Source organism: Channa argus, chromosome 13 (genome assembly GCF_033026475.1).
Source record: "Channa argus isolate prfri chromosome 13, Channa argus male v1.0, whole genome shotgun sequence".
NCBI classification, from domain to species: Eukaryota; Metazoa; Chordata; class Actinopteri; order Anabantiformes; family Channidae; genus Channa; species Channa argus.
Window position 1 is genome coordinate 24853817 of NC_090209.1, and position 142902 is coordinate 24996718.

The 142902-nt window shown below is 41.8% G+C and overlaps 8 protein-coding genes across 14 annotated transcripts; 1 reads left to right on the forward strand and 7 right to left on the reverse strand.

Annotated features, from left to right (window-relative positions):
• Window positions 1-6392: 6392 nt before the first annotated feature.
• LOC137140120 (mitochondrial carrier homolog 1-like) lies at window positions 6393-14449 on the forward strand. 2 transcript variants are annotated; one of them, XM_067528236.1, is made up of 12 exons: window positions 6393-6606; window positions 7924-8008; window positions 8083-8189; window positions 8779-8838; window positions 9106-9163; window positions 9358-9409; window positions 9970-10029; window positions 10120-10213; window positions 10312-10359; window positions 10442-10509; window positions 11145-11220; window positions 11715-14449. In XM_067528236.1, the coding sequence occupies exons 1-12, from the start codon at window positions 6466-6468 to the stop codon at window positions 11787-11789; spliced, it is 924 nt and encodes a 307-aa protein (XP_067384337.1). In that variant the 5' UTR covers window positions 6393-6465; the 3' UTR covers window positions 11790-14449. The 2 variants fall into 2 exon arrangements, with proteins under 2 accessions (XP_067384337.1, XP_067384336.1); XM_067528235.1 differs by having other exon boundaries at window positions 6394-6606; window positions 8776-8838.
• A 591-nt stretch (window positions 14450-15040) lies between these two features.
• stk38a (serine/threonine kinase 38a) lies at window positions 15041-27552 on the reverse strand. 3 transcript variants are annotated; one of them, XM_067528233.1, is made up of 14 exons: window positions 27456-27552; window positions 24773-24910; window positions 24190-24241; window positions 23701-23823; window positions 23210-23293; window positions 22999-23122; window positions 22663-22817; window positions 21990-22101; window positions 21770-21831; window positions 19535-19652; window positions 19318-19441; window positions 19116-19211; window positions 17863-17957; window positions 15041-17754 (listed from the first exon to the last, which is right to left on the reverse strand). In XM_067528233.1, exons 2-14 carry the CDS (start codon window positions 24901-24903, stop codon window positions 17618-17620), a joined length of 1413 nt encoding a protein of 470 aa, XP_067384334.1. In that variant the 5' UTR covers window positions 24904-24910; window positions 27456-27552; the 3' UTR covers window positions 15041-17617. The 3 variants fall into 3 exon arrangements, with proteins under 3 accessions (XP_067384334.1, XP_067384335.1, XP_067384332.1); XM_067528234.1 differs by having other exon boundaries at window positions 21999-22101; window positions 27407-27515; XM_067528231.1 differs by having other exon boundaries at window positions 27407-27515.
• Window positions 27553-28770: 1218 nt separating this feature from the next.
• Window positions 28771-50236, reverse strand: dennd2da (DENN/MADD domain containing 2Da). 3 transcript variants are annotated; one of them, XM_067528228.1, is made up of 17 exons: window positions 49980-50234; window positions 45051-45117; window positions 44863-44949; window positions 44601-44660; window positions 37755-37808; window positions 37381-37473; window positions 35253-35425; window positions 34800-34912; window positions 34624-34693; window positions 34463-34540; window positions 31717-31857; window positions 30849-30997; window positions 30094-30265; window positions 29929-29979; window positions 29727-29817; window positions 29400-29645; window positions 28771-29086 (listed from the first exon to the last, which is right to left on the reverse strand). In XM_067528228.1, the coding sequence occupies exons 1-17, from the start codon at window positions 49998-50000 to the stop codon at window positions 29019-29021; spliced, it is 1734 nt and encodes a 577-aa protein (XP_067384329.1). In that variant the 5' UTR covers window positions 50001-50234; the 3' UTR covers window positions 28771-29018. The 3 variants fall into 3 exon arrangements, with proteins under 3 accessions (XP_067384329.1, XP_067384331.1, XP_067384330.1); XM_067528230.1 differs by lacking the exon at window positions 31717-31857 and having other exon boundaries at window positions 49980-50236; XM_067528229.1 differs by lacking the exons at window positions 44601-44660; window positions 44863-44949; window positions 45051-45117; window positions 49980-50234 and adding an exon at window positions 42445-43157.
• Window positions 50237-58558: 8322 nt separating this feature from the next.
• On the reverse strand, window positions 58559-63630 carry igf3 (insulin-like growth factor 3). Its single transcript, XM_067528003.1, is given in 5 exon segments — window positions 58559-59409; window positions 59412-59499; window positions 59905-60092; window positions 62169-62313; window positions 63181-63630. Coding segments are annotated over 5 exon segments (585 nt in total). The 5' UTR covers window positions 63226-63630; the 3' UTR covers window positions 58559-59290.
• Window positions 63631-64848: 1218 nt separating this feature from the next.
• On the reverse strand, window positions 64849-68742 carry LOC137140000 (uncharacterized). Its single transcript, XM_067528002.1, has 3 exons — window positions 68058-68742; window positions 67027-67578; window positions 64849-66633 (listed from the first exon to the last, which is right to left on the reverse strand). Exons 2-3 carry the CDS (start codon window positions 67573-67575, stop codon window positions 66094-66096), a joined length of 1089 nt encoding a protein of 362 aa, XP_067384103.1. The 5' UTR covers window positions 67576-67578; window positions 68058-68742; the 3' UTR covers window positions 64849-66093.
• Window positions 68743-69556: 814 nt separating this feature from the next.
• Window positions 69557-79439, reverse strand: LOC137139524 (uncharacterized). 2 transcript variants are annotated; one of them, XR_010916333.1, is made up of 4 exons: window positions 79125-79439; window positions 76465-78088; window positions 72467-75692; window positions 71463-71649 (listed from the first exon to the last, which is right to left on the reverse strand). XR_010916333.1 is itself a non-coding variant. In XM_067526873.1 (3 exons), the coding sequence occupies exons 2-3, from the start codon at window positions 71630-71632 to the stop codon at window positions 70345-70347; spliced, it is 1086 nt and encodes a 361-aa protein (XP_067382974.1). In that variant the 5' UTR covers window positions 71633-71649; window positions 72467-73039; the 3' UTR covers window positions 69557-70344. The 2 variants fall into 2 exon arrangements, 1 of the variants encoding a protein (XP_067382974.1); XM_067526873.1 differs by lacking the exons at window positions 76465-78088; window positions 79125-79439 and adding an exon at window positions 69557-70881 and having other exon boundaries at window positions 71084-71649; window positions 72467-73039.
• A 731-nt stretch (window positions 79440-80170) lies between these two features.
• renbp (renin binding protein) lies at window positions 80171-88726 on the reverse strand. Its single transcript, XM_067526875.1, has 11 exons — window positions 88495-88726; window positions 87010-87117; window positions 86837-86912; window positions 86684-86759; window positions 85942-86120; window positions 85076-85303; window positions 84142-84223; window positions 83807-83982; window positions 83544-83675; window positions 82790-82877; window positions 80171-81883 (listed from the first exon to the last, which is right to left on the reverse strand). The coding sequence occupies exons 2-11, from the start codon at window positions 87111-87113 to the stop codon at window positions 81810-81812; spliced, it is 1215 nt and encodes a 404-aa protein (XP_067382976.1). The 5' UTR covers window positions 87114-87117; window positions 88495-88726; the 3' UTR covers window positions 80171-81809.
• A 6911-nt stretch (window positions 88727-95637) lies between these two features.
• pex10 (peroxisomal biogenesis factor 10) lies at window positions 95638-101672 on the reverse strand. Its single transcript, XM_067526935.1, has 6 exons — window positions 101356-101672; window positions 100696-100776; window positions 98225-98637; window positions 96596-96762; window positions 96052-96187; window positions 95638-95939 (listed from the first exon to the last, which is right to left on the reverse strand). The coding sequence occupies exons 1-6, from the start codon at window positions 101465-101467 to the stop codon at window positions 95871-95873; spliced, it is 978 nt and encodes a 325-aa protein (XP_067383036.1). The 5' UTR covers window positions 101468-101672; the 3' UTR covers window positions 95638-95870.
• Window positions 101673-142902: the final 41230 nt, after the last annotated feature.

The window sequence follows — 142902 nt, forward strand, 5'->3', positions numbered from 1 at the left end:
GCTCAATAGATTCACCACAGAGGTGAAGAGCTTTTTGCTGTTTGAAAGCACCTACCATGTGCAGGTTAATCTACATTTCATTCATTAATATATAAATAATATTAATGATTAGGTTTGAGATAAGAAGTCCTGTCTTCCTGCCCAGATTCACTCCACCCCATGCAAAATGTTCTGCAGGTGCCACATATGTGATGTTTGTTCAAGCACATTTTCCAAGTTTACTTTCCCGTATTAGTCTGAAAATGCACTTTCACATATCAGGTTGTCCACAGCTGTCCGACAAGGCTTGAGAGATATTGAGGTGTGATATGAGAAAAGGTTTTGCTCTATTTAGTCAGAGAGCTGCAGTCGTCCTGGTGAAAGGAGTTCTCTCCACGGTCTGGAGCACGTGTTGATTTATAGCCTAGAAGAGTGTGAACGGACAAACATAATGGCATCGCTGTGTCTTCATCCGAGCCAGGTTAGACACAGGCAAATACATTTACCGTGCAGTGTGAGCACTGGTTGGTCAGGATTTTGACCCAGTGATTCAAAGGAACGAGTTATTGGAGCTGATGTCCAAGTGGAACCACACTGGCGTCATGGCAACAAGGTTATAAACCAACGGGACAATTCATCAGCTTTCATGTGATAAACATGTAGTTTTGCTGTCCACAGCACGTTTATTTCTTTAAAATATTACTAATGCTTCAGTTATGCTTAAAAAAGTCAGTGGAGCTCAGTCCAAATGATCAGTAATGAAAGATTTTGACTTAATGAATTTGTCACAGGTCCTACCTGCCTTACTACCCACCCACCCATCCACCCACCCATCCACCCACCCATCCACCCACCCATCCACCCACCCATCCACCCACCCATCCACCCACCCATCCACCCACCCATCCACCCACCCATCCACCCACCCATCCACCCACCCATCCACCCACCCATCCATCCATCCATCCATCCATCTGCAGGACTATTTCTTTATCATCTCAAGTGTTTTGAAGGAGTCCAGTTGTTGAACCTGATGGTTGGCAGTTGCAGATCGCCCCCTGGTGGACTCATGGAGTAATGGCGTAATCATAACTATCTGACATTTTGTCTTTTGAAATTCCCTTAACCGACAGAACAGGACGAGCTCTTTAAATACTTAATTAGCTGTAGACATGTACCTTAACTGATTATTAAACAGTCTCCCACAAGATTGAGGTGAGAAGCAGGAAGCAGGTTCATGACAGCAAGACTGAATCAGTGAAAATGTTAAACATGCAGGAAGCAGGTTTTTTTATGCTCCATAAATCTCTGCTCTGAAACACTCAAATAAAAAGTTTTAGGTGCTGTAAAGCCTCCGTGGTAAAAGATAAAATGCTGCTTTATTCCACTGCATGATTTTTTACAAATTGGACAGTTACACACATTTTTGCTTCTACAGGCCCTGTGGGCACATTTAAATGTTTTTTTATTTAGAAGGTTTAGGTTTCCATGAAACCAGAAAGGTCTTTATGGGAGTTAGATTCCCTCTGAACCCACGGTGCCCAAAGTTTAGGTTTCAGAAGTATTAAAGTATTTAGATCCTTTACAGCCAAGTTGGAAGTTGACTCCTGGAAACTTTTTTCCTGGTGATTTAAAATGTTTCATGCAGCTGCTTCAGAGGTGGATGTAGAGTCAGTCAAATGAAAGCTGCAACTCTGCCATTTAAAAGAAGTTTTCATTTCCAACTAAAGAGGCTAAAGAATAAAAATCGTTACCGTCTGACATATCCACAGACCTTTGTGGACATTATTTATACAGTGTGGATTAGGACGCTGAATTGGACAGTGCATTTTTATAGGCCTGCATAAGTGTGACAGAGCTGTGTCTTCCTGCTCTAATCCTACATCTACTGGCCTTTATCTCCAGAGCAAATAGAAATGATGCTTTGGATTCATCTACAGATACCGTGAGCCTGTTTGATTTAGGATGTGGCTAATTTCTGCAGAACCCTTAACGGCTCCCACTGCTGGACCTGCTGGATGAGTGAGCCGAGGGGTGAAGGGAAATGAATCTTGCATATGTTTTTGTGGCATTAGGTTGCTTTGATTGACTTTAAGTTCTTGTCGGTCCCGTGGAAAGCTTGGCCTGTGGGCTCCTGCTGTAGGGACATAATCATGTTCTGGGGACCCGGGGACGCTGACGACCCCCCTCTGTAACCCCCCTAATGGGAAATAACAGGATAATTTATTGTCAAGCTGCACCTCTCGGCACCACTTTGATAGTCAGCCTAACATCCGAGTATCCTGTCGATGGAGGAAGCAGCATTTCCCCTGCAGCACTGAGGTTTTCCGAAGGATTAAGACCAAACGGATTAATGCGGCATCACCACGTAGCGAAGGAAGCGACGCACGCAGCAAATCGTCGAGGTGTAAATCAGAGGCAACAAGTGATAAGAAAGAGTCTGTCAGTGAGCAAACAGCTGACTACAAGGCTCAGCCTAGATGAATAATCCGAAGATTAAATCATGTCAACTGGACTTTTGTTTTTCTTGGTTAGAAACGTTAATGATCCAAGCAGCTTCTTCAGAAACCACTCATAGCCTCCAGAGATGCCTTTGTTCCACCCTGGCCACAATAGGCTCGTTAAGGTGGGAGGTGGGAACAGGGTGAAGTCATCAAGATGTAACGATTACGACCCTAAACCCCTAAGAAGGGGGTCGTCGGGTGTGGAGGAGGGAGAAGGGTTCTCCATGTGAGCATCAATGGCGTCACGTACTCCTCTCTCACACCATTCAGAAGATGTGGGGATGTGGTCCCCGTGGCGCGGGGGTCTTGATGACCCCTAATTTGTGTCGCGGTGGGTGGTGGGAGTCAAACTGTAGCAACTGGTCCGTGGTTTCACTCTGACTGAAGAAGCTGCTTGGATAAGTAGCAGTGGACATGATCCAATCTCCGGATAACCAAACCTAGAAGGATGAGGATCTTCATCGACATCAGATGAATTAGTTTCTGTAACTTTTGACAGTTATTGTGAGGAGAGAGTGATCACTTCACCGGTCCTCATCCAAATAAACGTCCCCGTGGGTTTTTTATTTTATTTTATTTTTTTGTGGAAGCAGCTTATTTCTGGCCCATCGGTCAGTTATTATGAAACCACATCAGGCGTCTCTGCAAATGCCTCAAAAATCCGAAACATTCATAAACTCTAATAAAACACATTCCCATATTCTTTTCTGTAATATTCACTGTGCTCTTTGTGTGCAGCTTCTTTCTTACAGCCCGGCTAAGCTCTGTGCTTGGGTACATGTTATACCACGTATTCAGCATCTGGCCTTGGTGTCTTCCTCTATTAACGCTCTCACTCAGGTGACTGGCTGGCGGTTTGATTTGGATTGTATGGACTGATTCATTCATTCAAAGTGGCTTTATTACTGCATTTATTTATATCTTATTTCATTATTTTAGTCTATGATGATTGTTTTTTTTAACTCTTTTGAACAGTGGGGTCCAAAAGTCTAAGACCTCATAGAAAATCTGTGATATTTTCAGGTTTCAGTGTGATTGAAGCGAGTTACATTATAACGAAAAGGCTGATCAGGAAGAGCAGGTCGGCCCAGTATCTGCCTATGAACCCTTGAACCTGATAAAGAAAAACTGTTTGATCTGTGAAATATTTATAAAACTATTGGAGCAAAATGTTAATTATTTAACCTATGAAAATAAAAACGACTCGCGCACAGTTGATGACATTTTGGATGTTCTGGCTTTTGGTTTACATCCAAATGCAGTTGTTTCAATAAGTCGGTGTCTGGTTACAGTTTATTTAGTCTTTGTCTGCTTTTAGCAGCTTTGAGCTCCTGCAGACAGTGTTATCATCACGTGTGGTGGGTTATTTTTGCCGCAGCACCACAGGGAATCGGTTTTTGTTCTGTTTGTGGGGTTTTTAATGAGTTCGTTGAAAAAACGCTGGTGAATAATTGTGTTTGCCTGAGAGTCGCTGAAACTTAATAAAGGATCACGGAGAGAATACGAAAACCGAAATGCAATAGACAGAAAAAAGGTTTCCTCAAAGCATAGAAAGGAAACATTAAGGCAAAACTGAAAGTGAGGAGAGGGACATCTGGACTACTTCTCTAAACCTGCTGCTACCACGACCCGACTTTGGACAGGTGATGGAGATTGATCCAGGAAGACTTCAAACCACTTTCAGGTTCTACTAACAGACCAGAACTCAGCTAACCTCCTCTCCACTATGAAGACCTGGAAGGAGGACACACTACACAGACAGAGGTCTCAGGACAGCAGACGATGGGGCACAGATGTGATGAAAGATGCCTGTTCAGGCCGCTTTATCTCAATTTGGGCTTCAGCCTTTTTCATTTCACAGCTTTCTGCCCAACTCCAACTTCCATTGTTTGCTCTTGTGAGAATGACATTTTTCACAATCCTTCATTCAGCGACTAGAAAGCAGCAGGACTTTAGACATCAACTCTGAACAAATATGCATGATCCTATTTCATTCTTGTTTCTGGCTTTAGGACACAACATGACAAATGATGACAGTTCAATAACCTGATGTACATAGTCATCTGTGTGTGTCCAGACTTTGACCCTGTTCAAACCGGATGTGACCATTCTGACCTCACGCAGGCTGGAAATCCAAAAGGCACCGATCCATCGAAACCCCTGCATGACCACCAGCTAACAAAGCGCAGACAGAGGGGACAAATAATGTCCCTAAAGGACAAAGGATGTCCCTAACGGATGGGATGAGAAGAAGCTTTTAATTGAAATCTGAACAGCTCTGCAGAAGAGAACGAGCACGAGCAGAGATTGGATTTAAAAGGACGCAGAATGCGAAACCCACACCTGCGTTTAATTCAATTATCAAATTATTTATTATTTAAAAATAACACTAATGTTTTTTTTCTTGATGAGCCATGTGAGCAGTGTGCATGTAGGATCAGCAGCACAGAATATCTCAACAAATATCCGTCAATTCACAAATATGGGACCGTGCGGTAAGAAACGGTCTGAGAACTCGTCTGTAACATCTGCAGCATCTGTCCTAATCAGCAAACCAATGGACTCGCAGCATCTGCCTGTTCAATTCCTCTCGTGTCTGTGCGGTGTGTGAGCTCTGAGGCTTCCAGACACACTGGTTTCTGGTTTCACCTGAAACTCATCACTGAAGCTGAGCAGATACGTCATCGACGCGAAGCTGAATCAAGCAGCCCAGTGTTTCCACTCAGAAATGGGTGAGTGTGGTTTAAAAGCAGCTTTAAAGAATCCCACAGTAAACAGTTTGAGGATAGTTTAGTACAAGTAGCAGCACAGTTTAGAACTACTGCTGTTTACTGTCCCGTTAATATTTGTGCATACTTTTGTAAGTTGTGGCCACAACTGGTTAATAAACGAAAGAATAATAAAATGAGAAAGAATTACATCTTGGTTTGAAATGAGCCTTGTTATCAGCTGCTGTTTGGCTCGTGAATTGAAGGGGAAAGAGCCTAAAGGTAAATCTCATAGCACCATCTGCTGGTGTGAACGTGCTCGTCTGTTCTTCTGTTGGACACTTCATCCTAATTCGTTCCCTTGTGGGTTTTTGTTAGTAGATGCATTTATACTTCTGTGCTGTACTGTGTGTATTACTGCATTTAGTCTGGAGGGGTTCGTGGTGTTTTTTTTATTTGCAAATATCTTCATATGTCATATGTGTCATATGACCTGGCCCAGTGATACAAAGTGGAAGAATTGTCCTTTGCTTTACAGGAATAAGTAGAATTAAAGTTTTTAATGCGAACCCTCTGTTTCTTTCTGTTTTTTTTTTCTTTATTTGAATGAAGCAATTAAAAATCCAGTCTCTCTCTTCTTCATGTCCTATTTTTGTCCCCGTTCAAACTCTCTGCTGGACTGTTTAGCATCTTGGGTGCTGCGTCTGCGTCTCATCCCAAAACAGGTTGGCTCTGCATCTTTGTCCCCCAAAGAATCTATTACATGTCTGTCCTCCATCTGCTTGAGGTTTCGTTCAGTTTTTTCCTGTTTGTACAGGCTGTGCAGCCAGAGGTCAAATCTGTGACATGGAGTTTTATAAATAGCCCACATTATATTTAGCATTTGCTTCTAAAAAGTAACAAGGGACGAAGGCTGTCACGTAAAACATTAGCTTCTGAATTACTGTATATTAAAAGGGTTTTAAAACTGGAATATTCAAGTACAAGTACCTAAAGAAAACTCTTAGTCATGCAGTTTCTGTGCAAACTGAAGTCTGGCTGTGAGAGATTAGAAAACCACGACTGTTTATGTGAAAGTATGCGGCGTATCACGTGTCACGTGACCCACGAGACGAAGATATGAATTATTTCTGCAATCAGAATATAACAGAATGTAACGTGAACGTGCTCTGGGCTTTTATTTTGAAAGCCCCCAGTGGAAGTTGACTTCACCGCAGCTCGCGGCTTGATGCTTACGGGGATGAAACGTCTTCCTCCTTCGCGGTAGTTCCACGATGGAAACGGCGGAGAACGCGGCGGTTGCTGAGCAGGATGCTACGCGGGGCTCCGTGGACGTGGACACCGCGGTGTTGCTGCTGGGAGCGGGAGTGACCGCCGTCACGCACCCGCTGCTCTACGTGAAGCTGCTGATACAGGTAACAGCTAACGTGCCGTTGTAGCTAACAGGAGCCACGAAAACGCTGCGAAAACGTCGCGCCGTGCTGCGTTCGCGTTCGGGAAAATGCCAGCTGCTCTTCCTGTTTCTTCGCTGTGTTTCCCACTACACACCTGTGTGCACCGCGGTGTGACTTTCACCTAACGTTATTTTACCACTTGTAAGATTGATCATTATTCATTTTAAAGGTTATGTAATGAAAAATAACAATCAGTAGAAACGCTGAGCACTTTTCTTTCTACCGTGACGGAAACAATACATCGTCCTTGTTTTGCAGACAAATAAAGTGCAAATGTGAATCTGTTAAAGTAGAGTTGCACACATTTAAGTTTTTTTCCATTATTATTTTTACTAAAATTCTCTCTTGTCATTTCCAATAGAGCTTAACAGGGAAATAGGGCTTTTGCACAAAAACTGCAAACTAGTCCAACATTTTTTCTGTGTACCTTCATACTTGCGCTGGCTAAGAACGATTCTGTCAACCGCAAGATGTAAAAATGCGCGATCCACATCCCACAACTGTACAGCTGTTTAGAGGCTTTAGGCCTGGAGATTGCAGCGAAAGCCACTAATAGCCTAAAGCCTGAAAGAGCTTTAATGCTTTCCCTTCCGGGAGAAGGCCAAACATAACTTCACAGCTGCATTAGACTGTTTGTGTATGTTGATGGCAAACAGATTTTAAAACGAGCTCACAGAGAAATATTGCCTTGGGGCAAACAACACACTGGCCAGCATCAGATAAAAAGTCTTGACGGATTGACTAAGTGCAGTCTCTCATTAGGCTGCTCCTGTTTTCTGTCATCGCATAATTTACATTCTGGGGCCTTCTGCACTGCATCCTGATCTTACGTACTTGCTCAGAGTTATTGCACTGACTATGGGTTTTTATTCACATTTTTAAAAATGGTTCACTTCTTGCACGTAGAATAAATTAAGCTGTGTGGTATTTGTTGGGAGGACATGGTAAGAAGGGAATCACTTTTAGTTGAAGGTAATGTTAATTTATTAACAGGGTGCAACCTGGTTTGCATGATTTTCTGGTTGTGTTTTTTGAAAAAACTTGCATTTCCCCATCCTGGCTACGACACCAAGATTCAACCACTGACAGCTTTGGAAAGTCACTATTCCTTGGTCTAGAAAAGCCTACCGACCTATTGGAGTGAGGCCAAAAACTGAGGGAACACGCAACCTTTGAATTATTAATAGCTTAAATGCAGCTTTGCCACTCCAGTGACATCCGTCTCATCATTCCTATACAGCAGGGAGACTGTTTGATTTGTCATTATTGTCTCCTCAGGTGGGACATGAACCTCTTCCCCCGGCTGTGGGCACGACTATGTTTGGGAGAAGAGTCTTATACCTGCCTGGCTTCTTCTCCTATGGTGCGTGAGCATTTGTTTACCGGTTGTTTCACTGCATATATTTTCAGAAGTGCTGACAGGAGTTTGTTTTTTAGCACAGCACATTGTGACGGTGGATGGAAAGACGGGACTCTTCCGCGGCCTCTCACCTCGTATCGCATGCAGTGTCATCTCCACCGTTGTCAGGGGCAAAGCAAAACAGGTAAGACTGTGCAGAGTCAACATTATTTATGAATACTGATGACATTATGCATTTCATTGGAGGAAAGTTGGATTATAGTTTAGTTTTAATCTCTAGCTTGATTTATTATGTTTCCCTAATACAATCCAGCCATTTTGGGAGGAAAAACACCATCCAAGTAAACTCGGATCAGTGAGGATTCAGCATCCCGCTTATGATGAACATCACTAATACGACGTGTGATTTAGTTTGTATCTCCCATTATTAGAACAGACTTCACACAGACCCTTGTAATGGCTGGCAGGGCGAAATTATATCCAAAGTTTATCTGAGGCTAATAACATTGATGTTTTTGTGTGTGACACAAATCCTTTGTCCCTCCATCGCCGCTCGGCTGAATGTGGCTTATTACTGCCATATGCAGTTCTCTTAAATTACTTGTTGCTGTTAAGGACTAGTTCTTAAGAGGCCAGTTATACCTGACACCTGAAGCTGATGAGGTGTCCGATTAATAGGAGCAAAGCCTCTGAGGAAAAGATTGTTTTATAAACTGGAGAGCTGCAGGTGTCACAAAGAGCTGTCGGAGTAACTTTAGTTCTTTGTTCAGCAGGTGGAGCTTCAATCCAAAACAAAGGACCAGCAGACTTCACTCAGGAAAGTGGTCAAAGAGGTGAGGTGGGCTGCTCTTCAGTGACACGACTACAGTGAAATGTGTGGCAACGTTCCTGACACTTGAACTAAACATCAAAGTTGAAGACTAGGACACAGGCGAATGGATCCACTCAGTTTTGGATTAGACACAAACTTAAAAATGTAAAAACTACCCCGTCCCACTCAAGACACATTTGCCCAGCAGAAATTAAACAGTTGGTTTGGCAGTAAATTCTATTTTGCATTTGACTTTAACTAAACTAAAAAGGCTGTTTCCTCTTTCCAGACCACAAAGGAGATGGTCGTTCAGTGCCTGTCCAGAGTAGCCGCTCATCCTTTTCACGGTACGTCCTCAGCCTGTCTAAGTGTCTGTATCTAATATCTCGTAGACACAAATAGATTTGACTGTTTTGTGCTTCCCTCTGTTGGCCAGTCCCATTAAAGTTGCTAGTAGAACTGACCCATAACATAACATCACAAGCACCAAGAGTTAAACTGTTTCTTTTGCTGATCACCTTTATTTGTTTTTCATTGACAGTTATGTCAGTGCGTTGTATGGCCCAGTTTGTTGGCAGAGAGGTGAAGTATGGGTAAGACTTTGAAGAATTCTTCCGATAATCCAATAACGTGAAGGAGCTGCTTTGAGAAACTGCTACTCACATAGGCTCAACGCAGTGTCGAGCGTGCACTGGATGCACATCATGTCGGTTTAACACTAATTTTGGAAAGTAGACTTTTCTAGGTTTCCAATTAATTGAATTTAAGTTATGATTAAAACAAATCAAGCTTGTTTAAAATTGATTGTAATAAACTCACAGTGGATGATTGACACAATGGCTGATATGTTGGAAAAGAAATTCCACAAAACATTTGAGCTCATCACATTTATTTCTGTAAAATGTGCCATACAACAACATAACGTGTCAGTTCTTTAATAAACAAACAGTAATATTTAGTTCCATCATCACATGCTCCCGTTTATGAGTTGGAATATTTAGAACCTTTGCTAATCGGCTCTCTTGGTGCTGTAGGTGTGGTTTGATTAGATGTGTATACAAGTGGCAGCTTTCTGTCACCATGTGCACAAAACCACACTAATGTTGGTTTTGGGAGCTTCTGCATATGTAAACAGTTTGTGTCGCGTTCACAGGGGGCTGTTCAGTTGTACGATCAGGATTCTGAAGGAGGAAGGAGTTGCTGGATTCTATGTGTGAGTCGCACTGTTCGTTTGCGACTTTCTGACTTGTTTCCTCGACTATTTAACCTTCAGCAGTCTGATCAGTGTTTTGTGTGGCTGCAGTGGTCTCATGCCCCACATGCTGGGAGATGTCCTTTTCCTGTGGTGTTGCAACCTCCTGGGCCACTTTATTAACTGCTACGCTGTAGATGAAAATGTAAGTTTAGGAAACGCAGTGTCCTGCCTCTGTTGTCTCTGTGAATGTGAGTGAACGCCGAAGGTTTAACTCTTACTTTTTGTGTATTTCTGTCGCAGCTCACTCAGGCGTCAGCAGTAAGAAGCTACACTAAAATCGTGATGGGTGTAAGTTGAGCAGCTCGACTACTTCAAAGCGTTTCTCATGTACTGCAGTATTGCTACAGATTCACGCTGTGCTTTTCTCTAGATTGCAGTCAGCATTCTGACGTATCCATTCATGTTGGTGGCTGATCTCATGGCGGTGAACAACTGTGGGTAAGTCGGCCCGTCAGCTAACGGAGCGTTTTTTCCGCTGTAGGCCAGACGCGAGTTGATTCAGTACGGCGGCTTTTACCTGGTGCTGTGGGCGATAATGTCCACAAAGACAAAACATGATTCAAAAATGGTTTTATTGTATAAAACAATAGGCTGTTTGTTAGTAAGTGGGTCATATGCACAGTATCTACCAAAGGCCTGGTACACATTCTTAAGATTCTAAAAATGGACGAGACCATCGACATAACAGTTCTGACCAGCTTCCAGTCACATGAGCAAATCAACATAACAAGGCTGTTGGGTTTTTACGCATTGCGATGATTAACACATACATCTTTTAAATACATTCAATATATTGTCCATCCTAATGAACCTTTTGGGTTTTGTGACATGGAGGGAGCTTTGACCTCTGTGGTGACGCTGGGTGGGTTGATTTAGGCAGATTCACATTTAGAACCAGTATTTAAATGTGACTTCTTTTAACATAACACCTACAGAAAGTGGTAACCGTTCAGACATTCATGCTGGGAAACATATTTTACACCACATCCTTGCTGAATTTCCTTTTACACATAATGGTTGTGTTTGTGAAAAGCTGTTGCTTCACTCTGACTGGTTGTGCTTTGTGTCGTCAGGCTGGCTGCAGGTCTTCCTCCTCACTCTCCCATCTTTAAGTCCTGGCTGCACTGCTGGAACCACCTGAGCCAAAAGGTGCAGTAAGTCTGTTCAGCCTGTAGGTGCTTTCAGAGCAGAGGGACTTTTTGCTGTTCTTAGAAGTGTGAATACTGTACAAGTTCCCCCTTTGGTTTGTCCACTGGAGGAACTATGGGCTACTTCTTCTTTTCCTGTCTGTGGGCTGTTCACCACAGCGAATCATGTGCCTCCATCTAACCCTGACCTCTGCATCCTCTTCTCTCACACCAACTAACTTCATGTTCCATACATCTCCGCTTTGTTTTTAGCTGTTTTAGGAACTTTTTTTGCTCATTCTATGAGATATTTGTTTCATTATCTGTGATCTCAGCAGCCTTCAGCTCAGCTCCTGAGAGCGAACGACTGTTGTTCGCATTATTTTTGACATCAGCCATCACCGCTATGCCACCCCCACCTCAATCATTTACACATAGTCCATAGTTTAGCCAGATTCCATTAACGTGTGTGTGTGTGTGTGTGTGTGTGTGTGTGTGTGTGTGTCTGTCTCTCAGGGTTACCTTTTCAGAGGATCCAGCTTCTTCTTCCGCCGGGTGCCTGTGACCTCCCTGACCCCCGTCGAGGACTGACATCATCACTCGCACCACCACCACTTAAGGTGTTAGTCATCCTGCTCAGACTTTGTCAAACTAAAGCCGTCCCCCCCGCCCCCCGCCATCAGCTTTACTTGCTGTCATCCAGATGTAGCAGGAGCAGCAATGACACAGCTGGAGAGCCCGTTTTTGTTTCTGCTCTATGGGTGAGTTGTGAGCAGTCCCTCCATAAGTTTGTGACGTTGCAATCGCTAAAGACTGTTTTCCCCATTTACGGAGGATGCGCGTGCATCTAAGGGGCACAAAGGGAGGAGTCTCAATATCAATATGGGTATTAAGACTGCTGAACATCTGTAAAATTGCTTCTTCAGAGGCAGTTTGACATAGCTTTCTGGCTCTAGAGTAGATTATTTTAAAAAGTCTAAACAATTTTAGACCTAGAAGCACATAAGCTGCCTTACATACGTAACAGTGGATAGATGTCGAGCTCAAACGTTACTGCTTCACTCTGGCCTTCATATCAATAACCTCAACATATGATAATCCTGCTCTTTCTGAACATATTACACGGAGCATACCTGTCTTAAGTGCTACGTTAACGCAAAACTGTGTCGGCATGTATTCACCATTATTAATCTGACACCAATCACAAGCAGCTTACATCAGCTGGATTTTTTTTTCTCTGAAAAAAATCAAGCATAGGCTACATTTCCCACTCAAAGCCCGTGGGAATTCTGAGCAACGTTGCCGTACGCGTCAATCAGCCACAACAATAAGATCCCTTGGTGGTGTGTAAGAAGTGTTTTCTATAAACTATTATGAACTAAAATATGCTGATGGGTTAACAAACCGTCAGCACATGAAGTGCTTAAAATCAGCTCCACCTTTACCAACAGTGACCCTTGACCCTTATTTTTTATTATTTACTGTATGTGTTTTACCATAATCAGTATTATTTAAAATAGTTTTCTTACTCGAGGACTTTTAATTTTGTACTTTCAGTAAAATGTAGATGATCTGCTTAGTACTTTTACTCATGTAAAAGATTTGCAGTAGTACTTTTAGTGGAGAATTTGTTTTAGGCCAATACTTGCACTTTTGCTTGAGAATTAAGTTTGTGTACTTATACCACCTTTGTACACCGTGTATTACATACACACTGCTCTTACTGAAACAGGATGCCTTTTTTGTTTTTTTATGAATTCAAACAATCTATTTTTTCAAGTTGCTTTTTTAGAAAAGCTGTCACAACGTCGGGACGTTTAGGCCGCAGCCTAAACTGGAGGGGCTGACGGGGGGTTTCTCTGATTAGAATCAGTGCAGCGTTATGTTCGTCGCTGCCACTGTGAAAACGCCACGACTCTAATTTTATGGCTTCCTCTCTGCACTGCAGCTGCTGAGGCTTATGTGAACCATAATTAATGCTTTCACAAAAATCCCTTTGTCTACGCAGAACGTATCTAATCATGACCGATTCCTGTTTGCCTTGTTTATTTATAAACCCTTCAGTTTCTGCTCTTTATTTTGTTGTACGTGCAGATTTAATTTAAACGAATAAAACACTGCTTTAAAATTCTTAGTACATTTATGAACAACCAGAAGAGAAATTCAAGATTCAAAGTATCAGGTATATTCAGGCCCTTTTCTGTGGAGCCAGGCATTTATTTCTGCGTACAATGTGTTGCATCTTAAAAACAGTGAGACTAAGTAGCTTTGGCTGAATTTTACCTGAGACGGTCGCTTTGAAGTCATCGTTAGGTGCAGAGTCCCCAGACATCAGGGCTCTTCCAGAGAAAGATGAGGAACTCTGTGAAAACATTATTTAAAAAGCTTGTGTTAAAATGTAACCGACTTTAAACTCTGAATTCAAAGTGTAAAAACCCATTCGTACTTACATGTCTGGCACGTTGACGTGTACGTCAAAGGCAGTGACATGAAAAAAAGTGATTTTAACATTGATCACCAAAGCAGACAGTGACTAGATCGGCCAAATGTTTTCAAAGAGCATGTGTACTGCAGCAGATGGTCTGTTAACACAAAGTCACATAGTCTCACTTTAAACCAACTGTGGAAGTATTTGTACTTCAACAGCAGCTTTGCCCTCTGCTGTAAAAAAAACATGTTCATTTTAGTGTTAAATTACCTTGTGTATTTGTGAGATCTACTGCTAAACCTAAAGAGCCCATAATTACCTGCTCCCCCATAATCATGACCCTTTACTATTAAGTGTTATTTATTAGAAGCTGTTTCAGTTTTGAAACTCAGATTATGCAGCAGGACACATTACATATGAAGAAAAAAAAAAAAAAAAGTGAAAGTAGTGTTTGTAATTGTTGGGAAATTGGTTGTGTGGTTTTGCTGAGACTAACAAGAAGTACAGCTATTTTTTTATTTCAAAGATTATTTAAAAGCATGGAATAAAAGTGCATGGAAGGTCCCACAGGATCTATTGAAACTATTATGATCTTCACGTATGTGGACGCATATCATTGCATTGTTCTTTAAATTTTAGCCAATTTCTCATCATTTTCTTGAACTATTTTGTGCACAAACTTGATTCCTTCCTATTCTTTGTTGCATTTAAATGTCCGTAAGGAGGCTGAGGTGCATGTGTTTTGCATTAGGTTTGTTTACCCCATGTGACTGATGAATGGATGACATTCATATTTTGACTCCAATGAAGTCCTGAGTGCCAAGCTGCTGTTTGTCTTTTATTCATGCTTCTGTGTCATGATTCTTGCATCGTCTCCCTCAGTTACAACAATCTTTCCTACTCTGTTCAGTTCCATGTGTAAACGGTTTCTGCACCATTTTTCTTATTTACTGCATGTTGTCAACACACACACACGGTGGTGTGTTTTTTGGAATGTGCCTAAACATTTGTTGTATGACTATGACTTTAAATCTCGTCATTTATTTCTGCAACAACAAGCACTAAAAGTGCAAATTGTGGAAACGTGATGTAGCTCAGGGGTTTTTAATCCCGGCCCTCAAGGACCCAAATGTCCCTGCACTGAGCACTGCTGAACATCTGTGTTCAGTCAATCAAAATTCTCTTTGTCTTCCACCTGTTCACCCTCAGAGACGGCCTCGTCCCACCTTTGATTGGCTCAACACACGAGATGCCAGGTAATCAACAGTGTGTAGCTGGAAAACAAGCAGAGCGGGGGTCCTTTGAGGACCAGGGTTAAAAGCCACTGTTGTAGCTTCTTGACTGAGCCAGGCTCATTTAAAAAAAAATAAAAACTTTACCCTTCATCCAATTGTTGTGAAGAAAGACAAGTCAGTTAAGTGCAGAGTAATTCATTGTCAAATAGCAGAAAATATAAACAGCCACACACTAAAAGAGAACAGTGGTTTAAATAATGTACACCCACTTTCCCCAAACCCCTCACGTCTGCCTCTCCGAGAGAATTACTTGTAGAAAACATACAGATCTTCAAGCAATCCATGCATTGATTTTACTGAGCATCATCACATCCTCACCCACAGTCTCAAATCACACAAGTGCACACAAAGCAGCAACATCCCTAAAACAGGTCTTCTAATGTGCTCTATTGCTTTAAGCTGACTCGTCTGCTGTTTGGTGAAACATGCAGAGCAGGAGCATGTCAACAACGTTTGTTTAAAAAAAAAAAACCCTGCCATAGAAAACAGCTCCACTGCAATGCTTGTTGTAACGTGTCACAATGTGCTGAGCTTCATCTACACACTACGTTTTAGATTAAACAAAAAGGAAATTCTTCAAAGTGAACTATTACGTATGGAAGCTCATTCCTGCCAAGAAAAAAGGAAAAAGACTGAAGTTTGGAATGATAAGTTAAATTTAAGAGGACAAACTTTAGCGGTTTTAGAGACTTAGTATTAAAACAACCAGTCACCTTCAAAGCAGTCCGTCAAAAAAATGTCCAAATTGTAGATTGTCAGATTTGGCCTCATGCATAAACCAGGGAAACTTTTTAATCTGACTTTCCAAATGTAAAATTTTTGTTAATGACAGGACAAATTTAACACAAAAGGGAAAATTTCAAAGTCAAAATGACAGAACACAATTTAATTTAAAAATGTAAAAACTACAAACGGAATCTTACTTGTGAGACTTATAATTTTTGTTTTGGAATTTTGATTTGACTTCATGCACTACACTACAATTATGCAATAATAGACCATTCTAAATATATTATGGCCATATTTTAATAATTAGTCTAACAATTCTGACTTTTGTAAAAACAAACAAACAAAAAAAAACACATTACTATTTGACCCTTTTGTATTTTTCCTTGTTTCTGGTGGAAACAAACCTCCATACCTGGTGTTTTCAGGATAAACATTGAAACAAACAAAAAAATAAAAAGTATGGTCCAGGTTACATTCACACAAACAGCATTTTGGAATAACTGTGGCAAACAAAAACCCTTTTCTACATGACTCCATAAAACTTGTAAAATTTACATTCATTTCAAAAGGACAGCATTTTGGATATTCTGTTCACTGGAAAACCTTCAGCCCTGTGCTTCTAGATTCAAAAAGTAACTCCACACAGGATCAGATTTACGCCATTAATAACTACAATTTTGTCCATGTGTCTGGGATCACGTGAAGACTACATCTTATTAAACCCAACATTTATTCTAACAAGGCTGCGAATGTCGGAGATTCCATTCAGATACAAACTAAGGTAAACTGCAGCACGTTGTTCCAGAAACGAGCCGTGTGACTCTTGCTAATAAACAACAGACGAAAAAATGTTCCCAGTCGTTTCTGATAAGATCATCAGCCCACTTTATAACATAACAGCAGCCACTGAAAGCCTGAGCTGAGGGCTTTGACATTTAGGTTGCAGCGAGGTCCAGCTTTGCACGTCTGCACTTCAGCAGTCCATCAATTCTGTATGTCAGCCTCATTTTATGGGGGATTAAATGTATTATCATGGCATTAAAATCGACAAATATAGCAATTTGTGGAGAAATAGTAGATTTTAGAGTTTATCACTCTTTCTGCCTTTTCAAACCCATGTGCGGAACAGAGTTTACTTTTCCAGTCCAATAAAAAACCCAAATTTAAAACAAACTAATGAGCTGTAGGCCAGACCGTACAAGGGGTGGATCAAACATCACATAAGGTGCTAAAGATGATTCCGTATAGGTGGGTCATTGCTGAAATGTAACAAGACCCTTGTGTGTGTTCTACGAAATGCATCATTCTCATATATGCAGGCTTTTCAATAAGCAAATCTTGCATGATGTGTGAGGTCAAGCAGAAATTGGCATCATTTAGCTCACAGTCTTTGGTTAGGTTGTCTTAAGAAGCCAGCAGCACTTTAGGGAAGCCCCATATTGAGCTCTTGTTTGAAACGGCAATGTTTGGACATAATCCCTGAAAAGCATCTGATTCACTTCAAGTGACAACTTAATGCAATGTTTGAGTTGATACATGGACATGTCCTTGTTTGGAAGGACAGGAGCCCTTAGTAGGTCCAGCAAACTGGTGCTGGGGGGGAAGAGAGAGAGAGAGAGAGAGTAAATGATGCTGGTATCAAGAGTGAAGACATCCCACTGAATCCACTGATGGAAAAGGCAAGTGGAGAGAGCCACTTTTGTCCAAGTCCAGTTTTCATGTAAGAGTAGGAAGTAGAGAAGTACCCTCAGAAGTGTCAGAGAAAGTGAAGACCTGCAAACATGAAGGCAGGAGTTCCTATGGTGAAAAGCAATGGATAAAGTCCTGCATGAAGAGTCCTCATCACCCAGGTAACATGGAGAATAGACATCAAACTCCTTGCAGGGCTAAAGTTCTTCAGACAGCAGGCATTTGGACAACTTATTCAGGTTTCATGGTGATGTGGATAAAAGCTAGTCTGAAGGTATTCATCTCTTCCCTGACTTCATGTAGGACGGTATCGCTCCTCGAGCGGTCAGGCCTTCAAAGCGTTTGTAGGTGTAGTTGATGAAGACCCAGTCCTTGTTCTTTAGGTCAGCCTCCGTCTGGTTGGACACTGGGGCTGCTGGAAAAGCAGAAAGAAGAGGACGAGGACAATAAGAACAGGTTTTACTTGAGAGAACACAACAGAGGCAAAAATCTGAAATGTTTTCTTAAGGAACTGGTGAAGTACTTGTTGGTGTGAGGATATCCGAGTCGGGGAACTCGTCAAAGTTTGAGGTGTCGTCGATGCTTTTGATCTCTGTGGGAATGGCAGCAGGTCTCTCTCTGGAGAACAGATCAGTGAAGTGGGAGAAAAGGTTGGAAAAAGGTCACTGAAGTGAAATTTTGCATTGGAAAACTTTGCAAGCTGATCATCATGGCAGCTTGGCTTCTATAAAACGGGGCACAAAGACCAGGTCAGTTCAGTGGCAGCTAAAACTAATGCACCATTTCTGATCAATACCACACACACACACACACACACACACACACACACACACACACACTACCTATTAGAATAGTTACCCTGTTCAACTATTGGACTATCATTGAGTTAAGGAGCACTCACACAATCACAGTATTACGTCTGTACCATAAAGAGCAATGGAAATGTTAAGACGAAAGTGATGTTCTCAGCTACACATCAATATCAAATGCTAAATATTGGAATATTTAAAATGTAAAATAAACAAGTTACAGAAAAAAAAAATATCTACGAGATACAGAAAATGCTCCTGGAAGGAAGCAGGTGGAGGAAAATCTAGAATGAAGCTTAGCCGCAGTAAGACAGAATACATGTGTGTGAATGAGAGGGACCCAGGTGGAACGGTGAGGTTACAGGGAGCAGAGGTGAAGAAGGTGCAGGACTTTAAGTACTTAGGGTCAACGGTTCACAGCAACGGTGAGTGTGGAAAAGAGGTGAAGAGGCGAGTGCAGGCAGGTTGGAACGGGTGGAGAAAAGTGTCAGGTGTGTTGTGTGATAAATGAGTATCAGCGAGAATGAAAGGAAAGGTGTTCAAGACGGTGGTGAGACCAGCAATGTTGTTCGGCTTAGAGACCGTGGCACTGAAGAAAAGACAGGAGGCAGATGCAGCAGAATAAACAAATGTATCAAATGAATCCTAAAAGTTGCATATTGCAGCTTTAAGCTTAAAAAGGTTTGCGAGTTGGACTCGGTGATCACTTCAGTCTTTGGGAACTTTTGGGAACTGACATCCTTCTAAGGCAAGTTAAGCAGATCCAAACAAAACTTCTTATTTTGTTTAGTCTCTAATAGGAAAGTTGAGGTGGATACACACAAACTACTTTTACACTCAAAGCAAAACAGTTATTTACTGCAAACAATTCAAAGTCTAAAGTATCAGTTCTCTCACATACAAAGGCAATATTTTAAATCGCACATGAAAAATGCCCTTGATAAGAACACGTTTCACCAATCCCCACCTGATATGGTCATAGTCGACCCCTTCAAAGAAAGAATTGGACTTGATCTCCTCCACACCTGTAGCACCGATCCTGTGTTCCTCCTCACAGCAGAACCTGTTCACAAAATGGATTCACTTAGTTTCACTGAAATCCAAAACAATGTCGGCTTGCTGCTACTGTACATCAACCACGAATGCATGAAACTGAGGCGTGTTCCTGCCTGAGGATGAGGTCTTTGGCCTTCTCAGATATAGGCACTTCTGGAGGGAAGGTTAGCGTCTCTCGCCAGTTCATCACTTTCCTGTAGGTCTCTTGAGGCGTCTCTGAGCAGAACGGAGGGTAACCTGCACAAAGCAAGAAAATCATCGTGTGGTCGGGCTCAGTTCGAAGCCCCTAAAGATAACGTAGAGGCTTTCATCCTGTCTCGGAGTCATTACCTATCAGCATCTCATACATGATGACACCCAGGCTCCACCAGTCACAGAGCTTGTTGTATCCGTTTTGCATGAAGACCTCTGGAGCGATGTAGTCTGGGGTTCCCACAGTGGAGAAAGCCTGATGGGGAGGAAGAGGAGGGGCAGGGAACATAACAGAGCACATTAGAGGCTGCAGTTTTCTGACCAAGTCCACACTGTTTCTGCATCTGTGTTTTCCTCTGAGCTCGGCTCTATGGTTTGAATTGGGTGGGGAAAGATGAAATCATATACATATGTGCACTAATCAACCAGTAGCAGCATTTGAAGACAAACTTAGTTTGAGGTTATCGTCTAAATGTTTATCAGAACACACACGCACCGTAGAAGAAGATTAGCTGACTCTGAGAGTGTAATGCTTTTACTCTATAATAACCAAGTGACAGTTTAATGAACTTCAATTGTTTCACATTTAATGTCGAAGCCTTTTATATGATCTAACAGCATAATCCTTGAAATGACATTGGTATATTTTACAGTGTTTGGATTATAAACAATTTTTTTTCCCAATTTATCATCAACGACAACATGATGATTTAGCTCTGACAAATACTATACTTTAAAAAAAAAACCTTAACAATTAAGTATTTTCTCATATTGTTTTTTAGCCAAAAAGTCAAACCCTAACGTAAAGTGAGTATAATGTTTGTGATTTTTATCTGTGGAAGGTGCCACATACAAAGTGCTTTACAAAATGTGAAAAACAAAGAATAATACAGACATTTAAACCACAACAAAGATACAACCATAAGAGCCCAGTCAGCTAAAAGCTCATCTGAAGACCAGTGTCTTAAGTTGCTTTTTAAAAGAATCCGCGGAATCAGCCACAGGCAGAGACAGTTTAAGTGACCACAAGGAGATTTTGAAATGATGACCTCAATGCTCTAGAGGAGCCATGAGGGGTCAACAGGCCAGATATGAAGATCTCTGCAAGTGAGCACCAGAGTTTTAAAATCCAGTCCATGTTTGACTAGTAACCAGTGAAGAGAAAATAAAACTGCTGTGATGTGGGAACTTCTTCTTTCAAATGTTAGAGGCTGTGTAAACACAGAGAGTGAGTCAGATTTAGGACTTTCACACCTGATTGGGTATGAAAATGTTCCCTTTCCAAGTAAAGATAATAATTAGTTCTTCCCCAGCAGCTGTTGTATCATACATACATACATACATAGATACATACCTACATAAATAAATAAGAGACAGTAGTGACTTAAGGGGGGAGTTTTTTTTCTGTAGCTTTAACAAATTAATAAGTTCTGAGCTGTGGATTCTTTAATAATCCGGTAAATTGAATAGCTAAAACATTAGGTTTTATCCCCTTGGATTCACTAAATTCCTCAGAACTAAGTTCGTACATATTGACGTTTCGATTCACAGGTGGCCGTTTTCGGTAAAGCTCTCGCATCCTTTCAATTGACCACGGACTCACTCTGTGCTCTGTGACAGCTGTGCATGTCGTGCTCACAGCCTGTGAGCTTAACCGCGAAGGGCAGGTTTGTTTTTAAGTACCACCACGAGTGGGCGGTGAATTGGTGGTCTTTGTTAACACAACACATGTCTCCGATGACGGGAGGAAATGTTACCCAATAATAGCTTCCACAAGCTGCTGGTGGTCTTCAGTCTCATATTTTATATTTCCTGCTCTGCATGTGCAAACACTTAATTATTGTGCTGACATGAATACAAATATTTGCAAAGTGAATTTAAAAGACGCCTTTACTGATTTGGAACTTTCTTTGGTTCTAGTACATGCACATAGATGCCGGAGGAGCTTTTCAGCCAGTTATCCAGATATAAAAAGGTCAGAGCGACGTTTGAAACCATTAGTGCACATTTAAACTTTACACTGAAGCCACGGAGACCAAGTTGAAAATTGCCCTTAAAAAGCCTTAAAAAGGTTTTTAAGTAGTAAATGTGAGTTCAAGACATTTTAAGACTTTTCAGGGGCCCACAGCCAGCAAGCAACCAGCAAGAGCAATAAATAAAAATACAATGTGATCCATGAAAAAAGGGAATTCAAGAAAAGTACAGAGCTGAGATGTAGTAACTGGCTGATTATTTGGGGAAGATTTAAGGCCCGAGTGAGAGGAAAAGCCTTACAGTGACCTTTTTTTTTTTTAACTTGTCATTAATACATTCCAAACAGAATATTCATAAATGTGTATTCTAGCTCTTTGCATTAGAAGTGCATTAACCTACCAGCTGCCTCCTGTTCCTCTTCCAGGTCTCTGCTTTCCTCTTGGAGTTCATGTTCTGGAAAGCTGTGAACAGACGACCGCTCAGAATTAAATATACAACCTCTCAGTGGAATATTTGAGCAAAAACACTTTTAAAAAACAATAATGAATAATGTGGGGTTTAAAGAAATGGCACTGATCATGTCACTTAAGTTGAAATAAATGGAAAAGGGTTGCCTGACTTTGCTTACTGAGGTCACTGGGCAGGCTGTGGTTCAGGTTCTTGTAGAACTCAGTACGGTGAGCCCTCTTTAAGCCCGTGCACAGACCGAAGTCAGAGAGCTTCACGTGACCCTGGTAACAAACAAACAAAAAAAAAAAACACTAGTGTTGCACTTCCACCGTCTTTTCCTATTATCTTGGAACCACAAGCTCTTTTCTCAGGAAGTTTAATGGAACTAAAGGGGCAGATACAGGCACATGCCATAAGTCATACGGCCCTAAAGCTCGTAGCCACCATGATACAATGTCCTTTATCTCTCGTTCTCTTCCTATGCTTCCTCTCTCCACCGACTGATTAAAAAAAAAAACAAATAAAAGCCAAAGATTCAAGTGCTGTTAGCTAAGCCTGACGTGCTACATATGCAGACTGTGGAGGATAAGAAGAGGACGTGTATAATTCATCAGTATTATAAGAATTACTTGTTTTCATACCTAGGATTAGTGCTGTCACAATAATTACATTATCAACTTATAAATTATGTAGACTAACAGAAAGGCAGCCTCACCTACTTTTTTAGATCAATTCCTCTTTTCCTCTACTGTAAACCATGGACAGCAACAATTTACAAAGCAGAACATGTTCAGAGTGTGAGAAAGTGCTGTCAACTAAGTCGGATTTTAGCCATGTCTCACCCTGGAGTCCAGCAGCAGGTTGTCTGGTTTTATATCCCTGTGGATGAAGCCCAGCTGGTGGATTGAGTCAATGGCTAGAACAGTCTCTGCTATGTAGAACTGAGTGGCTTCTTCTGTCAGAGTGTCCTTCTTCATAAGAAGTGTCATCATGTCTCCTGCAGAACAACAGCAGAGATCACGAGTCAGAGAGGTGGACAAAATCCTTTCCAACAGCGTTGTGCAGTGAGACTGTCACTGATTGGTCAAAAACACATTACTGCAACTTCAACTTTCGTTCCACTTTGTTCATAAAAAAAAAAAAGCGATACTGATATGATGGTTTCCTCACAGTCCTACCTCCAGGCAAAAACTCCATGATGAGGTAGAGGTTCATCTTATCCTGGAAGCTGTAGAACATTTTGACCACCCAAAGACTGTCTGCCTCTACCAAAATGTCCCTCTCAGCACGGATGTGACCAACCTACAAACAGGTGGACGGGGACACACATCAGTAGATACCCAACGCAAGCCAAAGCAGCGCTGCAGTGTGGGAACTCTGCTGCCTTACCTGTTCTTTCTCCAGCATGTCAGCCTTACGGAGGATCTTCATGGCATACACATGGCCCGTGTCTTTCTTCTGCACCAGACGAACCTGGAATTAAACACAATGAAGGTCGCACCAACCTGACAGAGACCTGATCCATGGCAAATAGGTGACACACTCTAAAGCCTCCTTCACATATGAACTCCAGACAATGTCAAGAAAAAAAAAAAAACACCCGCTGTGTGATGGCAACCACATTGTACTATTGCTAAATATGAAAACAATTCAGCAATAACAACACTGACACTAACAACGTCTTACTTTTTAGTGCTTTCTATACATAAACCAGCATCACTGCAAATATGCCTGTGCGGCTTCCCCCCCCCCCAGCTGTTAAGCGAGATGTTAAGCAAGTAGATTTTCAAGTACTGACATGCTTGAAATAAAAACCTGGACTCTGGAAATCACCACGACACAATGAGATGATCTCCAAGTATTTATGTGAGAAGTTGTACCTCTCCAAAAGCTCCTCGGCCAATCACTTTGAGGGACTCAAAGTCATCCAGGCCCAGTCGAGTGCGTTTCAGACGCAGAAACTCTGTCTCCTTCCTCGCGTGCTGAGAACGTCGAATCCGTTTCTGCAGAACCCAAAACCAGATTTCAAGTACTCAATTTCCCCACTGTGTTTTTTCTAAGCAAAACCACCAAGTTACTGTTATACAGTCACCCGAGGAATTAGAATTCTTGCAATTAGAATGCAGCAGTTTTATCTAAAATTTAAATAAAAGCATGTAATCTGTTTCCCCTGTAATTAAATAATTTCAGAATATCTTACAATTTCTTGTAAAGCACCTTAGAGAGCACTCATTAGAAATGCTTACTCTTTGAGCAAGTTAAGACATTTTCACATTGTCTGACAGGAAGTGAAAACCACTTCAGTCCTGTCTCTCACACTGTGACTGAACATGCTGAGAAAACACAGCAGCTCCACATCTGTCACTGACCTCTTCATCAGCCAAACCCTCTTGATCCATCACTTTCTCCAGCTTCTGTTGCCTGGAAATGCAATTGAAAATTACCTCTGTTTCATAGCCACAAAGCAGAGCATACAGTACACACACTTTTGTATTCGACTGCATCCTTTTATTCTTATTTCAGCTCAGAGAGCAACTGTCTGCATCACTATCCCCCTGAGTGAAAGAAATCCTGCCATACACTCACTCACACACTACTGAAACACAGGTTTTATGAGCCATCGCACTGCAATGATCCTCGGGATATTGAAAGTTGCACAAAAAAATAATACTATCACCCACACAGGAACAAGTATCCTCCTGTGTAACATGTCACAACAGGAAGTGGCTTTCCCTCAACTAAATTCTGACTTATGTCACACCCTTCTTGAGAAAACACAAAAAGACAGCATCTGTGTATCAGGCCATCAGCACTAACACTGCACAACATTTTCAGTATTACTGTGGAATAAATTGCGATTTTGATGAAGTGAATCAATATGCAATCAAAGTGCTGCAAAACCTGGATGTACAGCAAGGTAAAATGTTCCATATGAAGAGCTGAAACTGTTACCTCATCTCTCTCTCCTCGTGCTGGGCTATAAGGTTACTGTAGAAGTTCTCCAGGGTCACTTTGGCCATGGTGACGCGCTCCTTAGTGTGGTTACTCATGGAGGAGCATGAGCTCTGGCCGGTCATTGCCATGCTTTACCTGGAAATACACGAAGATCGTAACCTAAGGGAACATTATGCCGAAGTACATCACGTGCCCCCTGCCACACTGTCCAGTAACACGCAGGATAAGAGAGTGCAGGGCTGACAGAAGCAGCAGTGTAAACAGCAAACAGTCTGCTCTGTGGAAATGTGCCTTGTTATTACGCTCACATCAGATATTACAACACTAAACTAACCTCCTGGACCTATGAAATGAAAGGACAGTTTGCCCAGCAAAGAGGAAGGAAGGCTCCTGTCTTTGTTCCCTGAGCAGAACGATGTTGACAACACTGACGGTGCAGTTATGAAGAAATGATGAGGAAATCGGTTTTGTGCAAACACTGTTGGTGGAGTCCATCAATGAGAATGACAGGCTGTTTAAGGCAAGCTGTACTTCCACAGTGACACTGACAACAACTCTACAACAGGTGTATTAATATCTGCATCCTGTGGAGGCTGACATTTTACTGGTGGGAGAATCATCTGTGAATATGAAGCCTATTAAACAATGATTGTAAATCAGTTAGAGCTGCGTGACTGTCCAAGACACGCAGCTGAAATTCATAGTTGCGTATGCTGATGTCGCCATGCAAAGCATTACAACCAAAGACGTTGGCGCTAAACTAGAGCTGGTATTTTCTGCACCAAATGTTAGAAAATTAGAAAACTGAAACTTTAACCTGAAGGGGCATCGAGATCGAGAGGGGACGTGGGTAAAAATATAATAATAATAATAATAATAATAAAAAAACACATTTACATAGATGACACAAATAAAACACTTAATGAACAACATATGTTCCTTAAGTGGCAAATGCAGTTCAGAGTTCATGATGTGCTGGAAGTGTTAAGAAGAATAGAACAGATCATACTTCATTGTCACCTTAGCAAAAATTGGATTCACAAATCAAAATAAACAACAAACCAACAATTTTAAACACTGCCCACAAACAGCCCTTAGAACAAACTGATAGCATCCAGAGGGGGATTGAACAGGCACTAATGTTACAGGCTCGACCTTCTAAAACTGCTATTGTGACTTCAGCGTTAAAGGTGCTGTGCTGCTTATGCAGGCAGGAGACACGGATAGAAAATAGATTTTAAATTCAAGGTTTGCTTAGAATTTGTCTGAATTAGCCTACACACCTAAAAACATTTTTAACCTACTCCCAAGCAACATTGAGCATTTATTACATTATATTTTAGCCTTCAATTGAGATAATTTGGCATTTAGAAACGACACAAAACTGTTCAAACTGACTTTACTGGTTCACAAACAGCCCGAGTGTGACGATGAACTCAGCTATGTAAATGTTAAGCTTTTGTTATGCAAATCGTTGCAATGGCTTTAGGTGGAGCACTGAGCAAAACCTTTTTTTAGGCTAATAAAATGGGAATTTCCATAGATTTCGATTCAGTAAATGCATCACTGAAGACAAAATAGTCCTGTGTGGTGAATAAGAATGACTTCATATTTTAACACGTCATCTTCGGCAAACACCGATGACAAATTAAGTGAATATCTCGCTCATGTACAGCTCATTCTTTTGGTTTCTATCCAACGCAACTCAACTAAGGTCTTGCTATCCCCCAGATTTATTCACCTCAAGTGGAGAGAACCCAAAATTGACTTCAGATAAACTTTTGCAAGGCTGTAGACGTCGTTACTCGGGTTCTTTTTGTGGCCGGTATAAAGTGGAGGGCAAACTGCTCCAGTCTGCATGTGGGCAACTGGCGCTTCGTTCCAGACAGAGTTGGAAAAACTTTACATGTCTGCAGAGTTTCAACGCCGTCCTCCATAGAAAACAGCTCGGTTTTGGTGGCTATGTACAAAGGGCGAATGTCCGGCCACTTCGGGCGGCTCTTGTCAACAACAGACTGACCCAGCCAGTGTCAACAACACGTAAAGGAGCTAGCTACCGTTGGAAGTTAGTTTCGGTTGCAACGTAGCCATAACTGCCACGAACTACTTCAAACCTAAATGACTGTGAACAGAGAGTAATTCATCTGAGACGTTCACGTGCTTCAATGTCATTTTAGTCCTAATATGTTTTATATTGTTTGTGTTTGCGTACTTTCCGGATAACATATAGCCTCCAGCCAAGTGCTTTAACCTGCTAACAGTAGTTAGCTTGCTAGTTAGCTATTAAAGTTCATGGCTGCATCAAGTCAGCAGAGAGTGCATGCGTAAAACCGGATAAGCCCTTCGACATAAAACAGCCCCGTTTTTTACAAAGGCCCGTCTGAAACGCTGTGCGAGTTCGTCAACTTTATTTTGAAAGCGTCCACCCGGAAACATCCGTTACCGATTCACCAACCGGACAACCCGAAGTTAACCAAAGCGAATAGCTAAGGGAAAGTTAGCTGGTCAGCGATAGGTAGCTAGTTATCTGCCAAAAAAGCTCGAGTCGTTTGTTTTGAAGCGAATCGTTATAAGCCAGAGAACGTTCACAGTGAATTTCGAATGATGGCTATCAAAAAAAAAAAAACGTACCACAGATACTCTTCTGGTCCTTTTTCAGAGTTCGTCTTTGTTCGCTTACCTTGGTCGAAGGTGCGGTAGCTGCTGCCTCTTCCTCTGCTTCACCGAATGTCGCGTCATCACCAGTTTAAACTCAGACCGACACCCAGTGGCCAAACCTACACACTACATCAAATTTCCACAAACACTGAAGACGTTTTTTGCTTTTTGTTTTTAATTATAATTGGTTACAAAGAACTCCCTCTATCTTGGAAAAACGTACTTATCTACAAAACAGACCCTCTTTGTTTTGACGTGAATAGAATGTTACTTCATGTGGTCAAACACAGCACAAACATCCCTACAAAAAAATCAACAGAGGCCTTAAAGTGCAGCATTTCTGTACTTAAGGCCTCCTGTTGATTACTATCAACTACTACTACTACTACTAGGACACCATCTATGTTAAAAGGATCCAACGGGTTTGAAAGTGTCTGACATTTTACAAATGTTTTGTTTTTGCAATTTCTTCTATTTAAGAATTTACAGGTGAATACGTTATAAATCAAATCCCTCATCCTCATGGCTGCTTTTTTGATGCCGCAGCAATTTCACACATGAAGACAAACGGAGGGTGTCGCAAAATTTGAAATTATACTTGGGTCCGGATAATATTTATCTCTAGTTATGTCAAAGGAATGTAAGTGTTGAAAAAAAAAAATACACACTCGTGGTGAAATTTTGGAGGAAGTTGCAAACCACATCCTTTTTTCTGTTTTATTCATGAGCCTGCTTTTTTAATGGGTGTAATTAGTTTGTCTTTAACATAGCTGTAAACATCCGCAAATTCATGTCTGTAGGTAATTTCACTTGTAGACCAAATAAATGAAAAATATGGGAGATACCCATCCTACTGCAGTTGGTTTGTAAAGTCTGCATTACGCACCAAATCCTTTTGCATTTTTAAACACTTTTATTTTTCACATTTGAATATTGCCATGAAAGATATTGCAAATGAAATCATTTTCATACATTACTCTTTAATATATATTATTTTTAATAAGGCTGCGTACTTTACCAGCAGAGGTCACTATAGACATTGCACAGGGAGGCAGGAGTAATGGGTTTCTAGGGGCCCATTAAAATATTTGAGCAACAGACACACAATCCACAGTGGCATCCATGTGTATATTTGATCACATATAAATACAAATATGTAATTAATTCATGACAATTATTTTACAGTCTGCTTTAAGAAAGAGCAGAACTACTCTGCTAAAGGTTTATGTCTCTGTCGGTCTAGAACCAAACGAAAAGATGAAACAGAATAAAAGGCCACCGGCCACACACACACACACACACACACACACACACACACATAAAGCAGAGCCTCCAAGTACAGGGACTAAAAAAAACTACTCTTTATTTGAAATTATTTTCTTGCCCACCAGCAACACACTCTCCACAGGCTGAGGATCAACACGTAGAGCTGACGGTTGTCATTCTGCCAGTGTTTCAGAGTGTAGCAGCAACATAACCATACAGTAATTCACACATTGGCACATTTATTTAAAACCAGGCACAAACACACAGGACAACATTCACATCTATTCCTCTATATACACCCAGGGTCCCACGCTGAGAACTAGTGTTTCTTTGCCTTTTCCCTTTTCTTCTTCTCTTGGTATTCGAGGATCTTTTTGTCAAAAATACCTGCAGGAAAAATGACAGGGCCATGAGTTAGTGCACCGTAAAATAATGTGTCAACACGAGTTTTAGTCAAGTGTTTAGTAACACGAGATAAAAAATATCCACTGGTCACACTTGACGACTTAGTTGTGGGTGAGGGCTGCATAGCCATCGGTGTGTGTGATTGTAGCAGTGGATCAATGGGTAGAGCATTGGGTTGGGATGGTTAATTCCAGTTTTTGATGGACTGAAGACATCGGATCAAAGCAAAGAGTAGTTGGACAACAAGCAGAGCATCCCTGCACCATCATGCAGGTAATGTGTTCACAGTCCTCACCTAGCTGTGGCCCGTCCGGGTGCTGCTCCACCTCCTGGATGAACAGGTCAAACATCTGCGTCTGCATGAACGTCTTGACAAAGTGTCGGGTGGCCTTGGGCTCAATGGCCTTGTAGAAGTTTCTCTTTTCAAACACCGCCGTCTCTCCAGTGCGACTGCGTTTCACATGCGATTTGTAATGGCCGACTATATTCACAAAGAACTCCAGGAAGGCGTCTGACACTATCCTGTTCTGCTCCTCCACCACTGAAAGCAAGGAGAGAATCGGTGATGATGGAGCTGTGTTTCTGTCCCTGATGTGTTTGATTTTAGTGAAGTTCTACTCACTCATTGAGTCTTTTCTGGTTTTTAGTGCTTGTAATTCAGCTTGTAATTCATTTCGCAGCTTCGGGGGCAGGATAGAGCTCTCGTCACCAAGCTGGAAAAGGAATATTTCACAATTTTACAAACATTTTTAAACTCAAACAAAATAGCTTCGTGTGACTTTGAAAAATTACAACTGATAACCAAAATGTAGTCAAATACTTACTTCAGCAATGAAGGGCTTCTTTTTACCATCACAAAAGTCGACCATTAGCAGCTGTGTCAAGGAGTGAGATGGTCATTCCAACATGAATTCACTAGTTACAGTAACCCACTCAAACCGAAAGCACAGCCACGTTATACTTGTGCTTAAAGAAGTTTGATAACTTACATCAGTGTGGTCGGTCACCTGGTCCAGCAGTCGTTTCTGGACTCCCAGGAGGTAGGGCGTGGGCGCCATCACTACGTCGATCAGGATCTCCGGAACAATGGGAATTAAGGTGTGCTGCCAGGTGAAGGGGTAAAGTAGAGCTGCCACCGCATGGATGACTTGGGATAACGTGCTGCAGAGAGACGAGAGGGAGCTCACATCAGGAGATTTCATTTGTGCAGCAGGATTTTAGCCACTAATGAATTAAATTGGCCTGTTTGTAAAGCACTTTTATCCAAAGGGCTTTACAATGTCAATCAGATCAGTTATTTAAACCTCTAATAAGATTTAAAGGGGGCAGCTCAGCTGTACTCTAATAATTCACACGGTAAATGAAACCAAACACAAACTTTTACAGCGCTGCAGAGTCATGTCGAACTTCCCCCCTGCTGAAATCACTCTGCCTGTAACACCGATGCTGTTCTCACCAACTGAGTCGATTTTGGCCATTTGTGCAATGCAACCTGATGGGTTTACACATTACAAGCCTACTAGGAGATTTAAATTTAAATAATTACAATTATGAAGGCTTGTCTCTTCTATGGGCATTTAAAAGTAAAAGTCTGCTTCTTCCCGCAGTTGTGGTAAAGAAAGTCAATGTAAATGTAAACCTTTAATAGCACTGTGTGTAAAGTGTGTGCTGCTACATTAAACCTAGTGCAGGACTTTCCATGGTTTGGTCTCCAGGTGAGTGCACGAGGGTGGGGGGCTCATACCTCAGCTCATCCGCGACGAAAACGATCCGCCGCTCCAGGACGGCGGCGGCAAACACCTTTAACAAATCCTCGACCTCCAGGCAGTTAAAGAGCGAGGCGAAGTTGACGTGCTCCAGCCGGGAATCCAGCGGCCGGGTCAGACGAATGATCTAGTGGAAAGTCACCACTGTCACAAATACGTCGACAGTGTCACCAGCATGTCATCGCTGCACTGTCTAACTACACTGTCGCTGATTTATTGTGAAGGACTGAGGTTCGTTTTAGTGCTTCCACGTTCGGCCTTAACTCTGATCATGACAAAGAGTCTACGTGGCCAGAGACCTGTTGCCCTCATGTCACCCTGCTCCACAAAACAATGGTCAACAAATGCTTGAGATTACAAGGAACTGTTCAAACACGGCTGGATGGGAGTAGTGTTGTGCTTTGAAATTAAGGTTGGGTAACGGTGGGCAGGTCCAGACACGACTCCACATGAGCACACACCCACCTGCAGGATCTCATATGTCAGTGACACGACTCAGAAATGTTGCAAAAGAGGCTGAATTAACAGACAATCTGATCGAGCTGTGACACAACTGCCACATCACTCGATCAGTTCTGAAGAACTGTGAACTCAAGGCCAGTGTAACATGAAATCGACTGACCTAATGTTCTGCTCCTGTCAGTGAATTTAGTCAGAGCCAAACTTCCCTAATGCTACATCCTGAATGACTGCGTTGTATTTCAGTGACACTTTTAAATCCTTAACGTTAAACTTTGATTTAAACCTGAACAAGCAACAACCAACACAATGAGAGAAGTTACTCTTTGCGTCTGCCTCAAACTCCAAGCAAACGCCTCTGAACAGAAGAAGGGTTTTGGGTCTGACCTCAGTGCCCGAATCAGGAATGAAGCTCTTAATCTCCACAGTGTTTCCTGGAGCTGGGAACGGAGACTCGCGTAGCTTCTGCATGAATGGGTAGATCATGGCCATGGAGATCTGCCGGCGCTTCTCCACCTCATCAAATATCTACGCGCACATACACACAGAGTTCTGTTACAGGACCAATACACATTAACATTCACTTTATATAACAAAAAACAATAAAAATAAAAGTCTCTCAAGCATTTGGTTTTGTAAAGTGTTTAAAACTTCACCATTAACGTCTTAAATAAATGCCAGTATTTACATAAAGCTGAAGCTTTTCAACTAGACTTTAACTTTAGTTTGTAAAATTCTAAAATACACACCGCCATGAACACAGTGTCGAATTTAGACAGTGTGAAACCGAAAAATACAGAGAACACGGAGTAAAATGTGAGTCATCGTGTTACTTTTTAAATTGTGCAAATGACAACCTGCAAGTCAAACTTTCCGTGTTCCCACAGCGGAAACTTAGAAAATAATTAATTCAATGCAACCTTTGGCTCCCACTAACCTTCAGGCTGCATTTAGACACACTTTGTGAATCAAACACCAAGGAGTGTTTGATTTATGTAGGTGTATCAGACAATCTTCCACAGAGAGATGACCCTCACACACTTTTCACGTTACACCCACAACAAACTAATAACGTAAATGAAAAGAAATGTAGTGGTGTTTTTTTTTTTCTCTTCCTCTTACTCTGAAAGTTCCAGGTACTTTAATTGTTCCGATTCTTATCCATCACACACCACCATCGGTAAGGCAACATATATACACCCGACAGAGCTTAATTCGTGGTCACAATTCCCCTCAGACATGTGGACTGTCAGTAAGTGACAATCGTTTTTCAAGGCCAATGAAAATGTTTGCATTCCCTGAATGATGGACAGTGAAGCATAAAAAAAAATAAAGGTCGTCTTTGGAATGGGCTGGTTTTCTGCATCGGTTGGTGATAAAATACTTCAGGTATCATAATCCTGCAGCATATCTCAATAAACATGATAAATTTATTTTCCCCTCGATGCCGAAGCTGTCCAGGCCCGTCGGCCCCTGGATGAGATTTCCAGGTTGGTCTGCTACATCCACTTCAGTCTCATATGTTCACAAAACATTTTATTAGCGGTGTCATCGAGTGTGAAGATGCTTTTTGGCAAACTTCAGGCATGTTTTCTTTGGAAAGTGGTGTTTTCCACCATTCAGCCAAGCACTTTGGAGTGATTTTAGCTGAGCACCCACTTCTAGGAAGAGCAGCCACAGAACTAAAACATCTCCTTTTATACAGTTTGTCAAACTCTGGAATGATTAATGTTTAAACAACCAGATTACTTCGTAGTACTTTTCAGTGTTCGACTTTACATCATATCAGATGTTCAAAATGAGACATTTTAGCATTTCATGGAAAATATGAGCTCATTTCGAATTTGATGGCAGCAACACTCAGCAATCTCAGAAAAGTTGGAAAAGGGGCAACAAAAGGCTGGAAAAGTAACTGCCACAAATCAAAAACAAATGGAGCATTTGACAACTAATTAGGTTAATAGGCAACAGGTCAGTAACATGACTGGGTAGAAAAGGAGAATTTCAGACAGCAGAGCCTCTGGAATGCAAAGATGGGCAGAGGTCTAAATATTGTGGAACATTTTTAGAAAACTGTTACTCAATGTAGAATTGCAAAGACTGACGGTGCCACCATCTACAGTATATCGTCCATAAATTCAGGAGGAAACTCGAAGGTCAAAACTGGATGCGCGTGACCATTGGGCCCTCAGGCAGCACTGCACTTAAACCAGGCCTGATTCTCTTCTGGACATCGCTGCATGGGCTCAGGAATTATTCCAGAAAATCACTGTCCTTGAACACAGTCCACTGTGCAATTCACACATGTTTGCTAAAGCTGTGTCATGCAAAGGAGACGCCAAATGTGAACACGATCCAGAAACGCCGCCGTGTTCTCTGGGCCAAAGCTCATTTAAAATGGTCTGAAGCAAAATGGAAAACTGTTCTGTGGTCAGATGAATCAAAATTAAAAATTCTTTTTGGAAAACGTGGACACTGTGTTCTGCAGACTAAAGAGGAGAGGGACCATCCAGCTTGTTATCAGCAGACAGTTTAAAAGCCTGCTTCTCTGATGGTGTGGAGGTGCATTAGTACCTATGCTGTGGGCAGCTTACACATCTGGAAAGACACCGTCAATGCTGAAAAGTAATGCTGAAAAGTAATGCTGAGGTTTTAGAGCAACGTATGCTCCCATCCAGACAACGTCTCTTTCAGGGAAGTCCGTGCTTATTTCATCAAGACAATGCTGAACCACATACTGCATTTATCACAACAGCATGGCGTCACAGGAGAAGAGTGTGGGTGCTGAACTGGCCTGTCTGCAGTCCAGACCTTTCACCAATAGAAAACATATGGACTGTTGAGCAGCTAGAATCCTGCATCACTTCCCAGACAGTGAGGAGAAGAGGGGATGCTACACAATGGTGAACATAACCATGTTCCTTGAACTGCTGCCAGAAGCTTCCTAGTTCGAATCCACCTGCCGACCGTTGCCGTTGAGTTTACTTGTTCTCCTTGTGCTTGTGTGGTTTTCTTCCAGCTTCCTTGCAACCATTCACTGGTTGCAAGGAATAAAAGAAAAAAGAAAAATGCAGTTCTTTGTTGAGTACAGCATGCAATGACAGTGAATTCCTCCTTGAGAAGCTGAACTCACCTTGGAGAAGAGGCCGAAGCTGGCCACACTGCTGATGATGCAGTATGCTTCAGGCGGCCGAGCTCCTTTCCCTCCAGGCTGCAGATTGAAGAGTAAAAGACAGAGGATGAGAAATCACGGCGGCTCTTCATGAAGACTAACAGTGAAGGCCACACACTGACCAGTAACCTCCTGCAGTATCCATTTCGTCTGCTGCCATCAATCTCAGTGAGAACAAAGGAGAAGGTCTCGCTGCAAACGAAAAGAGGAGAAGTAGGGACAGAGGATTTAAACTGATGCACACTGAATCAAACACAGGAGTAGTGTTGTCGGAACGGTAGAACAGAAGAAGCTGTACCTGTGGTATTCAGTCAGTGGAGCCCAGTTGACTCCCTCTGGGAAACAAAACAAAGTGATTGCCTTCAGTGTCTTCTCCTCCTCTTCCTTCTGATATTTCACCATCCCATCTCTCTGAACGGAAACACATTCTTTTAAAAAAGTGTTTGTATTTATTCCACACAATGTGAGCATCTGTTAACAAGTTTTCCCTGGTGTACAAACACTTCATCTCCACATTGCAGCTTTGAAGCAATACTGCAGCAACACTGGGGTTAATGTGTGCAGCAGTTGCATCACCAGATCTCTATCTTTAATTATGGGAACGATCTTTTACTTTAAGGGTGTTTGTTGATATTCAAACCAGCAGCTTTGCCTTGTCCAGGTGAGTCTCACTCAGCAAACACTCCGGGTTTACTTTGCCAGACGGACGTCCTGGTTTGGCTGTTTGTTTATTATCCGCCATTAAACTGACCTTGGGAAACTGGTAGGTGATCTGAGGCTCATAGTTGCCGTCCTTGGTCTTCTTGAGGCTGACAACTACCAGATACTCGAAGAAGTACTGACCACTGGCGTAGCGCTGCTGCCGGGATGCGTTGTCTTCTGCTGTGGGACATATTGTCTCTGCCAGCTCAGGCTGTTTTGGTTCTACACAGAAATGTGGAGATACATTGTGCATGAGCATTGTGCAAGGTTGACACCACTTGGTTTCTGACCTGCAATGCTTCATATCACTACAGGCCTGCAGATTTTCCCCTCGTGCGTGGAGAATGGAAAAAATACAAAATAAATGTGAGAGACAAAACCTCAACTTAATGTGGGTGGATGGAGAGACGTGGTCAACAATGCACCGAGCTAGCTGGAATTCAGATAAGCCTTGGCTCAAACCCCCCCTTTGGACCTCAAGTTGGACTGTGCAGCTGTTTTTTCAGTAAATGTGCCCTTGCAAATGTTTATCACAAGGATGCATATGCAGTTGACTCGCGAACAGTCCTCACTATTTACACTCCTCTGTTTGCGTGCTAGAAAACACTTTAGTTATTCTAAAGAACGCCCTCAATGGTTTTCAGCTGCTCGGTGTTTTTGTAGGGTTTTTTTTTTTTTTTTTTGTGAGTCTGCTGATGAGATGAGAAGCTCTAGATTTAGGGACAAGACCCCGAAGCAAGGAGAAACAACAAGTCTGGCTCTGTCCAAACACACACCTACTAACACTTCCAATGTTCTTGGACTAACATGTGTTGTCTTGTTAGTTTCATCATTCAACAAAAATGTAAAAATGACAGCAGGGGATTTGAATCGATACAGCTGCCCACAGAGGTCTGTGCTGCCTTCACTGCGCAGCCCATCACACTGACATCATTTTATTGTAAACTGCTGCATATTGTTATGAATGCTGCACAACACAGTTGCTAAGCGGTTTAACTTTAGCAACTTGTGGTTGGTAAAATGACGTAACTATTGCAATGAAGTTAATATCATACTGAAGTACTATTTCGCAATATTCCAGCCGATGACAATGGTTATTCATTTGAAGGCTGTTGGGAGGGGTCAGCAGGCTGATGTCTAAATGTGTTCAGTTGAATTTATTCTCTCTGCTGATGGAACTTGTCTTCCCTGGTTGACTGACTCGACCGCTCTGTTCAGACACCATTGTTCCCCACAGTGACAACACACCAGCTTCACCGTGTCTCCTTCACAATGGCTGCTCATGTGTTTTCTGCCGCATTCCTCCCTTTTTGTCTAAAATAAAAGCACCCGAGGGAGGTTTTTGTGCAGTTTGGCACAAAACGGGGTTGAGATTCCCAGCTGCGAGCTGAAGTTTTACTTTATAAATGCGATCGTGGCTTTGTATGAATCAGTATGTGTGATTATAAAAACGTGTTCTGCATTTTCTCTCATTTTGTTATACATAATTTAATTTTCTCATTATGTTATACGTCAATCTAGGCTCATTTAGGAGAACTGATGTCCAAGCTACAGAATTTAGCATTTGCAGTTTTATGACAGACTGAACCTTAAATACAGACTGAAGCAGCAGTGTAACATATTTAGAGTGTATGCAGCTACTTTATTGTTCATTCAATTAATAAAATGCAATAGTGCGTTTTGGATATTTCTGAGTTTCATACTCTGTGACTCTCAACTCAGTGATGGTGTCGCACTAAAAACATATTGTTGCCATGCATTCTGTTAATTCACATAAGATAATCTGCCAAGATGTTACAGAGTTAAGACAACAACTAGCGAGACTTTGTGCTAATTGTGGGCATCTGGTGCTGAAGGTTTTCAAAGTACAGAAGTCGACTTTGTTGAGAAGCAGTCAAACCAGCAGTATCCAACTCCCTGTGGTTTTTAAAACACCTCTGTGCACCTTCAAACTTCATGCAGCAGGAGTCCGTCTCAACATGCCCACCCTTCAACTCACCCCTCCTGTGTGTCTCACAGCTTTACCACCTCTGCCTCAGATGTGGTTTGACCAATGTTTCCTGTGCTAGACAGCGAGGAAGGAGAGACGTGAGGAAGATAGACGGCCATGTTGGCCAAGCGGAAAGCCTGCAGTATCTGTAGCAGTACCTGGAGCAGCAGTCAAGTGTAACACTCACTTTCTTTTTTGCCTATTCGCATTCCGGAGCACATGGTGCTAAACCTCTTGAATGGCCCCTGTCGTCCACCTTCATCTGCACCTGGGATGGCATCTGCAGGAGAAACAAGACCAGCAGCTGCTCAGAAATTAAGTGTCTCTCTATGTTTCCACACTTATTTGGCCCGACTATCAGCAATAGCTGCTCTCCTCTTTAATAGGAGAGAGCTACAGGCTACAGGTCCACTAGTCCAACCCCGAGCCTCAAGGTATCTTTGCTCAGAAGGCTGAGTTAATAAAAGGACAAATATCAATTATAAAACATACACTATCACAGGTAAAATAAAAAGGTAGAAGGTTTTTTGTTTTCAGTGAAACTTTGGAGACTGTACTTACTGTGGTTCGCAGAGACATCAGAGATTAAGTTGGATGAAACTTTGGGCTGCTCACCTGCACAACACAGTTGAGGAACATTCCGTCAGAAACCATATTTGTTAAATGCAGTTACTCACACAGACTATAAAATACTCATTGTCCCACTGTAAGTCCAAGCAACGTGGGGTGAAAAGACGCAGGAGATTTAAAAAAAGATATGAAGCAAGAGTCAACAGTTTGACAAAAAACAGAGCAAATAAAGTAAAGTCTGGTTTAACAAAATCTCGTGCATCATTTCAACAACGCACCTGATCGCTCAGGTCCATTCAGAACCTCTGTGGTACTGGACACACAGACCTGAGTCTACTGGTACATTTAGTTTATATTTTAAATGGGTGTAAATGGTAAAAACACTATAAAGTCCATTGACAATCAGCTTCCATGTGGGTGTTAACTGGATTAGTCACATAACTCAAATGTTTGCAGCGCGTTTTCGTGTGAGTGGGCACATGGTCTGTATTACTTGAGGACAGTTAAGCAAAAGTTAAAACCAAGGTAGAAACGAGACAAAAGGCAACAACAGGCAAATGTGAGCCGATAGGTCAGTGGCACAGAGTTGGTCTTTAGTCGGATCTCAACAGTAGCGGGACTAAATGTGTCACGGATTTAGAAGAAACCTTTGCACAGAGCTGAGTGTTTCAGAGGCAGATTGATTTATTGAGGACTGCGAGGAAGCTAAGGCTGAACTTGTTGGACCAGGCGATGAGGATGTGTCTTCATGCAACTTGTGTCAGATCAAGTGTTGAGACATTTCTATTGACACTAAACTAATTAAAACTGAGTTCTTTTTTTTTTTTTTTTGCACTGAAGTATTCATGAATATTTTAACATAAGATGGATGATAATTTCTGACCAATGTACCAGAGCACAATTAATATCTTCTTGTTGCCTAACAGCAAAGGTTCTATGGTTTTATTAGTGCAGAGCTAAGTCTGCTGAATCATCTGTTTACTTCAGGCTCTGACGAAAGAATTTTCAAGCCTGTGCTGCATTCAGGCGATGGAAAAACCTGCTTTCCAAAGAAAACTATTGTCCATCTCCTATGTGAGATGCTGAACACAAGCAGATAAAGTACGGTGATTATTCTAGAAGAAAAATTCTTTACATTAAGCTTGTTTGTGAATCTCTCAAATTCTTCTTAAAGCAACAAATCGCAAGTCTTAAAACTTTTTGTGTCCTTTCGGCTTATCCTGGGAGTTCAGGGTCGCCACAGCAGATCATTGTTGATTTGGCACAGTTTTTACGGCGGATGCCCTTCCTGAGGCGACCCTCCCCAAATTCAGACAGGAAAGGGCTGTTGGGGGTTCAGTGTCTTGTCCAGACACGCTTCAACATATAGCCCAGGAAAAAAGGGATTGAAACACTGACCCTGTGGTCCGTGGACGACTGCCTTTAGCAACTGAGCTACTGGTGCCAACATCAAGATAGAATAGTAGAGGAAAAAAAAACACAGACACTCCAGAAGGTTACTAAGTAAAGCAAGTAAAAGTGAAAGCATTTCAGTATTTCCAGTGTGACATGTGCTCATTTCTTAACCAACAAAAGTAAAAGTCAATTCAATTAAATAAAAATAAAAAATAAAAATAAAAATGTCCAGAAACTAATTTGACCTCAAATTGAAGGCACAAATTCTTTGAGGGCACAGTTTACAGCCCAAACACTCACTGTTGACAACACAAAAACCACCAACAGTACTTTCCATTTCACTTCCTGCTGACAAGGGGGGAAACTGTAGGGAGACCGAGTTTTTACTGTCACACAGTGAAGTAAAGAAAAATGAACGTGAATAATTTGAGTGAGGATAGAAATCCACTCCACAAATACCTCAGATACTGTAGAGCAGTAACAAAATACTTGGCCGCCCCTTTAAAATCTTTTGACAGCGTGTTCTGTGTAACATCCAGAGCTGCCGAGTGACTCATGCAAGAACATTTCTAATCCCAAAGCTCCTCTATGGGGGGGTTTTCCTTAACTTTAAGATTATTTTTACCTTTAATAGACAGATGCAGGCAGGAAGCAGTGTGCATTAGTCTCATGAAGTACTTTATGGCCTATTGCCCTTGTTTTTCCAAATACTCTTGTTTTGTGGACGTTATTTTCACCGTTTTGACAAATGTAACGTCTTCGACTTTTCAATCATCCGCAAAGCACTTTAAGATTGCATTCATATGTACAAAAGGTGCTATTCCAATAAAGTTTTGACTGATTTGTTTGAAAAAGCACAGAGAGAGACAGAGGGGGGGGAGGAGATTCCCCCCATTCTCCTTTAATGGAAGAGTTTGACATCTTGTGACTTGTGGCCGTTAAGCGTAGCTGAGGATACAGACTGGAAACCAGGGGAAACAGCTAAAGGAAGCTGAAGAACTTTACAGTCCTTTACCAGCAGCACGGAGACGGCAAGTGCAGTTATTTGATGGCCACTAACTAAAGGGTCAGTAAAGAGAAGAAAGTTGAGGATCTTCACAGTCAGAAATCCGCTTTCTGAAGTTGTTCTCAATCCAACTTGAGACCTTTTAAACGTTATGAGGCACATGTGGAACAAATGTGGACTGGACCTTATTTTATCAATAGCATCAGGTTTAATTTTGTTTAAAACACTTTGTTTTTATCCGTCCTTCTGTCCGACTGATCCCCAGAGAATTCACTTTCTTACTGCAGTACTGGTACTTGTATACTTTAAATACATTTCAGAATGTGCATTTAGTGCTTGTCAAAGTTGTGTCAAGCACTGTACCTCTATGTGCAGCGGAGCATTGTTTTAGGCAAATATTTGCACTTTTCAGAGCGTGTACTTCAACCAGCTCTGCACGTTGCCAAGCAACGTTGCGGTGATTGAAAGACAACAGGAAGTGAGCGGCTTCTACCTTCTCATATGAGGTGCTTTGCAAAAACCACAACATTTAAATATCCCTGCAAATTAATCTTGCTGTTGGAAATAAATGAGTGTGACGAGGATATTTTGCAGCATATTTAAACTCTAAAAGTATTCAGTCGTGGTGGGCAAACACTATATATGTTGGGTGTTTACTTTCTGTGTGGAACTCATATGCAAGTTGTTTGCCACCGATGAACTTCCTGCAAGCAACAAATTTAAATACAAGGAAGCGGATAAATTAATATATTTCTCCTAAATTACACTCAAGTTCCACTCGCATGCACGACACCCAGCGTTTGCACAAACAGTGTTAAGAGGCAGAACATGGAAACATGGAAATGTGAAAATCTGTGCACACAGCACTGAAACTGTTAATAACTATTTGGCTGAAGTGAACTTTTTATCAGCAAAGCAACTGCAGCCTGTCTGCAATCGTCCGGACGTAACAAATAAAGGAGACCCAGACCCAGATGAGCAAGCGTGTCCTCGGTGGAAGGGAGGGTCCTGAAGCTTATGGTTGAAACCCCCAAGTCAATCAGTTTAAGATAAAACTGGTAACAGTTCACCGCGGACTGCATTCTTGTTGGTTTGTGGGTGCCACTGCATTGTTCGTGCTTCTGTGTCAAAGATGAGCTCACGTTCATCACGGCCTAAAAAGCTGAGTGAGCTCATGCATAACTGAATGTGCCCGAGATGACCCGCAGGAGGGAAAGCCCACTGGACACTGTCCAGGTTTCACTTTTAGCCAGCTCATCTCCGCCCCCGTCCATGATAACAACCCTCCAATGAAGCCCCAAGTCCACAAGACTCACTAGAGTTGACAGAACGCAGTGTGTCAACAGCAAAGGCCCTGTTCCTCCACCCAGTGCCTCGCTGTTGCACAATGTCAATCAGCTGCAAACACTGAAAAACAGTCAACGACCACAAGTTGTAGCTTCACTCTTTTGTCACGGGCAAATAAACCAGAGCAGTTTCTCCTTCAAAGCACAGGCTTCTACTAGTGCTCACCAATGATGAAGCTGTAGGCAACAGCCTCACACTCGGAGGTTCCCGAACATGTTACAACACCTTGCTGTCAACTCTTTTAAAGCAGAAGGACACAGTCGCTGCATTAGATTTCAAATAAAAAGAAGTCCATCTATTTGTGCAGTTTCTTTGAAATGCTGTACTGTGAATGTGTCCTCACTCAACACCACTTGGGGTTTAAGGTTCTTAAAAATGTGGCTTAGTATTACAGTTACTACCAGCGTTTCCAACAACCATTTCAAAGCATCTACACCCTAAGGCTTAATCCCTTCAAAACTGCAGCTACTGTAGTTGGGGGGGTTTAATAACCAACGACGGGCTTTTAAGTTTGGGGTTAACACCATGAATCCCATTTTCAAAATGTGACTTTATCGGAATAACATCCAATATCCATATTATAGGATAAAAACGGCACCAAACTACACTTAGAGGTAAGCGAATTAATCGTCCTGCTCGTTAGAGACACAAATGTCCCAGCGCTGAAAACGAAAAAGCTCAGAGCGCGTGACTCCGTTCGGCGTGTTTTTGTCTTTTTATTTGAGTTTATTTATGAGAAAACAATCCACAACGCGATGCGTTTAAAGGTAGCGCGGACTGATGCCGCAGCTTTTGTGGGAGACCTCTTGATACCCAGATATTCAACAAGCGGCCACAACGTGTGTAAACGTTCGTTTTTTGTTGTTGTTTTTTATCCATTCACCAACATGAAAATCGTACAATTAGTCAGAAAAGGTTCGGTTCGGTACTTACTCCATTTGCCTCCGGCTCCTCTTTGGATCCTCGGTATAATTTCACTCATTGCTGATTTAATCCTCACACACACAAACACACACACACACACACACACACACTCACAAACAAACAAACAAACAAACAAAGTCCTCTCAGCTGCTGTTGCTGTTGCGCTCAGACTCATCAGCACAGCCGCGACTCTTCACAGTCTCCATTCCCGCACACACAAGTCGCCCTGACGCGCGTCAAGCGCGGAGCTCTCCAGCTCCCGTGCTGCGTTCACGGCCCATTGCGAAAAGTTGGAGGCGCATTTCCTGCCGTTGGCTGCTGTTGTAATGTGATCGTCGTTTACTTGTCCAGTGAAGTGAAGCAAGTCGGTCACACGCGGAGCTAAATTCGCAACGTGCCACCAAGAAAGGGAACAAGCTCCGCGGTTTTAGTGTGAACGCAACATTCCGACACCCAGCGCCGCAGCTCTGATAGTTAACGGGATTTCACCAGAAAGATCGACGAGCGTAACGAGCAGTGACTCAGTCTCCTTGGCCTGACGGGAACAGTTACTGCCTTCCCAGGAATATGTTATCGTGTTGATTTACTATCATCGGGGTTTTCCCCCCTCATTCGCCTCATAGAAAGGTTGGCTAAGGTAATTCAGTGTGGAAATAAGGGAAATTGTTTTCAGGTCACTTATGACCAAATGTCTCGTAGTTATGTGGAACTGACATGAAAGCTGCCTAAACTGAAGCTACAATTAAAACCTAATGTGCTGTGAAAACTAAAATGCGTTTTAGACTGAGAATGGGAGTCGACGCAGAGTCGTCAGTCCAGTTCTGCAGAGCCAGGAGATCTTTATTTTTTATTTTTTTCATATCAAACTTGAGATAGAGTGGAACGATGAGGGTTCTTCAGAATCACCATGAGAATAATGTCTGAAGGGGCGGGGCCAGAAGGGGGGGTCGAAATCTGATTGGCCACTTCAGGTTCCACTCCCCTGCCACAGTCTTGGGTTGTTGCTGCTCATCTTAGGTTTCATTTTAAGATTGATTGATTGATTGATTGATTGATTACTTGCTCCATACTAAAACCATTCCATAAACCTGAAACGGGAGACTCATGTTTTAATATAAACAGTATATGTCAGCTGAAGTATTTTTATTTTGTGCTTTTCTTTGGTTTTATATTTGTTTTTTAAATATTTATATTTTTAAATATAACCACTATATATATGTTATATTTTTAAATCTAACCACTAACCATTAAAAGGTGGTTAATGCTTTAAAGGTTTCTGCTTTTTTTCTTTATGTGTTTGACATATCGCATGTTGGGCTACGTTCTCTCTTGCTGTTGCCCAACAAACGGACGCAGCCTTGGGCGCGTGTTAAATTCTCCGTTACGTTTCACATGGCATGTTAAGCTTCCTGGATCTGGGCGAGTGAGTTTAAATCAAGAACACGATGCAAAAGTGATTGTCACCCATAAGAAAACCCATAAGACAAACCCAGTTTCCAGAAAACTGAAACGAAATAATAAATTGAAGTGAAAAAGAAATCAAAAACAAAACCCACTTAAATAAGAGTGACAGACAATAACTGACACAATAATCATTGTCTTTATCACAATGTGCCATACAGTGGCTATGGGGGACTATTCACACACTGCCAGGTGCTTTTAAACACACATGTGCATGGATGGATATTGTTGTTACACACCACTTGATGGATGCTGACATCACATTTCTTGTTTGGACCGTTCGTCCTCAAACCTGTTTTTAAGCAGCTACGTGCAATAACTGATTACAGAATCATTACAGTGATGTTGAAGGTGTCCACACTGACTTTTGACCCAAATGCACATGTTGTTGTTTTAGTTTGCTTCTTTTTTTATCTTGTATCCCTCTCAGCATGAATGGATTAATGAAAGCATTAATTACCAGGCCAGAGCTTCTCAAAAGGCCAGAGCTGATTCAAAAGCAATGAACAATAACACTGACACAAATGACAGGGGCCCTTTTCCTGTCTGTCAGGGACACGTTCTCTTTAAATCCATAATTGTCAAGTCTGACTACTGTTTCCCCACATGAGTCAAGTTACAAGAACTCCTGATCCTGTATATCCTGTATATAGAGGACAATGACTAATTAAAGTCTTTAAACAAAGCGGTGCCCTGTGACATACCTGTCTTCTTTAGCTTGTCCTGAACACTACTTAGCGGTGGGACGTCATCTTCATCTCGGACTTTTAGATTCAAATGTGGAAGAACAAAGAAAAAAATGGCATTAAAAGCTGTGACAGGTGCTGTTCTTTAAAAGAGAACAAACAAATTTGCCGTGTGATTGTGCGGCAGTGTCTTTTGCTTTCACCCCCCTGGTTAATTATAATTAAATTATGGTGGTAATAAACGTTGGCAGACTTTGGACTTAAGAAACGCATTGTTTACCATTTCTCGATTTCTCTCGGACTGATGAAAAGGACAGGAGGCCTCTCGGACGTGTGAATCCGCTCCCTTCATCACTGCTGTGCCTTTCTGCAGAAAATGGGAAAAAAACGTTTCAGTGAATAAAAATCTGAGCTGAGATGCAGATGTTGTCTTTTACTAAATACATGCGACTGTGAAACGTGTCTTACTTTTAATACGGAGCGATGAGAAGCTGAAACTCCTCCGTGCGCTTGGAGGCCGAGGCTGCTCCAACGTCTCCCAGAAAATGGAACAAAGATACATTTAAATGAATTGAATTAAGACTAAGAAGTAAGTCAAACAAACCATGAGGACTAAACCAGAGATTCCCTTATACACTGTTCTGACTTGAGGTCTTTCAACTTGTGTCTTTATTCTTATTACACTGATCCTATTTTTAGTAATAAAAATTGATAATAAAAAATGTGGCATCCATGATGAAGGCCGGTGTTGGATTCAGCTTCTACTGAGGGACACTGTCATTTTAAGTTAGGGTCTGGGTGTAATTGCAGATTATGTCTTTGTACTGACTTTGGTATTTGATGACTAAAGTAGCTGCCATAAATTACCATAATAACTAAAACAATATGAAAACAAAACAAAAAAAACTGGGACCGACTTCAAGTTTCTAAGCAGAATTACTGGCTAAATAAATTGGATCTGTGTAAGATTTTAAGTTGAATAAACATGTATTGTTGTATAAATGTATTAAACCACAAATAACATTTCTAAACCTTCAAGATAAATTAATTGACATTTTCATAACACATCAATTTACTTTTCCTCAAATTTTTAGTTTTTTTTGGCTTACAGTAGCCTTTTAAACTTGAAATGATGAGTTGAATGAATGAACTAAAATAAATTTAGTAAAGTAAGATTTGAAGTAACAAAACTAGCAGACTTCCCAGCATGCATTGCTTAAGTGTTCAAACTCTTCATTGACTCTTTTATAGTTTGAAGAAAACCATCGTGGTGCCTACCTTCTATATGGATTTAATTTATATTACGTTACATTCATTTTGTCATAATAATAAAAAATATGGTAACCATAACAATGGTTAGGGCTGAGTTCAGTCTGTACCAGCAGACTCCGAATTTAAAGAAGATGCATAGAGCAGCCTTCGATGTTTCCATGCTACTGATATTTGGTGTCTGCAGCTGAAAGTTTCTCATGTCAAAATAGGGAACTGTTTCTTTACTGAATGTAAAACACAAATAATCCAACCACGAGACTAAATAGTTGAGTCAACTTAATATCTTTATGTTTGTTTCCCAAGTTCAGTTGTTTCTCACGTTCAGTTAACTTAATTAGTTGAACTCATAGACAAAACCCATAAACTGACAAAACCATCTCTTCAAGGCAGCAGGCGAACTTTAGTTTCCAAGTGTATTTGAAACGATTTACAGTGAATGTGTGCCAGTGATATTTCATATCTCAAAAAACTGCTTGGTTCTTCCTTATGTCTCCTCTCACTTCTGTCTCTGAGCACTGACAAAATGGACTCTGTGTCCCATCTATGTTGAGTAACGGCTGAAATAAGTCGACCGTTAGCGTGCAGAGGAGGGCAGGTGCTGTAATAAGGAGGGGGAGCTGTTGTAAATTCCTGTTGAAACATGTCATATGATTTGGTTTGGGTATCTGGATGCTTTCCTGAGGACAGGGAAACTCCACGGTGAGACCCCCTAGATTTCCAGGCTACTGCACACAACCAGCAACACGTGTAAATCACACAGTTGTACCTCAGATATTTCGGGCCCATGGTTTTTGCTTTGTTCCTGGAGTAGGGACCACACTCACGCTCCGATGATCCTGCAGTGATAATATGTTTTCTCCCACTTGTGGTGAGTGAAATATTCAGTGCGGCTTTAAATGTATGTAAATAGTTTTAAATATAAAGTAGCTTGGTCAGTGCTTATTCAGTGTTGGTGTAAGCGTTCGCACTGTAGAGCTTCACTTTGACCTTTAAAGGTCAAGTTTAGAGGACAGGTCTATGGATTCACTTATTTTAGTCGGCTTTCACACTCCGAAGGCTGCAGGCTCATGCATAAGAAGACATGTTCACTATTTATACCTAACCACTGCAGAAGAGTGAATGCGTCAAGGGAGGGTTAGTGCAGCAGAGCTCAAAGTGTCTCCTTTCGGCTTTTTTTCTCAGGGGAAGTGCCACATTTCATGTCCTAGAAGCTTTACTGTAACTGTACAGTACATCTTCTACATTTTCAGTCAGCCATTGATCTTCCCAGGGGAAAAAAAAAAATCCCGTGGCACAGTTATATGTTTCTCCTTTGTTTTGCGGTTGAACTCGAGCAGCAAAACTGTGTGGTGGGTGTGAGCGACAGCCAAGAGCGCCACCTACATGAAGTTCATGCACTGCACTACACTGACTGAACCTCGTTGCCAAGACATCAGCCGACACTGGTGAAACTGAAACATCTCCTCGTGACACTCGAATGCCCTCCTGCTTTGTATCTCACACATCGAACAGTTCTTGACTCACTGATAAAGAAAATCGCATCGATTCTCGCAAGTGAGTGTCAAGAACTGACAGTTGGGTGCAAAAAGTTTGCATCCTCTTACTTTGAAATGGCAAAGAATCTCTCTCTTTTTTTAATCGACATAATATTTAATGCACAATAAGCTACACGGTATAAATGTTCCTTCATCAAACATTTATTAAATCTTAAATATTTTATATGAAGTGTAGCACCACTATCATTTTCATTAATTTACTATAACAACCCTTTTTTGTTACTTTTGTATTCCGATAAAATAACTCTCGTTCTTCTCGAAGTACATTGTTATTATATTTAGGTTAGTGAAAAAGTTTGCATGCTCCTTGATAAATACAATAACATGCATTAAATAATATGCTGATGGAAAAAAATAGATACATTTGTTTGTTTTTTCCCAGTAAGAGGTGAGATACTAAGGTTTACACCAAACTCTACGTGACATCATGGTTTGCTTTGCTTTGCTTTGCTTTGAACGGTGGTGTTAAAGAATTGTTACTTAATTTCCGTTCAATCCAACCAGCTACAGTGGACTGTGCAAATATCAACCATACACCTCTAAAATTCACTAATGTTGTGTCTCATCTGCACACAAACGGAAGTGATGAAACTTTTTCTTAACAAACACCATCATCTTTTGCTCTGAAAGTACTCAGCATTTGCATTTGCTAGAACTAGAGCAGCTGAGAGCAGCATGTCCAGCTTCAAGACATGCTGCGATGGTTGTCGAGCTCTGGACGGACTCCGAGGTGCTAACCCTGACAACCTTGTTGCCATGATGAGACTTGTTTGTGCAGTTTCTGCGGCTAAGTAACGCAGGGGTTCCAGCACATACTTACTATACTGTAGCTCCCCCCGAAAGCACAATGTGTTTAAACATGAGACGATGCTCTAAGGCTCCTGGTTGACTGACCTTTAGACGGCGCTGGGCTCGCAGTGGAAATGCTAACCTTGGTGAACCACAACCTGAGAGGCCTGCTTTTAAAAACACTGTACTTTACAATATTTAATCATGATCTCAGAGACAACAAGAGCGTTTGCCTTTAAAGACCCACTGACAGACTAAACACACAACGCATCAGAATAAGACAAACCTAAATAAATCAGTACAGCTGCTGGCTCGCGTGAGTCCACCGAAAACCAGTGGTCGCCGGGCCGCGTTAAGGCCTGCACACATGGTCCCAGGACGTTACAGTGACCACACCTTTGAGTCCACCATACCTGAAGTACTTTGTGCACAGACGCCATCACAAACACACACGTTTATGACCGAATTGCAGTGTGTGTTGCCTTAGCTTATCTCTTAGCTTATCTCTTCAAACTTGATTGGGGACAGAGGTGCGGCCAACATTCTGTTTTTCTATGGGCGGTTTTTTGTTTTCTTAATCCATTTTTTAAAAGTGAAACGTTTAGCTGCTCTGACTTTCATTTTCCTCAACACCAAGACTCCAGCGTAAATAAAACCCACAATGTTCATTTGACACAAACAGCATCAGATGCATCAGATCACACATTATACTTGCATACAGTTAATAGTACAACACTGTAGGTGTCAGAAAACAAAGAATTCAAAAAGTATCAACAGCCAAATGTACTTTTAGTATTAAAAAGTAAAAATACACTTTACGCAGAATTAACCATTTAGTAGCTTTTTATGTTTTTATACAGTGCACTCAACTTGTTTTCACTACAAATATAAAAATAATATAAATGGAGCGTGAAGTTAGAAGTGAGCGGCAAATCATTGTACTAGAATTATGAAAATTAGATTTCCTACGTTTTTATCAGTGCACGGTTAAAGTAACCAGTGTGTACAGTATGTAAAGCTGATTATTTCGTTATGACCTACTGTGGAGTACAAATATGAAGCAGAAGAAAGTGGAACTGAAAGCAGAGTAGGTGAAGTAACATGACTTCAAGTTGTACTTTACTACACATTTGAGTAACTCTACTTTGTGACGTGTCAAGATCACTCACAGAACACAAAATATGCTGAAATGACAGTAAGTTACCAAACATAGAAATTATACAGAAAGTGAGAAATACCTGAGTTTCTCTGACACGAAAACTACTCAAATGAAATTAAAGAAGTATCCACACACTGTGAGGGTTCATGGATCAATGAGTGGAATAACAACCATGGATTTTAACACCCATGAAAATCACCAAATGAAATACATTTGTAAGTTGGACTTTAATGACCCGTTCTGCATTTTCACAGGGAGACGACCAAGTGATGTCCCAGGGTTCTAGCTGAGGCAGGTGTGTAGGTGCCCAGCACATCAGAAACCAAGATCAAAGCTGTGTACGCTGCCGAGCACAGGAAGCAAAACTCATGTTGTTAACATAAAAGCTCTCTGTTCCTCTTGTCATGTGATTTTCACAGGAAACGTCAGTTTGTCTCTAATTTTCTCAGCAGGCTCTTTAACCTTCACTGTGCACTTTTCAGCTCTAGTTTTCTGCCCCTGAGTGTAATGCAGCTTTGGCAAAAGGAGCCCGAAGTCACCGGCAGCTGATTCGAACACGCGGCGCAGCCTCGGATTCAAAAGGCTTTTGAGTGCGGTGGAGGAGAGAAGGAGGACACTCACCACCTGCTGGGTCTTGTCCATTTGTCCTCGCCGAATAGATGAAAGCTGTCGTGTTTCTCCTCTGGGTCCGGTGTCAGTGTGCGGACATTGGCACCATTTCTCTATTAGTCCCTCTTCAATAAAGCCAAGCTGCAGGGTGGACTGTGCTCCACAGCGTGTCCACAGCGTGTGCGCCCGTTATTAGTGACAGCAAGTGCAAACACACACACACACACACGAGGAAGTGCTCTTGTTGTAATCTGTGGTTTGAGACTTGGATTTCCTCTTTCACTGTCAAAGCATGACACACAATGGGTGTGTTAGGAGTGTGTGTGTGTGGGCACTGAAACCTGCTCCACGAACCGGTTTGTCCATTTTTACCTGGAATTGAGTAACGATTATTACTCAGTCTACAAACCAGAGTCTGCTGGTGTGTGTATGGTGTGTATATATCTATATAGATCTATATAGATACACACACACACACATACACATACATATATAATAGAGTGACAGCAATTGCAGACATTGTTCAGCATATACATATATATATATATATATATATATCCCACTGTCTGACCCCTCCCACTCTCTGTGCACAGGTCACTCAGCAAAGTCAAACAAAGTCAAATAAAAGATTATGGCTCTGTGATAGTAAAATATTAATCCAGGAATATGATCCCACCGGTAAAACTGCAATACATCAACCTTGAGCGCCGACTGTTGCTGGACTTTTGCCATGAGTCAGTCAGTTTATTATAGGAGGGCAACGTCTGAATAACTAACACTGAAGACACCAGACTTTCTCTAACCGTTTGCCGTGTTTCTGTGTGTTGGGAAGACAAACGTTAGATACCCAGAACCATCAGCTCAGTCCATTTCCTGTAGAACTGTAAGTTATCCATCAAACACAAGCTGTTTTTCTCAAGGCTCAGATGTGTTTAATGAATCCACTTGATCTTCATCACCTTCTTTGCACAGCAGGAATCGTCTTTTGTAAATGTGTTCACACTTTTCCGTCTGTTTCACGCAGTTTTTCGTCCTTTTTTTTTTAAAAAGCCGCGAACACACACGTCAAAGACAGTCGGACGCAGAAAAACCTGCACGCAGGAAACTTTCTCAGTAAATCTCTTTTCACAGTAGTTCAACAGGTCATCTGAATAAAAGTGCAGGTGCAGAGGGCGGCAGGCTTTGTGCTAGTAAAGTGAAATCACCATGCGACATTGGGATATTGACAGACGCATTTTGTGTGTCAGAAACCCACAGAAGTGGTGGAAGAACACAAACCCTTTATTCAAGTGCAAGTATTTGCCAAAGTAAGTTCATCCATCCGTTCATTCTGTTTCGGGCCCTGGGGGGGGTTTCTGAAGCCAAACCCAGGTCGTACTGGGTGAACAGTGGGTTACAGCTCACACACTGCAGACCTCTGATCGCTTTCACACACCCAGTCACACCCACACCTGCAGGCTCTTTATAGTCACCGCTTTACTCACACAATCCACACAAGTAGAAATATCACTTTATTTTACTCAACTAGTAACTAAAGCAGTAAAATGCACGTGGTCGAGAGAAAGCAGTATATTTCCATTTAATTCGCTGTCAAAAACGATCTTATCTAGTTGTGATAGAAAGTGTTGTCTGAGGCCTGTGATACCTTGCACCTTCAGGACAGAGCGCTTTGATTGCACATTGTTGAACACTGGCGCCCCCTGGTGGAGTTTGTGGCACCAGTCCCTGACTCTGCCGGGTCAGCCGGACCTCCTGCTGAGCCGCGTGTCATGGGATTTCAGAGGAGAATCAAACACACCTGCGGCGTCTGCGCCGAGCTTCTTCAAGGCATCTGCACTGAGCACTGCAAACATTTCTGTTTCAATGTGTCATACAGTGGATCTGTCTTCTAACTGGGGTCTATCTCTGGGCTTCATATCACATCCATATCTGCAAACTTTGAACAGCGAGTCTGTCATTTCACTGTATGTATGTGTTTTACTGTATCATACCAGTGCTGATAACCAGTCACATCAGCTGTTTCACGTACAGTCTGTTTCCTGATGCCCAGGCCGATATCATCTCCACATTTCACTCCATTTATTTATTTTGTTCCTCAGTGATACCGTCAGACCTTCAGTGTGATAATGTGTTCACTGTGATAACGCCGCATTCAGCCAGTGTGTCAAACATTTCATGTGTGAAGTGGCTTGCGTCCGTTTTTCTAAACGGCAAACGTGCATTTCCTGAAACTTGACCTTCATCATCACGTTCTTAGCACAGCAGAGATTTTTTCATTTCCTCTTGTTTCACCCAGTTTCTGGATCCCTTTTTAAAACCAGGAAACGCACACTTCATTCTGGATCCAAAACTTTGTTGCATGAACTGTGTCTGCCTAACGGAAAACACACGTTCCCAGCTGGTAAAGTGATGAACCTCTAACACAAACTTCTCCAGTCAGCTGTCACTAACATCTCATCGATAAAAGATGCACCTCTGTGCTGCTGTTAGTCTGGATCCCAGACGAGGGAAAACAGTCGGTGCGATGCTGATGAGAAGCTGAGGCCCAATGGACAGAAGAAAATGGACCAACTGTCAGATTCAGATTGGTTCATGTCTTCATTTAGATTTTTGGGATTTTTCCACACATTAGTTTCATTTGGTTTATTTTTATTTTTCAGCATTTTTGCTTTTCTGTGTTAGAACAATGTGGAAAAAGAATGAAAACTTATGCAGATCAGAACAAAATGGTTTTAAGTGAAATGTCTTTTTTCTTATTAAAGAAAGAATAAAGCACAAATCACATTCATATTCAGTATCTCAACTGGTCCGGTCTAAATTCTCACTGTACAGTAGATTCTGCACTTCAAAGACAGTTGGACAGTATTGAATGAAGACAGAGAACATCCACTGAGCAAGTTCTCCAGGACGCTCGGAACAGTCCACCCGCCCAGAGAAGAACTGCTGCTGTTTTACAGGCATCACAAACACATATATTTGAGTGTTTTCCTGATTCCTTCATGATGCAAATCACATACATGTAACATGTCCACAGCATGTTTCTGTGACTCAGTGATCGGAGCATCACTGGTGATGGTGGAGGACAGAAGAACAGCACGTTCAGATCACTGGATGTAAGGGACGTCTCAGCCACTAGGAGATTTACACTATGATGCAGTAAATACACCCCTTCAACAAAACTCCCAAATAGTGGAGATTTAAAACTACGTGGAACAATTTCAGAAGGGAAAAATCCAAATAATAAGATCGTTTCAGTGCCTCAGCTGTTGAGACAGATGTCTTCCTGCCTGTCACTCAACCTGTGTCGTCCGGTGCGATAGACCGGACCAGGACGCCACTCAGCACGACACACAGTCTGGACACGTTAGACAAATGGGTCAGAGACAAGGCCTAATCACAAAGTCCTTGTCCCACATGTTTCATCTTGTCTTGTGAACAAAAGCACAGCACTGCGCACATCAAAGATAAACCTGACATAATGCATGTTGAAGTTCAAATGTCAGGTGCCATCAGACAGCAGGGACGCACTTAGAGACAGACGCCTGTTCAGCACTGAGCCACTGAACTAAACAACAAAATACTCATAGACTCAAAACATAGAATCGTTGATCAGCAGGACGACACTTTTCCAGGTCAGAGGAAACAGGCGCTTTACAACTAAAAAAACATTTTTAATTTTACCCCCGAATAGAAAGACATCGTGTCACAAAACCACATTGGACTCAACTGAATTTAACTAACTAACAAACATGACAAAGTATGTTAGTTTTACTAAGTAATCAAAAAGGACAATTCCCCCCTTTAGGTAGCAGGTTCAAGGTTCGGTCCAATTAGCAACTTTGACTTCCTGGGGCGGAAATTCTGGCTCTGTTTTACCAAAAATAATGTCAAATTATATGTAAAATGCATTACTGATGCAAAAACACACGCATCATATCAAATGTTTATCACTTATTATACTCAACATGGAGCAGAGTGCTGCAAAAAATGAAATATAATGTACAAAAACAAACAAATAGGTTCAAAAAAAGGTCTCAGCCTTTGTATTTTCAATGTAATTGAAATGCATCCATATTTTGGACACACACACACACAAGCCACCATCACCACAGTCGTGTAGTTGACCAATCACGTGCGGGTTGAACAGAAACAAGATGAGAAAAAAAAAACTACAACAATAAAAGCATCACTTTGCTCTGAACCAGATTTACGCTCCAGCAGCAGAAGCCGTCAGCAGCAGCATCTGCACTGCAAGATGATCTGAAGCCAAAAATAATCAAACTAAAGTGTAACTGCACAGAAGCTCAATGTGCGTGTTACAAACTGCCACTGCCAGCTTAGCAAATAAACTGAATTTAAACTGGAGTGTAACCAAAGAAGGCAAAGCTGCTGTGTGGCAGCCAGAGGCACAAACGTGACTTGGTAGCGTAAAAAAGAAAACGTCCTCCACAATCAGGCCCGAAATCAGGACGTGTTTGCAGCAAGAAGAAAAACAGCACAACAACGTTATTCCAGTGCAAACCTGGGGTTTCAACAGTCAACATTAACTCTCGGTGTCACATTTATCTCCCCGAACACAAATTGTTAGCTGTCAAACTCTTTAAAATGTCCCTTAATGGCGTTGTCCCCGTTGCATGTCCGCGTACACTGATCAGAGGTCAGCTTTGCTTCATCTGGGCTCTGTGCTGCGACAGCGTCTTTACTCCGACAGCAGCACTTGGTGAACTTTCCACTCTTTCTGCAGTTCCCGTAACAGGACGCCTCCGCTGCACCTTTCATTCATTCAACGCTCGAAGAGCTTCGGAGCTGCTGTCGTTGCAAAACGGAGCTTCTATTTCTGTGTATTTCACAGAAAGCAACGGACCAAATAATGGTCAGAGTAGTAACTGCTGACTTGAGGTCACCTTCACTGATCATCTGCATGTTTACATCCGTACTAATCTTTACACTGCACCCAGACACATACTGTGTCCTTTGTGAGGATCCATCCTCTCGCTGATGTTGACCGTGACACAGTTTGTAGGAGGAGGCGACAGAGGACGCAACACAAGCTCAACTGAACTTAATTGAATTTCAATTAATTGAATTAAGTTATGAAAACATACAGTAGATAGATACTTTATCGGGGAAAGCCAACGGATTCACTGATTACACTAGAATATTCACGCTGCTGCTCATACGTGCACCAGTTCGGTTACGTTCATATCGATCTTTTTCGATTTTTTCCATGCACTTTACCACATTCACACATTGATTTTTTCAAACTTCCTGCACCCTCTTCACCAGTGTCATCCCTTTTTTGTCATGGCTTTATGAAGCAGGCTGTGACAGGGAACATTGTAAACCTGGGCCTCTGGGCTGGTTGTTCATGTGGCCTGAAACTCTGCTAACCTCTGCTTTGACCTGTTTTTCCGAAATGTTCCTGGGGTTTTATTTGTCATATTCTGAGACAACTATCCAAGTTGTGCTTGTGCAGCTGCCGCTGATACAGAAATTGAAACAAGTTGAACAACATTTCCTCACAACCTTGAGCCTTCATGCCGTGCGGTGAGCGGTCGGTCCTCCGCTGCAGTGGGACCAAGGCAAAAACCCCCTTAGCTCAGTGAATCAAAGACACGTGCAGTTCCTCGATGGCCCGGGAGGTCTGGCTGGGTATAGGTTGGTCCAGGTTGACAGCTGGCTGAGCAGTTTGTCACTGTGTTTGCAGCTGCTCCGCTGCAGATACGACCCTGCTGATACGGCAGCAGGAAAAGCAGAGCATCCTTGGCACAGAGATAGGACGCAGCCTCGCTGCACTCCTGTAGTCCGGGGCAGGTGGACCTGTTGACAGTCTATTCGAATAACAGCTTCTGACCATGTGAATAACAGGCACGTGCGGCAAAGATGTTAAAACAGTCCTAGTGTCCCAATATTACAGCTAATCGAATTCTAAACTATCAGTAGCACGAACTTTCATGGATAGAGGATTTATTTGTGCCAGCATGTTTCACTCAGATGTCTTCACCTCAGCCCGACCTCAGAACGAGCCACTACTCTACAGGCATCTCCATTTGTAATTCTTTCCCAACTTAACTCCTGCTGCAAAGCTGCCGGTTCTTTGGACGGCAGCCTCCACACGGCACACGTACAACGACCTGAGGCTACATGTGAGACACCTGGAATAACTGGGAGCCTTGTGTTTGCAGCAGCTGCACACATCACGTCCTGCGCTGAGCTGAAACCCCTCAAATTTGAAAGTCACTGTAATATTAGTGTGTTGCTCCTTACTGATGCAAAAGTTAGTCAGTTAGGACCACGTGCTTACTGTGACGTCAGCAAGAATAAAAGAATTCAAAAATACACAAATGGGATAGAAGGGGTTTAAATGAATGGACAGAACTTCGGCAGAATTTCTTGTGACTCTCGCTAAATTCCCTTTCCATCCCCAGGTTCAGTCTGGTTCAGACTAGACCAGCTCTTTGTTGAGCCCCCTCTCAGGCAGAAAGGTGTTTCTCAGCATAGTAACAGCTGTTCGCAGTGGTCTTGATAAGGCAGTAGGGGAGAGCTCTCTCCTTGCGGCCGCTTGCGTCACACCCAGATAGCGTTATTTACTCCCCTCTCTTCCCATGCAGAGCCTTTCGAATAAAGCCCCCACTCACATGTGATTCTCATGGCCATGAGTGAACTGCGCTTGTCAGGCAAAAAGTGTAAATGCTACACTGGGAACACTTTGCACCGGTGGTGTTTTAGAACTGTTTTACAGCTGCGGTGAGGGCAAACTGCTTTGGCCACCTCATTCGTTTTAAATACGCCAAAACATCAGAACCACCTCTTCGTATAGTGACCTCCAGGACGAGTAGAATTATCACCAGTTTCAACGTAAACACTGAGAAATTATAACACTGTAAAAGATCACAGCGTGAGTACAGTGAACTTATGGATACATATTTATTGTTCAGCAAAATGACACGATAAGTGCGAATACTTACGGTGTAACTACTGTGTAACTACAGGTAAGAAGAGGCTCCACTTTAAATTGCAGCGCTCGTTTGTTGGACCTACTGTAAAGCAACAGGTAACAAAGGGGTTTCGTTTTATTCATTCTTGAGAAAATAAATAGCATAAATGCTTTTATGTTTATTGCTTGAAAGCATGAAAAAACTACTCAAATCAGTTGAACTTTAGTGTTCTAAACAACTTATGGACATATAATTAAATATCACGCGATAGCTGCGGGTTAGCTCTGAAACCTCTTTTCTCAAAAATTACTCCACTAGTTACACTGTAAGTACAACAAATGAGGGCTGTGATTCAAAGTGGAGCTAAATACTTGAACTGTTCTCATCTCGTTTCCCTGTTATTTAATATCGAGTAACAACAACACCATAGGTACTGTGGAGGCACATGGTTGTTACTAATAAGTACACAGTAAGTTCGCTGTACTTACCCTGTAAGTCTGTAAGAATTATTCCCTTTGATTCTAGACTCTTGTAGCTCCAGCTGAATCTGCATATAAGTAAGTGACTTTGGTCGCAGTGTCTTCAAAATGACGAACTGAAGCAGTAGTTCTGTTAACCACCAAGTTCTCTGCCGTCAGGTTGATCTTCTCATCCTCTAGGGTTAGTAAAGCCTCATCCTGGAATCTTGGACGTGAGAGGACACTTTCCCAATGCACAAAGGGGGAAAAGGGTCAAATGGGGTCAGTGGGGGTCGAACCCTTCGGCACGTCATGGTGCTAATCTGTATTTATTCATGTACTGACATCAGCAGAGGTGGCAGAAGTACAGTACATAACCCCAATACTCAAGTAAAAGTACAAGTACAGGACTAGAGAAGTACCCCACTACAAGCAGATGTAGCACTAAGTCCATGCTCTAAAGTATACTGCTGGTACAAAAGTACAAAAACTCCACGGACAGATCCAGAACGTTCCTACGTTGATCAGTCGGACTAAGATACTAATAGAAACAAAAAGATTCAACAACACATACACAGTAAAATGTAGAATGGCCCAATTTAGAATAATTTGTAGTATTTGATTATAGAATATTTATCGGCGAAGTCATGTGGGTAAAGGTGGTTAATGCATAATAATACAGCATCGTTTATTAGTTATATTTTGTTTTTAAAAAAATTCAATAAAAGTTTCAGATATCTCGTATGTAGAGAAGTAATGTAAAGTTAGTTCTTCATTGGACACTTACTTCATGCCGAATACTTTGGAGTAATTTGGAGTAAAGTGTGGTACTAGTTAAAAGCAATGCTCCCTTCGTCGTTCTGGCTTATTCCGCTATGAACGTGAAGACGTCCAGATACTGCATCTCGTCCCAAATACAGGCAACTACTTTGATTTCGCTTACTAATCTCACGCTGATACTCATTAAGCACAGAAGAGCCACTGGGTTTATCGGGGGAGAGCTGCGATTGGCCTTCAGCGCCTCACAAAGAGCTGATAGCTTTAACAATGTCAAAGCAATATCAATCAGCTGTTTATGATTGAAACGGAGCCCAACGCCAAAACAAAAGGCCGTGTTAAATATTATACCGTCCTGAAATATTTCTAAATTCAACAAAGTAGAAGAACAACACAGCGTCACGTTACAGAATTAGTGACAAAGAATTATGATGTTTTAATATTATAGTGACAGTTAAATAAATAGTAAAGGAACTCGACATCTTTTACACAAAATATGCTCATTCATGCAGGATATATCTAAAAAAAAACACAAAAACTGATTGACACAGGATCAAACTGAGTCAGTAAATCCTTATTCGGCCCTGTCTACTGGGGGGGGGGGTCTGTGTCAAAAACAGCACTGAAAAATGAACAGATGATACATATATCTCATATAATGTAGCTCATTTACACTGCAGGAAGATCTGAAAAAACCCACCCACAACCTGCCCAAACCAAAGACATACATACACCCAGGGTGGACTAGAACTGGAGACCACAGTGGAGCATTGAGCAGCTAAAGTGCCAAACACAAAAGCAATTGTTGCCGATTTAAATTCGGTTTGAAATATCAACGAAACCGGTACCAAACTCTCACTGGGGTCTTAAAGCAACGGCTAGTGTACAGTAAACACACTGTCCCACAAAGACTGACGGAGAAAGTCCAAAGGGAGGTGGTGTCAGGACGTCAGCTGTCTGGTTCTTGCCGGAGCTGGAGACATCCAACATGTCTGCCAGTGTTTTCCATCGCTCCAAATCTGGTGATAATCAGGAGCTTCAGAGTAACATTTTCAACCCGGAGGGAATTTTATTTAGGTCCGTGTTACAACAGGCAGCATCAGTCTTTGAAACCTGCCAAGTTCAGTAAAGAATGTGTAAGTTTACTTTTTCAGGAGGTCACAAGTAACAAGGTTCTTTGAAGGGGGCTCCGAGATGCGGAGGGAGGCCTGCTGGTTGTGTCCTGTGTGTTAATCCCCCCGCGTGACGGCGACGCTTTGTTTTTCTTGGTTTCTTTCGATACGCTTCCCTTTTTGGACTGTTGGGAGGCCCCAGGTGCCCTAAAAGTCTCTTCTGAAATACTGCTTCGAACTGCTGCGCCTGCAAGACAAAGATTGGGAAAACAGAAGGTGAGGTGCCCTAAGCTCAGGGCTGAAAACTGGTGGAGACGTGACGTGTTTTAACAGTTTATAGAAACTATAACAGATTTTTGGCTGTTGCGATAGTTTCTCCTATTCTAACGCGCTGCTTTAACCTGAAATCGACCCTCTCTGTTCAAAAAGGGGCTTTGGATGGATGCACGTCCTGCAGCCCGCCACAAACTCCCCGACACTAAAGACAGTCCACCCATATACAAGCACCTGTTATCACACAATCAAACTTCCCTACTTGGGTTTTGCGATGACCCGTATTCGACAGCCAAATGCGGAATCAGGAGGATTTTTGTCAAACTATTTCTCCAAAGGTCAGCGAGGAACTGTCATGCTCATGCAGCCAAACTCTTACCGTAGCCGTTTGTGCAGTGGCGTCCGGCGCTGTGCTTGTGGCTGGGGAAGCTGTGGCCTGCTGCTGGCTCTTGGGTTTGGCGCAGTACATCTCCAGGTGGTGAAGATCACAGCCGGCTGGCCGACAACACTGATCTACGATCCCCTTCCCTCTGGGCCGAGCACCATAACCAGACCATTTACCTTTGCCTGCAGAGAGCGAATCACCAAACATGAGATATTTCCCTGAATTTGAATTAGAAAAATGTCCGTTTTGTGTACGTTTCTCAGAAAGCCTCTACCGATTCCTCACAATCAAAGTTTGATAATGATTAGTTGTATTTTTGCAGCCATTTCATCCCCTGCAGAGCATGAATGTCCTCCGCAAATCTATAATAACAATACAAACATTATGCTTAAAGATACCACATCCATTTGGTTCAGAGGAAACTGCTGAAACTGGAAACTTCTGATGGTGACATTAAAAGAACTTTCAGAATCACACTCATCGTCTTCATCTTCATACAAGAATGCAGGGCTCTACTTTGTGTAGTACATGTAAATTAATGGCATTAAGCATCCCTCTGATTTTCCCTAATCTAAAATATCTCTCTACCTCTAGCTGGAAAATTCCTCCAGATGACATCACTTGGAGGAACCTTCAGTTCAGAATTTGTCATCTCGTCGCTAACACTATGGAGTTTGTAATCACGGTCAACCTCCTTTTCCAAAGCTCCTCCACATGACATCATCTGAACTCCTAATGATGAAAAACTCCTCCAGGTGATGTCATCTGGAGGAGTTTTTCAGCTAGAAGCAGAGAAATATTTTAATGTATGGAAGTCAAAGGGAAGTTTAAAAGCATAAATCTACATTTACATCCTAAACTTAAGTTTAACGTGTCTTGTGTTTACTGCAAAAATTGGCAATAAAAATGAGAACAATCCTGTTTGAAATCTGTATGAAATGAGCTACAATCATACAATAGCAACAATAATAATAACATTGTGAAAGATCGGTTTTGTCCAGTGACATCAAACCCATTTGAGCCACTCACAGATAACAGGCTATCACACAATGAGGCACAGTGTCCCGGTGAGTATGCTGCCATTTTGGTGGGTTGCCACCAGGCTGATAACAGATGGAGAACGTGGCCTTGGCCAGAACAGGGAGAAGTTAATCAGGTAAAAGGGCTTTTGTGTTAAATTCTCTGGGAGAGATGATATTCTAATAATAACAAACTTTGCAAAATGAATGCTGTAGTCATCAGTGTTGAGGTCCGGGCTTCTCTGCCACTCTCAGTTTGACCCAGTCACCTCCTTTGAATGTCTCACTTGTATTGAACTGCGGAAAATCAGCGGAATCAAATTTAGTCCATAAGAGAATCATAAAATATTGCTTTGCATTACAAAGCGTGTTTGTCCATGTAGCTGCTGAGACCCACAGCAGTTTAGACGAGTGTTGTGGCTAGTGTTCATGTAAATAGACCAACGGGACGTGTTTTGTTGTTCAGGAACAGATAATTGGCTCAGAATAACTGCTCTGTTTTCATATGGACACGATGACCATGATCATATCTGTTGTGTAAGCTTCTGCTAGTGTAAGTATTCACACACAGGGTAGAATAACCTGGAAAACACTTGGGTCTAATCAGTATTTTTATATTTCTTATAGCACAAAAATGTTCATTTATAATTAAGGTTTCAAACCCTTTCACCTCACTAACACCAGGTGTTAAGAGAAAATATGCTACAATAACTATATGGCTAATTATGCAACTAAAGAAGCTATGCAGCAACACGGGCATGATATGAATTATTACAATTGGGTGCAAAACTTGGCAACCTCTTATTTTAAAAAGGTACGTCTTAACCATAACCCTGTCATAATAATAATAATATAATAAACTTTCATTTTTGATAAAGGGACATTTGTACCAGCTGAATGTGCACTAAATATTATGTTGATGAAAAATAATAAAATTCGTGCCTTATATTTGGGTATGCAAATTCTACTTTTCCAAAGTTTTACTGTCAGAAAGCTGATAACTCTACTAAGTGTTTTTAACTGAGGCCATAGTGTTTTGTGGAGTTGTACTGTAATGTATTGTAAGTAGAGGTGGTTCTAAAGTTTTGGCAAACTCACTGTATTGGATCGCATCAAATTGCACAGGGGGTCATAATGTTATGCCTGATCTGTGGAAGTTTCTAGAGGACCAATCCTAAAGACGCTGGTGACCTCCGGACCGTCACCCAAAGCAGACGTAGAACACGAGGACTGAATTACCTAAATAGATCCCACGATCCCCACACACAAATATGAGGTCACTGAGGAGATCTGAACCACAGCGGAGTCTGGTAGCATCGGTGCCGAGCGGCCAGCCCGCTAGACACACGGTGGAGTAGAACACACACACCCGAGCGCACAACACCTGAAGACGAGAAGTGAACAAAACACAATTAAACTCAGACATTTGGGGTTGAATCCATGAGCTTTACTGCACCAACCATCACCTTTGAATGCACTAGTTTGACTCAGCTTGGGGCCTTCGTTGCATATTGTCTAATCTAGCTTCTAACACAAGGAGCAAAAACCTTAAAAGAAGCCTCTAAACACACTGGTGTAGGACTGTTGTCAACCTGAGAACGACACATAAATTACATGCTAATCACAAGAAACCTAAATAACACTAAGCTTCTAATACATGAAAGCAACCATTTCCTGTTGTAAGTTATCTCCTCACTCACTCGGGTGATTAGAAATTAAGATTTTTGTATTTTCTATTAGAAATGTATAAACAATTGAAACAAGATGCGTAACATATGCATCTTTTCAGGCACAATGTGGTTCAGAGCGGATTTCTTTTGGCAAGAATTCAACTTAAATAATGTCCATTAGCAAGTTTTTTTTTTGTGTTTCTCCATTTTCCTAAGAGGTTTCTTGGAAAGAGCTGGTGTTTTATGCACTAATAGATAAACATAAATAGAACGTCCACAGCATTTATCTTAAATCTCAGAGAGCTTCCATATAACCACAGTTTTAACATTTTAGAGCAGATTTAATTTTACATGCGTGTGGGAACATTTCACATGTTCAGCTGAGCTGCTCTTCAGCAGAGGTCATCAAATAATCAAATAACACATTTTTACAATCGTCTCCATCATCGCAAACAAACAAGCTGTACAGTACAGATCAGTTACTTAAACTCTTACAGCGTAACCAGAGAGAGGGGAAAACCGCTCAGCTTGTCAAAGAGATCCTCTTATCTACAGTTGAGGGAAATCAGTGGAGGTCCTACCTTCAGGGTCTGCGATTTGGCAGCAGGGCAGCATGAGGACCGCATCTTGTCTGTGTGGACCAACTTCAGCAGACCTGCAGTCTTATAAAGACAGGCAGCAGGAAGGGAAGGGGGGGGGGGGGGGGGGGGACCACAGCACAGAGGGTTCCTCCCTCTGCCTCACACTCAAATCTCATCCACAGCTTATATCAGATAATTTCACGCATTGTCACTGGGGCTGAACTTGTTCTGATGTGTTCCTAGCATGTTTGTAACAGGATATACATGTAGCCAGAGACAAGATAGGCCTCTCTGCAAGATGGAGCAAACATCTGACGTGGGTCCGACTTTCACGTCCTGTTTTTGTTGATTCAACTGTGTGATTGTGTTGGAAGAGGTTGCTGTCCTCCCTGACACAGCACCGCGAACTGCATCCTCTAAAATCCTGAAGCTGAATCACCCCCCTTCTACCGCGGAGATCGTGTTCGGTCCCATTTATTTTGGGATTTGAGGGAATTTAATAGGGTGGCCCTGAGAGCGTGACACATGCAAATAGACACAACAAGGGCAAACAAAGACACAATCTGCAGCAATTTGATAACACGTGCACAACGTTTAGGGGAGAAAGTGTTTAATTAGCCTCGTGGAATTAAGCTAATACATTTTATAAAATCAATCAACATTCTGATTGCATGTGCAGCACTCTGTGAAATGTCTGCACATCTATCTGTGAATGTCAACACACACACACACACACACACACACTGTTGGCTCAGCTGTCAAACTGCCTGTTATGTACATTCTACATTGAGTTTGATTGTGTTTTCATTCTTATACATTATCCCACTGTACTGGACAGTAGATGACCACATGTAGAGAGGAAACATTATGTGCTATGTACCTTATTTAAGCATATTGTACTCGTTGGGGACGTCTTCAGCACTTTTTACTCATTCTTTAATTTGTTCTTAAGAAAGAAAATGACTTTTGCTCTTATATTTGAATACGTTCATCACACTACTTTTATGGAATCACAAACATCAAGGTAATTTCATTATTATTAATTAACCTGTCATCAAAATGCTATTTCGTGGCCGTGGGACATTTGAGCTCTCATCTAAAAGACCCCTTGAGCTCTGACAGTTTGGGAGACCCTGGCTTTTGGTCTCTGAACAATTGTTATCACTTTGAGGGCTGCTGAGGTCACATGAGTCAAATTGCAAAAGGTTCTTAAACTGCCTGGGGAGGGATGTCAGGACTGCATGGCAAGTAGCTGATAAGTGGTGGTGCAGACCACCAAGATCCAGTAAGAGCCAGTAAGTCTACAACACACAGAGGAGAACGGATCAATAAAGTAAACCCCACCGTGATCTGAGTGCCAGACGAGGACTTTCAACAAACTGTAAATCCCTGTATATGTGTAACCCAGCAACACACTGAGGCACATTGAGGTCCACTAAGGATGAAGCGCCCAGGGTGTAAACACAGCAATCGAGTTCAGTGCTCCTCAAGACTCCAGCTCCTCTCAAAGACAGGGGACACTTCTTTGAACATGTCCAATATCCACATTCTAGGCATGAAAGACTATGATGCAGAAGAAAAGAACCAAGAAACAGAGGAGTGGCTCTTTGACAAATAATGGAATAACCTGAAATTAGAAGAGTTACCTTGGGACACTGAGGTTAGCTGTTTTGTTTTTTACATGTACAAGAAGAAAAACTACAAATGCGTTTTAGAAGAATATTGCAACTAAACCATCCGTAACTGCTTGTTTTGAGCTTAGACTTAGACGTAAGAGTGCTTGACGTGTAACATACTTCACATCCTGTATACGAGTCAAAGGATGCAAATGATCCTTAAATAAGCCTTCAAATAAAAACAGCCATGGTCCTGCACTAACAGCCATTTGTTTATTTCTCTAATGCAAATAGAAATTTGCAGAAAGATTTTATCGGTAAATGTCAAAACAGGAATTCGTCCTAATGTGACTGTGTCTGCACTAAACCTAGAAGAAGATAGCAGCTAATTCAGGGGGGAAAAAAATGACAGGAAAAATGTACATAAAGTTACCATTATAACCCTCATATGAACTGCTCTTCTCATGACACTAAAAAACTGCTTCACCAAATAAACCCCACCACAATAAGACAAGGTTCTCAGAAAATGTTACAGTCTGCGTTTCATTAAGGAAGAACAAAAACAGAGAAACTACCATTCGAAGTGACATGAAACAAAGCTAAAGCAGCGACAGACTCATTTTTCACACACTCCAGTCTGACGTCCTTTTGGAATCTCCAGAAACGTTTTAACCTTTCTTGAACATTTGATAATTAACAGAGACGTTATGCGTACTTTTAAAACCCGTTTGTGACCCCTTGAGGGCAGCAATCTGGTTAACACATTGTAAAATGAAGTCTGAATCGTGTTCGAAGGTGAACTCCACTGATTTTGCACATCGGCACTGTGACTGAAGTTGTTCCAGCCTTTTGCGCAGCGTGAAGTCTGATAACAGTCGCTCAGTGTTTTTCTCGCCATCCCACTCCTCATCTTTACAATCTGCAGACTAGATTCCTGCTGGACGGTTACGAGTAGATTAGCTGCTACTAGCATAACACACCAAAGTCGGTGGCTGCATGGCATTGTGGCTCATGCGGGTGCCCAGGTTTGACAAGGTATACGAACGACCCTAAAATAAAACTAAAACTAAAGCTGGGCCACATGTAAGGTTTGGGCTAATAGCAGCACCACAGAAACAAAAACAAACTAATTCCTACTAATTCTAAAGAGATGACTTTTTAATTAACCATCCTGTTAATGTTTAAACGTAATGACTAATGGCCGTCCTTTGGGCTCGTTCTAAATAAATAATAATAGTAAAATGCTTTGACAAACCTAAATCTGAGTTAAAATGTTTGTAGACCTAAAGAATTTTTATTATGTAGAAGGGAAGTTGTGTGGAGCGGCTTCATTCTGTCTGAGTCTGGCCTTGGTTCGAGCGATCAACTCGTCTTGTGCCAGCTCCTTAAAGTCGAAATCATTCTGTATCGAGGTGGAGGCACAGGCTGCACCCAGAGGCTCCCTCCTCATCCAGCTGTGGGTGCCACTTTGGCCGGCTTCACTGCCGTCGCTCTGTAGGTTACTGTCAAGGTCACTGTTTTGAAGGGTGCTCTGAGCTTCTCCGCTGGCCCGATCCTGAATCTCACATTCACTGCTCTCATTGTTGGCCACCTCCTCCTGCGACTGGGCCCAATCCGTCTCCTGGACTGCAGCTTCCTCTGTGCTCTGCTCTCCTCTGGCATCTTTATCACAGTGCCTGTCCACTCTGTGCACGCCGTCAGTGGACTGAGGGACAGAACGTGCAGTCTTGGATGAGGAAACATCCCTTACCTTTCGCCTAACACCTTTCTTGTTTTCACCGTGTGTTACTTTACATCTGGTCAGCTTCTTCTTGGGCTCATTGTCATTTGGCAGCTCCTGGAGGGCACAGAAAATATTAATTAGTAACACATAAAAGCTAAGGGACGTATTGGAAAGAATACAGGATATTTCAAAAGTCCACAACAGAATTTTTTAATTAGTCCACGCTCAATTCTCAGGTAGCAGAAAGAACAGGGCCTTTATTTTTCTGACAAACCACTAATTACACACTACTGGCAAATAGTGGCTGAACCATACTGTCCACACTGCTGACAGCTAACTGCTCTGTCACTGTTGAGGGATTAGAGCTGCAACAATATTATGATTAATCAATCCACAGGAAATTAAATGAAAACTATTTTAATGGTGTGCTAACACGGTGACGGAGAGTTCTTTTCCTGGCTTGTTGTCGTGACTTGGATGTAATCGCCATCTGAAATGTCCCATTACCTTCTTTTGGCTTTTAGAGGACAAGCGGGCTGTGGAAAGAGCAGAAGAGCAGGAAGCTGACTGGGGTTCGTGCGTGTCTCGCGGACCCTGGCTTCGACTGGGCCTCCTGATGGACAGGTAAATTTGGCCAGCGTAGACGACAACAGCAGTTTGATAGGTCCGCGATGCCAAGCCCTGAGGTAACGAGGAGGTGCAACACAGGTGTGGGGACACCTTGTTGCCAGGCACGATGTCCTTCAGCACCTTGTAAGCTGTGGGGTTAGAGACGACAAACAACATTCGGAAGGGGCCAGGTGTAGCCCGGAACTCTCTGTCCAGAAAGGAGAGCATTTTTTCTGTGTGGGAGGTCGATTTCTGGCCTTTCCTTTGAATGACCGCTGGACAAATCCATATGCCTTTTGGAGAGTTTGTGAGCTTCTTAGAACCATTAAAGTCAACCAAGGGGACGCCCATTCGTCTCAGAACTGAATTTGGTAAACTCCTCAAAGGGATGCTCATCACCTCAGCCTCCCCTGGGATGTAGATTTCCAGTTTGTCACGGAGATCCATGATCTATGCACACACACACAGAGTTTGTCAGTCAGGGCACAACACGTTTAAAATTTAAATCAGAAAATGATTTACGGTGATTTACGGTAATTTACGGATTTACGGTAAAATCCCATTCATCGGCAGGGCCACAGTTTTTTTTTAAAGGTGTGGAAATTGAAAGTGTAAATAATAAATCTTATAATAACAAAAGACTTATTGTGAAAATAAGTCCTCACTTTCATAATCTGTGCCATACGCGTGCTTTCATACTCAAAACTGAAGGACACGAAGCTGCACACACACACACATTTCTACGATAACGTTGAGAAATGTATTCACCACAAAACTGCAACAAATTAAGCTAGTAACGAAATGAAGATTCGGGCTGCGGTTCTTATGCAAATATATTTTGTCCAAAACACTGAACTAAATAGTTTTGGACAGTAGTTTATAACAATACACAGAAGAGTTTAAGAAAAACTGAATACTGTTGCACATACTGTAAAGAAAGAATGACATCCAGCTCGAGAGACGCCGACCTGTGCTCGAGTGCAGCTTCACTTCCTCGTTTAACAACCGGACTTCCGGCCTACGCCCTCCAAAATAAGAGTTGATTCAACATATCTAATTGGTTAATTTTTTAAAATATCCCTGACATTTAGTTTAGTTCATTAATTTGCTCATAAAACATACAGGACACAAGAAAACACATCACAAACGTTATACTATAGACCTGCCTAAACCTGTAAACAAAATGCAATCAAAGGAAACATTAAATTCCATTGTATTTCTTATTTAATGTTCCAAAGTCTTCAAAAGGACTTACAATTAAAGGAGCAAGTAGCTATGGTGGATTTAAAGAGATTTTGGATAGTAGGGAACTTCAGTCTACTGGGAATTGTTATTGTTTTTGGTTTCTTTTAACCTAAAACTGAGAGAATGTATGATTGTGTTTTGTTCTGTAATGTCTCTATATTGTTGTTATGCTGCTGTCTTGGCCAGGTCCCTCTTGAAAATGAGCTTTGAAATCCCGGTGGGTTTCTGACCTGGTTAATAAAGTATCCATCCATCTATATTTTCAATTGAAGAAATTTACACAACATATTTAAATAGCGTCAATTAAATGTGTCAAAGTTTATTAAATAGTGTAAAATAAACTGTGGTTTATGTCCATTTGTCACCTGGTTGGGCAGGTTATGTTCTGATAGTTGACATTTTCTTTTTATAAGCCTGCAAAGCTTCTCCTGGTGTGGTTATCTGAAAGTTCAGACATGTCACCTGGACTTCTTTCTTCTTAGGTTGAAATTGTGCCTGATCTCACTTCCTCCCTTTTCCTCCTATGTCGAGTCTAATCAGTCCAGGTGAGAAACACCTGGACTACATAGGACCATATTGGGGGATACAACTGGGTTCCTTAGCCAACTTTTTCTCGGACTTATAAAGCTACTCGGATGAGTAGCAAATGTGTGTGTATGACTTAATTAATGTATTTCAGTTATTGTTAAGGCCTTTTATATTTAACTGTTATATTTAAGTTATTTTGGCAGTGCAGTAAATGTCAGTCAGGTGGGGACAGTTTGGTTTGCAGGAATTGTTGTAGCACATCTAGAAACTCAAAAATGGAGCTGAGGGTGAGTGGATGGAGACGCAGCCTCTGAGGTATAAGACAATGGAAAACACTGTGGTTTCATTGTATCCATGGTGGTGTGTTCTCCTCTGGTTGCACTTCTGATATGTGAAATATCCTTTTTCCTGTGCCTGTTCCTTTATTTAAAAAAACCAACAAATGTATTTTGTATTTGTAAAGTTACTCAGATACAGAGAAGATCATTTAACAAGTCTTAGTATGAAAATTCTCTGCATTTCTTGATTTTTCTAAATACATTATGTAATGTTTCATTTTGTAGAAATTGATTAGAAGCATATGTGTATGAGGAAGCGGGAAATTGAAATAAGAAAATCTGATGCACAGGGCTTTTCAACCCGAGACAAACGGAAATTAATTTAAACAGACTTTTATTTGTTTTTTTCAGTTGAAAGACATTCCACTTTCATTCTCCATACTATAAGATTTATTACGACACAAGTCAGGAAATGAGCACAAATGAAAAGAAAAGCGTTTCTAATTGTTAAACATTGTTCTATTCTTCGCTTAATATTCAGACCAAATGATGTTCTTATGTCCTCGTCCATGCCCCTTCCCATCGTTTCTCCTTGCTCCTCAAAGTAATAGAAACAATGAACTAAGGTAATGAGACACACCGGGACTCTCAGACTGAGACCTGATAGAAGAGATAAATATAAGTTCACTGTTTGCAGTAACGGTGTATGTTACAATACTAAAACCAGAACCATTTTAATGCAATACCAATGATATTGCAAGGGTAGCTGTGATGTACCTCAGCCATGAGACACACTCTAAATCCAGGAAATGACATTGAAAGACTTTGTTAAATAGTTTGTTATAGCACACGTTAATATTGCTATGATTTTTCATGCAGCCTTGCTGAATAGCACATGTCCTGCTGCCTTTGTGACCTAAATTAGATGTAATCAAGGAAAGGTTTCATGTTTAGGCTGGTGATTTGTATTTACACAAGGAAATGTAAATTACATTAGTTAAATAAGTTCACAGTTTCTGAAGTCCACATTAAAACAATTCAGACAACCAGGCACTCAAAAACATTTTTTTCCTACTTGTTTTCAGCCCACTTTCAATTTAAGTGATGAGGACAACATCTAGAGTCGTCGTCTTATATGAAAGCATGGCAGTTATTTGCTCTGACATTATGAATTCAGGTTGCCTAGAGCAGCTTCATTCTTTCTGAGTCTGGCTTTCATTTGAGCGATCATCTCCTCCTGTGCCAGCTCCTTAAAGTCAAAATCATCCAGTATCGATGTGGAGGCACAAGCTACAGCCTGAGGCTCCCCGCTGATCCAGCTGTTGGTGTCACCTTGGCCGACGTCACCCCCGTCGATCTGTGTGTCACTGTACATGTCACTGTTTTGATCTGCGCTCTCAGCTGCTTCACTACCCAGATCCCGCACCTCACACTCACCGCCATCATTGGTTCCAGCCTCAGGAGGAGGAGGCCGGCAAGCTTGGTCCTGGACCGTTGCCTCCTCCGTGGTCTGATCCTTTCTTGTATCTTTATGACAGGGGTCATCCGCTGTGTGCACACTGTCAGTGGACTGAGGGACAGAACGCGCAGTCTCGGAGGAGGGAACATCTCTTACCTTGTTCTCAACACCTTTCTTGTTTTCACTGTGTGTTACTTTACATCTGATGAGCTTCTTTTTGGGCTTGTTGTCATTTAGCAGCTCCTGGAGGAGACGGAAAATATTGATTAGGATCAGATAAGGATGATAAGGATGTTCCTCAGTCACATCATGGTCACCACTGTGGAAAGGAGACTATTTAAACAAAAATACCCCTTTAATTTACTTGCAATTTGCAGGAATGAGGAACCTTGTTTTAGCTTTACCCATTTACAAACCCATAAACTTTAACTCAAAAATCTGTTACCTTCTGCCTTTTAGACGGCAGCACCGACGTTGAAGGAGACGAGGACCGAGAAGCCGGCTTTGGTTGATGTGTGTCTTGCTGATTCTGGCGCCGACTGGTCCTCCTGATGGACAGGTAAATTTGTCCACGGTAGATGACAACAGCATCCTGACAGGTCTGCGGTGACAAACTGTGAGGTAACGAGGAAGCGGAGGATACGGTGCTCCCCGGCATGGTTTCGTAAAGCACCTTGTAAGCTACGCGGTTGGAGGAGACAAAAGACATTCGAAACGACCCCGACGCAGACTGGGACTGTCTGTCCAGCAAGGACAACATGTTTTCTTTCACACCGTTTCCTGCGTGGGACACCAACGTCTGGCCTTTCCTCCGTATGACTACAGGACAAATCCATATTCCTTCTGGAGAGTCCTGGAGCTTCTTGGTCCCATTGGAGTCACACAGGGGGACGCCCATTTTATTGAGAACTGAGCTTGGTAAACTCAGCAGAGGGATGCTCTTCACCTCAGCATCCACTGGGATGTAGATTTCCATTCTATCTGGGGTACTCATCCTTTGGATCTTTTTTTCTATGTGGAAACACAGTTTATGAGTTGTCAACAACAATGTTTGTTACAATTCAATATTAAAGATTAACGCCTTTCAGCCTGTCCCCTCAGGGGTTGCCACAGCGGAACACCTTCAGCATGTTGGCACAAGTTTTTACGCCGGATGCCCCTCCTGTGGCAGCCCTCTCATTTTTATCCGGGCTTGGGACCGGCACCGAGGTGGGGTGGGATTTGAACCCATGGACTTAAATGAAGACAACATTACATTAGTTTCATAATGGTTTTATTTTCCTAAAACCTGAACCAGGGCCACATTTAATCGTGTCCTTCAGCTTTTTTAGTGATCATAAAAAGAAATAAAATAAAAATAAAGCTTTTGGTTAAAATAAATGTCTGAATAACCTGTTCATTTTACATCTCGTACATATAGAATAAAAAGGTCACACACGGGATGTTAGGGAATTACAATCTTCAACCATCAGATAAAGATTTCTCAGGCTGAAATTTCGCCACCTCCACCTTAAAATGCTGCGTTACCATAAACGCCCCATCTTAGCTAATTTCAACGGCTTTGGGCTTAAGATAAAGTCACGGACGTTTCTCTTAACAGTTAGTCAACGATCATTATAAACCAAGTCCCAGACGAGGACGAGCCTCCTCATCGCATAGCGACATCGCGACTATTTGAAACTCACGTATCGGAATTAAACACAATTACCGACGTCTTGTTGTTATTGCAACATGGAACAATCAGTTGCACAATTGATAGTAGCAAACATTTCTTCCCAAAAATACCACCAGAAGTTAAATATAAAGGGCCATAGATAACTGTACGTACCGTAACGACGTCTCCCCGATCTACTTTAAAAAGTCCGACTTGTGCTTTGTTGCATTTTCGTTTCACCGTAAAACCAACTACGCTGAAGTTGGTTTTCGATTCGTAGCTACAGTGGCTGCAATTAAGGAGAAAGTTAAGGGGAAACCTAACTTCAGTTAAAGAGACATTTTCTCTGTTTCTGTACCTGGCATTGTTTAAAAAGATGGGTTTTTATTCATTCTGGAAACAATCTAAACATTATCTCATACCTACCCACACGTGTCTATATTTGAAATTAATTTAAAAAATATTGCTGTTAATTTTCTTCGTGTTCTACTATGTTTGACTAATTCTTTATTCTCCTTTATAATCTAGACCTGAGTTAAGTCTTACTATTGTGGTTTTGGATTTAAACCTGGTCTAAAATTAAAAAAGGCCCCTTACTAACAAATCATATTCAACCTTCACACACCTGAAACGGGACACAATAGTGTGTATAGGTTTCAGACAGTGTTTAGATTGTTGCTAAAATGTCTAAAACCAGCTTTTAACAAGCCAAGTTGCAAAATCACAGAGGAAATGTGAGGTATCCCTTAATTTCCCCCTTAATTTCCGAGTCGGAAGCTTACGAATCGGACGCTAACTTCAACCTGGTGTTAAAACACCCGGACATCCGGGATGGGGTCTTCAAAATAAAAGCCAGCTACCACTACAATAGTGCGTGGCTGAGTTTAGGACATAAGTTATGCATATTAAACCGCAACATGTCATTTATTAATACGATGATGAGTGTATAATAAAACATAGCAAACAAGTATCAAACATAGACCAATTTAGATATTTACTAAACACTGACAGTTACACAATGTTTTACCCGATTTGTCATTTCCGGGAACCAGTTCTGAAAATTCCCACTAGTGTTTTTCAGTTCTATCTTCACAACGTCCTTACGTCATACCAACAACAGAAACTCACAGAAAGTGCTTAACATAAACCCTCCTTAGAATTTTCTTTTAGTTCTTTTTTATGCTCAGTGTTTGTTTTTGTGTAGCATTTATTTATTTTAAACACAGTCTCTATTATTTCTGTACAAAAGAAACAGTCGTGTTCTCTGTGACGTCACCGAAAAGTTCTTGAAATGCCTGTTTGTACTGATGTTTTGAATAATGGAAAAGATTTCTGATTTAAAAAGCTTCTATTCTTTAAATTAAAATTCATGTAATCATAGGACAGTAATTGTACGCTAATTAAAGCCATGGGTGGTTTATTATCTTTACAATTTCAATTGAAAAACTGAAAAATTAATTGATGCCAAGTTTTTTTTTTTTTTGTGTTAATGCTATTAAACAATTGCTGGACCAAAACAGAGATGGACAGACGTCTGTGCTGCATAAGAATACTTCATTAAATACCTACAATGATTCTCTTGGAGTGTGACATAATAAATACAAATATTATATATGACTTTAAGTTAAAATGATTTTGTTCTGCAACTAATAAATTATTTTGGTATAAGTCAGTAGGATGAGGACAGTTTTGGTTTGTCCTCATGGTTTTCATTTATCATTGACACTCTAACGTACTGATTTAAATATTTATAATCGCTGTAATCTTGTACGGAACAGGACAAGGGCCTAATCATCACGTTGGAAATAATTTCCTATATCAAAGGATTATGCTGCCGGGCTTTAAGTGATACATCATGTCCTTATGACACCTGTGCAATTTGACACAATCTAATACAGCGGCTCTGTCACGAATTCTACTTTCACACTGTTATAATTTCTCAGTTTATAGGTTGAAACTGTAAGAAAGGTGATAGTTCTACTGACTACCAGTTGTCATTTTACGCCGGATGCCCTTCCTGCGGCAACCCTCCCATTTCTGTCCGGGCTTGGGACTGGACCGCGACTGGCGGGGGGGGGGGGGGAATTCGAACCCGAACTTCTGCATCCCAACCCATCCCACTGACCAACCAGGCCCCCCAGCAAAGGAACAATATGACTGGATAACTATGATGCAGATATGTTATTACAGTTCAAATTCAATGCGTCACTATGAAAGATCAGAGACAATAAAACTGAATAAAACTGGATCGAGGTTTATTACTGTAACCAATAAAATATAACGTGATGTTATTTAGTCAGAGATGTGCAATCTGCAGGTCTGCAGCCTCCTTACTGCTACTTTTGTGGTTCTCAAATTAGAGGCCAGTCTACTCTGTATCATACTATTTGTGTTAGTCCTACAAAAACAGAAGCCATAATAGTCTGTGTTGTGAAAGTATATCCCCTAACTTTATAACAAACCTTACCTGCTCAAATGTTAGTTGACGTGAGTGTGCAATTATCTTATCTATTAACAGTTAATACCGTTTCTCATCAGTCCTAAAGCTGCATCTTTCTCTTTCGGAAGGTCGCAGGGTTTTTTTAATCTGTTCATGTTTTAATTCGTCAGCGTCCATGGATGTTGTGGTTAAACTGTTACTGGCTGCTACGTCAGTCTTATGTTTGTGCTTGTTTTTGGCTTTCAGACAGCTGATCTTTCCAGACGGTGGTCCATCTTTTCCGGGAGCCTTTGCTCGTCCCTCCTTTTTACTCATCTGCTCTGCCGTCCATGCCCCCCTCTCCATTTCTTCTAACCTCACAGTGGATTTCACTGCTGGACCCGGGGTGCAACACGGACACATGGTTTGTTTCCTTGTCCGTCCTATCCTCGTCTTTGTTTTCATGTCCACACAGGTCTGAGACTGTGGCTGGGCTGTTGCGTCGTATGAGTTGTGGACCTCGTTTTCATCTGTGCTAGAGAAATCTTCATCTATTGGTTCCACATAGCCAATCTCTGCTGCGGTTCGAACATCACATGATGTTCCATAAAGAGAATTGTGACCTGAATGGCACTTATTGTCTATACGGATATCTGTGTGAGAAGTTGAGGATTCCAGTTCATTACGTAATCTCACTCTTCTGACATTAATCAAACCCATAGAGTTGTCCATTTTTTGTTTTTTACAGGACCCATAAAGGTCCTGTAAGGTGTTTGTAGCTTCCTGATGATGCTCCACGGGGCCTATGCACTCAATCTGTAGAGGCTGTGTAAGGACGGGCCAAACCGAGGTGTCATCAACCCTCCGCAGACAAATTTTCACATCGGCTGTGACCCCAAACATCTGCCTTAGCACATGGTCGGCCATCTGACAAGGTTTCGGTGGTAGTAAAGATGTCCAACAGGCTGGATTTGGAGAGCTCTGCAAAAAGCAAAACATAAAGTACAAATATTAAATAAATATTCTCCAACACGCATCTTTCGAGATAAAACAAACAAAAACAAAACAAAACAAAAAAAAAACGATCTGGCTTAATCAGATCATAATCATTAACTTACCTCCTCAGCCATTTGGTGTCCGATAAGAAAATAAACATTTCCTAGTAGCACATATACAGCTACATAAACTAATATGCACATTTACATTTTTTTATTTAACATAGAAATATACCAATCACAACTTTGCAAAGCCAAACAACAGATTGATAGACATTAGATTAGCCTAATAATTCAATACTTAGCAACCCCTTCGGCTTGGAATTGATTTGCGTATCTTCAGTCTGGTCTTTCTATTGTTGATTTTTTTGTAGCCAGTCTTCCTGCAGATCACTTCCAAGTTCTATTTCAACAGATATTTTTAAGTTTTTGTTTGCATTTTTTGGATTTACCCACAAGTTTTTGGTGATCTGCATGTTAGAGGACTGTGAGGAAAGTTTTGGTATTTCTAAAGTAGTTTATGGAGTATTTTAATTTTCAGATCATAATCCTGTTGCAGTTATTAAGATCGTAGGGTTTGGACTGTTGGGTCAGAAAAAACTTCTGAAGATGTCTGTCTAAAATGTGGGAAACTGGGGTTTTCAGTTTAGGATTTAGGATACAATTAGATAAAAGTCCTAATTATAGTTTGGTATTATCCCACTGTGGCCTAAATTTCTGCTTGAAAACATTGCAATGCACAATAAAAGTGGCCTCACATGCATTTGGTCAGTGTCCTTCACTTTCGGAGATGTTCCGCTACTGCTATCCAAGGTGCTGGTATCTGCTGGACTTTGTGTTTCTACGTCAACTTTCAAGCTCTCCACCTGCTGGCTGGGGCTGTTCTGATGACTCTTAATGTTCGAGTCCCCATGCAAGTTCGTCACATGCGGAACATTCACGACTGAGCTGGAAAATATGCTCTGGCCAGGTTGTTTTCCTCTAAGAGCCAGTCCTCTGTCCCGGTCCTCATCATCCCCGCCAGCTCTGCCACTTTTGTCTTTGGTCACACAGTTTGAGTTGCTTGCGTCCGTCTTGTCTGTTTCCTTCTCAAGTGCCGTCTGTGTTTTTAGCATCATATCTTTTGCTGAGCCTGACTCTGATTTGGGTGGAATATATGACACAAATATTACATTGTCTTCATCCACTGACGCTGCCAGGGGGGTTGAATCGTCTTCATCGCAAAGATCAATCACGTCATCTGAATCGTCTGGAATGATAATTCTGAGGTCCGGCCGTGTTGGAGTCACAACTGGTTTAACTGATTGTTTGGATGACGGCACGGTGGTTCGGTTGGACTTGCTACTTTTTGTTACCGATGTGGGTGAATCACTTTGGCCCTTCTTAAATTGTACGTTGCACTTTTTTGACAGATAAAAGACTTTCCCATTGCACACAACATGGGCATTTTCCTGTCCTTGTCCACTTTTGCCCAGAACTGACTGAGGAAGAGTTTCTTCAGTAACGTCGCTACCCTTGCGGGAGGTTTCTCTGTCTACTACACTTTGAAGAACATTCGAAGAACAAAAGGGAGTAGTTTTAACAATGTCAAAGTCCTTGCCAGGAGTTTCTTCTTCTTCAATCACCCACTTTATAGGGCTGTTGGGCCTTTGAGAAGCTTTTGGAATCAACTTTAAATGTGGTTTAGATCCTTTTGATCGGGCTGCACATTGAGCCTTATTTGAGGTGTCACAAAACAACTTAAGTGAGTCAAATGCAGAATTGGTAGGTGGTGTAACACCTTGATTCACGGTTGTAGCAGGTGACAAGTTGGCCCGACTGGGTGAATTTGACCTTGTAGAGGAGTTGCCTGATAAATTAAAAGTGGGTTTCTTGACAACTTCAGAGAGTTCATATGTAGGGAAAGTTTGTATTTGTGTATTGGGGGCATCCAGAAGGCGATGTCCTTTTGAGAGTGATGGAGATTTCACCGTCACTTGGGGTTGGCATGGATGTCTTACTGAGCTCCCACAGTTTGTTGCAGGCGTTGCAATCTTAGGCACTTTGTCTGGTAAACATACAGCCTGTTGCTGTAGCGAGCGGTTGTTTAGTGAATAACCATGGTCCAACTCTACTTGATTAGACGTAGTGTTCACACAGGAAACCTGCTTCTTGACAATTTGTTGAGGAGGAATATAATTTAAAGCGGCTTTTTTAACAACGTGAATGGGTGCTGAGGCAGTATTCGCCGTCAAATCTTTCTGGGCTGTAGAATCCGTTCTCAGTTTGTTTAAGTCGGTTCGGAAAAACTGTCCGTTTACCATTTGTACAGGAATCAGTTTCATGATTTTCTTTCCATCAGATCCAACAGCAGGTATTGCCTGGTAGTACACACCGGTCCCACTAGAAAATAACAGACCACAGAAACATGTCAGACAAACACTTTAAAGATGAAAACCTTAAGATGTACTTTTATTTGACATTATCATGTATTGATGTGGCTGATGGTTTGTTTCAAAATGTTGTCTCTTATCATGTCAAAGGGCAAGATTCTTAAACAATAATTGTCCTACATTTGGGAAACACACCTATTTGCTTTCATGAGATAATAACCCAGTACATAGGGTGTAGGGATACCAGTACCAACTGTGACGACCATAATCCAGAAATGGAAGAAATAGGGACACAGAAACTAAGACTTTTCCAAGACGTGGAAGACCAAGAAAGACTCCCTCACTTGGGCTGTAATATTAATTTACTAAGTTATAAGGTATTTTCCTTTAATTATATCTATTTAAAGTTCAAGAAAGTCCACAATTAAACATTTTTGATTGAGTCAAATAATTGTGATCTTAATAATGAACTAAATATTCGTGATAATTGAGCAGTTGTGAAATAAGTGATAAACCCAACAGGTTTTCTCCATGTTGTCACAGTTAGCAAGGGGCCAGATCTCAACTTAACTTCAAAACCAAAATTCTGTTCAATTTTATTTAAGTGTCGGCAAAACGCACACAAGAAATAGTTTCAGGGGAAACCACAGCTCTGTCTATAAGAAAATACGATCTGAAACACCACTGCAAATGAAATGCACTTTTTCAGAAGAACCAGATTGATATTTTAATAGGGGGAAGCCAGAGAGAAATGAAAGACGATTGATGTAACCTTGCCCTCCCCATGTAAAAATGCAATATTGCAATAAATAGACTTGACAGTCATAGTCGTTGTACTCCTTATTGTGCAATGACAATAAAGTCTATTCTATTCTAACTCAAAAACAAACATTGTGACGCATGTCAGCTGACGTCACAAAGTGCATACACTCTTCATAATCCGCTTCCCAACAGTCTTTAGAGTGAAAAAAGAAATCTCAGGGTCGCCAGGGGAAGTCTCGCCTAAGGCACCAAGTAACGGAGCTGTCTCTGTTTTTGTACTGTACCTGTGAGCGGAATCCTTTTCTTTAAGTGAAGGATACATGACTCCTGAATGCGGCTTGTAATCTTCCCAAACGTTCGCTTAACGTAACAAAATCGGCCAAAGCGCGAAAGAATAAATACATCTGGTAGCGTTACGCGCTAACGTTGACTGTCACATGACAGCTATGGTAACGTTAGTAACGAACTTGCAAAATCAAAAAATGCTAATTGGTTCGTCCTCCAAGCATAAGAGCAAACCGTTTGTTGCTTCGCCGCTGTCATTTTTTCGCCTACTTACAAACAACCGATGTAACCGCTGTATCAACAGACTTCCATGTACAAACCTCTTCTGGCGTTTCGCCTCTCGGCTTCCGTTTCTGTAGCGGGTTTGTCGCACTGAACTTCCGGTCTGTTACATGGGTTGCGTTCAACAAATCAAATTATTTTTGGTTTTGATATGATGTTTTTTTCTTCAAGCAACGTCTGTTTAAAAAAAAAGACTCACTTTTTAGGCTAAAAAATGTATCATGTCGTAATCGCGTGTGTCTGTTTCTATTTAATTTCGGCAAATCGATCCAGTAGTGTAGTCTTTATAAACCAAGCTAGCTTCTGAACGCTCCTTTTTATTTACGGTTCGCACAAACATTACATCTTCCGGTTCCGCTGTTTTGTTTTTTTTAATAAAGTGAACGTTAATTAAGCAAGAACACATACAGAATAACGGCGAACTTAACACAAAAAGGTATAGAAAGACAAAAAGTAAAATAAAATTATGACAGCAACAATTGGGCACAAAAAAAAGTTTAAAATGTGACACAGGTTACAAGGTTAAGTAAAAAATACATGTAATATATGTTTGTAAGATTTAACAATAAAAAAAATTGATAAAATAAAACCTGTTTGTTTGTTTGCATCTGTGCCTGTAAAATGTCAATACATTCTTGAGCAAATCTGAGGGAGCGGTTTCTATGTCAGTTTGTTCCCACAGCATTAGATAAGGTCAATACGAACAGAACATTATCTCATAATGACAAATATTGGCTAAGAATATAATAAAGGTGTTTTCTTAAAAAAAATGTGTTGATTCTACAGTTGGAGGAAAACAGGAAAAAGCTAAAGTAAATTTCTTTCCTTTAAGGGCGACTTCACCAATTTTTAACTTGCTCTCTATAGATTAAGTTTAGGATGTAAATGTACATGGACATAAGATGTCAGTTTGAGGTCACAACTGAATTTTTAGTCTTCTACCTTGTATCCAAGTAAATAAACTTAAAAGAAAAAAAGACATTTTTTGGGAAATATATTTAATTTTAGCACACGGATGTAAAAATGATTCAGAGATAGCCGGCATAGAAATGGGTAAACATTCAAAACATTTAACTGCTGCATCCAGCTTTCACAATTCTGAAAACTACATGCCTTGTAAGCAGACTCACATTTATGCATAATTTTAAATGATGCACTAAACAAATATGAATAAAAGCTGAAATACATTTTTTGTGGTGGGAAAGATGTTACTAGTCCTGAATACAAACTCTACTATTCTCCTTGTCTCTACTGAGCTTTGTAGGTTTGTAGGAACAAACTAACGCAGCTTTAAATGCTACACATACGTAGGAACAAGTCATTAAACTGACGCATGGTTTACTTTACATTACATTTAATGACAAGTTCTAATATTTGATTATATAATTCATTAACTGGCCTGTTTATAGATATCAAGCATGTGACACTGAGATATTGTAAGATGACTTTTACTACATACATTACGGTTTAACAGTATGTTAGAAAAAATGTTGCTACATTAGCTAAACGACCTGGAACGAATATGATGTAAAAACATATAGTCGTCTAAGTTGGCTCAGCCTGCATAGAAGGCACATTTTGACACGGGTTTTGGTTTAAACGTTTTAGTAGTTAAGGAGAGTGTTGTGTAGCACATTTTACAGCCCATGGACATACAGTCAGGTGAAGTGTAAATGGCCGATGCAGGATTATCATATTATGTATCATTGTCTAGATCATAAAATTATTTACAAGAATGTGAAAATTTCAAATCCATGGTGTGGTTTCATAAGGTCTTAGCGATTTATAAGGAGGGGAAAAAGTGCAAAGTAAAAAGAAACTTGATTTAGTCTGACCAAAAAAGTACATTTCACATTTCATTAGAAGTTTGCTCAAACATATTGTAATGTCCCACTACAGGTGAGTTTAATGACAGGATGTTTGTGATGAGATGAAATTTGCAGAAATACATGCAGTTGGGTGCAAAGGTTGCATGGTCTTATTTTAAAATGGCAACAATTAAATAAAATAATAACTTTCACCATCAACATAATATTTAATGCATATTCAGTTGGTAAAAATGTATTTTTCCTTAAATCAAAATTATTTTTAATTAATTCGAGGGGGATGCAAACTATTGCACTGATTTATTTGTCATTATTTTACCAACTATTCTTTTGTTTTGACCATTTTGTTACTTTTGACGATGAAGCAACATTTGTACAAACCGAATGTGTATTATTACGTTATGGTTAAGTTTGGATCCCCCCAACATGCAACTTCAGTGTAAGATGATTTTTACAACTTTTGCATCCAGCTGCGTTTAAAAATTAGTGCAATATTTCTTTACAGCCTGATCACAGCGATTTGATTAGGGGAAAAAAAAAAAAACAATCTGATTCGATGCATCCACGTAGGAATTCTCAGTCCTTGTTTGCCAGCAAATCATCCAGAATCCGCTCACACATGTAGAGGCAGCGAGGCACATGGAAGAAGCCTGATGCAGAGAAGAAAAACACCATCAGCAATCAGTAACTTATGGGCAAAGCGGGAATCTGCCTTCGGGGGCCCCAGACCCTCAGTGGGCTCTGCAGGCCCCTTTCGTTAGTGGGGATTTATTTGCTATTTCTCACTGTAAATTCTAGTTAACCTTAATTTAAAAAAGCTGGAAAAAACAAACAGCTGAATTGAAATAAGTTAAAAAGTTAAATGCCCTGTGTACTGTATCCCAGCAAATGACTTATTAAGATTGGGTATTTAACTATTGGGACATTTCCTGCAACCCAGATTGTCTGAGATGTAGTTATTTGAACAGCAATTGGGTTTACTAGTTAGAACCATGCAATGACATATTATCGTATACTGTGCTACTAGGATAAGCTCTTAAAATCCGTCTCCTCGTCTGCTGTGCAGAAGTGGAAGTGCTTCTTGTGTAAATTAGCTGTAATTATCCAGTCCCATCACAGTGTAAAATGTAGTTTACACTGTGTTGCAGGAACGTGAAATATATTTCCTTGCATCAGTAAACTTTCCAAATTTTTTTTTTTTTTTTTACTTACTTCTGTCCTTGGCGAATGCCGGCACAGGGCACAAAAAGGTGACTAATCAACACATTAATACTTAATTGCATGATCCTTGTCTAGAAGCTTTCTAGGCACCTTTTTGTGAATTACTGCCTCCCACTGGTGCAGTAGTGTCATTACCTCATTGTTGCTACTGTACTTTAAGTTTGCTTCACACAAAAACAAAAAGTAACTCAGTTTGTTGAAAGTCCATTTTGTTGACCACTGAGAGCCGTTAACTAAATAATGTAAGTTATGACAGTACAGCACAGCCTAAACGGAAATGACAAATCCTTAAACGATCGCCAGCTTTACAGGTCACATTTTAAAGATGTTCTTACCTTTAAAAGGACCTCCTTTAAAATCCAGAGCTACTTTTCCCTCCTGTGTCAAATAGCCAAACCACTCACCGCTCTCAGCGTCAGGAAACTGCACAGAGTCAGGAACAAGTACAGTGTATTAAACCTACAGTTTAACCAAATATTCAAAAAATTTGTTTTGGCCCTAATGAAGATTATTATTAAGCTCCTTTCAGACATGCTGTGGAATTCTGACATTATCCGGACTTTATCAGGAGGCGATGTTTCACTTGTGCGTGTAGCTGGCTGCTCTGTCCATAATCGTCGGGAGGATTAAAAGCGTGCGAGCATGTTGATGACGTCTCTATCACGTAACTGTTGTTGTAGACAAGCGATGGACGCTGTTTTCCTTAGATGCTAAGCTCTGAAGTGCTGTAAACAAAACAGTGTTTCCCACAGATTTCCCACTGTGTGCACGCGGAAATCGCGCAGATTGTCACACGTGAGGACAATTGTACCTCTGCCGATGTCCTCCTCTGTATTACGGACAATGTCAGAGGCGGAATTCTCCCAACAATGTCCAGAGTCCATATGCGAAACAGGGTTAAGCTCTTCTACTCATTTACATGACCTGATGCCAGTTCTGTCTTAACATACAGGCACGAGATTGTTCTGAGCACCTTACAGTTAAGAAAGAGATTATTTTCTATTTCCCATAATTCCGTAATATCACAGAAAGTGAACGTGCAGTTGTCTTCCTGAGGTACAGAGTGTTGGCACTGCAGGGGAAACTCACGTGGCTAAAGGTGTATTCACAAACTTGGAAGAATCTCTCCAGCAGCTCCGGTTTCTTGGTTTCACTGTAGGCCATGAGGAAGGCGACGAGAGCTTCACAGTGAGGCCACCACAGCTTCATACTCCACTCCAGCTGCTCACATGAACAGTATCAAACACCTGGATTAGATGCATGTTTAAAACCAACTGCAAACTGTATCTACTATTAGGAGGGAAATACACCAGCATCCTCTGTGTGAACAGAAACCCACTGAGTGTTTTCACCTGTGTGGGGCAGTGACCATCCACATCCAGGAAGTAGAAGAGACCCCCATGCTCTTTATCCCAGCCATGCTGATATGGGAGCTCCACGAACTTGCTAATGGCCGTCTTCTGCAGCTCCTCGTCCCCCGACTCTGCAGTGTACTGAATCAGGAACCAGCCTGCTTCCAGTGCGTGACCTGAGTCAGCAGGTTAGCATGTGAGGAAGAGCAACAAACAAATGGAAAATGATGAGCTCAGCAACAAAGAGGGGGGAGAACAGCCCGGGTTCAGCTTCCCGTTACACTTTGTGCTTGTTATTTTCTGGCTGACTGGTCAGCAGACGGTGCAGGGTTTACCTGGGTTCTGCAATCGGCCCTGGCACCCTGGCAGCTCCGCTCCGTCCAGTGATACATTCTCCAAAATAGCTGCACCGTCTCTCTGTCCCGAGATACAGAGGAAGTTTAAAGAAGATTAACAGAAACATTGCAATTAACGGACTTCTTTTTTTTTTTTAAACAACAGAGTGTTTCTGCTCCTGGAACAGAAAAAAACCCAACATGGAGCCAACATTTGACTGACTACATGTTTCCTAAGCGTCTTTCAAGAGGTCTCAGAAATGCCTTTAATGAGTACAGCATTATTACACTGTACAGTGTCAGAGCCACAAAAATAAAACAATTAAAGTGACATTTTCCTTGCAGAATATTGTCACATGAGACTTGGTGTCAAAGTCCTACCTAGATGCAGCACTCGAAGCTCTGCCCGAAGTCACAGACACAAGAACTAATGACTGTATGCAACATAATGAGAGAAAAGCTTTGCTTTGTTTCCTATGCATGTCTTTCCACAGTCCACTACACATGCACGTTAGCTGTGAATGTGAGTGTGAACGGTTTTCTGTCTCTGTATGTCACTCTGCGTTTGCCCTGAGATAGACTGGAGACTAGGGGTGGACCCCAGGTTGGACCCCACCTCCCACCCAATCACAGCTGCAATAGGCTCCAGCTCCCCTGTGACCCTGAACAGGATGTAATTGTACCTTTTGTTGAGGGTTTCATATCATTTTTACAATGACTCTGTCTCCTTTAGTTCAGCTGAGATGAGCTAAAGCTCTCGCAGAGGTGCAGTACATTCCAAAGCCTTCACAGAAGAATTAAATACTTAAATGATCTGTATTTTGTGATTGGTCTTTTAAGCAATTTGCTAATGTCCACGTAGAGCTTGTAATAATGTAACTCTGCTAAATCATTTGAGCCCCCAAAGCACCGGCCACGTTCAGCGTGTCTGTACCTGGATGTGTTGTAGAATCTGTTTTACACACCAGCTGCCCAGCTCTCTGTACTTCTGAACCAGCTCCTCGCCCCGACCTTCAGTGAGCTGCTGCACCAGACACAACAGCATCATGGGAACTGCCATGCCATTACTGGGAATGTCCCCCGGAAGCTGGGGCCGGCCCAGGCCCGACGGGTCGACGCGGACCCAGTGGATCAACTGTTGCATCATCTGTTCAGCCTCGAGCTGGTACGACAACAGAACAAAGCCCAACCCATCGGAGTAATAAAGTTGTGAGTAAAAGGTGGGTGGTTGTAAGTTGACACGGATATGAAAGTTTCTGTATCATTCATAAAAGCCTAAAAAACTCTGCCTGCTAAATGTCAGCAAGTTAAAATGTTTTTGGTGGATACGTCAGACGTTACGTTATGATGCGGCATTTTCATTCGCTCTCACAGTAATGTCATGATGAGATCTGGCAACATTTTTTCAGGAAGATACAAATTTGCAGAAAAAATAAGGAACTACTTTAAACATCTGTTTCAGTTTATGCACCGTCAGCATTAAAGCAGCATAAGTCTGGTAAATGCGACATGTGTAACAATGGCTGAGAATTGTTTGTCCTCACACAGCTTTAATTAGACTCAGTGAAGCCTCCTCTTCAGTCCTGACTGACCTGCCGTGTCCCCCGAGGCTCAAAAATTACATTTTACTACCCGTTTATGCAGATAACACAGATTCAAGCCAGTAATTACAAAACCACCTATTTTTCTAATAAATCATCTCGTTCCTGTTTTTTTTTGTTTTTTTTGTTTGACAAATTAGGTCATTTGACAAACAAATCACAAGAGCTGCTTTGGACAGGTTCAGGCAGAATGAAGTACCTGCATGTCCTTGTCACCAGTGACTCTGCTGAGTTCATCCATGGCCAGGATGTAGAAACACTCGCTGAATATTGTCCTTTGCACTTTGACTGCTTTACCCTCTCTTGTTAAGCAAAAGGCACATTTCCACTGATCACTGCTGGTGGACATACGAGCAAACTTCCTGAGGAAGGTTCCTCCTAAGAGGCAAACAGAACAATACAACAAATACATTAAATAGTACTGAGGATTAGGATGTCAGTACTACTGAGTATCAACCCATGTTTCTCTGATGGAGTCAAACTAAAAAGAAGAGTGGCTGTTTTTCCGAGTTTCTCTAAAGGCGACGTCGTCCAGATCCCAGGTTTCCATGCAACAGTGCGTATTTGTTGTGCACTTTGCCGCAAACGCAATGAGCAGAAAGAACAGAGCAAACACAATTACGACTCATTAATCACTGAGTGTACAAAACAAAAAGTGTTGCTGTTCCATCTGTTGCAAATATTTGCCTGTGTTGGTTTGACTATTTGAGGTCACATTAAACAAAAGCTCCAGCTCAACAGGATCCGAACACCCAGATTTTTAAAGGTGAAAACATCCCGGGGCCCAAATATCGTATCCAACAACGAAATACTGATTTCTTTCTGTCAGATTTCCTCATGTCCTACTGAAATGGTGAATGTGGTAACCATCATGCCTGCTAACACTGTCACATTTAGGGGAATGCACAGACACGTTTGTTCGGGTCTCAACATGTACACACCAGCTTTGGCTGCCTCAAGGATTTCAGGCTTGTGAAAACGATCCATGGTCCGGTACAGGCGGCAATACATCCACACCTGTGAAAGACACGGGTCAGGTCCCAATCTTGTGTTACCATCGCTGACAACATTTCAGAGTCCGTACGGAGGCTCACCTGTCTGCCCTGCAACCAGACGTACTTCAGCTCATCATAGACCTTCCCATCTCTCCCAATACAGGTAAAAAAGCCCCTGCAAAGGGAAATAGAGACTGAAGCAGAGACTACGCACACAGTGTACAGTGACGTGCAAGTTTATCGTATTACTTTAAAATGTCTAAGTGGAGTACCCGTATTCAGTGTCATGAGAGTATTTGAGCCAGAAGTCTACTACGTTGTCCAGTTCTGTGGAAATCTGTTTTCGACATTCCTCTAGTTTCATCACTGCAGACATTGTTCTTAAATAATAAAAAGAAAGATAATGATAATGTGAGTACTTTTACTTACAAATGACCAACATCATCAACAAACATTGCAACTTTGAGTCCAATTTTTGTGGTAAATTTGCCAAATTGTTAACAGTGAAAGTGTTCTCGATAAAATGTAAATGCACAAAAATGGCCAACACAGCTCACTGCACACACAGCAGGTTTCACTGAGGCCACTACAGCATCGACAGTAACCGAGATTCTAACCGCAATAAACTAAGTTTTCATTATTAGGCCTGTTATGGTCTGAGCAAAACAGAAAACTCTCTCCAGTATCCCTGATGACACACACATGTACTTGCCTAAAAAAAAAAAAAAAAAAGTACTGTAGTACATGCAGATGTACTAATTCCAATTATTTACTCAAAATTACCTGTAAGTACAGAGGTGTTAGTACTCTGCAAAAAAAAAAGTATTTAACACTCTTGAACTTGATGACGTTGGTAACACATCTAGTCCACAGTAGTTCCACAACATTACGGTTTGTGCACAAATCCAAAACTCCATGCACAGCTCTTTGCTTTTTTTTGATGATGAAAAATATGGAAAAACGATATTTTCCCACAATCCTTTTTTTTGTGAAACAACAAAAGCAGCACTTATGTTATGCACCGACAGCAGCTTGTTCACAACGATTCACCAGCATTCATTCATTTAATACATTTACTATTAATGAATCTGCACCTGTAAAGTCACTAGTGAGTGAAAAGTTCTACATTTCCATTCGAATTGCATTGGAGTAAAGGTGAACAAGACAGAAACTGGACCAAGTACTTCAGTAAAGAAGCTTAATACTTCTTGTGCAGAGCTCATAGAGACACTGCACTGACTGTTTCAACAGCTTCCAGCAACAGTTCTACTGCATTCAAACACACCGCTGCTTACAGTAAGCGACGATCCATCATTACCGATTATTAATTATGCTGGAGCTCAGTAGAACTTTATTTAACAATAGGTTACAAAATTACGATAATAAAGTAAAACATGTTATTTGTCAGGCCTTTTTTGCAGTAAAAAAAAGATTTTATTTTAATAAAATAAATAGTAAAAACGTTCAGGTTGAAGGCTAAACACGAACCGGAAGTGTCATCTTATTCCCTCCAGCTTTGGAAACACCAAAAGTCATTAATAATCAAGTTGGAAATCTATCTTTATTATCGTTTCGGGTTCTCCTGCGACCAAAGCTCTGCGCTTCTTTGCTCGTTGATGCAACAAACTCGGTTCCTCTGCTGCAGTGGAACAGCAGCTTTTCACATTTATCACGCAATTTTTTATTTTTATTTTTTATTTTTTCTCGGCATGAAACCGACGGACAGAACATGCTGATCAAATCCGGTTTTCTCCTACCTGCTCCGCGAAAAGCACCGACCCAGGAAACTCTGTGCAGCAGTGTTCTGTGTGCGCGCTGCTGCGTTGACCAGGGATCATGTGACCGGTGCTGCTCCAGCCGCTCTGCGGAAGGAAGCGGGAGGCTGATCCCGGCAGGTTGGAGCGCAGACTGGACCCGCACGATCTTTGCCTTGGGAGGCTATGTGCGCTTATAGTCAGGGAGGGAAACCTGGAGAAGCTGGGCAATAATATAGGAAATGGAGGGGAGGAGGAGGGGGGAGGGGGAGGGGGGAGGGGGAGGAGGGGGGAGGGGGAGGGGGGGGGGGGGGCACAAATCCTACGAAGGATTATTTCTAATCCTACGAAGGATTTGTCCTGTAGTTATAAAACCAGCAGATGGCAGCACTGGTCCATTGTACCATCACTTAGACTTCCCTTACTCTTTGTGGTGGTGACAGGTCACAGTCCATAAAAATATTACCACAGAAGACATTAGTGCATAGCTCATAGCCACTGACCTTTGACCTGTTCCCAGTGGAGGCTATGAGTGGTATTGGGTTCTGGCCTGATGAAAAATGAGAGATGTAAATGACTGACGTGTTGCTGGGTTCTCGCCTGTGTTCATATGTGAGCACTAGTGATCAGATCACACCGCTGAGCAACTGAAATTGCAATAGAAAACCTTCGTGTCAGGTACTGGGCAGCACAGACTGAATTTAACCATTACTTTATCTGACTGATGTGGAAGGTGATGCTGAGGGATGTATTAGTTGTGGAACATGCTTCCCTGATCCCACGAACAAAATCATTTCTCGGACTGTTTGTAAAGCAGCATTATTTTGAAGAAAAAGAGCAGAGAGACACAGCTAGAAAGCAGCACTTGTTGAACAGCATCTAGTGGAGACGTCTGTGGTGGTTCTCAGTCATCCAGGTAGAACCAACAGAGAGGAGACAGTTGACATGACTCAATGTCCAGAAAGTAGAGGACACAGAATTTTCTCAGACTGACACACTCACCTACAGGACATGAATTAATGCAGGTGTAATGGCTGAAGTGTTTGCACCAACACAGCTGGCACAACTGGCTGTCAAATGACTTGTGATGATTGACAGGCTGATTGTGACTCTGAGGGCTACGGTGGCCTGTAAGTGCAAAACACAACAGTTCACAAAACTCACCAATGTTTTACAGATCACAACATTTCAGATTTATCGCCTGCTCCTGGGTACAATCACGAGGCAGGACTGTCATCTTCCCTTGTTCTCTCATTGGGTTTCCGTTTGTATTTGGGTTCTCGTGGACAGTCAACCTAAGTGTTTTCAGTCTGTCTGTTTTATCGAGGATCTTGCGGTAGCCAGGTATCCCAGACTGCCTTGTGCACCAAACAGCAGTCTTGGTGGAGAGTTTAAGTTAAGCTCAGAGCTGCTAAAAATTCATCCCAGCTCTGCTATTACGCTCATTTGTTAAGTTTTGTTATTTTCTAAGATCGAAAGCTTCCCTTTCGATTTATATGATGTGGCCCATTTATCCAAATTAAGTCTGTTTGTCAATTTGATAGGACACTTTGAGCACTGTGAGAACCGTTCATCCAGACGAGACAGGGGTCATGTCAGCAGCCTGCTGCCCAGTTTCTGAGCGGATGTGAGCGGATAACGTCCACCGTCATCACAGGCAGGCTACAGACTTCTCCCGTGAGTTGTGTGGTAGTTTTCCCAATAGCTCTGTTCTCTTAGCATCACTGTACCAATAGCAGTAGAAATGTCAGCATCGCTGTAATATTGACATAATGACTCAATAAAGGAAAATCTTTGGTTACATGATCCGTCCTGTGTTGCAATAATTTTAACAAGTAGAGACACAAAGTTTTTCAAGTTGAGACATGTTGACTTGGCCAACACTCAGGTAGAAGAGAGATAGTAAGACAACATCTCATTCTTCATTTCTATCCCTCTTTAGAGGAACAAACTGACATTTTGCGTTGGTTCTAATGTTTTGGCCAAACCTATTTAAACTAAATTAGGGGCCCAAAACGTTAGAACCACCTCTTCTTATATTGGACTTCTGTATGACTCCACTAACCACTGCTTTGAGCTTCTTTATGCAAAGTTTATGACGTTTTCCTATGACTTTCTTGTACTTCAGTCAGTTGAGGACAATTCTTCTGATCATTTATACGTTTTCTCCCAGGTGATTTGAAAAATTGTGTCTATCGTTTGTCATTTTCTGCCTCTTTAATGTGGCTTTTGACCTTTTCTTTTGTCAGTCTCGGGTCATTCTGTGTCTCTTTTGGGATGTTCGTGTCTTTTTTTGTTGTTGTTGTAATTTCTGGTCTCTTTTAGGTCGTTTTGGGACTTTTTTGTGATTGTTGTACATCTCTCAGTGGCTATTTTGTGCTCTTTTAAACAAGAAATGCCAACGGTAGCTGTTGAGGGGCCCCCTGACCTCTCCGACCCCTGGGCCTGTGAGAACCCCACGCTTCTCACTTGACTTTGTAGCAAGCAGTGAAGTTAACCCGAGATATTGTATTAAAGTGCAACAAATGGATTAAAAAAAACAAACAAAAAACGACAATTCTTAGCAACAAAATAAAACCACACATACAGTACATATTTCGTGTCTTTTAACTGAGCTCTTTCAATCCTCGGACGGGCCGTTGGCGGTTCAGTGTCTTGCCCAGGGACACTTCGACATGTGGTTGGGAAGAGCGGATTGCGAGTCATCGTGTGACTTGAGCGTGGTGGTGAATGTCCAGTAACACTTCATAACATAGTCCACAGTTTGCAAGTTCAAAACTGTGTCACAAATTATTTGACACCATGTTGACATGTTTGTCCCCAAACCCACCAAGGTGGATTATTAAATTATAGCTTTGCCTTAAGTGTTGAGTACAATGGACTGTTCATGCTCAGAGGAAAGTCTGTGGCTGCCTGATATCTTAATTATAAAACTATGAACTGGTGCCTTGCGGTTGTAGGCCTCCACTATAAAGTCAATCTGTACTTTGCATGCATGTCCTGTCCAGACTTGGACTCAATAATACAAGTGGACATTTGTGCCAGATGTAGTAAAGTCCTTTCGAATGTTCCTGAAATATATATCACAGATATATATGACAGAATGGGACAGAGCAGAAAAGGCAATGTCTACAATTGCTGTCAGCTTTGATGGTGAGACAACATTTTTTTTTGGGTTTGTGTGGATTTTTTAAATAATAGGGGATTTTCACTATTTTCATTAGTAAATAGATCTAAATGTTCAGATCACTGGTGTTTACAGCCTTTGTTCCCTTTCTGTAATTGCTCTGCTGCAACAACATCCACAGCTTTGGTCTGTTCCCCGAAGACGCAGAAAAGTTTAATATTTTCAAATTAATACTTTTTTCAGAGTTTAATTGGCCATTTTACACAGCCTGGCTGCTAATGATGAAGCGAAGCAGATCAAGTGAAGCAGAAGAGCAGCAGACATCCATCATCAGCGTCTCTAATAAACAAGAATGAGCTTAGGGAGAAGTGAGAGTCTGGCAGCATCTGCTGCCACTGTCCGCCACACTCTCCACAGACGGGAAAACCCGATTATCCAACATGACGCTGGCGTGAGGGAACTGGCTGCTTGCCAACAGCAGACACAATATGGCCCATAACTGTGTTGGGACGTAAACACTTTTGAGTGCTGGCGCTTTGTCTGGACATGGAGAAAAGTCTAGAAATTCACTTTGAGGTTTGGTGTTGTTCCATCTGAAAAGCATCTGCTTGGTTTCAGCCGTCCCTCCAGTCTCAAGTGGAACAATGACTTTAGTTGTAGTTCATACGTCTCATCACATCCTGCTCGTAGCGTTAACAGAAATGCACATAAAATCACATATAGTTAAAGAGATTCTGACTAATGTAAACAAAACAAAAAAAAAAAGCGAGTGATCTTTAGAGTGAACTTGTGAGTAAATGCCTGTAATTATTTAATACTTCTTCAGTCTCCGTGGGGAAATTCAGGACACGCTGACGACGGTGCAGCTGGTGCTCAGTGCTGATGGTCCCATTTTTTTTTTTCTTCCTTCCCCCAAAACCATCAGACATCACCAAGCTGCTGCACTGTGGGCAAATTGTATGTAATCGCAAAAGACACAAATAAAATATTCCCTATTTTTCTAAGTATTTAAATGTGATTAATATCAATTTATAATACACTGCTATCAAGTGAATCATCCTTTTCCTCTGCGCAAGAATAAATACCATTTATTCTGACGCTTAACTTACAACTCTAATCACCATCACATGCTCCGATCTACTTTTAACCATCGCCACGATCGCAACCCACTCGTTGTGCTGCATACTTTATATACTTATTGTACACATTTAAAACGTCAGCTTTTGATTTTTTTTTCCGTCAACAGACGTCGGCTTTTTGTTGTATTCTTTTGTATTTTTTTTGCCCACTTTCCAGCCTAGTTTCAGGAGCAGATGGAATATGTAATGCCCCCAGGGGGGTTCTGAATGGTCCCGGAGGTCACCTGCCAGTTGTAGGTGTTAGAAATCCTCTAAAGGGAGCCATGCTTGTCAGATGCTCTACTGCCCACAGCCGTCTCATTTACATGCAAAGATGTGGTTGTTCTACTCTGGTCTGTTTTCTTTTTTTGTCTTTCTGGTTTCCACATTCTACTCTCAGGTTAAGATCAGACACCTGGCGAAGGGAACCAGCAGCTTACAAGGACAATTGCTTGGTTTAGAGTAGATTAGCTAAAATTGTGGTCGTGGTTATAGACAGGATGTGGAACACTAATCATGGTCATAAGCACTATACACCCAACAATGGCTGATATTTATGTTGGCATCATGTCAAACGTCCAAATCCATCCGGCTTTGCTATTACCTACAGGTTTCCAGACTTCAGTCCAGAGCTAATCATGACTGCACATCTCATCACATGAGCTGTCTCACTGTTTGCCAAGAGAAAGAAGGATTTTTTTTAGCCAACAGCCAGAGTTTGGAACATGTCTGCTCGCTTGCCATTCTTTCCATTTCACGCCAAGGCTGAGGTGCTTTCACAGTGAAGCTGGGGAGACAGTGACACATCTCATCAAAGACAGCAACCTATTGTAAACCTGCTATGTTACGGGAAGTTTAAAAGCCTATGATTATAGCCCCTGTCGTTTCCTTGACGATCACCATGTATCACCAGAGAGCAACTTCAACAAATAGCAAAAAAAATATGTGAGTGTGAGGCTGAGTCCTCCTGCTTAGTGTATTTACTGAACCGTCTACATTTGAAATGAAGAGCTACAAGTAGGGCTGGGATGCACAAGGGAGCGGGTTTGAATCCCACCCCACCAGGTGTGGCCCAGGTCCCACGATCTGCTGTGGCGTCCCCTAAAGGGACAAGCCGAAAGCTGTTTTAGTTTGGCGTGTAAATGTACATTAATGCTTTTAATCTTCTCTGACCTCCCTGTATTAAAATATTCCTCTGCTTCTAGATGAAAAACTCCTCCAGATGACATCACCCGTAGGAGTTTTTCCATCATTAGTTTTTCAGATGAGGACCTCTCGAAAAGCAGAGATGACCTAATGTGAACTGAAGGTTCCTCCAAGTCATCTGGAGGCATTTTTCAGCTAGAAGTGGAGAGATATTTTAATATAGTGGAGTCAAAGGTGAGTTTAAAACTGGATTTAGGTACATGCACATGGTACAAACTAGAACCAAACAAGTTCAAAATCAGTGAGGGCATCCTTTAAGTGGGACAACCAGAGGTGGACTGAGGGACACGTAAAACGCACCTGACATCAGCAGAGACAACACCACATTATCACGTTGCTGCTAATCTGTGAACACTGTCAGTCACCCAGGTCGTGGTTACTGGTCTTGAACTGAGGAAGCGACACATTTCCGAGGAAGCCTTCCAGATGGCAGGTGAAACTTTTTTCCAGTGCAGTTGCCACTGAACAGCAATTTCGGGGGCACTTTCCTACATTTGCACTGCACTGGGGGCACATCAGAGGGCACTTTATTGCATTTGGTGCACTGTGGTTGCATTCTGTAGTGTTTGTCGTTTTGTTTTTACTTCGTCTGGCCTGAAGATGGAGGGGCTTTCTCAAAGGAAGACTGTTGGTTCATTAGGAAATGAAGTGAAAAAAAAAAAAAAAAGTCAATCAGGGCTTTAAGCCAAGGACCAACTTCTCCCCTCAGGGGCTATGCTAATCTCTGTAGCTCTGTTCAATTTGTCACGTGTGCTGCCTGGACTCCCCGGGGCTTTTTTATGTAGGACGACGGATCACAACATATACAGCAGTGAAAAGTTCACAGCCAAGATATTGTTGAGAGATAAAGATTTATGGCAGTTGGAGTTCAGCCCAGCCATGCTGTAGCCTCCACCTACACAGGTTCAGCCTGAATTTTTAACGGGGAAAAAGTGAAGGAAGTGACAGCAAAGTGACGGACGGGGCTCCATCTAAATACAACATCTGGTAGGTTTGGTCTAAATACTGACAGGAGCACGAGGCATTAAAAACATCAGCTACGTGAAGCATCGATTGATCCAGTCTGTATCTCTGAAGAATTAAAAAAAACAGATAGTATCACTGTACCGTTACTGAGTTAACAGGGCACCAGCTGAGGCTTGAGCACTGGGAAATAGTTGCCCCGTCCTGGATTCCAGAAAATCAGACTAAATTTGAATGAGATCTGGTGATGCTGCCTGTTAGGGGAGTGTTCCAGAGTGAAACTAGCTTTAGGTGGGACTGATGCCTCATAAAACAAGCACCTCCATAAACTGAGTAATAGATCACAGTGAAGACAGTTATGCCACACACACCAGGCAAAAGCTAGATGAAGTGGCAGCAATGGCCATTTTACGTTTTTAAGTTACCTTTAATCAATCACCCACTTAAAGTAATAACATAGAAGATTTTTTTTATTACACTAATTAAACAACAAAAAACGCTTTCACACATGCGGTGAAGGGCTGAACTCCTCTACCTGGAGGAGCTGTATGCAAAAGCACAAATGTCACACAACCCTGATTTTATCTTGCCCCCCCCCAAAAAAACGGTTATAGGAAAAAGTAAAATATATAACACTTAAAAAGCACCGTTGTCATCATCATTAACTGTTACGAGGACACCTTTAAATTAAATTTATCAACTATTTAAATAACCTAAATCACAAAAGACATATTTGGGTATTTCCTGCATTTTTATTAGCAGTTGGTAAGTTTTCATTGAACTAAGCATAATATGTACATCTTTGATTGATACAATCCATTTTTTTTTATTCTGAAAAAACGAACTCATTCAAAGAAAAAGGGAATGAAAAAGAAATAAAGGTGACACCTGGAGTACATGGGCACAAAGTGACGACCTGCCTGCTCGCGAGTGTGCTTAGATGTGCTGGGTTTCAGGTTCTGCTTCTAGCTGTAGTTCCTCAGGTAAACCAGTCTGTGAGGCTGGAACCTCTCCCGACAAAGGGGGCACTCGGCCTGTTTGAAGCCAACACAATAAACAGCTACGCACATGTGGTTCAGGAGCAGAGACTCTTCACTACAGATCGTGCGTTACGTTAGGAGTCACTAGTCACGACATGAGCCTGACCTTGGTGTTGCACCATTCTGTGATGCACTCCCAGCAGAACAGGTGACCACAGGGGGTGGAGGTGGAGTGTCTCCTCTCCTCCAGACACAGGATACAGCGGGCAGCTCTCGGGCTCGAGCTCTGTGAGCGTTGGGGACTGCAGACAAAAGTTCAAAGGGTTCTACATTAAACTCAGGTCTTTTACTTTGATGCTTCAAAGACAAAAGCTCCGGGACTGAGGCCAGTGCGGCTTGGTTGTCCCTAAAAAGCTACGGACAAATGGAACTTTATTCAGGACGATCAACTTCCAGGATATTAATCACTTACAATTTTACATTAGCAGATGTTATAATCCACTAGCTGCCAGACTGTGTTAAATTACAGGTCATTCTCATCACTTTGTTAGGAGGCAACGTGAAATACTACAAATACACTGACATTTGTGCTGTAAACCAATCAAGTGTTGTAATCCGAAGTCTGCCGTTATATTAAGACCAGATGAAGCTCTTATCTAGGAGTATTAATTTCTAGAACTGTATTGACAGATCTGGATGTGGACCTGTACCTGAGGTTCCTGTGGAGCTTCCACTCCTGCCTGGCTCTCTGTCTCTGTCTGAAGCTGTTGAGCTGCAGAAACACAGTGAGGAGCAGCTGAAGCAGAGAAACGGCCCCCAGCATCCTGTAGCTGATCCTTATGGTCCAGTCATCAGTGTTCTGCCCCACTACACGCAGCTGCGCACACACACACACACACACACACACACACACACACACACACACACACACACACACACAACATGGAAGTGGTGTAGCTCAAACTGAACTTTCTGGTCTCTTCGACCTGCCACAGTTTGTGTTCTCACATACCGAAAGCATCCAGAAAAGGATCCCAGCGCTTCACTTTTTCCACATTGTGTCATGTTACAGCCTTATTTCACAATGGATTCAATTCATTATTTTCCTCAAAATTCTACAAACAATCAGGTTGGATGGGGAGCGTAGGTGCACAGCCATTTTCAGATCTCTCCAGAGATGTTCATCAAGTCTGGGGCTCTGGCTGAGCCACCTCGATGACTGAGGTCCCGCTCTAGGAAGAGTCCTGGTTGTTCCGGATTTCTTCCATCCACAGATGATGGAGGCCACTGTGCTCATTGGGACCTTCAATGCTGCACAAAAGTTTTCTGTACCCTTCTCCATACAATCCTGTCTCGGGAAGTCTACAGACAACTCTTTGGACTTCATGGCTTGGTTTGTGATCCGACACGCACCGTTAATTGTGTCCAACTATGTCCAATCGCCCGAATTTCCCACAGTCTGACTCAGTCCCACTGAACAGTGGAAACAGGAGGCACCACGGCCCAATTTTGAGTGTCATGCAAAAGCCATGAATACTTAAGAAATGCAAAAAAAAAAAATTGCATCTACATATTTTTAATCAATTTGCTAAGATTTCAAACAAACTTCTCTCTCATTTTTTATCTTTGTTTGTAGTAGTTTGAGGAAAATACTTTTGGAATAAGGCTGTAACATAACAAAACGTAAAAAGTTAGGTGGTCTGAATACTTTCTGGATGCAAACCCCAGTACACATACTCAGTTTACTAGCTACACATAGGTAAAACTGCATCAGTGTAGTACAATTGCCCTGAAATAAATCCTACTCTTATAAAAAGGTTAAAACTTTATTCGAGAGGACGTGATTGAAATATATAATGCATCTTGAAGGCTGTTGAATTGGGATCGTAACAGTTACAGTTCGCGCTCTCGGGAAAACGCCGTGCTCAGTGAAGGTAGGCAAACTAGCTAATGCTAAACTGGCAAAGGAGAGTATTTCTCATCGCACAAAAGGAATAAGCTGTGACACCGGGGGAGTTATTCATTACCGTGTGTCCCATGCTGGCACCCTGCCTGCTCAACAAATGGTAAACTAATTAACTACTTCCTAACGCCACTTAGGAAATATGTAACAAAATGCAGCGGATCAGAAAAACAGAGAGGGACCTCTTCAGTTGAAACACGGGGGAGAGTTCCAACTGAAAGTTTGCATCAAAATGTCTGACTTATAACCCGAAAACTGCAACCGTGATTTTACTCTTTAAGTGGTTATTATCAGGGGATCCTGCGGTTTATGACAACACTTGGAAACTCGAGGTTTACGGTGTAAAAATTGTCATGACCGAGTTTCTGTCACCTACATAGCTGATCCCTGCCGCCCTCTTGGACAAGTGATAAAAGGAGCCACTGAGGTAGAAAAGAGCCACATGGAGTCGGTGCAGGAGGGTCAGACCCTGTCGAAGGACGAATATGGCCGGCAGACACGCTCTCCTGTGGGGCTCCGACAGCAGGCCCACCGCTCTCTGCATCCACCTCCTCAGCCAGGCCTCGAGGCTCCAAGGCCCGGCGGCCACCTGCCGTCGACTGACACCGGCACGGTTGTCATGGCCGCCTTCCAGCTCGTTCTCCAGGCACACCAGGACCTTGTCTAGGAGGTAAGGCATGAAGGTATGGCAGAGGATGTAGAAACAACGCCTGGCGTGGGAGGGAACGCGTCTTTTAGTTGGATCCACCTGGACAATGCTGACATACTCTTCACCCAGGGTCTGATAACCTGGGAAAGCGAATGATACAATTAAGCATTGTGTAAAACATGTAGTTAAATATGAGTGTTGAAGGAAGATACATGTATAGTTAAAAGTTTCCCCATTTTGTCAAATTTTAACCACGAATGTAAACATATTTTTGGGGGGGTTTTATAACTGTAAAGTGAAAGGAAAATGATAAATGGTTTTCAAAAGTTTTTATTATTATTTTTTAAAAATCTGTGACCTGCGTTTGTATTCCGCCCCCCCCGACTCAATACTTTGTAAAACCACCTTTCACTGCAATTACAGCTGCAAGTCTCTACCCATTTTGCACATCTGGAGAATGAAAATTTTGCCCAGTCTTCTTTGCAAAATAGCTCAAGCTCACTCACATTGGATGGAGAACATCTATGAACAGCTATTTTCAAGTCTTGCCACAGATTCTCAGTTGGATTCAGGTCTGGACTTTGACTGGACCATTCTAACACATGAATAGGCTTTGATCTAAACCAGTCCATTGTAGCTCTGGTTGAATGTTTAGGGTTGTTGTCCTGCTGGACGGTGAACCTCCTCCCCAGTCTCAAGTCTTTTGCAGACTAACAGTTTTGCTTCTAAGATTGTCCTGTATTTGGCTCCATCCATCTTCCCATCAACTCTGATCAGCTTCCCTGTCCCTGCTGAAGAAAAGCTTCCTCCCAACATGATGCTGCCACCACCATGTTTCACGGTGTGGATGGTGTTTTCAGGGTGATGTGCAGTGGGAGGTTTCTGCCAAATGTAGCCTTTTGCATTTAGGCCAAACAGTTCAATTTTAGTCTCATCTGACCAGATCATCTTCTTCCACATGTTTGCTGTGACTTCTCACGACTTTCTTCCAACAATGGCTTAGTTCTTGCCACTCTTCCATGAAGGCCAGATTTATGAAGTGAATGACTAATAGTTGGCCTGTAAAAACATTCTCCATCCTGAGCTGTGGATCTCTGCAGCTCCTCCAGAGTTACCATGGTCCTCTTGGTTGCTTCTCTAAATAATGCTCTGCTTGCCCGGCCTGTCATTTCAAGTGGACGGCCATGTCTTGGTAGGTTTACAGTTTGGCCACTTGGGATATTTTTTATAACCTAACCCTACTTTAAACTTTATCCCTGACCTGTCTGGTTTGTTCCTTGGACTTCATGGTGGTGTTTGTTCACTAATGTTCTCAAACAAACCTCTGAGGGCTTCACAGAACAGCTGTATTTAATCTGAGATTTTGTTACACACAGGTGGACTTCAGTTACTAATTAGGTGACTTTTGGACTGGATTTTAGTTAGTGATATCAGAGTAAAGGAGGCTGAATGGAAATGCACGCCACATTTGTAAGATTTTGAAAACCCTTTATCATTTTCCTTTCACTTTACAATTATGTGACAGTCTTTGTAGGTCTACAACATAAAATCCCAATAAAATACATTTATGTTTGTGGTTGTAACATAACAAAATGTAAAAAAGTTCAAGGGGTATGAATAGTTTTGCAAGGCACTGTAGCTTGTCTATATAAAGTATATGTGGGAGTATTTACAATCACATGACATTTTTTTGCAAATCCAACTCAAGTCTCAAATCTCTTATGTCAATATGAGCATTCTCTCATTTGCTGCCATCCAATCCACTGCTTAGAACAGTGCATCTAAGGAATTTAAAGCATAAACTGCATTATCATCACCCCATTATTTACTAATATACACGATCAGCATTGCTTAGTTGTTTAAAGAAATAAAAAAACAGAATTCTACTGTAGTACGTGGATGAGGTGGAGCTCCCTACTTTTGAAATCAAAATGCAACTAATAACTTTTCATTATGGATTTATCTGCTAATTATTTTCTAATCACGGGTTTGTAGAAATTCTGGAAATAGTGAGAAATGTCAATTTAAAGTTAGTGCACAACAGTCAGACGGATCCAGTCTGCACTTTTAAATCTCTCACACACGTGTGAGCTGCGATGTTGAAAATGATTTAGGAAACAAATGTTCTAGTTGTAATACAATTAGTTAAACATACATTAAGTAAAGTCATATTTAAGGTTGATTTGGTGGGTACTCACCTGAAAATGTGGTCAATCCATAGTACGCCAGGTCTGACAGCAGCTCTATTTCTTTCCTCCAGTCCAGCCATCTTTTGGATCCTATATGAATTTTTTTTTTTTTTAAACTAACTCATTTGCATTTTCCTACACATGTTTTTTTGTTTTGTTTTTAACAGAAAATTGAGCTTTTATTTGGATGATAACCACAAAGCTTTTAATCAGAATAACCCAACCACGTGACAGAAAAACTCCCCAGTATAAAACAATTTGCCTTTGTGTGTTCACATTAGTGATTTTAAATAAAGTTTGCACAGAAGGGGCCGTTTATTGCCACGGTCCTATAAATCACCAGAACACAGCCTGGACTGCACTAAGGTCTTGGTGCAGTAATGTGTGGTTAGGTGCGATGGTTCTACGTGGCTTTTGCAGGTATCCAGGCTTCCTGCACACACCGAGCTGCTGACAGTTAGCCAGGCTGCTTCTTTACCAACAGAACGTGAACATGCATGTTATCTGTCAATGTGAACATGGGTTCGTATAACAAATCAATTTAATGTTTACATCATAAGCATATCAGTCAAAACTAAATAAAAAAAGGAAATGTTGCAGCTACTTCCGAAACGAACGAGAGGCTAATTTACGGGGGTTTCTCCGCTTGTGGCATGTGAGCAAACTTACCAGCGAGAGTTTGGAAAGCTTCGTTGGCGTTGTTGCGCAGGAAGGTTTGATAATGTTCGTCCTTCTGACTGGACCGAATCAGCTGGGACTGGTTTGCCGGGGCGAGGGGCATCGTTCGCCCGCTAACATCAGAAGCTAAACACACCAAGTCACTGTTACGCCTGCTCCTCACATTTCATGGTTAACTAAACATCTATGTGCGCTGGTCGATTAAAGAAGTGTCCGGCTTGTAATATAAGGTTATAATTTTACAGCTAGTCAGACGGAACACATGGGAAGTTCTTCTTCTTCTTTGTTGGTGTGAAAACATGCGACGCAAACTGATAATCGACCTCAAAGCGCCCAGCGCCACTCGCTGGCGGGAGAAGGAATTACAGGCACTCTGCCTGAATATTTGGCACGAAATTAAGCTTTCTTATCATAACCTGACTCAAATTTTTTTTAAATTAGAACAGAACAATGATAGGTGATTTGATTTGATTTGATTTAAAATGTCTTTCACCATGTAAAATTACTCCCAAATTTGATTCAGTCACAAGTCAGATAGATAGATGCTTTATTCATCCCAGCGGGATTTTCCCATTGATTGTCGTGAATTTTCTGTTGGGATGAATAAAGAATCTATCTATCTCTAAGTTACGGTAACACAGCTTATGTAACCTTTAGTTAAAAAATATATCATAAATCAAAATCTTTTCATTGTTTTCTTTTTTATATTTTATAAATTAGCTGGCAAATCAAACTTTATGTGGCCTTTTATTTCCTATTACACCTATTTATTATGTTACAGTCAATGCATTTAAGCATGTTGGGTTAACAAACACCAGAAACACTTTGGATTTTTATTCAAAATTATACATTTTAAACTATCCCCTGACTGTATTTTTGCTGGATTTTAAATTTACAGCACACTATTTGGAACATTTTCATGTTTCTATCAGAAATGACATGCAACAAAGGTCCCTGACTGAATGTGAACCCGGGATGCTGCAATTCATGACTGATGTCTTAACTGCTAAGTGAGACACGACAATAAGACTTTGGATAAGGGTCTCCTAAATTTACTTCCTAAAGAGTTGTAGTCATGACTTCAAACACAGTATATTGTGATATTTCCATGCTGACATTCCTCAGTTTATACTCAATGTAAATGTTGAAGATTGCACTTGCTGCAGTGTTGCAACTGTGGCTGCAGGCACAGTGTTTGAACGCAGCAGCTATAACGTGACCTCTTTTCTACCTGAGTGAGGAGGTGAAGTGCACTCATTCATTTAAAGCTCTGGCTGCTCGGCTGTGCAGCTTCCTGGAAAGTTGCAGAACCAGTTCCTTTGTGTCCTCAGTGCTGCCTCAGCCAGGTGTACTATAACCGCTGAAGAGAACATCACATTGTAAACCCACTCCTGCCCTTTTACTGCGACTCTTCTCAGCTCTTGGCTAGTCTGTCCCACCATCCTTCACACCAGGAAGTTGAACTTTGCTCTCAGTGTGCAGGGAGGAGCTTGGCTTTTCCTTTCCCTCCTTTAAGTCAGGAGCCACTTGTAACTTGTTGTAGACGAAAGGTGGATGTGTGGGCAGCGCTGTGCTTCTTGGGATCAAACAACAAACAATCGCGTAGAGAGAGTCTCAGATTTCGAAAGGTAAGACTGGCTGCACGCACCTTACGTTTGCCTGCCTGCAGGTTTCAACTGTTTAACGTCAAACTGCAATATTTGTTGACTAAGCTGATTTCAAGGCTTGAGTTTATACAAGATTTGGAGACTGATAATGCTCCCGTGATCACAGCTGCTGTGATTTCCATGTGTAAATATGACTTTTGATGTGACAAAAAAAGTTCAGAAACTTCGTGAAAGTTCCCCTGAAGTGGATTGTGAATAGACGAGAGGAAGGTAAAACTCTTGCTCGTCAGATCTGAATGTTTTCCGTAGCATTTTTGTTGGTAATGGATTCTACATCAAATAAGCCCGATGTTTTATGATCATGATATTTGAGGTGCATGATTTTATTCTTAGTGACAACACACATAATGATAACAGACCAACATCAACACCCTTTTGTGTTGTGGTATTAAATAACAGCTATGCTTCTAATACACTGGAAGTATCATATAAAAAGCAGTACTTTGACTATACTGAGCATATTGTTGTTTTGTTGCATGTGTTCAATGCAAAAAAACTAAAGAAAACCACCTGCTGTTGTGTTGTGAAGTTGTGAAAACAGCATTAATATGACACGTCGAGTTGTTTTCACACACGATGCCTTATATTTCACACGTGAACAAATAATCCAACACAATAAGAAAATAGCACATAGAAAACTGTTCCCACGTGGTATTACAACAATCAAACATGCCTACAAGTACACATTTATCTTTGTTGCATTTTATAGTAAATATCAGCAGTAGTAAGGAACTAAGAATATTTGTACTGTACAGCACAGTTTTTAAGTACTTTACTGTCACATTTCCATTTTATGCTGCCTTAACTTTGCTACCATTAAATGGGAAATATTACACTTGCATTCAAATACATTTATTTCACAGCTATAGTTACAATTTACTTTTTACACATGCGGATTCTTATAAAAACTATAATTAACAAATAGATGCTGATGTGCTGTTATGGCTGAAGCAGCTGTCAGTGCATAGAGTGGTTCCACCTTTACCTGCTGCTGATCTTTGTTCTTTATTATTATTATTAATACTGCTACTGCTACGACTACTACTACAAATAATAACTGAAGTATCTGTTTATCACTTTTACTTCTCATTGGTAAATGGGAAAAAAATGACATAAGTTATTTGTTATGTGCAAACAAATTACATGCACATTAAGTGCAACGTAATATTACACATCATTTTTATGTGTCATGTGGATTAGTTTTGGTGGAAAATCACACACTCTGCAATATATTAAATGTAACTTTGTTGTCAATGTTCTGACAGGTACAGGCCAATGAAATGTGATGACAGGTGTGACAGATTGTGCAATCTGAAGTGAAATTGTGCATCATACAGTATATTTCAGTATATAAGTGAAGTATATAAAAGCAATACTTGTTGATTTTTTCATGTACATTTACTCCTGTATCACATTGGAAGATGAGCAAAGTGTCCAGGTCAAATCTTAATTTAAAAAAATATATAATTTCTGTTGTTTACGGGGATTTGAATTAAACTTGCGTTAGTGAAGCTGACAACATAATAACAATAGAGAACAGGAGCTGTTGTTGACCGTGAGGGCGGAAGGTTGTTTGTTCAGGGATGTCCTACACACACACACACACACACACACACACACACACACACACGCATATAAACTGGAAGGAAGTGAAAGAACTGAGGTCACCTGCTGAGGAGACGAACAGCAAGTTGTTTCCATAATTACTTGCAGAACAGATGTTGTCTGGGTTAATTACAGTGCAGCATCAAACACATCATGTCTGGGATTCACCTGAACCCCTGACACACACACACACACACACACACATAGACACACACACTAATATACACAAGCTTTCTTCTTTCAAATATAAAGACAAGAGTCATATTCAGATATCATACGTGTTGTTGCTGTAAATGTATCAGGGTCTTTGGACATGATTTACAGTCCTCAAATTCCTTCTCGGGGCTGTGTGACCTTTCTAGAAGTCAATGAGAAATTCATGTAGAACTTTTAATGGTCAGCAGTGGAACGTAGGGATATTTGATTGGTGAGATAATACAGAGAATTATTTCACTCTGATTTAATCCACAAACATTAGACCTACTACTACCAGTACTACAGCTCTTGGCCAAGTAGGGAGTAGAAACCAGGCAAAACGTATTTACAATGCATAGAGAGTTCACTCTCTGAGAAATCGATTCACAGCTGCTTCAGAAGAAGAGTGAAAAATTAAAATTCAATAATTTATTTTTAAAATAAACGTCTAGTGAACAGGCGGAATATTTCTCTTTGGATGAGAAATCTAAAAGCTAACAGGCAGAACAATATTCCCACTACTCTGCTTGGTGAGTTTTTACCCGTAGGCTTCAGATTTATTTATCAGCGGCTTAAAACCTCAAGAGCAGCTGCACCACGTTCTCCACACAGACTGAAGTCGGAGAATTGTACCATATGACTTTTTATGAGGCCATAAGGTAAAACAAACACGAGTGCTGACACTGTGGCCTGTTTCAGACAAGACAGCACATGTTAAAGAGGAGCAAGCTCATGCAGCTTGGAGAAATAAAGTCATGTATTGTTAGTAGTAAATGTACATTGTAGAAATAGGACAGTTACTTTTTACAAGTCAAAGTCTATTGACTGCTAAGTAGCGGCGCTACCCAGGCTGTGACACAGGCTCAGTCATTTCCTAATGTAGTGTATGTTCCCGAGTTTCACCAGCAGACGAATCCACATTTGACATTAACGGTGTAACTCCTGCTGAAAACCTCCTCCAGATGACATCACCTAGAGGAGTCTTTCATCATTAGGTGTTCAGCTGAAGTCATCTGGGGGAGCTCTGGAAAAGCAGGTTGGCCATGATTACAAACTCCAAAGTGTGAGCAACAAGATACAGTGATCTGAACTGAAGGTTCCTCTAAGTGATGTCATGTGGAGGCATTTTTCAGCTGCAAGTAGAGAGATGGCATTTAATGGCATTTATGTATATGTGCTACCCAAACAGGAACCAAAAGAAGCAAATTCACAATCAGTGAAAGTCCTTTACATAGATTTGTTTATTATTATTATTCTTTATGGTTTATTTTCTACAGACAAGCTCAGAAAATTTAAAGCTGTGTGTTCAGATCTGAATGAATGAAAACAGGTTGACATAAACGTAGAGTTTTAAAGTATCCAGCTTTAAAAGCCATCAGTTTGAACTCTCCCATTTAAAGAAACGAAGCTCAAATGAGCAGAAAACTGCCCAATCTGTCTCTGTACTCGCAGTTCAAAGTAAATGAAGTATTTAGGAAGTGCTGTTGTCTGGCTGCTCTGAATCGTTACCATCCTGTAACTAGATGAGTTGTTGTCAGCTCACTGTCAAACTGCCCAGCAGCCATTACATCACAAACTCAATCAGAGCTTCATTACTGAACAGTGGCAACAGTGGAAATCGCCTGTAATATGTTTGAGGTGTGTAGTTAATGCTGCGCAATAGATGATCACGTCAGCAAGTTTAAACACAGTAACATTAGATTTAGATTCTGAGAACACACACACACACACACACACACACATTATGTCCCATCTTTGTCTCACTGTCTCCGTCTGATACACACTTGATGACCTTTCCAGACTTTTCCTTTTTTTCCCTGATAAATCCTAATGCTTCCTCTTGTGCGTGTGGTCGCCAGTTGCTTTGACCTTTTAAGTTACGCTCAGATTGACCACGTAGGGAAGAAACACACATCTGACGTGGAAACGCACCACTAGTTAACCCTCTGTTTGACGGTCCATCGTCCGTCAGTAGAGTAAAACCTCGGCTCTCGGTTTGTGTGACGTGTGTCTGTGACCCACAGCGTCGCGCGACATTGAACGTGAGCGCGATTTGATGGGAGAAGCCAGTTCTCTGCACCTTTGTGAAGGCTTGTTTTACAGCGGGGTGTTGGTTTTCAGCCTACTTCAGCTGAGTCACGGGGGATTTACCGGCACTGGGGCCTGGAATAAGACCTGGGAGACCGAAAACAATCCAAGCTCCCAAAGAAAGTGTGTCGCTGCTGGTGATGCTGTGTGTGGGTGTACAGGGCTTTAATCACAAGAACCAAATGTTGACTCAAAGGAAAACTTATATGCTACAGTATTAACGTGCGTCTGCATCGAAAGCCCGTCAGCATTTTTCAACCATCTGCACAGCAGTGGCTCAGACTTTACACACTCTAATATGTGTGTTTTATGTTTATGGGGCCTCAATGACCACAGCACGTTTTATGTTAATCCGACCGCTAATTTTCAACATGTTCTAATAAAAATAGTAAAATGTTTTGACAAATAGAATTGGATTTATCAGTCAACCTCCAATCAGTCTATTGTGTTAGGGAATATATCCAACCGAAACCAACCATGGATGTGGGTTTTCAGCACATGTGCAACAGATAAAAACATAAACCATCATCTTCCCCTACCAGTCGTCCCATCCTTATTAATATTACATAGCAATCCCATTTGATGGTGCTGTGCATAAACCTAGAAATACGTCGTGCTGCATTGATTGCTTTGTTGCTGTTTCATTAAAAGATTGAACCTTTATCGATTACCACAGTATTTAGACTAACTGGCATTTGGTTAAGGAGAAGTCAAGAAACCAAGAGAGATTGATAATAATTTCTTCCGCACGTAGCAGCAGCTTCATTGTCACTGACTATGTTGGAAGCCGCTGTTCCTAAAAACATCCTAAAACTGATACCTGCTGAATGGACAATGGATCCCACTATGCATGGGTTGCGTTTAGGGAGCAGTCAGGAGGGAAGTATGAAGGAAGAAACGATGCTAATGTGTATAACACGTCTACGACCTTTCCCCCCTAAAGATCATTATTTCCCACCTACTCGTGTAAATACTACACCTGATAGCTGTTGCCAAATGGTAACATATATCTCCTGTTAACAGTTTTGCCAGTGCTGGTAACAATGACCCATACAATCTTGGCAGCGGTGCGAAATCCCACCAGCAAATTAATCAATTACGAGCCATCAGCAGCTCTGTTTAAAAAAAAAAAAAATCAGTTAAACTGAGCGATATTAGCACCGAACATCCACTGTATACGTCTGTACATGCCTCCCTCTCTCTCATCCTCTTACTCATAGGCAGATTAGGAAGGCTGCCAGTTCTGCCACCGTGTGCAACAAGGTAGTCACAATAATGCCCAGCAGCTGAAACACTCAGCGGGAAGCCTGGCGGGACGATTCACCCTCTGATTACGCGGTTAATGCCTTGCCCAAGCTGTCACTGTGGCCGTGCAGAGTGTGGCCCTGAGAGCCCTGAACAGTGGCCAATGCAATCGGGCCGATGCACGTAATGTCTTCTATCCAGCCTTCATACGGCTGAACGTGAAAGCTCATCGGGTGTGAGTCAGTTATGCGAGGGCTGCCGTTGGGAAATAGTTTACAGTAGGTGCACGGCCATGCTTGAGCTTGTCTGTAACTTACTGCACTTAGCAACAAAAAAAAAAAGGGTGTTGACCTACAGTTGAATGTTTCTGCCTTCAGGAACTCACAGGAACTCCTTTGTTCTATTATTGCTCTCATGCTCTCTTGCTCAACTTGACAACACATCATGTCTAGTAGTACACATTTATGTGACAAAGAAGAAGCAATAGTGAGGCCAGGATGACAATGCAGGGGGGGATTAAAAAAAAAGCATCTGCCATTTTGGTGCCTCGCAGTGTGCAGTTTCATAAGACACTTGCCTATGTGGTGTCTTCCAAAAATAGACTTCTGTGGGTTGTGTTCATTAAGAGGGTAGGGAAATAAAGGGTGGATAAACTCGATCGACATAATTTGGCCCTAAAATGTACAGGTCATAGTATTTTACAGGGGCACAGTGTTGAATAAATCTCTTTCTGGTACTGTACTTTTCTGTACTTTCTGTACTTTTCTACTTTGTATCTTTGACTCTTCATCGTCATTTTGAGATGCAGCTTCTTTCACTAATAAAACAACAACACTGAAAATCATGGGACAGAATATGGGCGTTAAAGAGGCCATTTGTTGCCAATATCAGCTTTATAAAGTTGTGTTTACAGCTTGTTCTTTTGCTCCCATTCACTTCAACTGATGCATATGGGCTGATGCACACTGGGCCATCAGCTTGTTCCCTAGACTAAACAGACCACAAGCCAAAGTCTTAATCATACGATCTAGCAAATCCCATATATTTTTCAAGCTCTTACCTCCCTGTCTGTGGCCCCTTTGTGTACTAATATTATTTCCTGAAGTGTAACCTGATATGAAAAATATTTTTCATCCTTCTGTTCACTATCAAAACAGTGTGTAAAACTCTTGGAATGTTCTTGTCCTCAGAGATGTGCGTACCACAGTCAGAACAAGTGATACTTTCATTTTCTCACAGTACTTTGCCCCCGGTTCAGTATTTTTTGTGTTGTTTTGTGTGTGTGTGTGTGTGTGCGAGAGCTTTGTGGTTAATATTTAGCTTCTCACTGTAAAAGAAATAAGACAAGATTAAGGGTCTCGGAGAAGACAGATAATAGGTGCTGCAAGTGTAGTTAAGTAGAAATACGTTCAAAGATCACCAAGGTGCTGTCGACTAACTCATGACAACAACAGTGCTGATTATCGGACCTGATCTGTCATGCGATTTCATTTATGGCAGACAGAAGAAGCTCACCTTCTGGCTGCTGTAACGTTCGGATATTGTAGTTATCAAAAAGCTGTTTCGTGTCCTCAAATCCATGACGAGTGCGTTGAAGTGCAGCAGGAAACTATCCGTTCAAGCTTGCTTGTCGGATACTGAGTCCTCGTCACAAACCTGGACTGAGCAGCAGCAATTGGGCAGAAAAAGTAACCATATGTACATGTCAGGACAAATCAGAGGCAGATTTAATGCTTATCCCATTTTTCCACTGTCAGCAGTCAATGGAAACAGTCTGGTTCTGTTTATCTCTCTTTGTCTGATATCTGTTGCGGCTCCTGCATCTCAAAAACATGTGTCTCCCATTGACATTATTATTCATTTGTCCACTCTACCTTGGTTATAAGCCCGTGTTTGCACTGTGATCAGAGCAGTTCACATGTTCAGCTTTACTCCCACATCCTGCAGCAGGGTGACGACAGTGTGATCGTTCTATGATGCAGAGAGATCATATTTCCTCATATTTTTATCAGAGTGTTTCCGTTGGCTCGCCATAAAATCCAGAGTACTATTTAAAACCTTCCTCATTACAAACTAAGTCCTTAATGGTGAAGCTCTCTTGGATCTCAAGGGCAACTGTTCGTGTTGGGCCTCCGTCCACACTATATGCCCTGAGAAGCCTCTCACGTCATATTGATCGGCGTCTATATTCTTCCCTCTGCCTCCTTAGACGCCGCATGTGACATCATATACTCGGTCGCAGCCAGTGTCCTGAAACCCTCTTTATGATCTCGGGTGACTTTAATCACGCAACCCTCTCCAAGACCCTCCCCATCTTCACACAGTGTGTGGAATCATGTTAAAGAAGCCTACAGCTCTACTTATTGACCAGTAGTTTTTACTTGGTTATTGTCTTGGTGGATGTTCTTTTGCTTTCTTTCTACTTTCACTTGGAGAGCGGCAAAACAATTTCCCTATAGGATCAATAATCTTGTTGAATTTTGAATCTTGAATCTTACTATGTAAAGTGCCTTGAGATTACTTTGTTGTGAGTTGCTGCTATATATAAGCATGCCGGACTATTGTGGTTCCCAGAATTGCCAAAAGTAGAATTGAAGGCAGAGCCTTTAGCTATCAAGCTCCTATCCTATGGAGCTCGGCCTATCTCGGGCTTTGGAGCTGTGTGTTTCCAGTGTGCTGTTACTGACCACACCAACCTGCCCGGTGTTTTGTTTGTTGTTTCTTGTTGCTACCTTTTACAACATGGTAGTTTTTCTATGAGTCTACACTTAAATATAATGGTCTTTATTGCACCATCTTCCAAAGAGGAGCAGTGCACTAATGAACATAATGTTCATCTGAATTTAACGTGGTTTCAAAATCCCTGCTTTCGAAATGAGTAAGTGGGTGAAATACTTACATCATCATGAGGGAATTACTTCTTAACATTCCAGCAATAGCCACCTACACAAGCCTCAGCACTTACACACACACCTTCCCGTGTCCAGGTGGAGGGTGTTCCTGTTGTGTTTGATGGCAACAGGAACATGCCCAGACCTGCAGCTCAGTCAGTCTGACCACCAACCTTTCCCAAACAGCTCCTAACACGTCCTGCAGCCGGCCCACCACTTCCCACTAACTGTGACTGACTCCCCCATCCCACTAACACGCTCCTCAGTCCTTCCTTAGCCGGGTGGTGGATCATATACACAACACTAAACCTTTTCACTGCAAATGCCTAATTAAAAAGAGTCTTTCAAGCTCAGCTTTATCCAATCTTGACGTGGGCGGCTTTTTGTGATGGATGTGTGGCGGAAGGCGGCAAGGTAGGCAAACAAAGGAAGTTTACATGTGAGAGGTGAAGTGAGTGTGAGGTGTGGAGTAACATGCCAGCAGCTGTCATTTCATTCTGTATCACCGCTTTGGTTTTAGGAGATTGATGTCCTGAAATCCTTTAAAAGCAGAAAATACATTTGTATTTACAGATTTACACGTCTGATGTGGGCTTCTCTCGACATTGTCTTTCTCTTTCTACAGTTTTGTTCCACTTTATTTTTGCCTGCAGGTTTTAATATAAACACAGATATCAATCATTGAACATGTGTGACTCGTGTTGTCCAAATAGAGTTTGGACAACACGAGTCACGTATTGAGTTTGCAAGAGTTTGTAATGAAGAAATGAGGTCAAGTGAAGTTTGTATGTGTCTGAAGGGGCTCGCTCTCTCTCTCACTCTCTCTCCAGTTTTAGAAACCACAATTACTGTAACTGCAGATTTCAATATTTAATGTTTGTTTAATTGAATCTCTTTTAGATTTGTATTACTCACCGTTTTTTTTATTTGACTTCAGGGGGAGGACAAGCCAAACAACACACTAAACAAAAGAGTCAAACCTACATCATCATCTCCACAACAGCCCTGGGATCATGTAGAGGCGGCATTATCACTATCACTATTTCTTTAACTATTTAAAATAAATTTCAATTCAGTTCAATTCAACAGAGGTTCTGCTTTATTCTCCTAATTCAAAAACAGGAGACAAAAATACTGTATAGAAATAAAAAAGCAATCCCACCGTTACAGAATCTGAAATGACGAAATGATGAAAGTTAGGAAATAAAACCCTCAGAAAGATATAAAATGGCAAAAAAACAGAAGTAAAAAAGATAAATATTCAATAAATGGTGGGTTGAAAGGGGTAAAAGTCCAAAAACAGACAGACACATGCTTAAAAGACATCATACAGTGTTATACTGTATATGGTCATGAGAGTTTCTCTGATCACATATACGTCTCAGCAAAGTGCAGAGAGGATGAATGCTGCATTGTTGTCTATGGGTAGGTCTTAAAGGGGAACTCCACTGAAATTCCACATCAAGGTGTCTCTTCCAGGTGTTGGGGAGCACGAAACAAGTTGCATAAAACCACTCACGTCTCTGTAGGAAGCTGTGAAGAATGTCCACAGGTTGTGTGTCTTAAAGACAGGCTTGAAAAGTAAATAAATAGATTAAGACATGAAGAAACACTAGTATTCAGTCTGGAGTAATATTTAAGTCTCTTGACCAGCAAGTTGCCGAAGGTTTGGCTCTTGAGAGTTGATGTGTATTGAGATGGTTCTGTGAAAAAAACTGCCAGCTACTGTGTTAATACTCTGTACAACATTTCATATTTACTTTTTAAAACTTCTCCTTCACTCTCAGAAATAGAGGTACAGTAGGAGTCCACGTATGTACCCACTATTAAGTTAAGGTACAATTTTAGGATTTGGAGCATTTGTTGCAAGGAAGTTGCTGGGGAGTGTGGCCAGTGTATGAACACCTGAACTGTGTCTGGCTGGGAAAACCACAGGTGAAAGATTGTGGATGTGTTGAAAGGCGTTAAAAGCCATTTGGTGTGAACTGACTGTTATAATAATAATAATCACTGACAACAAGCTGATGCACGGACGATCTGGTGGAAAGGACATGATAATGTATGTGTCATCGGCATAGCAATAACAGAAGAAATCATAGGAGTGGGTGACGGAGAGGACCAAGAATTGAGCCCTGCGGGACACCCGTGGACAGGCTGTGAGAGTTAGTAACTTGTCCCCGAAAGTGAATCAAAGACAAACCACTGACCACTTAAAAATGCTCACTACAAACACTGGTTCTCACAGAGTGAGTCACTCTCACTCTTTATTGTTGCTTCATACAATACATGCAAATGTTTAGGTAACCTGGATTAATTCTCTCAGCCGAGACTACAACATGTGTAGTACAGTAGTTGTGAAGCCTCATGTTTCCCACGTGTCTCAAATATCTCACCCTCTGCATGTGTCTGTTTCCTCCCCTGTAGGTGAGCGCAGAAGCTTGACTTTCCTGTGATCATGGACGGGACCAGGAGGAGCAAGAAGAATGTTCTCTGACAGATGTCATTCATCGGCTCTTCACAGGGACGTGACCGGACGGCTTTCAGGTTACACAGCTTGTGCGAAACAAAATAAGGTGTAATTCGAGGATCTTGTGAAACACCTGTTCTGGAATGTGTCTGGGAATTTTAATCAAAGACTTCAATCTGGGTTTTAGAGTTTAAATACCAGCCTGGATTTCAGTTGTTACATCTTGGACGTGAGTTGATCACAGAGTCATTCAGGGAATTCTGGACTTCCCCAGCACCTTGATGCCTGCACCTTTCCCCTTTTAATCAATCAGGTTCTTTACCCCATGTTCACTTTACCAGTTATTCTCCGGATTATACTGCTCCACGTCGGGTTACTTTCCAATAGTGGATTGGATCACGGCTTCTAAAGCAACTGACAGACTCACTCTTTGGCAGCCGCATCTTAAAAAAATCTGTTAACGACGTGTAAACCTCTGCCACTTCACACTCGTCTGACCTACATTTGCAGTCATGGAGGCTATGGCCGCTAGAATGGCCATGGTGACCGACTCCCCCAACCCTTCGCTCAAGTCGAGGGCCACCGTAACGACGGACGGAGACTCGTTTGTGAGCACGGCCAGCCTTCCCTGCAGCCACTTCCTGTCGGCCAACGTCGTCACTGTCGGTGAGTGTTTGCCTCTGTGACCTGTGAGTTTTCTGTGCATTAATGAAAAGTGATGTTGTGCCAGGAATCAGCCTGTTATTTTGTGTGCTGAATGATGCCGTCTAACTTCTTGTTGCTTTGCTGAAAATAACAGGCAGCTTTGCCTGCTTTTATGTCTGTAATTAAGAATGCTGGAGGACTTGATTGTCTAATGGATTAACATGAAACATTGGCAGAGACGTCAAAGACTGTCTGGTGTCTGGAGTCTGGTGAAGATGTTGGAGAGATTTATTTTGTTTTCACTAATCCCAGGGTGTTCACTCATGTGATAATGTCAGCTCAAGTGTTGTTTTCCTGTCACATAAAGGAAGAAGGAAGCATCAGCATTGATTTTTAGCTCAGGTGGCCTAAAATAAAGTTCATCCACTGAGTGGGTGAGAGAGCACCAGAAGTGATGGATGAGCAAAACCAGTCTCCATCACAGTCCATGAGTGTGAGTTGTCTTAGCTGACAACGACACCAAATCACAGTGAACGTCTTTGTGTTAAATCCCACTAAATCTCTTGCTGCTTTGTCTGCGATAAAGCTCTGTAACTGGATTATCATGAGAAAACAATCATCATTTGATGTTGTGCTCAGGTCTGTCTTTGCACACAACTATGGACATTGGAAATGCAATGTGTTTGTGGAGGGCGGTGGGTTGATGATGTTGGAGGCAAATATTAGTGAAAAAATGTTGTTCGTAATTGTGCATTTCCCTAAATAATGTGGGTAAAGCCCTGAAGAGAAACCATGTTGTAGTGTTTAATGAACATTTTCAGTGACAGGGAAATATGCAAGATTGGATCTGCGGTGGACATGTGATGTAACATTTTCGGATGACATCTAAAGTTGATTCTCCATTAACCCATGAGAAGCAGCCTCTGCAGTGCTTATCTCTCAGCCAATGGAGGGCCAGGTAGTCTAACACAAAGCAGGTCAACTGCAGAAACCAACCGTTAACTGATGACCAACGCTTACCAAGCCAGCTCCTTTAGCATGTTTCCAGTTGGCCACAGTGTTAGTGGTTAAATCTCAAGGTACAGCATCTGAGCCACTACGCTATCGAGCTGTCAGCACCACCGATTTAGCAAGACTGTGCCGCTTCACTTTAATTAGGCTCTTGGGTGTTAATCGTCACATTTTGAAGTAAGATTACACATCAGATTCCTGTTGTACTTTTATTTTGACAAATATATTATTTTAAAGTGTAAAATGTGCCTATATTTTGATGAAATCGGGTAGAAAAGGTTTCCCCCGACCTAAAAAGAATCCAGTTAACGTAGACCTTTGTTTCACGGAGTTGAATACGGCATAAATAATTAAATAATTGCAAAGGTCAAGGGGGGTAGAAGCAGAGCATGTGTGTCTGAGCAGAACAAGAAGAGATGATGCTGGAGTGGCTTTATTTGTCTGCACGGCTGAAAAGGACACAAATGTCATTCAGCTGCAGAAAGTTTGGTGCAAACTCCTGCTGCAGCAACACAACAGAGACAAAGCCGTGCAGAGCATCATGATGCACCATTCAAACCTTTCCAGTTACATGTAAACAGGCAAAAATATTAGTCAGTGCTTGTTTATTCTATTATTCTTCTTAAATATATATATATAATATAGATTAATGGCCACTATTTACAACAGAGTAGGGTCACTACTAGGGGCATCAGACTTCACTTTAAGAATTGCTTTTGTTGGACACTTTGTAAGTTCAAATAAATTTGATCTCTAGCATTTGAATTTTTATTGTTTTATGCTCCCTGAAGACAACTAATGATTTAAAGAATGAACGTACGCAGATGTTGTTAAGATGCTGAGGGAAGCCGGGTCGTGAGGACAGATTATGGGGGCATTAACAGGACCTTAATGCAGGATACACACATAACACACACACTCCTTTGATTGGTCGGGTGGAGGAATTTGGGCCTCGCAGCTACTGGTGAAGGGATCGTAGAGGTTTGTCACTTACGCTTGAACATTAATTGTTGCTACAAACAGAGACGCGAGCGCTGAGCTCAAACTGAGCCGATCACTTTAAGTCAAAGGCTGATCAGTCATTTGTTTTCTTGCAATGTCAAACACAAGGCATGATGGCGACCGATGCACACAGTACAACAGCAATGGATTTCAGAACCCAGAAGTCTGGACTTTGCTCTTTTTTATTTCTCACTTTGTGTTTCTCAATTTGTCTCATGAGTGACTCCATCTAATTATTTATCCTGAGCTCTTGAATTGATTAATTTATGTCCATAATTTAACAATGTGCCTGTTTAACTACATTTTATTATTTGATCATATAATTTGTGCTGCACAATTATTGAAATGTTGTTTCTCAAATGACTTCACGACTAATGGTAAAGCCTATGGAAATAAGGTTTTAAGCCTGGCTTTCTAATTGTTATGTGGATGAATTATGGGTTATTTTGGTGGGAGGAACAGCTGAGGTGCTGTGAAAGAACCCGGTAGATCGACGAGTGCGAGCACCGCTCCCCTGTTTCCTGACCTCGGCACTTGCTTTGCTCATCTGTGTATTTCGGTGCCAACGGCTGAGTGCGCTGTGCATAAGTGGGAGGAGAGGAACAAACAGGTAGAAGATGAAGCTGTGCTGTTGGCGCTGGTGGTTGCTATGGAGCATGGAGCCAAGCATCATGTTCATGGCAGAGCAACATGCTTCGTGTAACCAGGCTCCATGAACGGACACGTTAACCAGCTCCAATGACTCTTTAAGCATCACCAGTTGTGTCTCGTGTAGGGAAAGGGTGAGTTCAGAAGTCTTAAGGGATTTTTGTTTTAGCAATGGCTCCCATTAATGGATGTCTTATACCTGACCACTGTGGATAAAAGTGTCTGTAAAACGACCAAAAGTAATGCAGAAACACTGTGGAGTATCAAAGATGGACAGCTGTGATGGACAGCAGTATTGTAGTATTTGTACCTCTTCTCTGTGTCTAACTTGACAGCCGATCTGCAGAAAGCTGCCCGGCTCCTTCGCTTACTGAACATCCCATAGGGTCAACTGTCCCTTCTCGCTGGGTGACCTTTTTCCACTGAGCTGCAAAGATAAAGGTTTTTCCGTTCTCCGTGATCTCTCAGATTTTATCACCAATATTTCCCCTTTCTTTCAGGCACATATGACCTTAAAGTCTGCAGACTGGTATGTGATCGATCTGTCTGCATACATTTTGCACTGGGGGGCTTTGCAGCATTGTCCAACTTTCACGATAAAAAAAGAAACACGCTTCTGTGTGCAGCAATCCAGACGTCTGCACAGGCTGCGTAATGCTCCAAGACAATTTCCTGTTCAATTTACACACATAGCTGCAGTGATAGTGTGTTGTCCCTGAGCGTGTAGAGATAGTGTGAGAGCGAGCTTGCTGTGACATGTTAGTTATGCTGCCGGTACATAACACAGCTACTAGTTGCACGTAAATCCAAGGAGCCATGCTGCAACTGTTGTTGGCCTGAGGATAAAAGTCTACACAAGCACAAACTGCACCAGGAAATAGATACAGAGTGGCTGGGAGAGCGCTTGCCCTGAGACAGTTTAAAGTGTGTAGTAGTGAAGCTGTGTTCCACACTGGGATGACAGTTTAAGCTGATAGCGAGAAACAAACAGCAATATGAGAGTCCCTGAGGCGGAGGCTGAGGTTGGAGCACAGGGTTCGGAGGTGATGAAGTTGTTTCACTTCCTCACAGGAGTCAATACTGGCGTTGATGCTACATGTAAGCACAGTCAAGAGCCGAACCGGAGAAGATCTGCTTAGCAGTAACCAGCAATGTATTTCCAGGCAAATGGAGGGAAGGGATGAGTGTGCATCATGGATAGAGAGGGAGCTGCAGGTGTTTAATGTGTGCTGCAAAACAGTTCCCTCCAATTTAGCCTCAGCTGCAGACTGATGCTGCCTTCAGACGCAATTAGAAGCCATCTGCTGGGTCCCAGGTTGGATGGAGTAGTACTGACACTTCAGAGTGTTGGTGGGAGTTTAGTCGGAAGAGAATACGGATAATGCTACAGATGCTGTGTATTGATTCAAACTAAATTAAAGCGAAGGTGCATTTTGAAACAATAATGCGTCAGACGTTACGTTGGACTTGTAAACTCATTCAAGCAAGTGTCTACTCGTGTCGCTGAGGAATAAACCGTGTGTTTCATACTTTTGACCATCATTTTAAGCCATGCGCAGCTTTCATTGTGATGGGAGCAAAAGAGGAAGTCAGGTGAGATTATTACTGATTGAAGTCCACAGACAGAGGAGATCAGTCTGTACAAGCTGTTTCCAAACAGCGGTCGACACTAATTTCTAACTACGATTATGATCTTTGGGCATCATTATCTTAAATCACAGTGGACGTAACCTTTAATAACTTTAATGAGCCAAATCCTGATGTTTCCCTAAAGACGGACACAAATTTAACGACTGTACAGCCAATTATGAAAGTGATTCAGCTGTGCCGACTGGTCCGACCTAGTTGGTCCAGGTCTGCGTCAGTCCGGCCTAGTGGGCGCTGACAGTTTTCAGAGATGATTGTGAAGTGTGTGTGACCCAGTCTCTGTCAGTAGTTCTCATAAAGATTCTTGAAAAATGTTTAATATTGAGGCAAACCTACAGTAACTAACTTTGTCGGAACATAGTTTTGTTTGAAAAAGTTATTTGACCTTAATTGTCCTCCGTAGGCTCCATAGGCCATGTTGTTAGTTCCTTTAGTGACGGCTCCAATGACTTAAAAATCAAAGTTCCCAGTTGCTGCCATATTATTTTGGCACACGGACGTGAGAATTTCCAGTTCTTGGGGGATTTCGGGAAGTGTGTGTGTGAGTGTGTGTGTGTCATTAGTCATTAATTGTGTTGCCCCCTGGTCATCAGGTGTGTTGCCACTTCCAGACTGTCAGAGACTAGAAATCTGTGATAGTTGGTGGAGACGGTCTTTACTTGTGAACTGTCCACTCTTCGCTTGTCTGCGGGGGACTGTTTGTTCAATGTCTGCTGTTTAGAATCTCTTTTCCAAAAAATTCTACTTATGTTTAGACACAAAAACCATAATTGTTTAGGGGTTATGAAAAAAAAAAACATCATTATAGATAAAAGAAGCTAATGCTGACTTAGCAAAAATAAACTTGAATTTCAGTGAATAGCCCCGACAGTGATTCTAGTAGCAGAAAAACCTACATAAAAATCCAGCACACAGATCAATATATGGAAATACGTGTATAAGCTATTGTAATCAATTTGACGCGAATGTACTTGTTCTTGGGTTGATACGATTGCAAAAGGTTTCGCTCATTTCCTTTGCTCAGTTCCTCCGTATTCCCGGCACCCACGGTAATGAGCTGTATGGATTTTCCGGATGTACGTGGACACTGGTAGAAATTCACACTCACTTGTTAAGTGAAGATTTTTAATGGGAAGCTAAAAACTGCCTCCGTATAGAAATGCAGCTCAGCACTAGCCCAGATTCATTTGCGTGATTCAAATTGTCCCATAGGCAGAGATGCGGCGGCAGATGGATCCATGTCAGCAATTGTGTACGTTATGCAGTTACCCACTGTATTAGTGCTGAAATCCGTCTTTCAGACAGATGTTTGAAAGACATCCAGCATCCAGCTCACTGAAATATTCATCAAACTAACACACAACAACAACAGCAGCTATGTTCTTATGATAGTCATAAACTGGAGCTGGGAAAACATCAGGGGCGTAATTTATCACAAGTGCAAACACACACACAAACACAGTTTGTGCTTAAACTGCAGATACCTCCACCCACAGGCTTGTAGGACTCGGAGGAGCTGCGTGTGTCCCTCTGTGGTGTTTTGAAGGCATTTCTCTATGGGAACGTACGTGCACAAGCTCGTTTCTACACACACCCCAGGTCCGAGGAATCGTGGAAGTGGATTGGAGACGTTAGGGAAGAATGCTTCATTTACACAGCGTTCTGCTTTCTATTAGTTGTTCTGAAAGTGACGTTAGAGCCAAATAAAACATACAGTTTACAGTAAATCTGAATGAACAAACAGGTACTGTGTGTATAAAGGCCTCACGGATCACGTCTTCACCGAACTCACCCTCCTCCTGCCTCAAACGTCCGGTGTGGATTCATCCGCAGCTGAAAATAGTCCCCAACACAATGTCCTTCTGTTGGAGGGTATTAAACAGAACTGTTACAATCCCAATGAAACCAATGTGCTTGTGGGTGAGAGCCAAAGTCAGAGCTGTGTTAGTTTTTCGCCTGATTGAAGATACGAAAATCATCCTGTAATGACCCGCGCATGATTGGAATCAACGCCAGCCGCTGTCATTTAAGGTCTAGTCAGTTTTTGCACGAGTTGACATGAAATATACCGAAATGTGCTGCGAAAATAATGAGTGCTGAGAAAAGTTGATGCTCTGAACATGAAAAGGGGACTGAAGTTTGGCTGCATGCTGGGCTCAGTCACTTCAGACCTCCAGAGAAGACTTTGGAAAAAGGAGCCAGCTCGCGTTCCCCTGCAGCTGTTTGGGGGGAAGTTAAGGGCGTGTTTTCTGTCAGATTACTGCAGAGACTGCTGATTACTACGCTCCCTCCACCGTCCTTCCTGTAGCGTCTCTTGCATGTTGCAGTACTCGTAAAGCACTATAATTCATTTGAAGAGTTGGTTTTGTCCAAAGTGTTTCCTAGGGGGGAAATATCCAGCTCTTAAGGTGCCTGATGCTCCGCTCCGACCATCAGCTGAGCCTGCTGTCTGCTGTCTGCAGCAGGTAATGCACAGTGAGGTTTTAAAGCCCCCTGTGCTGCAGCCAGAAACACCACTAAGGCAGCAGAGAGAGAAAACCAAATCAGTACAGTTGTGGATGGCTAAGCAATGAGCTCACTGGGGATGAGAAAGGCTGATACCCCGATTACCATCTGCAACACAGTCTACTCTTCTCACGACAGCATTGAGGGCTTTATGGATTTTTATGCCCTGGATTGGACTTCTCAGGCTCAGAGGTTTGGCGTGGCCGCATGCAGCCTGCAGACACTACTCTGGGCTTTAAGCTCTGCGCGTTTTCTGTATGTTCGTTTCAACACTATGTTCAACACTATGACACCTCGACTTTGACTTGTTTTGTCATCCAGGCAGATAATATCCCGTTTCCAAACCTTTAGGGGGAAACGTCAAAACGTTGTGTTTCAACCCGTTTTCCAGCTGTGGGTTGTCTCCTCAACGGCATGAATGAGATCACTGCTCCCTCCCTGTCTGAAGTGATAGAATACTTGCTCAGGGGCAGTGAGTCTGTAACAGCGCTGAGGTTTTAAAGGAAGCTTGTGTGGGAAAATCTGAGGTGTGTTAAAGATGCAAAGATGGTATTGGATCCAGTTCCAAAACAAAACTGTAAGACTCTCTTGTATTGTGCACACAGCCGAATGGGGGCAGTGCTCGCCCTCACTGAGCTTAGTTCAGGACCACACAACATCATTTTGCCCAGACAGAATTATGTTAGCATCGGACTCGCGTTGTTAACCAGCGCCCTTAATTCATCCGTCTGCGTTCCCTCTGCTCAGATGAAGGGAAAAGATTCAGGGTTAATGAGCTCATTGGCTCACTGCTTGACCTTTGCTGTGAGGCTAAGAAGGTTTCTGGACATTTGCAGATGTGAAGTCATAAAAGTGGAAAGGAAAGGACAATGCTAACTGACATTTGGAGTTCCTTAACATCATGTAGTGTCTTTATAGGCCATTCATCAGCTGTAGCTATTTCCGTTACCTAAAGTGACTCGTGTTTGTTTTCCCTCAGCAGTAATAGATGCTGCTCCTGGTAATGAATCTGTAGTCTCACACGACTTCATCAAAACACCACCCACACCCATAAAGGATGACTCTTCTTACGGCGTTGCTCATTATCCCATCCAAAGCAATTAGCAGCGATAGCGCCTCTGGCTTCCTCAGGCACAACTGCTGCCACATGCTAAGCTACTGAATAATATAGAAGACTGTAGCAGCAAAGCCTCTTTGCAGTATGTGCATAATGTGGAATGGGTGATGGGGATTTACCAGGGAGGCCTGCTACTTTTCTTTTGTATATTAAGTATGAAGCACCAATTATTAGGATCTGGCCCGGTGGCTCAGTGGTAGAGCATTGGGTTGGGATGCGGAAGCGTTTGGGTCCCACCCCACCAGGTGTGGCCCTGCCCAGCCACCAAGGGCAACCGTGGTGCCGGTTCTGAGCCCGGATAAATATGTGAGGGGTCCAACAGGGAGAAGGAAAGAAGAAGCAGGAAAAACTCGTGATAATTCAACGGGCAGAATGCGTTCTGCTGTGCCGGCCGCTGAAGGGACAAGCCGAAAGCCTTTGATTAGGATCTGATTGGAATTAATACACAACATACTAGTCAATTATTCAGTGTGAAGTGTTTGTCATAGGAAGGTTGGTTAAAAAGAAAATAACCCTCATAAGATGTTTAGACTGAAAAAGAGTAAAACCTGCAAAAAGATGATGCACATAATAGTAAAGGTATTTTTATGAAGTAACAAAATAAATGAAAGTTATAATGTATATGCTTTACTAGAATAATTATCTTGACTCTTTTGAAGAGTAAAAATCAGTTTTTGGGCACCTAGCTAGCCAGTCTCACAAAGCATTGCAATTAATATTGAAATTAAACTTCTATAGAAATGCTCATACTTACACTGGAATATTAGGGTCATTCTTACAATGTACTTGTGCATATAACAGATGATCATATTCTTCCCTTTGGTCATGTGATACTCAAAGAGAATGTACTGCTCTTCTGTTTATGGATTGAGAGATGGTTATGGTTTTAACAGAAAACACTGGTTCCCGACTAGAACCAGAAGACGAGAACACATTACACCTATTTTAAGTCCTGACACTGGCTGCCTGTCAGCTTCTGTATTGATTCTCAATTCCTGTAATTGATTTTGAAGCACTTCACGGTCTTGCTCCAACCTGCTGGTCTGACTTGCTTCCAGAACCAGTCCGTGCTCTCAGATTATCTGACTCCAGTCTTTCAGTTGTTCCAGCGTGCAGGACAAAAGCCTTTGGTGCTTTTGTGTTGTTGTTCTCACGTTTTATTCACCGTTTTTTAACTGTTACCGATATTTTAGCTCAAATGAATTTGTTTTATTGTGTTCTCATTTGTTTTTGATTGATTAGTTATAATATCTAATGATATGGTAACGTGTTCCCGTCAATGCCCGGAGACACTCCGCATGGTTCACCTGCTGTTTTCTGAACAGGAAAACTGTTAACTGCATATCATCATATCATATCGTTCATATTATAGTTGTAGTGATGTTCTAACAAAATATCCGTGTCAGCCCTGGGAATTGGCAAAAAGTATGTGTCTGAAAATTGCACTGTGATCATAAGTCACAAATCATTATTTCTCTCAGTCATCGTATTGTGTGCAGGGGACAAAATCAACATCACTTCAGCAGTTTGCCTTTGTAACCTCTGGAACAATAATGGTGTGAGTTCACCCCTCTGCACTCTGTGCTGTATTCTGTTACTCCTACCATTCTTCCCCCCCCCCCCCAGGCCATGATTGTCATATAATTATAAGCAAGAGACCCTTTTCATGCCAAAACCTCGACTCACTTAACTCACCTCATTACAATTGTAAATTGAGTGCTGACTTATCAAACGCCGGGTCACCCAGCATTAATGTCATCACTGCTGATGAATGGTAAACGGGCGAAGTGGCTGCTTGAATACACACACGGTTCAGAGGAGATTCGTCTTCTGTCGTTACGTTACCTTTAACTTTAACTAACTTTATTCTAACCCTAAACCATTTTTCTTTTTTTTTTTGCCTAAAATTGAATAGTTTTCTCACCTCTGACCTTTTTGTCCCTAAAATGATGACAGTAAGTCCGATATTCACCCGGTTTTGGCTCTGGTTTGGTCTAAAAAAACTCCCAAGACAAATAAAGCTGCTCCACTGTTTCCACTATCTTCACTCTGTAGTTTGCTGCCAGTGTTGACATCTCAGTATTAGATCCACAGCGGCAGAGCTGCAGGTTGATCGGCGTTGCATGTACAATATGCGGATTTTGTGTAAATAGCACAAAAAGAAATGCATATGGCTAATAATGTATTTGGAAGTAAATAAATGATGCATTCACCTCATAAATGACAGCATATTACCGAGCTGAGGAAATATAGTAGAAAGTTGTCAGAATTATTAATTGTTGCTTTATCTTTTTAGTAAATGTATGAAAAAACAGCAGGAAGCTGCTGCTTAAAGATCACAGAGTGGTTACAAACAATATCAAGAGGACGAGAAAAAGAAAGAGGGCTATGACGGTGGGGAGCAGAGTCAGATATAAAATATGAATCAGAAACAGGACAGTAACAGCGGAACAAAGCACGATAGTTTGTAGGAGGAGACGGGAGGATGTCTGCAGTGCTTTCTCTCTGTAGGGCTGGAGGGAATGTGCGGCATCTGCAGCTGCAGCACAGAAAAAAGGTTTGTCCTCAGCTGCACAACGGCTTTTATGAGCCCAAACTTGCTGAATGGGACTGCGAGTCTTCTTAATGCTCCGTGTGTGTGTGTGTGTGTGACGGAGCACATGGCTTGCAGCATAATGTTCCTAAGTGGAGTGTGAGCTTTAGAAATGAATGAGAGTAGATCAGGTCAGCGTATAGTATCACTGTGCTACATGTCATTTTATCACTGCAACAAGATCGTATTCACTTCATATCCCTCAACATCATCGTGTTAGGCCACTGTGGCAACTGGCCCGCTGGGACAATCCCCCCCCCCCTAAAAAAAACTTAGTTCCTGCAGCACAGTTTAGAGAGTCTTGCAATCACAGCTGACAGAAGGAGAGAGGTTGATGAAAAATGTGTTGTAACCTCATTTTAAAAATTAATTTGCTCAAAGTCCTGCATCATGTACAGTTCCAACCATGTAACTTTCACTATTTATATTTATGATTTTCTTATTTCAACTTTGCTTTTAAATGTACATGTTGCAAATGGCTCTGAAAAATATGTCAGCCGCCGTTGTTAAAGCTGCAGAGAGGCACAAACAGGGTCAGTGCTTCAAAATGCTTCAGGAACAAAATGTAACAAAATGATTTCTCGATTGAATTCTCTCCATAAAGTTGTGTTAATGAACTTTTATATTTACAGAAGATCGAAGGAGAAAATGTGACGGAAACCCACAATTATTCCATCAGTACAATGAAGCGTTTCTCAGGCTCCCATTAAACGAATTTCCAGCAGCAGGCAGCTGTTTAACAAAATACCTGATAAATCCACCCCCTGCTTGGCATCATATAGCAATATAGACTTGATTAATGACTAACATGAGCATGATTCAGCAGCTAAGGGGCCACGGATGCAGTGGAGTTCAAACCACAGCTTAATGACCGTGCAAGGTAGTCGACAGCCACTCTGCCCACAGGACTTGTGGACGAACACCCAGGCCACGATGGAGTCCTCCACAGATGTAGCACTAACCCTGAGCACCTGCAACCCACCCCCCCCCCCCCTCTTCTCCATTTGGTCCCCGAAGAACAGCACTTCACTTGCACTGTGGGAATGACAATTAAAAACACTTGTTTCATGAGTAAACAGATGTCTTTGCTAACAAGTTACTCGACTTCATAAAAAGGTAAAATGGCAAAAAGACTGGGAGTGAAATGCTCAGCTTGCTTTTGCAGTTATTCTTTAGGGGAAAAAAAACAACTTAAAGGTTTAAAAAGTTAAAAGACGAGACGGTTCATCAGTCTTACTTGCACAAACCACATGAACCGTACGTTGCGCTAAAGCCCAGTGTGCTGACATACATCATCCTTTACGTGAAACACATTAGGCTACATCTGCTCCTCCAGATAAGCTCATGCTTTATGTATGAAGCGTGCTCACTAAATCATTCCCTTTGTGTGTTATCTTAGCAGCTCGTGCACATCAGCAGGAGGCCCGATGTCCAGGGTTACGATCTAAAGCGGACACTGTTGAAATGTACCAGGAGACGATGAAGAAAGTCTGTTTTATTGTGTGATGCGCTGGATACAAGGTTTTCTGCATTAATTAGTCCGTGCACACTTTTTCTCCGTGTTAATGGAACCGCTGGCTCTAAAGAGACATTGTATTAGCGACACATGTTGCCCAGTTTGACTCTGCACTACAAAGATCTATTCACTCACTCACTCAAGACAAGACAGCCAAAAGCAGAGAAAAGCACCTTTTTCAAGTCAGTGATGTCATATGCTGATGATTCACAAAGCCAAATCAGAAAATCTAATCAACTCCAATAAGTGGTGGTGCATTTACTGCTTTGATTCAATCAGCTTTCCAACTTCCTGGTCACACGTTGGTTTCTATCCAAATTTAGAGCAAATTGACCTTTTTTCTAACACTGATTTAAAAAAAAAACACACACACAAGTTAAATTAATGCATTTCCCGTCCTTGAAACAGAGTTGTCAGAAAAGCTGTAGTAGGTCATGTGTGAGGCCTAAAGGCAGACGCACAATAAAGTATTAAAAATACTGCGTAATGAATAAAATAATTCTTGCAATGCCATTATGTATCACTATCCACATTTTCAACTGTTTCCTTCGCGTGCGTGAAATGAGATCAGTGCCCTTTGTATGTAGAGCACACATTTTCTGCATAAACCTCCTCTCATTGCTTCCATTAAATTAGCATATTTGGCCTCTGATAAACACAGAGTCCCATGGAATAAAGAGAAAAACCACCACTGGGTTCACCTCAAATCTCTTTCTCGGCCGCTTCTTGTTCTAAGCCTGACCTGGTGTGGGTGCAGTCCTCAGTCCTGATCATCTCTGAGGACCCAAGTCTGTGCGAGACTCTTGCTTTTGCCGAATTTTGTCCTGGTAGGTTTGAGGGAACAGCGTTTCCTAAAAGCACTTGATTAGTCATTTGTCACATCACAGGACGGATGAAGATGCAAAGAAACTCTAAAATATAAAGCACCAATACAACTGTAAGCTTGTGTGGCTATGGGGACAGATATTCAGAGACAAAGGTAGATACTGAAAACATATTCTGCACCTCTCACTGACAGGAGCAGAGCAAGTGAGGCAAAAACCTGAAAGCAAACAAAAAAAACAATTATCGGCTGAATCTGAATGAAATGCAAGAGTGAAAACGGGAGCGAAGATGAGTCAGAATGAATTGCGGCGCAGGAATTAGAGGGAAATTTGATAGCTCATGATGAGTGGAGCCAAAAATTAGTTTTCAGCCTCGGAGTGTGTGTGTGTGGGCTTCGCGCCAGAAAAGCCTCTTGACCAATCGCATGAATAAATCTGAACCTTAACGCTGGTGTCCTCACTCAGGTCGTATCTGGCTGCTCAAACCGAGCTCGGAACTAATCTATGTCCCCTCCTGGGCCACTGCATTGCATGGACGCTAACGTTAGGGATTACGTGGTGAAAACACTCATCACCGTGATCCTTTGTAAATGTCTTTGGCTTATTGATTTGGGGGAGTCAACATTTCCCAGTGAAAGAAGCTAAATGAGAAGCTGGCCTACGTATAAAAACACCTGAGTGTTCACACAGCAGGGACAATGAAGGAATTCAGAAACCATTTTCGTTCATCTTTCAGTTAAAGTGTGGGTCAATAGTGATGGGCAGCCCACTCGGGGTCCGAGAAGATCGAATTCGGACATTTAACACACCCTGCATCGCTGGGCACAGGTGGGAAACTCGTGCGACAAAAAACACACCCACTAATATACAGTAGCTGTGTTTGTGTGATGATGATAATGTTGCCGTGTTAAAGAAGACGTGTGGTCGGTTCCTGGGGCAGAGTGGACCCTAAAGCAACACTTACGGGACACAGAGGTCTGAACTGGTTCGCTCTGCTCTGGCATTCACATTGTCCACTGAACTGTGCCCTGGCCCACCTCTACAAGCTGGTCAGGACACGGTGTGCTGAACCGTGCCGGATCCCAACAGACCGGATATTGGGGCTCAAACATGTCGGGGCACAGTATTGATCGCTTAGTGTGACTAAGCTCACCAAGCCATGTTCCATAGACACCGTGCTTGGTGTGTGTGTGTGTGTGTGTGTGTGTGTGTGTGTGTGTGTGTGTGTGTGTGTGTGTCGATAACAGCAGCTGCAGAGATTTCAGGTGAGCTGTGTGTCTGAGGCCTATGACGCCAAAGTCTGCAGCCTTAAAGCAGTGTTGGGTTGGTGAGGAAGGATGGACTCTGCACTTTGATCTGGGTCTGATTCATCATTGGCTGCTAGTTCTATCGCCGTAACGTTGTTGCAAAACCATCCTGTTTCATCCTGAACAGTCAAAATCGCTGCATTTACAACTGTGCAAACGTTCCAGTTTAGCGGGTTTAATGCAGTGAGGTTTAGATTAAATGTTGTGATCCTCATGTGACCTTCATCAGACTGGAGACAGTAGGTAACTGGACTCAAACTGGATCTCCATCCACCCTCTCCGCCCTCGGACATTTCTCTGGCGACGGTATTATGTTTACTACAAGCGGTGCACAACGCCCCACATTAATATGTCTATGTAGGCAATTTATTTTTACCATCTTTCTGTCAGATAAATACTAGAGGACGTTAAGTGTAATATGCCGAAAGCCTTGGCTGCTATTTTCTGTGGTGGTTCATTAGATTCTCAGCACCCTGTACGTCATGCTGGCTTCATTAGTCTTGATCCATCGGAGCAGTCGAGTGCGGAGCTTCACTTCTGCTCAGACCAGATTTAAAACTGGTGGTTTTCTGCGGATGCAGATCCATTTTCAGTAGGGGAGCATGCAGGCACTGCAAGAAGGCTCTGACTCTGACAATTTGGCCTAATCCCAGACTTCATCCATACACGCTGTGCCAAGCTGTGTTCTATGTGCAGGGCCTTCAGAGCATTGGCAGGATGAATCGCTGGTTCTTAACTGTGTGCCTTTAGTGTCCAAGCATCAGCCAGGAGATGGCCAAGAAACTCTGCAATAGTTGATCAGACAATTAGCTTCACTTTAACCAGATGGGACTTAATTAGTGAAATGAGCGGCTGTCGTACTGGATGGAGTAAATTGTGGAGGCCCCGTGGCCACATGTGTCTCAGTAATCTTTTGCTTTATTGTCCTAAGATGTGTTCAGTCAGGGGCTGTGTCAAAGATGGTTGTCTGTGGTTCCATGAAAGGATCAATGAGTGTCAAGTTTCTCCTTCATACAAGTAGAAATCATGAATCACTTTAGTGACAGCAACAAGCATTCACATCTCACATGCACACATGCTGTGAACTCTGCGACCTGAGACATGTTTCTGTCTGACTGTCCCACGTGAAAAGCTCAGCACCTACTGTATCTGCATCAGAGTAAGAACTTCATGATTGTATTTTAGCTTCTGCATCTTTCATTAGAGGCCTAGACACGGAGAAAGATGTTGCATTGTATCATGTTTTTTTTTAGATTTTCACTATCTTGTATTTATCACAAACAATGATGAACTTTGAACAGATATTTACCAAATAACTCTACTACCACCTCGTCCTTCATCTTCATTTTTCTCCGGCATATTGCTACCACCAGGGGCAGCGTTGCCGCCCTCTTGAAACTTCAAGTCCTTAAATTCCGTCAGTCCAGTTTTTGAAGATAAGAACGAGCTTCAGGACATTCATCTCAGAATTATAAAAGTACAGTTCTTTCTTGTCCCAGTATTCAATTCCCTTTGGATTAAAAAAGACAAAAAAAAAACGTCTCTAACTGGCTTAAACAGGGCATTTTTAAAAAGCACCATCTCCACCTTCTTCACCATCTCCATCTGGTTACAGGTAAAGACACGCCCACCACCCTCCTACGCTCCTACGCTCCAAATGCACTATAACCTTTACAGGTGAACTCCATTTGGCCTTGTCTAAACTTTGGAATGCACATGTCCAACTGTTCAGAGTTTAAGTGCTTATTTCCTAACATGCTCTTCTCTACTATTGCATGTTTCTACTCAAATGACATGATATCGCTGTAGCGTGAACTCTTTACGTTTTCCATACATTTCACCCCAGAGTCGAATATCCCTAACTTTTTGTGATTACTGTACATTGCTCACATTTGTAACCAGGACATGCACATAAATGGAGCCTGTTTGTGTTTGTTTGGGCCATTTGCCAGAGCAGAAAGTTAAGAACTAAACACTAAACTGCTAAAATGAAGAAAAGGAATGTTCCTGCAACTTGAACATTTAAGGCTCTTAATTGGCAGTAAGACAAAGGGTGGACACAGAGTGCTGATGAACATCCTGCACCCACAATTTAACCTGATGGCTGAGTATTTGCTGTATAAGCCTTGTTTCCAGGACGGAGAAACCTATTAGTTTAATTTATACAGAACGATAAGAGCCGTTAACGACCGACATTTAGTTTGAGCTTGTTGCGATGGTCGTAAAACTGACCCGGTTGTTGTCCTGTTTGACGGATTGAGCTGAATTTTTTAGCTCGTTCAGCAGAACACTTGACTGTGAAACACAAATTTAGTCGTCATTCTGGATTAAGTGGCTCCCTCTGGGTTGCTACAGGTCTTTGCTGAAGGTAAAACAAACCCCCCCCCCCCCCCCCAAAAAAAGCAATCGGAAATGAATTACACAGGAAAACTGTAGAACTGAAGAGCTCTGTTGTCAGTTTCATACCCCAGGAAGTGTTTGGGGAGGAAATGTGTATGTAGTTGTGCTTTGTTTCATTTCGGTGGAAAAATGGCAGTGAGACGGCAAACAATGACATAAATGGTATAAATGTCTCTGCCTTTATCCCCAATACTCAGCAAATGGAGCAATATCAAAGTGGAAGAAAACAATAAGAATGTGAAGCACAACAAGTTTCCTGTGAGGGTTTGTATGTCAAGTGACTCAAGTGAGGAGACGGCGGGAGGAGGCGTGAAAGTGAAGGGATTTATTAGAGTGGGTGCAAAACCACACGTGGAAACACAGGGAAAGTCTAATGAACGAAAGGGGGACGCACACATCCAAACATCCAGGGTCTAAACGATAAAATGAAGAGTGTCCACATACAGGGACCAATCGGTGAACGATGGACAGAAGTCAACGGAAAGGGATAGAAACAGACATCCAAAGAAACAAGAAGGCACAATGTCCAGTAGCATCCAGGGAAAATCTACAAAATAAAAGCTGGGAACAGGAAATAAAGCTGGTGAAACAGAGACGAACTGGAGTCCAGGGGCCAGGACAGGATCATGACCGTTTCCTAGGAATATAAAGGAGCTGGTTAGTGGTTGTACGGTGTATGATATGTACATGGCTGTTCTCACAATGACATAACTTAAATGTGAGTAAAACACTCCTTAACCGATGCTGATCAAAGTTTCATCTTTGTCAGTAAGTGGGTCAGAAAAACAGCCACATTACGTAAGAGAACAAAGACAGCATGTGCAGTAAACATTTATGTGTTAATGGACTGAGGGCATCATAAACATTATGCAACAGCAAGATAGAGGAGACAGGGGTTATTATAGTAGTAATATTGCATAATTCCATGAAACATTGTTCATATTCAGAAAATCTTTATGGAGCAAATTCCCCAACTTTCAATTTGCTCTCTATGGCTTTAGTTTAGGCTGTAAATGTACTTTAATGCCTTTAACCGTCCCTCTGACTTTTCTAAAATAAAATATTTCTCTGCTTCTAGCGGTAAAACTCCTCCAGATGACATCACAGAGAGGAGTTTTTCATCATTAGGTGTTTAGATGATGTCATCTGGGGGAGCTCCCGAAAAAACAGGTGGACCATGATCACAAACTCCATAGTGTGAACAACATCTGAACAACAATCTGAACTGAAAGTTCCTCCAAGTGATGTCATCTGGAGGCATTTTCCAGCTACAAGTAGAGAGATATTTCATGGCATTTATGTACGAAACTAAAACCAAAAGAAGCGACTTTAATGTGAGTGAAGCCTTTAAAGTTTTTTTTTTTTTTTTTTTTACTCATCCACTTCATGTTGTGATGTGCGTCTCAGCTGTTCCACCAATCTCTGTTACGACTTTCCCTGCTCACACATCCTGGATACTCGGCACCGACTGTAGCTGTGTGCTGTGTTCAGGCATTAAATGATGGTGTTGCTTTGGACCATTACAATAATTCTGTCCCCTCACTTTTACATAATGGACTTTTTATTAGATTTTCTTAGAGTTGTTCAACTAAATTTGTCCCATTTTTGTTACTGTTTTCTATCCATTCCACATTATTATCACGCACATATGAGAAGAGGCTCAGTATCAAGTGTGATGCTGTCTGCTGCAGTATCGTAGCTTTTAGCCGCACTCTCCCCACAAATGCACGGTAATTGTCCAAGCATCTTGTGAGAAGTGAACGCAGCATCGTCATCACTTAGTGGTTATCATGTTCTTTCATCTGTCTCCAGTCGCAGCAGAGAAGCAATTGGGGAGCATCTTGCCTTCTTCATGTGATGCATTTGCAGACGCGAACAGGATATTGTTAGTTTCATAAAGCCTGTGAGCTCACAGACTTAATGATGAGATTTAACAGAAAAGTGTCCACGGAGGATTGCTTCAGCCTGGCAGCTGAATGCTCCACCAATCAGTGAATGATGATGGGGCTTTTATGATGGTACCATTCGCCCCCTCTCCGAACTCATAACCTTATGAACAACTCTTTGAACTGCTTGTGGAGATTTAACAGCCTTATTATGCTTCCCGGTCTTTTTTTTTTTTTTTTTCAAGCGAGTCACTAAAGTAAATTCAAATCATTCAGTATAAAAACCTTTAGAGGCCTAAGGGACTTTTACCAGGTTGTGCAGTGCATCTGGGACAACGTCACGCCGCTCTACGTTACCTTCCAGAGGCACCAGCAGACAAAAATCAGCGAATCCCAACAAGACAGTTGACTTTTAGCCTCCACTGGAGGTGGAAGTTAGTCTTTTTAGACTCTTTCTAGGTTTTCTCACCATGACCACTGTCTTTCTCTAACACCAACCACTTATTGCCTTAAATTCACCACTTCACTTTTGTCTGAGGGTCCATCTTCTACCAGGATTAATACCTTCCTCAAATATCTACTACTTCCTGTTGAGGTTAGAAATTTGCCATCTTTGTTTGCAACCAGATACACCTGCTTCCCTCTCACAGCTTAAATTATCACCATAATGGCCAAAGGTGCAAAGGAGCCTTTGGTACGATTGTAAAACTATCGCGAGTTAAAAAAAAATGTTGTCAAGTGCTACTGTGCTGTGGCCTTTATCAGGACCTATCATCACAGTTACTATAATATAGAATGTGTAATTTCCTTCATTTTCAAAATTGTTAAATAACTGGGATACAGCCACTAAAACCGCAAATGTCAGTTTTATTTGAAATCTCAGTCAGTCTATGATCTCAGCCACTCACTGCTCCGCTGGGTGACGTGTTTCTTCATTCTAAAACTCATGTTCAAGTTATGGTTCACAAGTGTTGCCCCAAATGTTCCAAATCTGCCAAACTTTGTGCAATGACACACAACTAAGCTGCAAACGTGATTACAATGTTGTTGAGAACGTAATAAGCCATTTTTTATGATGACGCACATGGTCAAATGGTACTTTTATTAAGGTGAGTTAGGCATGAAAACGACTGATGTTAGGGTTTGAGAAAGACTGTGAATGTGTTTAATAGCAAAAAAACATGTTTTATGTAAAAGGATTGTTATAATTTTTTGTGTTACAGCAGCCCTTGATTTTCCAGTGAATCTAACCAGCTGCTGTAACCTAAACACAACCACAAAACTCTTTAATAACACTGTGGTCACACAAACTGGACACAAAAATACGTTGTCTGGTAACATTTCATTGATATGTTCAGTATCTACATATTTGCAACTCGTCATTCACGTTACATCATATACTCATTATTGTCACCGGAAACAATCTGTGGCTGAAATTGTGTGTCACGGGAAAAACGGAATCACGTTTGTGGTTTATAGGAATGTAACTACTTAGGACACAGGGTTGATTTGTGGGATATATGTTTTTGCTCATTTTGGACTGAAGAAACAGAATAAACTAACAGAATAAGCAAACCCAGGATGGACAATAACCCTGACTAGATATTCAGTGTTTCACAAGGGGTTTTCAGTCAGACACACACACAAAGTTTCACACTGGACTTCAGTGCCGGTCTCCTGTAGGAAAGTCCTGGTTTTGGTGACCCATCTATCTACCCCAGCCTTCTCCCAATAAGGACTTTCTTGTCCTACATATATGTGACCCGACTTTCTCGTTTACTCATGTCGACATAAGTGGACAAAAGACAATTTCACTTGATAATGACAGCCGCTGAAAAGACGAAGCATCCTGTCTCAAAGTGATGCCCAAAAAACTGGTCCATGCATTTGTTACCATCTAGGTTGGACTTCCGTAATTCCTTACTTTCAGGATGCCCCAGTAACTAAAGAGCCTGCAATTAATCCAAAATGTTGCATCAAGAGTGATGACTGGAACGAGCAAGAGGTCATATTTCACCTTCACTAGCTTCTCTCCATTGGCTTCCCAATAAATCTAGAATAGAATTTAAACCGGTCAGGCTCCATCATATCTAAAGGGAGTTTTTCTAGGGGAAACTCCAATGTCAGAAGAGGAAGATTCGTCCTCTGGGGACCATGAATGATGCATCTAGGTGTTGATGTGGATGATGTGAACAGACAGTCCGATATTCTTAAAGCTACAGCCATTTTCACCAGAAATGTTTTTGAACACGGGAACCATATAAAAAAAAAATATGTTAAGGAAAAATACTCATTACAGGGAGAGAGAGAAAATGATAGAGGGAAGAAAAAGAGGAAAATTAGGTTATCTCGGTCCCAACACACACACACACACACCAACACGCTCGGAGGAGAAAGACAGTAGAGAGAGAGAGAGAGAGGTGGAGAGAATGTGGCAGCGTATTACTTTCTGCTCTCCGTCTCTTTGGTGTCAGTTGCTGTAGCGACTCAGCGGCAAGCAGCATGGAGCTGGAGCCTCAGAGATTCAGTACGTAAGCCGTTACTCCTCTTTCACTACTGCTGCTCTTCTGTTTGCTGCTGTGAATATCGTTTTCTTTTTAAGTGGCGGAATTCTGAGGCTTTTGATGGCGGTTGTGCTTTCACTGCTTTACTGAGATTGGTTCTGTCATTAAAAGTTGGATTATCAGTGATGCGACGGATGCAATGTTTTTTTTTTGTTGTTGTTTTTTTTAAAACTGGCTGTGCAGGCGAAGTTTGTTACCTGAGCTTGGTTCTGATGATGCATTGGGATTTGGTGCATGTTCTCATTCATTCACTAATGTTCATGCTCATTCATGTTCATGCTGAGAGTCAGTGGAGAGGTGCAGTGTCTCCAGATCTATAGTTTGGCATCAGCCTTAATGATTGTTTAAAGCACTTTAAGGTTGTGACTGAGAAATGGAATAATTAAAATAAGAAATTACAGCCTTAATTAGAAAAAGCCTAAAAAAAAAAAAAAACGCCCATAATCTGTGGGGCTTTATTTCTCTGCAGCATTTCTGACAGCATGAGGGTAGAAAAGAGACTTTCAGTTTGCTCATCGGAGGTTTTTGGTGCAGCAGGAAGGTTGCGTTCAGCCTCCGTATAGAGAAACTCTGTTTCAGCAGTAATTTTATATTGTTAATGTTTTAACTAAAATACATTTACAATTACAAAAGAATGGATCAAGAAAAGGAAGCCAGACTGTAATTACGAGTGACCAATCGAGGCGGATGAGAAGTGGGCTCTGCTCACGGAGGTCCAATTTTCACCTGTGATGAGGCACATGATAAAAAATACATGAGGGAAGGAAGCAGTTAGAACCCAGAGACACCGTCACACGCTTCGTCTGTGACAATTCAACACATATCTCTCACACAATGAGTGCGGGAGTTTTAAAATCCACAATTCTTCCATGTGTTTTTTTTGTGACCCCCCCCCCCCCCCCCCCCCCTCTGCTCCAAACCCCCCTCGGAGAATCAATGGGTGTTGGAGAGAGAGTGGAAGTTAATGGGGGGTTTCGTTTGGAGCTGCGTGGACCTTCACACACACACTGATTGTGCCTGGTCACCACACACAGGTCGGCATCAGACTGAAATGACCTGTTGGAGGAATTGCTTTATCCAGATATTGATGTTCCCCTCACAATATCTGCACGAAATGGACGAGAATGTTTTCCCACATTTCCACAATGAGGTTGACATTTGGTTTTAATGGAAATATCTCAGCAACTATTGAACAGAACATCGATGGCGTCTCCATTTCATTCTAGCTTTGATTCGTTTAATAGGTGTGTTTTCGACTTCTGTGCCATTAAAATCGGTGCAAGTTCCGAATTGCAAAACGAAGACTGGTGACATTTGTTTCCTTCACGTCGTTGACTCAAATTCGACTGCTAGACTGTTTGTACTGCTCACGTTGATTCATCCTTAAAATACTGTGAAAACAGATGCACTCACCAGCTGTTCAGGCTCTGACCAACCTCCCAATCCAGTCCTGTCCCCTCTTTCCTCCTGCCTGTGTCTGCTTATGAATTATCTTCACAAAGCCTCAGGACAACCGGGCATTTTGTGTGTGTGTTAGTTCTGCCTCACTTTGCACATCCTTTCACTGACTTCAAGGCAACAGGGCCTCCCCTAAATTTCCCCTCGGGTTCTCTCTGAAGACATGGTTCCGGATAGCAAACGTGTTCAGTTTCTTTAGCCTGATGTGTAAAGGTTTCAGATGCACCGGCACATCTCAGGTTACTGCTCATGATAAAGCAGGTTTAATATGTAAGGGAAGGTGAATGGATCCGTCCTTTTAAGAGACAGACTCACTGTTTCAGCTTATGTAACTCTCTCTCCAGATCAGATTTATCCAGTCTTCAATGTTTAAAGTCGAGAGATCTTTTTATTTTCTCTTTTCACGCTGCTTTTCCTAAAGGTCAGATCGCAGTGTAGAAAAGGTAAAACCATAATTCCCATCAGTGCGCTCAGGTAAATCCATACCCTGTCTGTTTTTAGAACAACAGCGTCCTCAATAATGTCGACCGAGTTCGTCTTTAACATTTGGTTGTGAGTCTGGTGACCTTCTCTCCAACTGCTTTGCTTCAAAACGACGTGCAAATATCAAGTTGTAGCATTTGAGAATAAAGCAGTCAGAAGCCAACTTGTAACTCTTGGACCGAGAGCTTTATTGCTTTTCCCTTATTAGCATCTCAATCGGTGGCTGATGGGAGAAGAACTCAGCTCACGTTCACAGATGTGGTCGCAATTAACGCCAAGCAGAACATGATTACTTCCCTCAATATTAAAATCAGATATGTGTTTTGGGGATCCATACTTTAATTTTTGAACACTTTAAGGCCGTGGAAAGAGCTCCCTTCACCTTTAATTTAAAATACGACAATGTAAAACGTTGAATAAAGCTCTGTGGTGGGGTCTCAGAGGAAGTGAAGAGCACAGCTGTGGAGAGTGACGAGCGATGTTTGACTGGACCATAAAGTTTTATTCAATGCGATGTGATATGAGATGAGAGAGCTTTAACATTAGATCAAAGCAGAGGGAGAGTGGATGAAGGTTAGTCTGCAGGGGCCGAAGAAGCAGAGAAGAATTCAAATAATGGACGGATGAAAGGATGATGAAATTAATGGTAAAATAATTGGAGGAATTTTGGGCCAGAAATTGGGATTGATGTGCGCTGAACGACCACAGTGTGACAGGAACGGCAGCGTGTGTTGTCATGGCAGTGACCTATCGCACACTGAAAAAGAACAGTAAAGCTAACTTTAGTATAGAACTTGTGAAATGCACAGATGCAGTTGCAGACTTGTCAATTTCCCCCAGTGACGGCAGCTTTAACAGCAGGTGTGAAAAGGAAGCATCCTGAAAACGAAAGAGAAAAAAAGAAATGAAGCTGTGGGAATCCAGCTCAATCTGCTGTTCCACGTGTTTCACTTCAATCTGCAGAGTGAACGCTAAAGCAGCTGCAGGCCATTGTTCCCCAAAACATTCATACACCCAGGGCCTAAAAAGATCTACTGGATGTTCTACCAAAGCTTGGACATCCTGTTTTCTGAGCACCACTGTTAACGTGAACAAGTTGAGTTAAGTTTTAGTTTATACAAAGTTGAAAGTGAAGTTAACTTGGAGTTAAGTTAAGTTTAATTGAATGTAGACTGAACTGAATCCAGCACTGACCTTTATCATAGTTACAACCTGTATTACTGTGGAAAGAAAAAAGAATTACATACGTTTAAATGCGTCTGGAGCAAGAATGGGCTCACAGTTAAAAGCTAGTTACTACTAGCTTATAAATATTTGAACTTGAACATTTGTTATTTAAATAAAAAAAATATTAGTTCTGGAGATTTCCGGAGTTTCTGGAGACCAGATATTTGTCTTTAGCCTCTGAGCAGCCAGAGAACTGTCTGTGTTTGACAGCTGAGTTCACAGTTAACAAGCCACGATACAACACCAAGACATGTGTCTGAGCTTGTAGATGTGGAGAAAAGTCTGGCTTTTCTTTGGTTTTTATGTTGTGTTGGACCATAATAAAGAAGTAAAGTGAAAGTAGAAACCCCGGCTTCGGGGTCCAGCTCCTACATACACACCCAGCAGAGAACAGAACCGTGTCAAACTCTGTGACGCACGTCCAAACTTCACATCCAATTTCACTAAAATCTAGTTTACGTGACACGGTGCAGAGCCGGCAGAAAAATATAATCTGTGTGACAGATCTTATGTTAATATTAAAATATTCATGGCTTTTCTTTGGAATCGGATAAGAGCTTCCTACATACAGCGTATAGTCTCTGTAGCACTGAGCAGTCCTTTAAAAAAAATCCATCAGCAAGCGTCCTATCCTGTCTCGGCCGATTCCTACAGACCGCCCACTCTGGCTCCAAGTCTGGAGCAGCCAAACTCAATTTTCACTAAGCTCGAGAAAAATGCTTTGTGCCATTATTGCCCTTTCTGGTAGCATCATCTGGAATTCAGTTCTTACTCACATCAATACGTGAAACAGAACAGAAAAAACTCTCTTTTGTCTCCTCCACACGGTCACAAATCACTAAATTGAAGATGCACCTAAGTATTTGTAATTATAGATATTATATTGGGAATTTATGGTGCTTACGCTTCATTACCTTTAATGAATGAATGAATGAATGAAAGCCTTTAAAAAGTTGTTGTGGTTAATGCATCAAATTAAAATGAGTGTTTTTCTACTCATAGCCCTGCAAATCGAGAAAACACACGCTCGTTGTCAAATTGATGAAGTGGGTTTTTTTACAACTTGCTTGTGTTTTGTCTGGTTGCACGTGTTGTGTCGATGTGCAGTGCTATGAGCTCTCAGGGCCACCGTCGTTTTGCTCGCGTAGGTTTCCTCTCACAGTCCAATGTCAAACGTGGTGTGAACGACAGTTTCGATGGTTGCCTGTCTCCTCAGGATATTATCCTACCTCTCAGTCGGCGACAGCGGGGTTTGGCCACAGTGCCCTGCAGCCACTAACAGCCTAACATCCGTCCATCGACACAATTTGCTGACTGGCGTCTCTTCGAAGTGATAACTGCCATATTTACAGTTACACATAGTAACAATATGTGTAAAATAATGTTGTTAAAACACGTTAGTAGCCCTTTTTGCAGTTTGTGCTTTCAGCACCACATGTAGTGGACAGCTCCTGAAGCTTTGGCATCCCACCCGACACACACACACACACACACACACACACACACACACACACATAAAACAAGAATCCAGCAACAACAAACACAAACACTCGGTCTCGCTGCCTCCCGAGCCCGACTGACTCACCTTTTCTTCAGTCTGCAGGGAAAACTGCGCAGGGCACATTGATCCGTGTCTGTTGTTGCCTGGGAGTCAGGGAACGAGTCTCACACCCAGGACAATATTGCTGCAGCGCAGTGGTAGTGACTGTGGAGCTCTTATTCTCACACTTCATGATGATCATATAATTACCAAATAAACATATAAGACCTTTAAAAATGTCTTCGTGGTGGGGACAATTAGATGTAGCAGTGTATCACTGAGCGGAAAACCTGTCATGAGACAAACGGAGCGTGAGAAATTCCGTGTAAATTGAACGAATTCAAGGCTGAGCTGTCAGCCGGATGCTATGCTAAGTGACTGCAAAGCATAATTATGTGCAATATACGTCGTCGGGTCTCCGGCGCTGTTAGGCCGCAAAAATGCCAAAAGAAATCTCTATTTTTATGTGTATCTGCAGCTTGGTTTTTGAGGAATGTGCTGCAGAATGTCACAATCCAGCCAAACACACCCTCTCACCATCTACCCACATTTATAAGTTCGCTTGAGGGCTTATAGGACGCAAACCTTCATGGTGGTGGCTTCAAAGAGAAAGAGCTGTGAGCTCTTTTTTGGGAGCTCAGAGTCGATGTAGCTTGATGTGTGTATGATGTCAGCACAGCCCATGTTTCCAACAACAAAGTGCCTCCAAGTGACTTTTCAGCTCCACCCTGTGTGTGTTTGCATGCAGCACCTCCCAACTGTGGTGGGAGTTGATGTACCCAGTGTAAAAAAGGGGAACACTGCCGCACCTGCTTTTCCAGCTCGTACAACCCGTCTTGGTAAAGATGCTCCGACAGTCGTCAGTATCTGTACCGGCTTAAAGCGGTGGTAATGGTTAACGTGTCAGGAGGTCTCTGCCACGTGGCCCCTGATAACCCCTTTCAGCAGTGGAGGCTGTTTTCAGACGGAATAAAATAGCACATCTTTGTCAGTGCTCAGTACTTAGTCTGTGGAGATTCTCACTCATCCAGGTAACGGTCGCCCCAAGCTGCTGTTCAAAGCCAACTGGACTGAAAGACGTAGTAGTTCTTGAACATGCCTTACCCCTCATCTGAAAAGCCTTATCTTGTAGCTGATAAGGCTTTTTCTACCATTCAGAAGCCGGAACCATGAATTGTCACTTTTCACTTATTTCCGATTGTAAAATCTTTTGCTAGATTCAGCTTTGTAGTCAGGAAATGGGCTTGTTGTTTGTTCGAAAACAAAAAGAAAATCAAAGACTTGAGTATTGAATAAATAAAACGTCCAAAGGCAAACAAGAGTCAACCAGAAAATCCACAAGCTTTTCACTGTCTACAAAAATATGTAAAAATGTGTGTTGTGGTACGTGGTGAAGATGGTTACATCAATATCAGCTCATTCGTGTTCGTATGTTTGCTCTTAGAAAACAAAGGAAAATTCCGACACTTAAAAATCTGATTCCTAGTGATTTGACTGGTCTGGTCGTGGGGTCTTGACTTGATCTCAACTCTTTACAGTCTCGAATTTGATACACTAAGGTCGTGGTCATGACTTGGTCCTCTTGACTACAACACTGGGTTTTTAGTACATAGATTGTGGACCTAAGTACTAGATAAGTGCTACTATTTAAGTACATGAACTCAATTACATTCCACGACTGCACCTTTTACTTTTAGTAGCTGGTAAAATATTCTTTTAGGGGTTGGGGACACATAACTCCAGTGTTCCTGAAAGCCTGAAACCCTCAGTGTCACTTTGCCTTTTTGCCTTTAGTTCCGTTCAAAACCTCACGACTATCGAACACCTGACAGCACAGTGCGAATATCAAGACCTGCTCTTGAGAGGTTGCTGGAAAATATGTGGCTTACGGAGTCAAATCAAAGATGATGCAAAATTTTGTGCTACGATGTGGAAAACATTAATTTCCACTTCTCCCCCACATTGTGCTCAGTGTTTACTCTTGCAACTGAATCTGGTTTGATTTGCCTCGATGTAACACATCCCGCTTGGCAGCAGCGTCTTTCCCTGCAGCCCATTTTCTATGGGCTCCTGAAAGAAGTTAATGAATAAAGATGGAGGCAGTGTACGAAAGCTGTGAGATAGTAAAGACACAGCAAGCTTCCACTAAAGTCAGGGGTCTGACTGCTGACGACAGCTCTGACACACCAAAAAAAAACAAATCCCTGACAGGTGGCGCTTCCCACAACAGACTCCCAGAAAGTCTGCTCATTCAAAGGAAAACCCTTAAATGAGAAATCAATTCAGTCAAACGCAGATGAGGACAAAGGGTTGGGCCATATTGTGATGGATGGTAAACAGCTAAAGGCGCTGCGAGGGGGGCGAGGAGGGGGGGGCGGGGGAGCTGCCACGCGATGTGTTCGCTGTCACTTTGTGACTGGAGGGACGGCTGCAGGGCTGTTTGCGAAGCCACAATGTGTGTGTGTGCCTTGGGGAGACTGTTACTCCTGGGTTTCCACTGAGATTCGCTTTAACGGCAGTTTGGGGTGGAGAAAAACATGCATCTGGGAATCAAAACTCCGCGGAAGACAAACTCCATCGGTTTCCCTCGTCCCTCCGCAGAGTGTTTTCGAGGGCTTGACTGGATGTTTCGGAAATTCTCTGTAAAAGTGTTGCTGCCAATAAAGCTGAGGCTGTGGGTAATTTTCTCTCCCTCTCAGGCATAAGACAGTTCAGACAACTGGCCAACATTTGCAAAGCTCATGTTCCCTTTTAGACTTTGTTGCTTTTTCAACTGTAAAATTCTAATGAAGTGTGGGAAAAAAGCTCTTCCTCTCACGTAACATAGACTTCATTATATCGTGCACACCTGACCTGTCTTTTTTATGTATTATGCATGATTCCACGGAGCGATTCCTTTTCTTTCTGTTTTTACTCTTGTTTTTGGCAGACATCGGGGTGGGGGGTCGGGTGGGGGGACATAGACAGAGCAGGGAGGGAATGGGGTTATGAGCAAAAAGGCATCGCA

Bases quoted from the DNA above. Each gene is read 5' to 3' on its own strand.
- LOC137140120 (XM_067528235.1), top strand. From the start codon at position 6,466: ATGGAAACGGCGGAGAACGCGGCGGTTGCTGAGCAGGATGCTACGCGG. The intron at 8,839-9,105 runs GTGAGGTGGGCT...TCCTCTTTCCAG, and splicing joins TCAGGAAAGTGGTCAAAGAG to ACCACAAAGGAGATGGTCGT. The intron at 10,030-10,119 runs GTGAGTCGCACT...GTGTGGCTGCAG, and splicing joins GGAGTTGCTGGATTCTATGT to TGGTCTCATGCCCCACATGC.
- stk38a (XM_067528233.1), bottom strand. From the start codon at position 24,903: ATGGCAATGACCGGCCAGAGCTCATGCTCCTCCATGAGTAACCACACT. The intron at 24,242-24,772 runs GTAACAGTTTCA...TTGCATTTCCAG, and splicing joins CACGAGGAGAGAGAGATGAG to GCAACAGAAGCTGGAGAAAG. The intron at 19,442-19,534 runs GTAATGACTCCG...TGCTTTGTGCAG, and splicing joins CATGTATGAGATGCTGATAG to GTTACCCTCCGTTCTGCTCA.
- dennd2da (XM_067528228.1), bottom strand. From the start codon at position 50,000: ATGGACAAGACCCAGCAGGTG. The intron at 34,913-35,252 runs GTCAGTTTAATG...GTTTCCGTTCAG, and splicing joins TCACCTACCAGTTTCCCAAG to AGAGATGGGATGGTGAAATA. The intron at 34,694-34,799 runs GTACAGCTTCTT...TTTCGTTTGCAG, and splicing joins CCACTGACTGAATACCACAG to CGAGACCTTCTCCTTTGTTC.
- LOC137140000 (XM_067528002.1), bottom strand. From the start codon at position 67,575: ATGGATCTCCGTGACAAACTGGAAATCTACATCCCAGGGGAGGCTGAG. The intron at 66,634-67,026 runs GTAATGGGACAT...TGTGCCCTCCAG, and splicing joins CCTCTAAAAGCCAAAAGAAG to GAGCTGCCAAATGACAATGA.
- LOC137139524 (XM_067526873.1), bottom strand. From the start codon at position 71,632: ATGAGTACCCCAGATAGAATGGAAATCTACATCCCAGTGGATGCTGAG. The intron at 70,882-71,083 runs GTAACAGATTTT...CGTCTCCTCCAG, and splicing joins TGCCGTCTAAAAGGCAGAAG to GAGCTGCTAAATGACAACAA.
- renbp (XM_067526875.1), bottom strand. From the start codon at position 87,113: ATGTCTGCAGTGATGAAACTAGAGGAATGTCGAAAACAGATTTCCACA. The intron at 85,304-85,941 runs GTACTTCATTCT...TTGTCGTACCAG, and splicing joins CTGGTGACAAGGACATGCAG to CTCGAGGCTGAACAGATGAT. The intron at 81,884-82,789 runs GTAAGAACATCT...TCTCTGCATCAG, and splicing joins TAAAGGAGGTCCTTTTAAAG to GCTTCTTCCATGTGCCTCGC.
- pex10 (XM_067526935.1), bottom strand. From the start codon at position 101,467: ATGCCCCTCGCCCCGGCAAACCAGTCCCAGCTGATTCGGTCCAGTCAG. The intron at 98,638-100,695 runs GTGAGTACCCAC...TCGCTTTCCCAG, and splicing joins TGGATTGACCACATTTTCAG to GTTATCAGACCCTGGGTGAA. The intron at 95,940-96,051 runs GTCAGGCTCATG...GGCTTCAAACAG, and splicing joins CAGAATGGTGCAACACCAAG to GCCGAGTGCCCCCTTTGTCG.